Source organism: Narcine bancroftii, chromosome 12 (genome assembly GCF_036971445.1).
Source record: "Narcine bancroftii isolate sNarBan1 chromosome 12, sNarBan1.hap1, whole genome shotgun sequence".
Taxonomy (NCBI): Eukaryota; Metazoa; Chordata; class Chondrichthyes; order Torpediniformes; family Narcinidae; genus Narcine; species Narcine bancroftii.
In genome coordinates this window covers 89,589,457-89,733,635 of record NC_091480.1, presented here as the reverse complement: position 1 = coordinate 89,733,635, position 144,179 = coordinate 89,589,457, and the positions used below count along the sequence as shown (strand labels likewise).

Here is a 144,179-nt window from a genome sequence, read left to right as displayed (position 1 = left end):
GTCTGTTCTCTGATCCAGCTTTCAACGTGTTGACAGCTGTGGTTTTGTGTGGGTGTTCCTCAATATTTAGTCATATTAACTTCACATGAAATCACAGCTGGTTCAATACACCCAGTCACCTCACATCAGGTTATTAAGTTACTCTATAGAACATTGATAAATCTATCCCCATTGATATCATTGGGGATAATCAACACTAAAATGACTTCAAAGTACCAATAAAATTAAGGCTACTGTATCATGTAATAAATATAGTAAATGCAAAATATTTTGAAACCTTTCTTAACAATAATTTTGTGCTTAAATCATGTTCTGATACATTTCAAGCATTCAACTGAATTAGACCACATATTTGTGCATTTTTTTAAAAATGTTCATTGGAGTGGAGATGCCAGCATTTATTATCCATTCCTCCTGGAACAAATGAGGTAATTAAGAGTAAACCGCATTGATCCATAGCCCTTAACAAACTTGTCTACATTAGGAAAGTCACCAATGAATCAAATGGGATTGTTATGTAAATCTAATAGCTCATTGCTTACTGGAGCTCAGGCCAAGTTATTTTAATTTGGGATTTTATTCAGATATTTGTATTTAATTTCCACAGTTTTTGGGATTCTAGCTGGCAGTGAAATAACCATTCTGGTGCTAAGACAGTATTCTTTCTTTGCCATTGGTTTATTTCTTATCACATGGTTATCAGAAATTTACCTGGAATTTCTCCTGATTCTGTAATATTTTGGGTTTACTGCAGAATCACTTGAAATATTCAAGTAATGCATTTTCTAAAAAAAAGATATTCCATCATTTGGAAAGGCAAATTAGAAGTGGTGGTGAATTTTGGTATCAATGTCTCTTCACTGAGATGAAGCTTTCGAAGTATGAAAACTGATCCATATTTTTCCAGAGACTGCTGGTTGTGTAGTGGTATTGGGCTGCGGGGGAAGGTTGGTGACGTCGGGAATGGAATCAGCCATGATTTGGAGTTCAGCCTTCACATATGCATATTCATTCGTATAATCTGAATTCTTTAACTTAACTGAAGAGATCTTGTTTCTGGAGTGGTAGTGATAATTTTGAATAATATTCCATTCATCCTCAAGTTTAATCAAATTCACATTAAGCTTCAGAGATATACAACATGATGCTTATTCATAGAATTGTGTATTAGTAACAAATACAGGATGTTGAAAATTGACAACGTTTATTTAAAACTCGTATGATAGGTTCATTTCCACTGCATTTTGGATGTAATTTGAAGGAACCATTGGTTGAGAGTGTGCAGGAGAGGTGAGACCAGAGTGGAAATATTTCCTGTCATACCCAGTTAGTTGTACAGATTTTTCATATGACACCTCAAAAGACTTCATCCATACTGTTGCTCAGTTTGAAATAGTAACTCAGCAGAAGTGACAAGAGTGCCCACGGCTTTGATGGATATTGGGAGAATGAAATTAAAAGATGAAAGGACAGAAATAAACAGAGAAATAAAATGCTTTAATATGCATGAATTCAATGAGAGAGTGAAGGACAAAAGAAGAAAAAAAATTAATGAAAAAACATTGCAAAGAAGTAAAAATTATGTTGTATTTATAATATCTAGTAACAATTCACAACCTGAAGGAACGAGTCCATATTTTAAAAAAAATCTTACTTTATGGGCAAGAAAGGCTGATTAGTTGTTAGAGACAATTATGTTGTTAAATGAATAGACATGCCTATTGTTACCTGGGTTGTATGTTCTGTGGTGAGACTAGTGGAGAAATTGAAATGCAGAACCAGCCGCTTCATAAAAATTGTGGTGAGGTAGACAGGAGTGCTGTTTCTGAAGCCCTCCTCAGAGAGGTGCAATTTAACCCGCAACTCAGGGCCAAATCTTTTTGAACTCAATGTGATTCATACTCTACTTTTAGTTTGGCATTTTCTGAGCTTTTGAGTTGAGCAAAACAATCTCCATAGTTAGTACCATGGAGACCTTTGGAACTTGATTGCAAAGGAAAGCTACATTGGATTTATTTGAATTTATTTGCTTATGAAGATATAGTACTGTGTCCACCACAGTTCCCTCCTGGCCAGAGGTTAGAAGGACCATCATTAAAACAGCAAGACCTCTGGAGCAGATAAAATTGCCACCAGAGTATTGAAAAATGGCAGAGATATACTTCAGACTGAAATCTTATCTGAGAAGAGTAGGTCTGCTCAAGGATTGGAAGGAAAGCAAGATTGTCACCACTTTTACAAAATAAATTCTAAATGTGGTAATTGCAAAGGAGCTAGAGGGAAGGTCTTCACAAGTGTCCTCCACGTTTTCCTCCTTCCAGTGCCAGATTGATAATCCCGATTCTGTTCATGTTTTTCAACACAAGGCAAATGCAAAAATATCCTTTAAAACTACAGGTGCACCTCACCCCCAATTCCAGTGCAGATCAAGGTCAGGATCAAATTTCAAATTTCAGGGGCCTTCCTCCATTCTGCTCATACCTTGACGAAGCCCGAAACGTTGGTGATGTATCCTTCTCTTTGTTACATGAAGTGCACTGTTTCACCTGCTGAGTTTCTCCAGGATTGTGTTTTTACTTAAGATGTGACTCTGTACCAACCCAACTTGTGAATTTCTCTTGCTGAACTACTGTATCTCATCTTTACTAAGCTCCTTTTGAGGTAATGTTAATCTGCAGGATGAATAGGATATTATTCAATATGTATCACGTCCACTCCTGAAACAAGATCTCTTCAACCTTATCTGGTAAGTTAAGGGGTTCAGATTATACTTACATGAAGGCTGAGCTCCAAATCATTGCTGATCACTTTCCCGACGCCACCAACCTGCCCCTGCAGCCCAATACTAACAAAGAACAGTCTTTAAAAAAAAGAGTCCTTTTTCATACTTAGAAAGGTTCATCTCAATGAGAGGCGTTGATACCAAAATTCATCATCACTTCCGCTGCCTCAGTGTGTGCTTCAGTTCATTGTGGGACAAATTATCAAAGTCCAATGCAATAAATCCAGAAACACTTCAAACCATTTTTCACCATTTAAATTCTGAGCCACTGGCCAAACATTTCAATTCTGCACCTCGCTCGCGCGCTGACATGTCTGTCCATGGGCTCATGTATTGTTAAACCAAGACCACCCATATATTGGAGGAGCAACACCTTATTTTCCATCTGGGCATTCTTCAACTGGATGGCATTAACATTGGCTTTTCTGGTTTCTGCTAGTCCACTCCCCTTTTTCCCCTCTCTTTCCCATCCCTGTTTTCTTTCCTCCAGCTCTCCACCACCTTCTCTCTCCGTTCACAGAACCATCCCCCCTCCACTTGTTTGCTGGTTTTTCTCCCTTCCTTATCCACCTATTACCTCATCTACGGGACTGTGCTCCTCCCCCCTGCCCTTCTCCCCCACCATTTTGGCACCTACCTACATTTTGCTCACGCCTTCATGAAGACCTCAAGCTCAAATCATCTTCTTTGCTACATAAAGTACATGGTCTGACCTGCTGGGATTCTCTAGCATTGTGTTTTCAAATCCAGAAATAAAGCTCTTGTTTCAGGGGGAAAAGAAATCCCCATCCTCTTGCATAATGCAAGGACAACCAAGATCAACACCTCAGAGCATCGAAGAAGAATCACTGATGTTCACGTTACAACGTTCAAGTCAATTGCCAGGATCAGTGAAACGATGCCACCGCACTCTCCAATGTATTGAAGTTGCATCACTGATCTTGTTCAATCCATTCAAGTTGTCAGCACATTGGCTGCACATCTGACTGCCAGCTCCCAACACAATTATTTCACTTGAAACTCCTTCACAAGTAGATTTTCAAGAAGAGAACTCATTGTAACTCATTGTAGATGAGTTTCACTGGTATTAACATTTTTATGGCTGACTTAATTCTGCTATTCCACTTCACCAATTTTTTGTTAAATAATAAATGAAGTTAATGCAGAATTGTTTTAAAAATTAGTTGATATGAGAACACATGCAAAAAAAGAAGACATTTTATCAGTAGAATCATAACCTCTCACTCAATGGACATTGCTATGGGCACAAAGTATTAATCCTTTGTAAAACCTGACATATTAGAGCCACTCATTAAGTAAGTTACAGTTACTTAGCCTGTTGTAAATTGCTCAGTTAATTTCAGGGATTTATTGCCATGACAATTTGGATCATCATTAGTCTTATTCAAGCTTCTAATCCAAAAATGTCAAGGGTAACTGCAAAATGTCTGAACTTTGGGATGACATGGTTTGCTGGCAGGCATTGTGCTACTGGGGATGAGTGAGGTGGTGCCAATCATCCTAAGCGGTGTGCTTCATTTTTGTTGGATATCACAGGAAAGGGAGGTAATTGGTTTTCTTCAACGATTATAACGTGTAAGAGGATGTTGACTCCAGGGACTCGTTATGTCATGGGGCAGGTGGGGTGAGTGAAAATGAACAAATATCCGTAAATTCACATTCTCCGCCAAAACTGTCCGCCATGTGGGGAAAGCCTATCCACTACCTTCAACTTCTCTCTTCCTCCATGACCAATCTTGGGATCCTGTTCTAAACTCACAAAGATCATGAAAAGCTCCAAAAATATGTTGGTCTGAATACTGCTCTGAAATCCCTGGAGACAATATGATTTGCCAGTGAGGCCTATGTAGTCAGCTTCGCCAAAATTACTTTGATATCAATGGACAATACCTTCAAAATTTGCAACATTTTGCATCTACCATTGTGAACTAAATAAAGAATTTGGTCACATAGAAAGTGAATTCTTTTTTTGTAATTGCTTAATGAAGTTTACTTTGAGGATTGAAAATTGTTTGAAATTGTTCTTGTGAAATGTTCCTTTTCTGATGAAACATCTAGTGTCAAAGGAACTGAAATGATGTGAAAAATAACAGTCAAGAAAAGACATCATGTCTTGTAACCCACAATTCAAGGCATCTATACAGCAGTTGTGAAACTTTTATTCATTTATTGAAATGATTTAACTGAGCTCGCTCAAGCAGTGTCACTCTGAGTGACATGTTCACCTGCCTGGCATCAGGTCATGCTCCCAAAAGCACCATGGGGCATTTGGTTCAGATTTTTTTCAGATTTCAGATTTATTGCCAGAGTACAAGCATGACATCACATACAACTCTGATATTCTTTGTCATGCAGGTGAGACAGAACTATCACTTATTGACAGTGCAAAACTGGACTCAACATTCACATGCAAATAAATAAAAAATGTAAACAACCTGACTGTGCAACAAAGTGCAGAAGTCAGCGTTCTTAAATGAGTCCCTGACTAAGTTGGTTGTTCAAGAGTCTGATGGTGGAGGGGTAGCAGCGGTTCCTGAACCTGGTGGAGAGAGTCTTGAGGCATCGATACCTCTTTCCTGATGGTAGCAGTGAGAACAGAGCGTGCGCTGGGTGGTGTGGATCCTTGATGATTGTTGCTGCTCTCCGACTGCAACATTCTTTGTCGATGTCCTCCATGGTGGGGAGGGTTGGCCTGTGATATTCTGGGCCGTGTCCACTCCCTTTTGCAGGGCTTTGCGGTCAGGAGTGTTGGTGTCGCCATTCACTTTTTGTCATTGTGTTTCATTCTCAAGTAGCAGCAATCATCAAGGATCCACACAACCTAGGCACTGGCATCACTTGGGGTGGGGGGGGGAAGAAGAGGGGTGCGATCCACATTGGGTGACACCATCAGAGGGGATGACACCAAAATGATTGTCTATAAAATATTTATGCAATATTTTGGCAGAAAGTTATTTTTTTTTTAAATCTCTGTAATTAGAACCACAAAAGCATTTTTCATGTCCAGTTTATATGTATCAATAGACCTACGAGGCTAAAACTTGATGCTAATTTACTTTTTGAACCTTCTAATGCAGACGGGTCCAAGCTGTCATTATACCCCAATTACAATGATGCTTCAATCACGTGAATCCGTCTGCACGCGCTATAAGCAAGCGCTGTTGTTTTTGTTGCTGCGGGTGTTTTTTTATAGTCGCTGCTTTTGTCAAATGTTCTGGTGCTTTAGCTACAATATTGTGGTTATTAGTATTTGTTGAACCTATGGCAATAACTTTTTTGAGAATGAAGTAGTAATTAAAGGAAAAGAAGGAGAAAAATCAAAAAAGGGCTTCCGCTCAGTTACTAATATTGTAATTCAGTGTTGAAAAAAAAACCATTACCAGGGATCCTGTGTGTTTTTTTTTAATTTTTAATTTAGATTACCCATGCAATTTTGGAATGGTGTGGTGTTTGGATTAAAAAAATATTTTTGTTGCTTTTGTTTTTCTCTTCTTCCGTTTTCTACTTTATCTTTGAATTAATCGTGTTATAGTGAGTGTAGACAGCCGTTTCTATTGGGCGTCTGCACCAACTGCAGCCACTTTACCTGCTACGATTCTGTTACACAAGCGCGAATCCCCGTGAGGCACACTAGTTTAAAAAAGAGACGGAGCTTGGTTGGTGGTGGACGCCATTTCCAGGGGCTCCTGTTATACATTGTATTGCTGAATTTAACGGTAAAGCATTTGCCGCTTTGTGTTGTCTGGTTTTTCGATGCATCAACAAGCAGTGAGTTTGCTTACTTTGTTACAGTTGTTTCATTGTTATGTATGCATTCTTATACAAAATCTAATAAAAATATTGAGAAGAGGATTCTGTGTGGTCTGGTACAGGAGGAGGTCCATGAGGTGGGGTGGGGGGGGGGGGTGTTAATGCCATGAGTTACCGCACAGGGTGACACCAACCTTAGTGTCGCCACTGAACCCAGGACATGTTTTGTACTCGCTGCTGCCATCTGGAAAGAAGTAATGGTGCCATAAAATTCATGCTCCATGTTCAGGAACAGTTGCTACCCCCTCCACCATCAGACATCTGAACAACAAACTCATTCAAAAACTCATTCTTTGCACATTGTTTATTGCTGAATTATTTATTTTCTGTATTTGCACAGACATTTTTTTTTACATTTCATTCATTTCTTTAGATTTCTTTCTTTTTGAGAACAGTTTACAGTTACCTGTTTTTAGAAATTCTGCCAGCCATGCAGGAAAGAAAGAATCTCAGAGTTGTCATCTAGGTACTCTGAAAATAACTGAACTTTTGACTGAAAATTGAACAATATGTTGCTGGATTTCATCAGATATGTGATATCAGATTAAAGAACGGCTTAGGCCCTAATGTATCTTCACTTCCTGTGGACGCTGAGAAACCGGCTGACTTCCTCCAGCATTTACTGTGTGTTTTTACTACAATCCCAGCATCTGAAGACTTCGGTGTTTCACTTCATCTGATGTGTCTTGCTCAGCAATAAATGATCCCCACCAATGCCAGAGTAGTTCTCCGAAATGGCAGTGCGGCCACAGTGATTGGCATTCTCTCCATTTTCAAGGTTCAACCACACATCAGCACATGTACTCAGCAGCTGGATGGAGATCCCAAGGTCTCACTTTGAAGTGTATTTTTTGAAAACATTAGATCAATCAGTTGCAGAAAGGGCTGAGGCATTTACTCACATGGAGAGTCTATTGTTCAACAAAGTCAATTTATTCAGGAAATAATTTTGAGAGGCTAGGAAAAAAATAGAAGAAATTTTTCTCTTGAAACAACAGGAGAGTCTTGCCAGAACAGTACAGTGAGTGGAGATTAGTAAAATTTAAAAAATCTTGAGACCATCACTTGCACCACAATAGTGGACACATTTGATTATTTATCAAATCACCTCGATTCTTGGGCAGATCCACTGAAGGTTTTTGAACAAGTTAAAGGAATTGTTTTTCCGCAAAGTCCAGATTTATTTTTATTATGGAATTTTGAAGGAACAAGACCTAAATTAAAATTTTCAATGTATCAATTGAATTTGTTAAATAAGCATTAGCGGTGGCGAGGAAATGTATTGCAGTTACTTGGAAATCTGATCTATCTTTGGGTGTGCCAAGATAACATGCTGAAATTCAAAGTTGTATCCCATTGAGAAAAATTGCATATAGTTTGAGAAATAAAAATGTTATATTTTTGCTCATTTGCCACTCGTATGACTAAACATTAATATTAAATTTGTAACAATGTCCTTTCCACACCTCTGGCCTCACATGGTTCTCCTCTGAATGATAATGAAGATTTTTTTTAAATTTGTGCTAGACTGTGCAATTCAAAAATTTTCTTTTTTTTCTTTTTGTGTTTAAACCTTTATAAAAATGTCCTTGAGGGAAGCGGGTTGGGAAGGAAGGGATTTTGGGGTGGGGGTGAAAACCAGCATGTAAGTAATTTTCAATTTCTTCTTTTGAAATTTGCATTATTATTGTAATTTTGATTACTGTATGTATGGAAAATATTGAAATAAAGTATTTTAAAAATCACCTCTATTCTGGCAACTGCAGTAGAAGTCCACAAAATCGAACTACTTGGGAATTGGGTCGGTGTGGATTTTAGGATCTTTCAGATTCTTGGCCAGCACTTTTAAAATTCATATTTAAAGTGGAATAAAGAAGAGAGGAACAGGCAAATTTTGATATTCATTAAGAAATATAGCGTGATTCATTAATCAAAACGAGCAGTTTTAAAGAAAAATAAAGTTGGGGGATTGAGTTCAAGAGACGTGGATTTTTGAAGCAATGTTAGCAGAGTTGGGGCTTTTTTCTTTGGAGCAAAGAAAGATGAGAGGTGACTTAATAGAGGTTTAATGATTATGAGAGGCATAGATAAGGTAGACAGCTATCACTTTTTTCTCAGGGTGGGAGGACATCTGTACAAAGTGAAGGGAGGTGCATTTAGGGGAGACATCCTGGGAAATTTTTTTTAACATGGTGAGGGTGCCTGGAATGTAATTCCAGGGGTGGAGGCGGAAGCTGGAACAATAGGCACGTAGATGAACGAAAAATAGAGGGTTATGATGTAGAGAGAGCTTTGTTTTTTTTTAGGTCTATAGAGGTCGGCACAACATTGTGGGCTGAAGGGCCAGTGCTGCAATTATCTGTGTTCTATGATCATATTGAATGGAGTGGGGTAGAATCCATGGGTAGAAAAGATCTGTCACCATTTTGGGTCGGGACCCCTTATCAAGACTCAATAAATGATCCCATCCAGAAGCATTGACTGATCATTTCTTCTCATGGATACTGCCTGACTCCAACAGCTTATGACTCCAGAGAAATGCCTCTCTATTTGACCACTTTGATCCTGGAATAAAGTTGGACAAGTTGTAACTTCTTCAAGAATGTTAATGTCTATTAATAGTATTTAATTACAAAATAGAGCACGTTTCATTTCTTGGTAATTTAAGGACACTCATTGCTCAGGCACACACAAAAAGGATTGCAACTTGAATTAGATGTGAGTTGAGGATAACGAAAAACTTAAAAATCAAACTCCATGTCAAATAATTACATGATTTTGTCCCGGAAATCTTTCATTATGAATCTGTTTGCTTTCTCCAAATTGAAAGAAATGGTTATGACAGTTTTCAGATTGTTATCACCCTGTGAAATATAAAATTTATTGTTGAAACAGCCAAGAGAATAAGAGAACATGTTTATCTAAGGAAAAAATGGAAGATAAGATAAAGCTTATCTCTTTTGCATGTCAGACATTTTTCTCACCTGTTTTTTTGTTGTATAGGAGTTATCAAACAATCTGCACACGTCTGCTGCCTTTTCACTGATGAACTAAAAACTGCACTGAACATCTCAGAAAGCCCACATGCCTCCACCTAATTTGGGTTGCCTCAAAAAGACGTGTGTAACTAATGTGAATGATGTTTCTCTTATACTCCCAACAACCACTTTGACTTTTTGTTGGGTAGAGAATGCAAAATAGTTCCAATGCAGTAAGTTTCAGTGAGAAAAACTCATGCTGAATTTGAAAGATGTGTAAGAATTAATGAACGTGAGAACAGGGGTAATTTTTTTTTAATTGTGAAAGGTCAATGTCCCATCCAGAAAGCCATTGCATTAGCCTTTATTTCTACACAATCTCTAAGCTAGGAATTCCCAACATGGGGTCAATTCTGGCCAGCAGCAACACTTGATCTGATTCACTGAGCAGAAATTCTCCAGAAAATAAATATAAAACAAAAATTAAATGATAGTTTTTTTAAAAATCCCACTTAACTGACAACAAAAATAATAATTTACCGATTGACATTTTTAAAGAGCAATTTGCATTTTTCTGCTATATTATCGTACGCTCACCATTCAAAGAATCTTCAAATGTAAGAGGAAATTGCAGTGGTATGTACTTCATTGTTTTTTTTTCTTTGGCTTGGCTTCATTGTGATGTAGTGATAACTGGGTATGAATGCAGCAGGAAATAGGCCACAGTAAAATGGCAATTTCTGGAGAAATTTATTATAGCTGGGAAGGTCAACCCACTGCATCAGAAATCCAGAATTGTGACCTTTTCCACTTGGAATTCTGCAACATCAGAAAGGCCAAGATTCCTCCTTGTGAATGCAACTTGACTTTCATAGCAGGCATGCATCTACTGATGTCATTTCTATGCAATGTTCCTGTTATGTAGCTAAGTCCCATGTCCTTTACGGCCTTGATGCTTCATGAGCCTTGTGGGGACTGCATTCGTTCAGGGAATCGGGATCATTTCATCACATATCCAAATCGGTTGGTGAAAAAACTCAAGGGAGTCACTCCAAGATGCCCTGCCTCCAATCTTCCTACTAGCTTTTTCCGAACACTGAACTTAATGACAATAATCCAGTGGAAAATTCTGGAATAATTATGACGTGAAAGTCGATGGTGACAATACCCTTGAATATCAACATGTCTAAACTTCCTTGTTAAACATAGAGAATCCTTTTCACCTCCAAATGTCAGTTCTCAGATGATAAAACAGGGCACACAATGAAATATTCAACTGATAAATGACAAGGAGCATTTGCGTCATTGTTTACTGCTGGAAGAGTAAATATTTTAAGTGCTGAATCAGTCTTTCTCTAAGGGTAGTGGAAGAATGTCTGATATTTTTAAGGCAAAGTTGGATTGGTTGTTGATAAGCAAGGAGGATAAGTTTTCAGGCAATAGGTAGAATTGCAGGGTTGAGGCTATAATATGATCAGCCATTATTTTATTAAATGCAAAGAAGGCTCATTTGCTCCCTCTCCTCATTGTACAAATGAGGAGAGGAATGTTTAGGGGTGACATCAGGGGTACTTTTTTAACACAGAGAGTGGTAAATGTATTGCGAGGTGTGGTGGTAGAACATTTAAACGACTCTTAGACAGACACATGGATGTAAGAAAATAGAGGGTTATTGGTGTGAAGTATGGAAGGTTCAGATTGTTGAGTAGGTCTCTATAGGTTGGCACAAAATTATGGGTCAAAGGGCCTGTACTGTGCTGTAATGTTCTATGTTTTATTCCAACCATAAGCTGGAAAGTTTTGTTCCTGCATTACACTAAATCGCATTCATTACAGAATTCAAATAACATTTATTTAATGTAAGAAAACACATAGAATATTAAATGAACAAAAAATATTTATCGGCATGTTTATTCACAGCACAATCTAAATCTATTTTGGCATTAAAGTCAAAGAAAAGTTAATCATCTCTTGACTTGAATTTTCTTTGAAAATTGTTACTATACAGATATCTTGTTAGATTATTCGGATGCTGTTGTTTAAAGGGTAAAAATAATAGCAAGTAAAATTAATAAATTTGTTGCTTTTCTTGCTTTTTAGATTTATTCTTTTGCATGTAAACAGTCAATCGATAGACTGAAAAACTTGCCCAGGCTTGAAATGAGGCCAGCAGTCGTTCCACACTCACAGATCAAGGTACCTCAGTCACAAACAAAACCACATGACAAGTCTCGCCCTTCATTGCTATTTTATCCCTTGTGTACTGGTTTTCACAATAACCTACAGGGCCTAAGACTATACCAGTTGTTCTTTTTTCCACTCCGTCAACAAATAAAAGATTACTGGGCTCAAGCTAAACTCAAAACTACCATTCAAGACATGTCTAAACCACATCGTGCTTCCATTTGTTTGAGCTCTTTCTGTCTCGTTGAAGACTTGTTTACGTCATTTCATTCCGTGGCTGGGTGTTGGAGGTTTGACATTTTCTTCACCTCCTCCTTGACTGCACTGTGTTTTGCTGCAGGCTCTACTTGCTCTCTCTAGTTCATCTGCACTTGTCTCTATTCCACCTCCTCCCCATCCAATCGCTTCTGATTTTTCTCACAATATCTTTCTCTCTCAGTCGCATTGATAATCCATTCCTTTTACATTAGTTATAGCAGACAACGCAGATGCATTAACTCATTCAAGGACCATATGCTCTTATCTTTGTGTGTGATCATATTAACAGATCCGAGAATGGTCTGGGAAATATGAATATGTTGAATTCTTGTGTGTATGGTAGTATAGTAGTTAAATAACTGGATGTGCATCAAGAGTTCTGGACCTTTGATGCAGAGGGCTGAATTCAGATCTCACCATGGAAGTGAGGCAGTTGAAAATCAAGGCAATAAGTTTAAAAAAATAAATTCAATAGAAGTGATGGTAACCTTGAACCTACAGATTTGTTGTAAAAAGACAACAGGATTCATTAACGAGAGAGGGAATCAAAATTCTAGACCATAAACTGATTATTCTTAACTGCATCTCTAAATTCAAGTTTCAAGTTTATGTTTAAATTTCCATAAGTTATACCTGGTACAGTGAGAGGGCTTGTTTTGCGAAGAGTCCAGTAAGTTCATTCCAAATGCAGACAGCCGTGCAAAGTACAAGAGCAAAAGCGTATTGTAGTGTTACAGTGAAAGATCATAGAAAGTGCAGCATGAGATTATTAATGTGAAATTTATTCAGAAGCACGATGCCACAAGGAATAAACTGTCTTTTATGTTTTTAAATAGAATTTATGTGATTTTATCTTTGCATTGACATGTTCACACACGATCGACCAAAACTCGCAATCTCCGTTTCCTTATGCGAGTTTAGACAGCATACCAGAAGTTTGGAAGTTAAGGAGTTGGGACTTCAGTTCATTAGCCCATGGTTCATGGAGTGCCTGCAGTTAACTTTAGATGGCAGGCATTCCAGGAAATTTACTAGGGGTCTTGGAGGTAAAATATCGGGATGGGAATGATTCTTTATTCCCGTTCCGACTTTTTTACACAGACTGTGTTCTGGGAAATTTGGAATAATTTTCTGGAATGCAGCTGCTGTGTAGAAAACATAATGGTTTCCACTCTCTTATACCTTCTCCCTAAGAGGGGGAGAGAGAAGAAAATGTGACCGGTGGAGAGGGGATTGTGTGATGTTCCGAGCTATGTACACAACCATCTACATTTTCTTATGGTCTTGGATAGAATGCATCACACTGTGATACATTCTGCAAGGATGCTTTCAGTAATGAACTCGACAGACTTCAGGTTCATTGTACGTACATGACATCACATACAACCAACCCTGAGATTCTTTATCCTGTGGACAAAGCAGAATTACCACTTATTGGTAGTGCCAAAAAAAACTGTACACAATGAACATAATATACAAACAAATAAGGAAGTGAAAACAAGCTGACTGTGAAATACAGAGAGAATTAAAATCAATAAAGTGCAAAAGTCCTTAAATGAGTCCCTGAATGAGTTTGTTGTTGAGTCTGATGGTAGAGGGGTAGCAACTGTTCCTGAACCTGGTGGTGTGAGGCTTGGAGCACCGGTACCTCTTTCCTGATGGTAGCAATGAGAAGAGAGCATGTGCTGAGTGATGTGGGTCCTTGATGATTGCTGTTGCTCTCCAATGGCAGTGTTCCCTATAGATGTTCATGATGATGGGGAGGGTTTTTCCCGTGATGTCCTGGGCTGTGTCCATTACCTTTTTGGAGGGCTTTACACTCAGGTGTCCCTATACCAGATGATGATGCAGTTGGTCAGCACACTTTCCAGCATACAACTATAAAAATGTCCACGAGCTTCTAATGTCCAAATAAAAGGGATTTTACTGTAGTATACTTTTTGCCAAATATATTTTTCATCTTCATTCATTGTTGCAATTTAGACAAGTTTATGTGACTTTTTTTTTATTCCTAAAGCATTAAATACAGCAATTTCTTTGATCTGTCAGTCAGAGGAAGGTCCTTAGATATCCAGTTCCCTTGTATTCCCTGAGAATGCAAGTTGGTGTATCTTGTTTATAACAACAGAAGTCTTTCTCCAGCTTCCTCAAATTTTCATTGGTGAGGGGCAATTGTGCACATTTAAACAAAACTGAAAGCATAATGAATTTGGTTGAATCATGGAAGTGGTAATTTTTTTTTTTGTTTTGTTTAATTTGTTTTTTTTCCTTTCTACATGAATCTTCTTCCAAATGTTGAGCAGATGGTGCAGTACTGGTGAACTTCTATATTGCAACAGTTTTTCATCCCAATTATAAAGTATATGTTCTGGTACCTTCTCCCCTATTTTATCTAGCTCTATCTTGGTCCAATCTGGTTTTTCCCTTGTTTGATAAAAATCTGATAGATATCTTAATTGTGGTGCTCTATAATAATTTTTAAAATTTGGTAGCTGCAAAACACCTTGTTTGTACCATTCTGTTAATTTATCTAGTGCTATCCTCGATTTCCCCCCTTTCCATAAGAATTTCCTTATTATTCTCTTTAGTTCATTGAAGAATTTCTCTGTTAAGGGAATTGGTAACAATTGAAATAGATATTGTATTCTTGGGAAGATATTCATTTTAATGCAATTTACCCTTCCTATCAGTGTTAGTGGTAAATCTTTCCAATGTTCTAAGTCATCTTGTAATTTCTTCATTAATGGCTGATAATTTAATTTGTATAGATGGCCTAGATTATTATCTAGTTTAATACCGAGGTATCGGATTGCTTGTGTTTGCCATTTAAATGGTGATTCTTTTTTAAACTTTGTGTAATCCGCATTATTCATTGGCATCGCTTCACTTTTATTTGCGTTGATCTTGTACCCCCATATTTCTACATATTCCTTCAATTTCTTATGTAATTCTTTTATTGATAATTCTGGTTCTGTTAAATATACTATGACATAATCTGCAAAAAGACTGATTTTATATTCCTCTTTTATTTTTATCCCTTTTATTTTATTTTCTGTTCTTATCAGTTCTGCCAATGGTTCTATTGCTAAAGCAAACAGTGAGGAAGATAGTGGACATCCCTGCTTAGTTGACCTGCTTAATTTAAATTGGTTCGATATATATCCATTTACTGTCACCTTCGCCATTGGTCCTTTATATAATGCTTTAATCCAATTAATATAGTTCTCTGATAGGTTGAACCTCTGTAATACTTTGAATAAATAATTCCATTCTACCCTGTCAAAGGCTTTCTCTGTGTCTAAAGCAACAGCCACTGTTGGCATCTTATTTCCTTGTACTGCATGGATTAAGTTAATGAACTTACAGACATTGTCCGTTGTTCGTCTTTTCTTAATAAATCCAGTTTGATCTAGTTTTACTATTTTTGGTCCAATCAGTTTGATAATAGTTTTGCTATTATCTTATAATCTGAGTTAAGTAGAGATATTGGTCTATACGATGCTGGTGTTAGTGGATCTTTCCCCCTCTTTGGTATTACTATAATTATTGCTGTTTTACATGAATCTGGCAAGTTTTGTGTTTCTTCTGTCTGGTTCATTACTTCCAGGAGAGGATAAATTGATAACTCTTTAAATGTTTTATAGAATTCTAATGGAAGTCTGTCCTCTCCAGGCATTTTATTGTTTGGTAGCTTTTTTAATATATCCTGTATTTCCTCTATTTCAAATGGTTTTATCAATTTGTTTTCCTCCTCTTCTTGCAATTTCGGTAGTTCAATTTTATCTAGAAATTCATCTATTTTGTCTTCTTTCCCTTCGTTTTCAGTTCAGTATAATTGCTCGTAGAATTCCTTGAAGTTTTCATTGATATCTGTTGGGTTATATGTAATTTGATTGTCCTTTTTCCTTGATGCCAATACCAAGTATTGGTAGTATTTTGTTCTTTTTTTCTCCTAGCTCACAATACTTCTGCTTTATTTTCATTATGTTCTTCTCCACCTTATACGTTTGTAGTGTTTTGTATTTTTTTTTTGTCCGCCAATTCTCTTCTTGTTGTATCTTCCCTTGTTGCTAGTTCTTTTTCTGTACTTACTATTTCCCTTTCTAGCTGTTCTATTTCCTGATTGTAGTCCTTTTTCATCTTAGTTACATAACTATTATCTGCCCTCTGATGAAGGCTTTCATTGCATCTCATAATATAAATTTGTCTTTCACTGATTCTATATTTATTTCAAAGTACATTTTAATTTGGCGCTCAATAAATTTTCTAAATTCCTGTCTATTAAGTAGCATGGAGTTTAATCTCCATCTATATGTTCTTAGTGGGATGTCCTCCAATTCTATTGCTAATAACAGGGGTGAGTGATCAGATAACAATCTAGCTTTATATTCCGTTTTCCTAACTCTCCCTTGATTATGGGCTGACAACAGGAACAGGTCAATCCTTGAGTATGTTTTATGTCTACTCGAATAATATGAGTTTTCCTTCTCCTTTGGGTGTTGTCTCCTCCATATATCCAAAAGTTGCATTTCCTGCATTGATTTAAGCATAAATTTGGCTACTCTGTTCTTTTTGCTAGTCTTTTGTTCAGTTTTATCCATCTTTGAATCCAAATTAAGGTTAAAGTCCCCTCCTATCAATATATTCCCCTGTGTATCTACAATCTTCAAAAAAATATCTTGCATAAACTTTTGATCCTCTTCATTAGGTGCATATATGTTGGCCAAAATTCCAGAGTTCTAAATATATCTGACTCTTTATCATTGCATATCTCCCTGCTGGATCTATTATTTCATTCTCTATTTTGATTGGTATATTTTCAAAGATTAGCGTATGCAGAGCCGTTGTCATACCCACACTCCTGTTCGGCTCCGAATCATGGGGCCTCTACCGGCATCACCTACGGCTCCTAGAACGCTTCCACCAGCGTTGTCTCTGCTCCATCCTCAACATTCATTGGAGTGACTTCATCCCTAACATCGAAGTACTCAAGATGGCAAAGGCCGACAGCATCAAATCCACGCTGCTGAAGATCCAACTGCGCTGGGCAGGTCACGTCTCCAGAATGGAGGTCCATCACCTTCCCAAGATCGTGTTATATGGCGAGCTCTCCACTGGCCACCGTGACAGAGGTGCACCAAAGAAGAGGTACAAGGACTGCCTAAAGAAATCTCTTGGTGCCTGCCACATTGACCACCGCCAGTGGGCTGATATCGCTTCAAACCGTGCATCTTGGCGCCTCACAGTTCGGCAGGCAGCAACCTCCTTTGAAGAAGACCGCAGAGCCCACCTCACTGACAAAAGACAAAGGAGGAAAAACCCAACACCCAACCCCAACCAACCAATGTTCCGCTGCAGCCGCTGCAACCGTGTCTGCCTGTCCCGCATCGGACTTGTCAGCCACAAACGAGCCTGCAGCTGACGTGGACATTACCCCTCCATAAATCTTTGTCCACGAAGCCAAGCCAAAGAAAATAGCTACACCTCTGGCTTTTGAATTATATGATGCTGCCTTTACGTGCCCTACCCAGTCTCTCCTTAATTAGATGCATTTCCTGCACGAATGCTATATTTATTTTATCTTTTTTCAGTAAATTTAATAGCCTCTTCCTTTTGATTTGGTTATGTATTCTGTTAATATTTATAGTCATATAGTTCAACATGGCCATCTCGTACTCTGTTTACATCTCATTTCCGCTTCCTCAACACCACCTTTCCCCTTTTCCCCATTTTCATTTCTCAGTTTTCTTTTTTTGAATGCACTGTATGACAACACTTCTAAAACATAAAATACTTCAACAACTCCCACATCTAAAATTCCCTTAACCCCAAGTGATTCCCCCCCCCCACTTCAGTCACCCCTTTCCCCTTGCTGGGCAACCACATTTCCCTTCTCCATTCGGACTGTGCACCCATTCTCAAGTGTCAACTGATGTCGCAGTGACTGTTATTCTCTCCCACCCTCCAGAAAATACTTTTATCTTCACATTAAAACAAAGCTCCCCCTCTTTTCTTCTCTTTTTCTTTTTCTTTTATTATTTTTTACCCCCCTCCTCTTCCCCCCCCCCTTCTCCCTTACTTCCCTTTCCTTCCCTCCTTTAGTTCTTACTCGTACATTATTTTTACATCTTTCTATGTAGTTTGTCGTCTTTCTTTGATCTTGTTGCATCTCTTCATCTCTCTTTCTGTCTTGCTGGCCTTCTGCAAATTCTCGTGCTTTCTCCGGATCCGAGAACAGTCTGTTTTGATCCCTCGGGATAACTATTTTAAGCACTGCTGGATATCTTAACATAAATTTATAGCCTTTTTTCCATAGGATCGATTTTGCTGTGTTTAACTCCTTTCTCTTCTTAGGAGCTCAAACTTGTGTCTGGGTAGAAAACTTTTTTGACCTTTGTACACCAGTGGTTTTTTTTTTGTCTTCTCTAATTTTATTCATTGCCTTCTCCAATATATTTTCTCTTGTCGTGTATCTCAGGAATTTTACTAAAACGGATCTTGGTTTTTGTTGTGACTGTGGCTTTGGGGCTAGTGTTCTGTGTGCCCTTTCCATTTCCATTCCTTCTTGCATTTCTGGCATTCCCAGGACTTTTGGGATCCATTCTTTTATAAATTCTTTCATATCTTTGCCTTCTTCATCTTCCTTTAGGCCCACTATCTTTATATTGTTTTGCCTACTATAGTTTTCCATTATATCCATCTTCTGAGCTAACAACTCTTGTGTTTCTTTAACTTTTTTGTCACTTTCTTCCAATTTTCTTTTTAAGTTGTTCTCTTCCATTTCTACCACCATTACATGTTCTTCCACATTTTCTAATCCTTTCCCTACATCTGTTATGACCAGCTCTATTCTACTCACTTTTTCTTCTGTATTTTTTATTTTTCTTTTCATTTCACTAAATTCTAGTGTCAGCCATTCTTTTAGTGCTTTCATTTGTTCTTGAATTTTTTTTAATCTATGTACTGTCCATTCATTTTACCTCCCATTCCTCTGTGCAGAGCTTGGTGTTCTTCATCTTCTTCTTCTTCTTCTGTGTCTGCTCTTGGGTTTGTGTCTTCTACTTCTCTTCCTTGTATCTGTGTCCCTTCTGGCTTTCTTGTTGAGCTGCTTGTCTCAGTTTGTTGGGTTTTTTTTTCATGGCTTCTTGATGTTGGTCCTCTTCTTCTGGGCTGATTATCTGTTGGGCCTCCTGCTTCTATTTTTCTTTCTCATCTCTCCCTTTCCCATTGCTTTCTTTTTCTTTCAGCTGGGAGCCCTGCTATCGGGCATCTCTCAGCTGTTTGTACTGTGTAGTTTCACTCCACAGCTGGTCCCCCCTCCCGTCGGTGTTCTTGTCCTTGTGCGCATTGAGCATGCGCAGTTGCGCATCTCTGTTGGGCTCAGTGAGCCATTTTTGCAGTCCCGCGGTCAGTAGGTTGTGACCCTGCAGGGTCTCCACTAACCTCGGGGAGCGGGCTCCTTTTTCCACGGCGGGTCCCTGCTTTTTCGTACAGGTAAGGCCTTCTTTCTCTTCCGGCATCTTTCCTTTTTTCCCGTTGTTTTTGGTTTTTCTTTCTTAGGTGCCATTTTCTTTCTTTTCTCCACACCTTTATCTTTTATTTGTTGTGTTCTGTGTATCTGGTGCTTTGCTTTTCCTTTATTTTTTTTCTTTTCTGGAGAGGGATGTTATTGTCCTACCGGCCACTACTCCATCACGTGACTCCTCGATGTTGCTGGGTCTTAAGGAGTTGAGTTGCAAGGAAAGATTAGACAGATCAAACTTTATTCCTCGGAGCTTAGAAAAATAAGGGGTGATTTGATATAGGTTCAGAAAATATGAGGGACAGAGACAGACTAAATGCGAGTTATGAAACCGTGCACATGACAAGTCATTTTGGTACGATTAAAACATCTTGAAATTGGAGCACACAAAGGAAGTCCATGCAGCAACGGGGAGAACGTACACAGAGAAGACTCTCATAATTATGAAACAATATTTATTTAAACACTTGTCTTGCATTTGTAATGTTTGTCTGTTCATGTGTCATGCCTGGTTGTGCGTCTGCGTGTTTTGCACCAAGGATCGGAGAATGCTGTTTTGTCAGGTTGTACTTATCAGATGACAATAAACTAGACTTGATTTGAATTGACAAACTCCTTATGGACATTACTGGATTTGATCCCCATTTACTGATGCTGTAACAGCGTTGCGCTAACCACTAAACTAACTGTGCCGCCCTGATGTACTTGTTTATTAGCTATATAATTTAAATGAAGCAAGATCCACAAAAACAATGTTTTATGCTCATTTTAGCATATGAAAATGTGGAATAAAAGTGCATTTGGGTATTTATAGAAGTAACATCTAATAATCTGGAAAATCAGTTGGTTCACCAATTCCATCGTCCCACAGTCTCATGAATGAGAACCAAATCAGCGCTTAAATTCTCTCTCTTCAGCACACAAAGCTCAGCACCAGTAAACAATACTAGAGAGAAGGAGGGACACAGTGTTCTCATACTCTGACTAACTGAAAGAAGAAACTCCCAGCCTCATGAGTGACTCCAAGTCAATGAGGGCTTACGAGCTCATTAACAGGCCAGTGACTGTTGCATGCATTTCAGACTTTAACCGTTGGAAAAGAAAGCAGTGACCAGTAAAGAAACACAGAAGAATATAAGAACAGGAGTAGGCCATCAAGCCCATCAATTTAGCTGTGCCAAGAATATCGTGGCTGTTCAGGTCGTGGACTCCACTTCACCTACCTGCTCTTCCCCCAGATAGAAGCTCTGAAGAATTATCTATCATTATTCTGGTCATTGCATGGAAGTGAAGTTGGGAGATGCTGTGTGCAAGATATTGATGTATCAATGCAGCTCCACGATTGACGTTCCTGTTTTCATGGTGATGTATCATCAATTGTCGGAACTGAAAACTTTTATTAGCAAGAGATGGACAGCATCTCTTGTATTGCTTGCTCACACTGACCCGGACTCAAACTGGATGGCAAGCTTGTGGCATTGGCAGCCTTTATGGGAGAGAAAGGGGAGGAGTCACAAGCCGGCCAGTGAGAGCAGGGTCAAACAAAAAAGGTCATGGCATTTACATATACATATAAGTATAATAGTGGTTTCACCACACAAGTTCATAACTAATAACTCCAGTTCCCACTGACAGTGGAGAAAATGTTTGCTGTGTGACTGACAATGTAATTTGCTGAGTAACTGCTGGAAATGGCGAACTGTCCCTGGAACTGGGCCAGACAGACCTCAACAACGAAGACGCTGTTTACATCCGGTACCGCACGGATGGCAGTCTCTTCAATCTGAGGCGCCTGCAAGCTCACACCAAGACACAAGAGCAACTTGTCCGTGAACTACTCTTTGCAGACGATGCCGCTTTAGTTGCCCATTCAGAGCCAGCTCTTCAGCGCTTGACGTCCTGCTTTGCGGAAACTGCCAAAATGTTTGGCCTGGAAGTCAGCCTGAAGAAAACTGAGGTCCTCCATCAGCCAGCTCCCCACCATGACTACCAGCCCCCCCACATCTCCATCGGGCACACAAAACTCAAAACGGTCAACCAGTTTACCTATCTCGGCTGCACCATTTCATCAGATGCAAGGATCAACAACGAGATAGACAACAGACTCGCCAAGGCAAATAGCGCCTTTGGAAGACTACACAAAAGAGTCTGGAAAAACAACCAACTGAAAAACCTCACAAAGATAAGCGTATACAGAGCCATTGTCATACCCACGCTCCTGTTCGGCTCCGAATCATGGGTCCTCTACTGGCATCACCTACGGCTCCTAGAACGCTTCCACCAATGTTATCTCTGCTCCATCCTCAACATTCATTGGAGCGCTTTCATCCCTAATGTCGAAGTACTCGAGATGGCAGAGGTCGACAGCATCGAGTCCACGCTGCTGAAGATCCAGCTGCGCTGGGTGGGTCACGTCTCCAGAATGGAGGACCATCGCCTTCCCAAGATCGTGTTATATGGCGAGCTCTCCACTGGCCACCATGACAGAGGTGCACCAAAGAAAAGGTACAAGGACTGCCTAAAGAAATCTCTTGGTGCCTGCCACATTGACCACCGCCAGTGGGCTGATATCGCCTCAAACCGTGCATCTTGGCGCCTCACAGTTTGGCGGGCAGCAACCTCCTTTGAAGAAGACTGCAGAGCCCACCTCACTGACAAAAGGCAAAGGAGGAAAAACCCAACACCCAACCCCAACCCACCAATTTTCCCCTGCAACCGTGTCTGCCTGTCCCACATCGGACTTGTCAGCCACAAACGAGCCTGCAGCTGACGTGGACATTTACCCCCTCCATAAATCTTCGTCCGCGAAGCCAAGCCAAAGAAGAAGAATTATTGCAGGATTAATGTTTGACCCATTCTGATGCGGACAAATTTTTGAGCTAAATATTTGTGCAGAGAAGACAGATGAATGCTGAACTACTGTAGTCTTATAAAATTCTAATTTTGTAGACCATTTTTTATTGTTAAATTTATGGAGTTGACTACGTGGATACTACTTTTGAGGGGCTGAAATTCACAGTAAATAAATAAAGAATAAAAACACAATGAATTAAATAATAATACAGAGTCTGAGTCCACGAGAGAGGACAGGACTGCAGTAAGTACTGGTATTGCATCACTGGAAGCGTCGAGATTTCTGATCGGCGGACGGCCGGTGCCGAGGTGAGTTCCACGTTGGGGACACTGGGTGGGTGGCCAGGGCCAAGGCAAGTCCATGTTAGGCACATTGGGAGTCCCGATTGGCAGGTGACTAGGGCCGAGGCGTGAGTCCACTTTGGAGTCATCGGGAGCTCTGAAGGGCAGGCAGCCGGGGCCAAGACATGAATCCATTGGGTGGGAGGCCAAGGGAAGAGTTTGTGACCGAGCCATTGGGAGCTCCTGTCTGAAGGAGGCCTGGCTGAGGTGAGAGACTAGGGTTGAGATAGAGGAAAAATTCCAAATTTTTTGGCCTTAAATAGGGGGTCGACCTTTACATGGTATTCACTTCTACAGGAATATATACGGTAATGTTTGAGTTCTATGTTTGAGTTCAGTAACCATACTCTCTTTGGAACATTGAAGCCTGAACAGGCATCAGCAACATCTTCAATCAAATAAATCTTGATACAATTAGACTTGCACACTTAATACTGCATTGAGTGAAATCATGCAACCCAAAACAAAATGTACGTGCAGTAAAAATTGATAGTACACCAAGGATCATGTGTATCTTATCTGTCAGCCCCCTGGAGTCTCATGGTGAATATGTTTTCTAAAGAAGACTGTGGGTGTTTTCCAGTGGCAGGGCAATTTAGAGAAGAATCACTATTCCTCTTTAATAAAATTGATTAAATATGAGTTCTGGCCTAAAGTGAGAATGTCCCCCAGTGTTTTGATCAGGGTTTCTCAAAAGTAACCAGAGGTGAAGAACCATAAGTTGAGGCCAAGTGTGGCAAGATTTATTTATGTATCCTTCACATCTCGTATTCTAGTTGTACCAAGATGAAGGGATAAACTCAACTTGAAATAAATTAATCTAATATTACACTTGAAAGGATCATCCATTTCTTCAACATGCTCATCAGAATCTTCTGTCTATTGCCGCTCTCAGGAGTTCTTTAAAATGGCAGAACACCTCAGGGAGTGGAAGGGTGTGACAGGTGCTAAGCCACTTTAATCCTGACTCCTCACGGTTCAGGCCGGCTGTAACTGCTGCTGGGTAACATGATGAAGCAGGTCTCATGCATGGTTAGTCAATACGTTGGCTGCATTTCACAAAAGCCGGCACAGGATAATCACAAAACACGATCCTATTGCTAGCGTTTGAAACTATCAAACTTAGTTCATGATATTGCTAGTTCTCCAGCATTTTGAATTTTCTAAGATTTTTCTCTTTCCTTCTGTGCATTTGATTCCTTTTTGAGGTGCAAGATTTTCTTTGTATTTGCTGAATATGCTGCATTATCATTTCAATATTCCTTTTCTTTGTTGGCAAAGAAGGCCTGACTCCTATTGCCTTGGGAAACCTGATGATAAGGTGCTGACTTTATGGAGTGCAGTTTCCATGCCTAATGTTCCTCTCAGGCAATATTAGTACAACAGAAGCAATCGCCTGTGGAAGAAATCATATTAGTTATCCCATGTTACAAATTGCCAGTGCATTTCCAGGATCTAATATCGAAAAGTTTTGAACAGATTTTCATCACTTTTAAGTTCTCCTGCAGTTGCAACAAAACAAGATCTAGCTTTGCTTGCATAAGCAAACACTCCTTCCACACTGCTGACGGGCTTTGAAGCAACCTTGTGATAATGAGACTGCTCATGTTTATGACCTCATTATATCTGCTCTTGTTCGGCCATCCTGTTGAGTCAACCCAGGCACTGCTTACAGCATTCTCATTACTGAATCAGAAGGCCATGAGTTTAGGTCTGACTTGAGTGGCTGTGTATAAAATAAATCCAGGACTACTCCAATGTCTGTGGTTCTAATTTTCAGACCTTATCTGCAACTTCCAAGAATGTAAAACAGCCTGTGGGACAATTCTGAAGAGACAGTATCTCTAATAGTTATATTTACCTTTCAAATTCACATCACAAAGGCACCATGTCTAGTCATTATTCTATTTTTTAGTCAGAGCTCATTGTACAGTGATTTGCAGCTGTCTTTCTAGTTTATCATAAATTATTGGTGGTTTCGGGACATAATGAAAATTGCAGTATATATGGACGTCTTTAATTTTCAAACTGGTATCATAAAAATCCTAAAATATTAATAATGTAACACCTGAAAGCAGTTTGCCTCATAACTTTTTGCCTGTATTTTATTAATTGGTATCCATTATCCATACCCAGAGGGTTGCTAGGAAACCTCTGGATCTTTCCCCCTCTTTCATTTCCCTTTACCCAGCTAAAGTAGATATTGGTGTTTAACCCTCGTGCTTTGGGACATAGAACATTACAGTTCTGGAACCCGTCCTTGGGCCCACAATGCCTGTGCCAAATTATACTAATCCCATCTGCCTGTACCTGGTCGATCTCCTTCCGTTCTCTGTTCATGTGCCTTTCTAAGTACCTCATAAACTTTGCTCTTGTATCTGCTTCTCCAACCTTCCTTGGCAGGGCATTCTGGATACCTACCACTCTGTGTACAACGTTTGCCTTGTAACTCCTTCAAACTTCCCCCTTTCGCATTTAAGGCACGCCATCTGTTATTTGACATTTCCTTCTTGGGCAAAGACTCTGATTTTCTGCACTAACTATGCCTCTCATCATTTTAAATACTTCTATCGGATTGTCCTTCACCCATCGACATTGCAGAAAAAAAAAGGAATTGTTTGTCCAATCTTTCCTGACAACTAACATGTTCCAATACAAGCAACTTCCTGGTGAACCTCTCCGAAGTCTCCATATCCTTGATGCAATGCAGTAAGATCCTCACATAGCACCCCAAATGTGGCCTAACTGAAGTTTTGCACAACTGCAGCTAGACTCCCTACTTTTATATTCAATATCCTAATCGATGAAATATACGATGAGGCTTTTTTTTTAACCATGATATGCATAAGATCCCTGCAGATATCAAAACTTCGAAGGATATTATTCCTGACTGTACATTTTTCCTTGCATTTAACCTCCCAAAATGCAACTGCTCCAACTTATCCAGACAAAGCTCCACTTGCCATTTCTCTTCCCATGTTTCCAACTGCTCTATACCTTGCTGTATCCTTTGATTAATCTCTACACTGCCCACACTCTACCATTTTTGTGTCATCGGCATATCAACTCACCTATATTTTCATCCAAATTATTTATATATATCACAAACAACAAAGTTCCCTGCACTGAAGGGCAGCACAGTTAGCACAGCAGCAGTGAACAAGGTTTGAATCCAGCGCTGTCTATAAGGAGTTTATACATTCTCCTATTGTCTGTGTGAATTTCCTCCGGGTGCTCCAATTTCCGCCTACCCTTCAAAACATACTGGGGTTGTAAGTTAATGGGCGGCACAGGCTCGTGGGCTGGAACAGCCTGTTTCTGTGATGTACGTCCAAATTTATATTTAAATTTGATCCCTGTGTAATACAACTAGTTACATACCTCAGGCAGAATTACACCGCTCCAAACTCCTTCAAATGGCCAAGCCAATTTTGAATCCAATATATCAAGTCATCATGGATCCCACATATCTTAATCTTCTGGATGAAGAATCTTGCCAAATGTCCATGTAGATGAGATTCAGGTTCAATTTATTGCCAGAGTACATACATGACTGAGATTCTTCTTCCTGTGTCCTACCCTCATCAATCCTCTTTATTGTTACCTCAAACATCGGAATCAATTTCACAAGTCATGACCTCCTCCTTCCTTCTCGAAGATGGCAGATCATCAAAGTTCAACTGCTGCTAGCCCGGCAGAATAGAAATGATCTGTGGCTGACCCATTCTTTCCATTTACTCTTTGAATCAAATCATTTCAAATTCAAATTTCAGAAATGTTCACTGTGTACTTTTGATGGAAAAAAATAAGAAAATAACCTGGGGTGTTGTTTGTTTCAGCCATTTTCAGTGTGGAAATTATTATTCATTTTGGCTAAAAATATATACAGTACAACTCCAATTATCCGAAATGGTCAGGACTGGGTCTATTTCGGATAAATGATATTTTCGGTTAATTGGACATTTCTTAGAAACAGCCCAGTAGCAGCAGAATATCACTTGTAACAGTATTTAAGCAACAACAAACAACAAGGGAAGGCTTTTTAAGCATGAAATAATGTTTAATTAACACCAAAACACAACCTGAACAAAACAAGGTAAATTCAACACCAAAATCTCGAAATTCCACTCAAAGGTTTTTACCAAATTCCGAAATTTTTTCAACCAGTGAAGTCAGTTCGTCTCCAAAATTTTTTTTTAGGGATAACTGAGGATTTCTGATCATTTTGGCTATCCTCGTTCATCCAAAAAATTTCCAGAGGTGAAATGACATCAGTTTCGCTTCAAAATATTTTGGTAAATGAGGATTTTTGATTTTTCTGAAACCCTCGATTATCTGAAAAAATTTTTGGAGCCGAACAGACATCATTTCCGGGTCCAAAAAATTTCAGATAACTGAAGATTTTGGATAATCTGATTTTGGATAATTGGTGTTGGTGGAGTCATGATGAGGTTTCTGATTCAGAGATCATAGATTTCAAAGTCATCTATGAAAAATGACAACAATAAACAATAAACTTTACAACCGACATAATTTCCAACCACATGCAACACTTTATATATGTTCTGTACATGATTACATGATTCACTCAAAATGCACATCCCGGTTGGGTGACAGAGAAAGCACTCTCTAAAGATATTCGCTCATGGCAAATTTTGATTTAAATTATCTCAAGGCTCAAATCATACCTAAATTTTGCCAGCAAATCGCAAATTGTTTTTCATAATCAACACACACGTGCTCTTACTAAGGATATAAATAGAGTAAGATAAAAAATCTTGATCACCTGTGTGGGTGGGTTGATCAGCTTTGCTGCACTTACATGTTATATTTCAACCAAGCAGCAAGTGCAGGGTCACCTGGAGGTACTCTCTTCGTAAGTACGAGCATCTCCTTGATTATGGAGAGCTAGAATTGGAAGGTCACATGCATGGAACCGATGGGAAAGGCTTTTGCCTTGTAAGTTCCATCATGAACCTTATGCCATTTATTTCCCTAGTAAGACCGGATGTGTGGTGATTAATGAATACAACTTGCTGTTGGTTCTCTGTGAAACCTCTGGCAAGATTTAAATCAGAATTCTCAATAAATTAATAATCTTATCCATAATTCACTATTTTTGAATCAGCAGATATTTATTGATAACTTTAGATATCTCTCTATCACTCAACAAATATGACTGGAGATTTGCATCTTGAGTGAAAATTATATGAATATAATTTATTTGACTATTTGTTATTGTTAAGATTGCAAAGATAAAAGCAATCTGCCAAGATATCACTAGTCACAACTACATTTGTTTGACAGAATCAGGATAAACAAAAGGTAGAGCAGGTTGAACAAGCTCTGCAGGTTAATAGAATTCTTAAATCTGATTACTGTTCATGATTTTAATGTCAGTAACAACAGGCCTAGTGTTGACTGACATGTAGATTAATTGAGTGTATCGTTCCATTCAACTGGAAGAGATTAAAAGAATACTCGTGCATGTGTGTGTGTGTGTGTGTGTGTGTGTGTGTGTGTGTGTGTGTGTGTGTGTGTGTGTGTGTGTGTGTGTGTGTGTGTGTGTGTGTGTTTTCCTGTGCTGAGATTTCACGCATAGTGAAAGGTAACCAAATTATTTTTAAAAACTGCTCAGCGATTGCAGCCATCTTTTGGTATATTCCAAGAAAGGTCAGCAAAAACTTGTAAAGTGTGCTTGATCATTTGACAAAGAGGACATCTGTCAAATTTTGATTTTATCACTGGGGTCCAAATATTTACATTTTCATAGTTTGACAAAAATTCCATCCGGAATGTCATTTAAAAATCATCATCTGCCAAATTTAATTCACTTTATTATCCAAGAAAGAATCAGTTGTATTAATAACATGTTTGTTCTTTCTGATTTATTCCTGTGTCTGTGGAATGGTTCCTTCCTATCTACAAACACGATGAACATCAGTGAACTCTGTCAATCAATTTTCAGTGTCTCTCTGGTCCAGTTATGTCTTGTGGCAAATAAAAATGTCCCTTAACAAATGTCTGCATCCATTTTGTTGTACCTCGTTGTTCAGAGTATGGGTGGGATTATTTTTTTAGGAGGGAGCAAGCAGAACTAATGGCTGGACCCTGGTTGCTCCAGCCAAATGTCTGCATTACCCCTTCCCAAGTTATTCTTGCACTTTTGTTTTTTGGGTCTTTGTTGCTGCAGTGATTTGCAGATGGGCCTCAGATGACAGATACTGACACCACACTCCAGACAGGTCTGAAAGCCATTTGACAAGCCACAACTGTCAAAAGCTAATAAACTGCTTGTAAATATTTTTCAAAATAAAAATCGTAACTGCATTAAAACATGCTTAAACAGCATAACATAATTAAAATACTGTCTGTGAAACTGAACAAATTACTTTTGATCAATGTTGGTAAGTTTATTCGAATAAATTGGTCTGTTCTCCCAATGCCAGTCATCTCTGGCATAAAGGTGAGGGGCCAGATATGAACTACACCTGACCCTATGGCTCAGTGGTGGAGCTTGTAGTCAAATGGTCTGGTGTGCGTCCTCCACGTTGTTTCTGGCTTCTGCGTTGCAATGCGTAGGTGCAGAGACCAGAGAAGGCTCTATTTTGCTCCACTCGTAGTCCTGATGAGGCTGTGCTGATCTGTAAAGTTACCGATAATTCTCCATGGAACTGCTGTCAAAAAGTAAATGGGTTTTGGACTGCTCTATTGAATAGACCTTACTCATAGTCCATTCGTCATCATCACAAGCCGCTTTCAGGTGGCCAGAATACCTGACCGTAAAGCCGTCTATTCTACCCCATCTATTAACGCCTTTTAAATCATTTATTTTTTTCTTTATCACTCAACAAAGAGAACTTAAATTTGTAGAGGTCTATTCCTCTAGAGAAAATGTAGTTAAATCATTACTGAAATATTAAAAATAAAATATCACACATAAAAGCAATTTACCACAATATCACTAGTCGACTGTACTGATGACATTCAGGATATTCCAGGCAAAGACAATGATAAATAAAGAAACTGAATGGCAGGTAAGAACAAGCTCTTCAGACTAACAGGTTTTGTATTGACTGCTCCCCGTGACTATCATATCAGCAAATGACATTGTGACAATGTTCCTCAGCATATAGGATAATTGAAGATATCAACTTATGCAATTTATCGGAGATTGGAAGATTAGAATCTCATCATCCAGCTCACAGTATATGTGTCTTCCTCCCTGTGCTGTGTTCACATATAAGAATAAGGTGAGCATTTGTGTTATATAAAGGACTGTTTGGTGGTTGCAAAAGTTTCATTACAGTTTCTGCCGAAAGCCATTGACAACTTTGAGCTCCCAAGTACCTTCGTTCAAAATACTTTGTCAATGTGAAAAACATAATTGATACAAGGTGGCCACTATCAGCCCTGTGCAGAAGAAGCCCTCGGTGTTCTGTCTCAAAGAATACCATCCTGTCGCAGTCCACGTCCACCGTCATGAAATGCTTCGAGAGGCTGGTCGTGGAGCGCACAAGACTCAGCTGCTCCCCTCATTGGACCCCCTGCAGTTTGCGTACTATCCCAACCAATCTACGGATGATGCCATTGCCATCATGCCTCAGCCACCTGGAAAATAAAGACTGGTATGTTCGAATGCTGTTAATAGACCAGCTCAGCATTCAACACAATCATACCACAGCACCTGATTAGGAGGCTGAACCTGCTGGGCCTAAATACCTTCCTCTGCAGCTGGATCCTCGACTTCCTGACTGGAAGACCTCAGTCAGTCTGGATCAGAAACAGCATGTCCAACACCATCACCCTGCTGATCTATGACTGTGCAGTGTGATACAGTTCTAATCACAGCATCAAGTTCTCGATGACACGACCGTGGTGGGCTCATAAGCAAGAATGATGAGTCAGCTTACAGGGAGGAGGTGCAATCACTAACTGACTGGTACAGAGACAACAACCTACACCAGATCGTCAACAAAACAAATGAGATGGTGGTTGACTTTGGAGAGCCCAGGGAAATCAGTGATCATATTTCCAAATGTATTGGTCAAATCCATCCCCATTCCTTCAAAGAAAAGTTGAAGTAGATTGTAGCTGCTTTCAGATCCTCGAACGCAGATAATGCGCTGGCAGATGTGGCTGTGGGGAGTGCAGCTGGGACGTTGAAGTAGCCATGGAGAAGATGCCTTTCTGTCACCTGAACATGCTGGCTGAAGGAGAGCCGCGTCCGAGCAAATGCGGCTCCTGTGGACTGTGGCTGTAGTCACTGCTGTGTTCCCTTCCCCTCTCCAAGCCCTGCATTTCTTTTGAGATATCTTCAGACCTTTAATTTTGAACTCTTATTTATGTCAGCATTTAATTGTGCCAACTTTGGCAGCCCTGCCTTCAGCTAAGTTTTGGAAGCAATGAGTACAGAGTTTTTGGTTATGTAATCTAATGCCCCCAAAGTAGTTATTTTTAAAACTGAATAAACACTTTGCGACGTTAAAGTCACTAACTAGTCATAAGGTGCTGTTGTTACATTGTTACCTACCTGATGGTGAGAGAAACAATATTTAATAGGATATTAAATCTTATATTAAATATCTTAGAAGGATTGTGTCTTGGGCTGCATCCATGGTGCTGTGTTCAGGTGCAACGGGGGATGCTCCGAGCTGGAGAATATACCTACCCGAGGAGGGTTAGGTTAGTGCTCCTCGGGGCTGGGTTCCCCACTTTCAGGTGGCCACCCGAGAGCCGCATTGGGGTAGAATAGGCGGCTTTACGGTCGGGTATTCTGGCCACCTGAAAGCGGCTTGTGATTCCTTGTTCATCATCAATCAAAGGTCTTATTCATGGGTAATGTGTCGACCAAAATCCAAAGTTATCTCCTATGGTTTCTCTTTTTCATGCTATAGATTTTGATAACCTGGACAATGAAGATTTTACTTCCTGGGCGTATTTCATAGATTTTGGAATACTGATCACGAAAATCACCTTAATATTTTCCTATTATGCACCTTTATCAGATATAACCCATTTTTTTTGTGATTTCCTGTCATATTTCAAGTCTAAAAGTATATTGCCCACAAAACAAGCTGTTTTGGTCAGTCCGAGCAGGCCTGTGGATGCACTCAGTACAGATGCTATGCAAATGTTATCTTAGGGCTGGGCCTGCTTAGTCAGGATAGATCCAGACAGGCTATAAAATCAACTCACATTATGAATTACATTGATATGGATTAAACGCATATTGATGCACATGTTCTTCAGGCAATAGCACAGTGATTGTACTTAATAATAGCATTTATTGTCTTCAGGAAGCTTCAATACAGCAGAAATGTCTCCACCGCTGCGGATCATTCTGTAACATTTGTGGTGAGTATAAGCTTAAGGCTCAAAGATGCAGCATGGCTGGACATATTAAGAAAGCCCTTGAGCTCTACTTTGGTTGTAAAATTGGTGACCAAGACAAACCCTGGGCTCCTCACATTTATTGTGAAACATCTGCAGTCAACCTGAGAGCTTGGCTCAGAGGTACAGTGCCCTCCACAATGTTTGGGATAAAGACACTTTTTTCATTTACTTGCCCCTGTGCCCCACAGTTTTACATTTATCATCAAACAATTCACATGTAATTACAGTGAGTTGGAAGACTACACAAAAGAGTCTGGAAAAACAACGAACTGAAAAACCTCACAAAGATAAGCGTATACAGAGCCGTTGTCATACCCACACTCCTGTTCGGCTCCGAATCATAGGTCCTCTACCGGCACCACCTACGGCTCCTAGAACGCTTCCACCAGCGTTGTCTCCGCTCCATCCTCAACATCCATTGGAGCGCTTACACCCCTAACGTCGAAGTACTCGAGATGGCAGAGGTCGACAGCATCGAGTCCACGCTGCTGAAGATCCAGCTGCGCTGGATGGGTCACGTCTCCAGAATGGAGGACCATCGCCTTCCCAAGATCGTGTTATATGGCGAGCTCTCCACTGGCCACCGTGACAGAGGTGCACCAAAGAAAAGGTACAAGGACTGCCTAAAGAAATCTCTTGGTGCCTGCCCCATTGACCACCGCCAGTGGGCTGATAACGCCTCAAACCGTGCATCTTGGCGCCTCACAGTTTGGCGGGCAGCAACCTCCTTTGAAGAAGACCACCTCACTGACAAAAGGCAAAGGAGGAAAAACCCAACACCCAACCCCAACCAACCAATTTTCCCCTGCAACCGCTGCAACCGTGTCTGCCTGTCCCGCATCGGACTTGTCAGCCACAAACGAGCCTGCAGCTGACGTGGACTTTTTACCCCCTCCATAAATCTTCGTCCGCGAAGCCAAGCCAAAGAAAGAAAAAACAGTGAGCCTTCCATATTTTATTCAAAGTTATTTGTATACATTCTCTTTCTTCTCACTGGTGCTTCAAACTGTTGATTTTGGTAATCCTTAGGTTTGGGTGATGTCTCTTACTGTTTTATTCTTGTTCTTCTTTGACCTTCCATTGGCACATCTCTGGTCCTCGTAGAAAAATTGCAACTGCAGACTCCAAAGGTGATCAAAAGCTTAGAAGCAAACCCAGCTCTCTTATACCTGCACTAATGAAGCAATTAAACATACCTGAGTAATACACAAACACCTGTGAAGCCAAATGTCTCAAACATTATCGTGCCCTGAAATGAGGGGACTATGTATAAAATGTTCTGTAATTTCTACATGGTCAAACGAAAATATATACAAATCATCTCGAATAATATCTGGAATGTGCACTTCAATGACACGTGAATTGTTTGATTATAAACATGTAAAACTGGAACACGGGCAAATAAAGAAAACAAGTCTTTGTCCCAAACATTATTGTGGGCACTGTACATTATACAACTAAACGTTAATTTCATTAAAAGTTAATTTAATGTTTCTCCAATTTCCTACGTGATACAGCAACTCTGAAATTATTTTTGTGTTCAACTTGAAGTTGTCTATCAAAATCCCCAATTTTTCAGAAAGAAAACCTTTTGAAATAACAGTGTAACCTGCCTCCATCTCCCAACTCCCCCCTTTCTCCCACTCTGTGATCCATCTGTCCATCATCCTTCACCCCATCCTGATTCACCACCCCCCTGCTATCCCCTGTTTCACCTCTCCCACCCACTCTTCCTTATTCGGATTATCTCCCCTCTCCACGGCCAGTCTCAATGAAAGTTTTTGGTATGAAATGTCAACAGTTCCTTTTCCCAGTGTGGATGTAGTCTGGCCCACTGAGCTACTCCTGTGGGTTGTTTTTTTGTGTGTGTGCTAGCATTAGAATTAAGCAAATCCAGCTTGAAATCTCAAAGAAATTCTCATTTCCCTGAACTGCAACCAAATATCAGTCAAGCTTTCACAACTGCTGTTCAATGAATCAATCTATGTGTCACTAACGTGAAGGTTCCTACATCCTACCTCGAGTACTGAGACCACAATGGTCCCAAAGAGGGTCTTTTCAAGACTGTCAACAATTTCTGCTCATTTCACTCTCCATCCCAGATTTTCAACACTCCCGGGTCCATTTTGGATCTAGGTCCACTGTTGCCAGCTTACAGCTGGATGCAGATAGTCTTCCATGTACAATCATTTATGCCACAACATTTTTGCTGTCGTTTCCAATGCAACAGCCACTGGAACTTGTGAGCTCCAAGGATACTATTGCATGACAAAGTGAGGAAACTGAAGGACACTTGCAGTTCTGGACAATACATGGTTGTTTGACTAAGGGCCTTTATTTGCATTGACTATTTTATTTTCATGCAAGAAAACTGAAACAATTCAATCTATTTACAGAAACCAAAGACTGATTTAAACTATTTGGTCTTAAACTGAGAATGATCAAATAAATTAGAGGAAAATAAATGGATTATTTAAACCTGGCAAACAGAAAGTAAAGAACAGATAACATTGTTAGCAAAAGACTGAAATAAAATACAAAAATGATAAAGAAAAATGAAAGGGGATAAAGAAGCTTAGCTCATCTGTACACCCATCATTGTGGCTTTGTTGGTTCCACGGACAGCGTGAGTCTCTAACTCAAACACTGGTTGCAAGGACATCAAAATTAAATAGTGAAGTAACTGAGTGAATTGAGCCAAATCTCATAAAAAGCAGATATTAAAAGTAGAATTACAACATTGTCTGATAATGCTTGCACACAGCAGCCAGAAACATGGATAAGTTCATTAGAGAAAGAAGAAAACTTCTAATGGTCCTGCTAACCAGCACCAAACAAATCAAATAAACAAATTAAAATGTTTAAGATAATTTACTGACCAAGCCCACTCCAAGAGGATAATGAAATCCAGGATAGTAACCAGAAGGTGGCAATGTATTCAACCTGTTCAGAAACGTAATGTGTACTAAAGTAGCAGGGCAGAGCTGAAGGCATTTTTACATGATCATCATGTCGTTTAGGTGCCAGTCATGAAAAGGTCAAGACCACTGAGTGCCAGTCATTCTGCCTTTCTCACTTCCTTCTAATCTTTTCGTCCGTCTACTACAGTTGCAGATTTCCATCTTTGTGCGTCCTTCTGATTCACTTAAAACGTTTGTGTTTGCGGGCACGTCTGCGTGGTTCTTTTTTTCCTCTATTTGCTGGGAGCAATCAGCTTTATATTCATTGCTCTCCCCTGAGTGATAATATATAAACTGCGGGCAGTTTTCCTAAGAACTGTGCCATGATTATTGTAACTAATCTAAAGAGTTTTCCATGGCACGTTACACAAATCAACATAAAGAACTCTCTGGTGAGCATGAAGATGGCAGCAATGTAATCCATGGAGATCGAAGCAACTACCAGAAGGCCAACTCCCTTGTTTGGTAGCAGTTCAATGGTAACTCCACCCCATTTGGATAGGTATTGTTAAGAACTTTGCGTAACTTAAACAAGGGGAGAAGGAAAATGTTTGCGTGCATTTTGATTGATATGGTTCATAGTGTGAAAAATAAAATTAAAAAAAAAATCAAGGGGAGAAGGAAAGGTCTTGCTGCCACTAGTAAATCTTTGCGGTTAGCGCAAGGCTGTTACGGTGTCAGTGACTGGGGTTTGCTGTGAGGAGTTTGCACATTCTCCTCGTGTCTGCATGGGTTTCCTCCCACCATTCAAAACATACCAGGGGTTGTAGGTCAATTGGGTGTAATCGGGCGGCACGGGCTCATGGGCTGATGGGGCCAGTTACTGTGGTGTATATCTAAATTAAAATTTAAAATGAAACTCCCTTAGCTTACACACAGAGACCTTTTACCTCTCGTACAGGCAACTATCCCCACTATCTACAAGGAACGCTGCCATTGTAGAGCTGCGGCAATAGTTAAGGATCCACACCACCCAGCACACGCTCTGTTCTTGCTGCCATCATCAGGAAAGAGGTACAGGTGCCACAAGACTCGCATCCCCCAGGTTCAGGAACAGCTGCTCCCCCTCCACCATCAGACTCCTCCATGACAAACTCGATCAGGGACTCATTTAAGGACTCTTACTTGTACAATTTATTGATTTTTAAAATTCTCTCTGTATTGCACAGTCTGTTTACAGATTTGTTATCTGTTTACAGTTATTTATTTGTTTATATCTATATGTGGTGTACAGTTTTTTTTTGCACTACAACCATGTGTCAACTTACCTTCTGGAATTGGGGAAGCAAGTCGATTTGGGTGTGTCGATTATTATAGGTGAAATATGTGGTACATCATACGATATCATGACATACATATTTACCTAACCCTCTATATTGTACATTCACATCTAAATGCCATAGTTAATAAAATATAAATACTGTATCTATAAAAATAGACATACACAGGTAATAATACTAATGAGATTGTATTGTACTGCACTTCCCATGACTGGCGCTGAAGTGTTGTACGATGTGAAGGCAGCTGCAGAGTGTCGGAACTGCACAGTACTCTTCTCATGTACAGTACAGGGAACAGGATTATCTTCAAGAAAATCAGTGAAAACAAATCAATTTTAATTTTATAGGCTACATTTTTTGTGTTTACTGCACCCTCGTTGTCACTTCACCAGAAGGACCTAGCTGAGACTTACCGTGCAAAGTGATGGTTTATTTCAGGAAGATACCTAGTGTGGTTTACCTCTTATTTTATTAAGCCCTTATGGTGACCTCGGACGTATCTGTGATCGTGCGTTACTCGATAGGGCATAAGTCGAGGTTTGGCTGTACCAATAAGTGGCAAATTCTCCCTCATCTGCAGGAAATAGAATCTCAGAGTGGTATGTACTCTGACAATAAATCTGAGATCTGTATACAGAAGTGTTGGAGAAACCTACTGAGCTTGTCCATCACTCTTGTATATTTCGTACTGCAATCACAACATTTGCAGATTTTATACTGTTTAATTTCTTCCATCTGTAATCTAAGTGGAGATTGCAGATGCTGGATCCTGGAGCACAATGGCTTAGGCAGCATCCGTGAAAGGAAATGGGCAAGTTAATGTTTCAGGTTGATCCGAAACATAAACTTGAAGAAGAGCTCGGGCCTGAAACATCAGTTACCTCCTATGGATGCAGCGAGATCTTCTGAGTTCCTCCTTCAGCATTTCTGTTTTTATACTACAATCACGTCGTCTGTAGACTTTATTATTTCACTCCAAAACATAAACTCTTTTCTTCTAATCTGTGTGCATGGCACTGAATTTTTTTACATTCCTCAACTGATGGCCTTAAAGAGGTTACAGATTAGACTCTTGAAGTTTCATAAAATTCCCCTTCACCTTCTAAATCCATATGCAGAGGGAGTCCAGGTCCATTGAGGGAGGTAAAGAAGCTGCATGATGTGCTTTCCTTCAAGGAGTAGGGCTGTGGTGATATGTAATTACACCATTAGCTCACCAGGGGTCATCCCGGTGACCTTGTCTATAAAGCAGTCCAGAGCTACAGTCTAGTCTTCCAGGTTCGTCTTGCAGAGAGACAAGACCTCTTCGTGTACATGTTAGTTTATTAAAGCTGTCTTATACTTGCACTGCTGGTGTGGTTATTGTCCGTACAAGGGCTTTGACACCAGTAGAAAGACAGTCAATTTACAGCACTTTGGTTTGGCCACTTTTGGAATACAGGCACACCACACTATCTGAAAGTAGAGAGTTCCTATGAAACCTTTTGTAAGCCGAAATGGCATAGAAAGAAGAAGGAATTATCATTAATGGAAAAATTTCTTGAACATTCACCAATAAAACTATCAAATCATTCCGGATTCATTTAACAGATGCACAAAATAAATCGAGATAAAGCTATGGTGGCTGGATGCTGAGATACTGGGTTTAGTTCCCGGGGAAGGAGCTGGTGGCGCCACTCTTGCCGCTCAGGGTGTGCGCTGGCTGCTTCTATAAACAAAGGCTGAACATCATTTTTGCTTTTCGCCTTTTCTTTGGTAAACACGAAAAACCCCTTTGGATTTCTTTCGGTAGTGAAAACAGGCGATTCGTAAAAGCGAAGTGGCGTAAAGCGAACTTTTGGAGAGTGGGGCCACCTGTAATTCTGGTCATCACATTACAGGAAGGAATTACAGGCTTTAGAAAGGATATGTAAGAGATTTACCAGAAGGCTGCCTAGATTAGAAGGAGATAGGGAGAGAGGTTGGAGAAAATTGGGTTGTTTTCTCTCAAACATTTTCTGTTCCTGCCCCACGTACTGAAATGGAATTAATATGCTCAGCAAGACTTGCAGATGAGATATTTTCTGGCAGCGTCCATAAAAGGGAAGTCCAGTTAGCGCAGCAATTAGCACAACACTGTTACAGGGCCAGCGATCGGGTCTGGTGTCCTAATCCAGCGCTGTCAGAAGATGTTTGTATGCTCTCCCTGTGTCCTTTTGCATTTCTTCTGGTTTCCTCCTACCCTTCAAAACATATGGGGGGTTAGAGGTAATTGGGTGGCAGGGGTTTCAATTCCTGGGTGTCAACATCTCCAAGGATCTGTCCTGGAGCCTCCATGTTGATGCAATCACAAAGAAGGCTCGCCAGCGGCTATACTTTGTGAGGTGTCTGAGGGGATTCAGTATGACGCCGAAGACTCTCATAAGCTTCTGCGGGTGTACCGTGGAGAGCATTCTGGCTGGTTGGATCACTGCCTGGTATCGAAGTACCAACTCTCAGGACAGGAAATAAACTCCAGAGGGTTGTTAACTCGGCCTGCGACATCACAGGCACCAGACTTCACTCCATCGAGGACATCGACATGAGGCGGTGACTTAAGAAAGCAGCCCATATCCTCAAAGACCCCCACCACCCCGGGCATGCCCTCTTCATCTGCTACCATATGAAAAAAGGTACAGGAGCCTAAAGATGAGCTCTCAGTGGCACAAGGACAGCTTCTTCCCCGCTCCATCATATTCCTGAATGATCATTGAACCAAAGACACTGTTTGTCCTCTACTATTTTTATATAGTAATATTGTAGAATGTTTATAATATGAATGTTTGCCCTGTGACGCTGCCACAAAACACCAAATGTCATGAGTTGTTCGTGACAATAAATCCTGATTCTGATTAACGGTGACAGAAGGGTCCGTTACCATACGGTATTTCTAAATGAAAGATCCCAACAATGAAGACGCTGTTTACATCCGGTACCGCACGGATGGCAGTCTCTTCAATCTGAGGCGCCTGCAAGCTCACACCAAGACACAAGAGAAACTTGTCCGTGAACTACTCTTTGCAGACGATGCCGCTTTAGTTGCCCATTCAGAGCCAGCTCTTCAGCGCTTGACGTCCTGCTTTGCGGAAACTGCCAAAATGTTTGGCCTGGAAGTCAGCCTGAAGAAAACTGAGGTCCTCCATCAGCCAGCTCACTACCATGACTACCAGCCACCCCACATCTCTATCGGGCACACAAAACTCAAAACGGTCAACCAGTTTACCTATCTCGGCTGTACCATTTCATCAGATGCAAGGATCGACAATGAGATAGACAACAGACTCGCCAAGGCAAATAGCACCTTTGGAAGACTACACAAAAGGGTCTGGAAAAACAACCAACTGAAAAACCTCACAAAGATAAGCGTATACAGAGCCGTTGTCATACCCACACTCCTGTTCGGATCCGAATCATGGGTCCTCTACCGGCATCACCTACGGCTCCTAGAATGCTTCCACCAGCGTTGTCTCCGCTCCATCCTCAACATCCATTGGAGCGCTTTCATCCCTAACGTCGAAGTACTCGAGATGGCAGAGGTCGACAGCATCGAGTCCACGCTGCTGAAGATCCAGCTGCGCTGGGTGGGTCACGTCTCCAGAATGGAGGACCATCGCCTTCCCAAGATCGTGTTATATGGCGAGCTCTCCACTGGCCACCGTGACAGAGGTGCACCAAAGAAAAGGTACAAGGACTGCCTAAAGAAATCTCTTGGTGCCTGCCACATTGACCACCGCCAGTGGGCTGATAACACCTCAAACCATGCATCTTGGCGCCTCACAGTTTGGCGGGCAGCAACCTCCTTTGAAGAAGACCGCAGAGCCCACCTCACTGACAAAAGGCAAAGGAGGAAAAACCCAACACCCAACCCCAACCAACCATTTTTCCCCTGCAGCCGCTGCAACCGCGTCTGCCTGTCCCTCATCGGACTTGTCAGCCACAAACGAGCCTGCAGCTGACGTGGACTTTCACCCCCTCCTTAAATCTTCGTCTGCGAAGCCAAGCCAAAGAAGAAGAAAGAAAGAAGATTATCCTATTTATCAATATCCAACTATTCATATGGTAAAAACTCTCGCTACGTTGGCTCAACATAATGCTTCAAACAAGTGAGGAATGTCAGAATGAGTTGCTAATGGTGTTAATGCCATGATGTCCCCAGGACGTTCCAGTTACTCAGCCTGGCAGCTTCTCCTGCTGCGGCAGGCTTTACTTTCAACCTTTGGCTTGGCTTCGCGGACGAATATGGACGCATATGGATTTAGAAGGTGAAGGGGAATTTTATGAAACTTCAAGAGTCTAATCTGTAACCTCTTTAAGGCTTTCAGTTGAGGAATGTAAAAAAATTCAGTGCCATGCACACAGATTAGAAGAAAAGAGTTTATGTTTTGGAGGGGTAAATGTCCACGTCAGCTGCAGGCTCGTTTGTGGCTGACAAGTCCGACGTGGGACAGGCAGACACGGTTGCAGGGGAAAATTGGTGGGTTGGGGTTGGGTGTTGGGTTTTTCCTCCTTTGTCTTTTGTCAGTGAGGTGGGCTCTGCGGTCTTCTTCAAAGGAGGTTGCTGCCCGCCGAACTGTGAGGCGCCAAGATGCACGGTTTGAGGCGAGATCAGCCCACTGGCGGTGGTCAATGTGGCAGGCACCAAGAGATTTCTTTAGGCAGTCCTTCTTTGGTGCACCTCTGACACGACGGCCAGTGGAGAGCTCGCCAAACATCACGATCTTGGGAAGGCGATGGTCCTCCATTCTGGAGACTTTCAACCTACACATCAATTAAACCTCCATTTAGCTTCACATCTTTTAAAGTTATTGGAGCTGATTTTAACATGGGCCAATAGCTTAATTCCGATTGCTTGGTCATTATAGGATTCTATTTTCCATTCTGTTGTCCTATGGCCCTTTTGATATCATTCATTTTGGACCATTGCCCAAAGTTCAGATGACTGTACATTAACTGCTGCTGTTGAGCAATTTCACTGATACTTTCAGTATTTCTAAGATTACCTTTCTTTGAAAAAGAAAATGGCAGTGCTACCGCTGGTGCAGACTTGCAGAGACCGGGGAGCAGCGACACAGCGCTCTTGCAGGGTTCAACTGCCCAGTTCGACTGCTGTCAGCTCCATACAAGTTTTGAACGGCCCGTTAAAGGAGCCGGTGGTAGTTTTATTTTAAAATCTCGCGACCGCGGAGTCAGGACCCAGGATGGTGGCGCCTGTGATGGGCAGCCGCCATGAGGTGTTGCAGACTCCAGGGAAGTGGAGGAATGGCACAGGGCACCAGAGAATGGGGAAAACAGCCTCCTCCCCCCACCCCGCCCGCCCACCGGCATCTGAGATGGAGAAGCCCAGGAGATGACCCATGGGTCAGTAACCTCGACGGCAGATGTGAGGAGTTCTGCATCTGAGGAACCCACACAGGTGGCGGCGGGCTGCAGGTGACTTGAGGCGAGGAACCCACGGAGGCTCCGGGCTGCTGGACACTGTGTCAAGGTACTCGCACTAGGCTGCAGACTGCTGGAGACTGGCTCGAAACTGGCTGCAGGGGAACCTGGTATCGGGAGCAAGATGCAAGAGAGTGCCAGGAGCGACAATGGTATCGGAGATTTGAATCTGGAACTCGGGTTGCCGACGGTTTTGACTTAACTTCATCTTTACATCGCTTCATAAAAGCTCGAATGATGGATTTAGCAGGTGAACTCCAATCCATCTAGGGGGGTACACTCAAAGGTGGAGCCAGTATCCATAACGGCAATGATCCACCTCCTCCATAACAGCAATGCCGTTGAAAGTGGCTGTCACTGTGATGGCATCATCAGCCCGTGATCCAGAAGCACAAATTTGAAAGAGCTCAGTGTGTTCAGGTACTCATTTCTAACATTAATCACGTCATTACTCTGTTCATTTTAGTGACGGCTAAAGTTTTTTTGCTCTTTTTGATGGGAGGGAGTGTCTATAGCCGCTTTCAGGTGGCCAGAATACCTGACTGTAAAGCCGCCTATTCCACCCCTAAGTGGAGAACCCAGCTAGGAGGAGCACGTACCTAACCCTCCACCTGTAGGTATATTCTCCAGCTTGGTGAATTCCCCCTTTGCAGCTGAAAGCAACAATGGTCACCATCCACAGAAGCCGGCGATCACTTGGACATGGCTCTCCTTCAGCCAGCATGTTCAGGTGACAGAAAGGCGTCTTCTCCGTGGCCACCTGAACGTCCCAGCTGAACTCCCCCCCAGCTGCGTCTGCCGGCGCATTATCGGCGTCTGAGCACCTGTAAGTGGCTTCTATTAATTTTACACTTCCTGGTGCGTATGCATGACGTCGCGGCGACGGCCGTCGCTACTGCACCACTTGCTCCGCTTCCCTCAGTTCCGGAAGACAATGCTCTATGGATCTGCCTTCTAGGCCTTCTCCATAAAAAGGTAAATTCACCTCTTTTTTTTGTTGAACCGGTTTTAATGCAGTGTTGCACCATAACAAGGCCTAGTGACTGTGGGTGGGGAAGCTCCCTTTTGCTTCCTCTTTTCTGACTGTAAGAGGCACTTTGGGCAACTTCTGCCGATGGCGAATCTGTCTGCCTTACAGCAGACAAAAACAATTTTGTGTAATATGGCACTTTTTATCACATGACAATAAATTGAATCTTGAATCTTTGTTGAGTTCCATACGGTGAGTATTTGCACGTTACTCTGCCATGTACTCAATGATGGCCAATTCTAATATTTTCCTTACTGCACTTCCACAGATATTGTTGACCAGGGATAGTTCTCACCAGGCATGGGGCACCTCATTCAGCACAGATGGGAAATTGAACGTGATTGAATTAAGACCAATCCTCATTTATTTTTCATTTCCAGCCACAATTATCTTTGCCACAGGCACTTTCAACTTCTTGAATGTTTCTTAGTCATTTCATTCCTGGCTTCTGTCGTTCTGTCCTGGGGTACTTTCTTAAGTTGGTGAAGAAAGATATTGGTCCATCCATTCTGCAGGAGTTTCCATTTAAACTGTGCTGGAACTAAAATGTAAATGACATGATTTGATCTTTCACAATACCTTTGTGGATTTTTATCACCTAAGTGGGAAAAAAAACTACAAGTACTTCATTAGAAACTGTGACACTTTTAATACATTCTATGACACAATCTTTCAATCATGCACGTTGGAGTTATTTTAATTTTAAATTCTTATTATTGCTTCTATTTTATTTATTAATGGGTGGCACGGTTTGCGCAACGCCTTTACAGAGCCAACGGGATCCGGGGTTCGAATCCCATGAACGTTCGTTCTCCCTGTGTCTGCGTGGGTTTTCCCTGGGAGCTCCAGTTTCCTCGCACCATTCAAAATGTACCGGGGTTAATTGGGTGTAAATTAGGTCGTGGGCTGAAATGGTCTGTTACCATCCTGTATGTCTGTATTTGAAAAAAAAACTCTCCAGTTTCCTTATATTCTTCTCTTAGACTTTCTTTGATGTCTTAATAAAGTGCACATTTTTGTACTGTTTATAAAGCTTTGCAACCACACACACATACGTTACCTACTTTGACGAAGGTCTCAAGCCCATAACATTGGTTATGTATCTTTATCATTGCTACAGAAAGTACACTGTTTAACTTAGCTGAGTTTCTCCAGTATTGTGTTTTTACTTCTTTGGCAGCCAACGCTTATTCTATCTTCTAAATCATCAGGCCATTTTGACACAGAGTAAGGCATTTGGCCTATCAACTGTGTGCTAACTCATTATGGAGCAATTTTGTATTCCATTCATCCGTTCCATATTCAAAGTCAGACAAATTTATTGTACTCAGGTTCCCGCCCAATTTGCTTTTGAGATTATTTCTCATTTCTGCTTCCAGTACCATTAGATCCACATCTTCTACGATTCATTTGTTCAGAATTGAGAACACTGCCATATTTATTTTCCCCTCCTATCCCCACGAATGTTACAACTAATTCCCATATCACTACCTTAGCAAGAGCTGAATCGTACGCCATTCCAATTTATGTCAATGGTCAAGTTATCAGATGGAACAGGCCACATTCCTTGCTTCCAGAAAGAAAACATTGCCGATTATGGAAATTGAAAACGTTAAAAAAAATTAGAACCAGCATCAAAGACATTTTCCTCTCTCCATCCCTTTTTCTCCAGCTTTGTGCAAGGACTGTTCCTTTGCATTGATTCATTTGTTCATTTCTACTAATGATTGTATTTTTTAATTTTAATTTTAAGAAAATATATAGTCATTCACCCCATGAACCCATACTGCCCAATTACACTCAATTAACCTATAACCCCTGTTCATTTTGAATGGTGGGAAGAAACTGGAGCACTTGGATGAAACCCATGCAGATACACAGAATGTACAAACACCTTATAGACAGCGCTGGATACAAACCCAGGTCACTGGCTCTATAATAGTATTGCAATAGCCGTTATGCTAATTGAGCCACCTTGAGGTAGCTCTTGGTGTGGAGGATGACTTGCTTCCACTTCATTATATGCATTCTGATGGGATTGATGAGACCAGTGTTTGACTTGCCCGGGTTGCAGGTGCAGTCTCCCTGTTTATGATTGGCTTATGTGAGCTCTCCACTGCACCCAGTCACTGTGAAGGCTCCTATTCAATTTTGTGTGGTCGTCGGCAAGATGCTCCCATGAGTCACCCTTTTTCATGGAGGCTTTGAGGACCTACTGGAACCATAACCTGGAAATCCCTCAAACGGAGCTCAGATGAGAGAATGCAAATAGGATGCCCACCTGACCTACATATCAGAGCCATTGAGATATCATTAAGGACTCAGTGAGAGATGCCTGCTAGCATTGATTGACATTTCCTGCTATTTTAATTTGGCGGTATTTCACCAGGATTTTGAAGTGACTATCTCTTGTAGGCTGTCATCATTACAGAGGCATGTAGGAGGGCAGTGATCACTGCTCCCCGAAGACCATGTGCGTTGTGCTGGAACTGAAGACTCAATTTTCAAACACCTTTCCTTAAGCAGCCAAAGTCTGTGCTGATAAACAATTTATAGGGTTACAGAGTCATTCAGCATGCAAACGGAGCCTTTGTCGCATCATACCCGTGCCATCCACCTACCCTCTTCCATTGACCAACAGTAACTTACTTCTGGTGTCCGATTAAAACAACATCTGGTCCTTATCACGTTGCTCTCTATGGGAACGTGCTGTGTGCAGCTATACTGTTATATTTCCAATAGTGACTCTGTTTTTAAAAAAAAAACTCACTGGCTGTGAAACACATCAGGATAATGTTTAAGCATTTCTTTTTGTGCGCTTGGAAGTTTGTAAACGCACAAAGGAAACCAGGAGGGATGCACAGACAACATACAAAGTGCCGACTGCTTTTAAGCTGGACTTCAAAGGCAATGGGATTTCGGTTTATCAAAACATGCTTTGGAAAATCGTACTAAATTCCTCCTTTTATAAATGCGTCGCTTATTCCTTGCCTGGTGGGAGCGAGGTATTCACCTCATGGCAGATAGGACAGGTTCATCATGCATAAACTCACAGAACACCAGTGGTATTGCTAAAGGCATTGTGTTCCTCCCTCCCTACCTCCTCCCAAACATTGTGTGACTAACTTAATATCACACATCAGTCTTGACACATGCCAGCAATGAATAGAATTCATCCCATGGTATAACATTACAAATGAATGCATGTTGTGGTGGGGGGGGGGGGGGGTGGCGGGAGAGAGGAAAATGGAAGAGTGAACATGATCCAACCTGCCTGTCAGTGAGGAATAAAATTGGAGCACGTGTTTTTTTTTGGCACAGACTACATAAATGGAATTTAGCCCTGTGTTTATCACCATTTGAATTGGAACAAGCTTAACATAATCCGACTGTCAACAAACTGAAGGGGTTGCAGTCAGACTTATGTTTTGCATTCTACCTAACTTCATTCTGACTTGGAGACAATGGAAAGACAAGGTTACCTTACCCAGCAATTTCATTTAAAATAGTCTCTATGTCTATGACATAGTCTCTATGTCTGATTCACGCTGCTATTGGGTTGGGTACTCAGTCTTCCAACTGTTTTCTGTAGGAAACAAGCAAATAGAGAAGTAAAATGCAGAAGTCTGCAGACACTGTGGTTGAATTAAAAACACAACGCTGGAGAAACTCAGCAGGTCAAACAATGCGCTTTGCATAACAGCAATAAAGTACATAGCCAACGTTTGGAGCTTAAGCCCTTCATCAAGGTATGGAAAAATGTTGGCAGGGACCCAAACAAAATGGTGGGAGTTGGGGGGGAGGGGTGGTAGGAGGTGGAGCATGGTCCCAAAGGCAGGAGGTAATAGGTGGATAAGGGAGGAAGGGCACACCAGGAAGTGGTGGAGTGGGGGGGGGGGGGTGGGGGGGAGGCTGGCTTGGTGAATGGAGAGGGAAGGGGAAAAGCAAACAGGGAAATGCTAAGGGACAGCAATTTTAATGAAATTTGAAGTATAACTGAAAATATTAGAAAGACTCCACATATCAGTCAAAACCCCTGAAAAATGAAAGGGTTAATGGTTCAGGTCAATGAGCAAAAGTGAATAATGAGGCAACTTTAAAGCTGCAGGGGAAATGGGGAGAGCAGTGGTAGGGTGAAGACATCAAAGGTACAGTGCAGCAGAAGGTCGTGTCAGCTGAAAGAGGGCAATAATGATATGTCTGGAGGAGGTATGGACAACAAGAGACAATAGCTGCTTTCAGGTGGAATAGCTGAGAGAATGCAGCTCCAGAGCCGGCTGCGGGTGTGTGCGAAGCGACATTCAGGTGGCAGCGTTGAAGGCGTTGTTCTGGCACCTGAAAGGTCTGCAGCGGGGAAAGGCTGTAGTCCCGCCTGCTTTCAGGTGCCATGGGGGAGTGCTCAGAAGCGGAGAATACACCTACCTGAGGAGGGTTGGGTAAGTGCTCCTTGGGTCAGGGTTCTCTGCTTTCAGGTGGCCTCCCAACAGCTGCATTCGGGTATTTTAGGCGGCTTTATGTTGGGGTATTCTGGCCATCTGAAAGCGGCTACTGAAAGTGGATTGCACAGAGGCACAATGGAGCTACTGTCTCACCATAATAGTGACTAATCTTTAATTTTTTTTAAATTTAGAAATGCAGTTGTGACAGATTATGTTGTGCTTGTATATAGATATATTTTTGAGAGATAAATTGGGGCAGGTTTTTTAATGTAGATCACATACAAACACTTTAAAACAGATCTTATTTAAAATACTGGAGCTCTGCTCATGCTAGACAAGACGGCTTCAAGAGCCATTGCAAAAGCTTTGGAGAGTGCCCAAGAGATGTCACTAATGGATTTTGTTTACAAAAAGGCAACAGATGAAAGAACTCATCGGAGCCGCAGGCTGTCTGGAGTGGAACTTGCTGTTCTGAGAGAGTCTGGTGGTTTTGCAAGCAGAGAGAGTAAAACAGGCTTTTTTTCTCTCAAAGAGAGAGGGAATTCAGTTCTGCAGTTTTACAGTTCAGAGCAGCTGGGACTGAAACAGGAAAAGCTTGCAAACTTGTGGAAAAACCCCATTTGGAAGACGGGTTGTGAGTGGTTAGTTCAGCCTGGTCAAAGTCCTTGTGGTTCATACAAGAGGAGAGGATTGGCTGCCTAATGTTTCACTTGAAATAAAAGAAACGAAAAGGAATTCTGTGGTGACCTGAAAGAAAGAGGTTATCATCTGGAGAACCCTGAAGGGGCAAGAACAGGTGCGCTTACTGATGTAAACTAGTGCAAAAAAACAACATTGCTTTGGGACACAGATCCTTTACAATGTTCCCAGCCTCAAGGTTATGGTTATATTCACAATTCCACTGACTCCAGAAGAGAGAGGATTATTGGGTTTGGTATTGTGACAGAGTATATAGATATGTTTTTGGGGGGATAAATTGGGAAAGGTTTGTTCGAGTAGGTCACATACATACACTTTAAAACAGATCTTATTTGAAATACTGGAGTTCTGCTAATGCTAGACATGTCAGGGCCTCAGAGATTTTGCAAGAGCTTTGAAGAGTGTTCAAGAGACTTAACTAATAGATTGTTGTTTACAAAAGGCAATAGATGAAAGAGTTTGTTGTATGGCAGTGGAATGCTCCAATTGCAGGAAATCTGGCAGAACCCAAATGTCCTTGATGATACCACCTGCAAGAGGTGGATCCAGCTTCAGCTCCTTACAAACCGAGTTGGGGAACTCCAGATCATTTGGGAGGCAGACAGGTTGATAGATAGAAGCTATAGGGAGACAGTCACACCTAAAAGGCAAGAGGCAGGTAACTGGGGGATTGTTAGGAGAGGCAAGGGGAGTAGGCAATCAGTGCAGAGTGCTCCTGTGGCTGTTCTCCTCAAGAGTAAGTACACCATTTTGGATATTGTTGTCCGGGACAATTGACAAGGGAGAGGTCATAGTGGACAGGTCTCTGGCACAGAGTTTGGCCCTTCAGCTAAGAAGGGAAAGGGGAAAAAGGAGGAGAGGACTAGAGATTGGTGATTTGATAGTTAGGTAGGAGGTTCTGTGAACATGATCGAGAATTTATGCTGCCTCTCAGGTTCCAGGGTCAAGAACATTTCAGATTGTGTCCACAACATCTTTAAGCAAACCTCCCCACCAGGATATTAGTCCCTCTCCAGTTCAGGTGCTGCCTGCCTTTTTTTGTACAGGTCAGACCTTCCCCAGTGATCCACAAATCTGAACCCTGGCTCCCTGCACCTTTTCTTTATAGCCACGCATTCATCTGCCACAAACTTCCTATTCCTACCCTCGCTGGTAGGAATCCTGAGATTACTATCCTTGTGGTCTTACTTTTCAGCTTCCTTCCTAACTTCCCATATTCCCTATTCAGAACCTCATCTGCACTCCTATCTACATCATTGAGGACCACGGCATTGGCTGCTCACCCTCCCACTTCAGAATGCAGTGGACTCGATTGGAGTCGGTCCTGACCCTGCCGTCTTGGAGGCAACATCATTTGGGGAGGTGGGGGGTCCTGGATCTCATTGTACCTGTTCATATCAGGGGTAAGTTTTTTGCACTGAGTTGTGGGGGCCTGGAATGTATTTCTGGGGGTAGTAATGGGGGCTGGAACAAGAGGGGTATTCAAGAGATTCTTAGACAGGCACATGGATGAAAGAGCCATAGAGGCTATGAGGTAGTTCTGAGAGGTTTAGTTTTTGTTTTAAGGGCCTGTACTGTTCAATGTTCAATACCCCTCGGCTTCCCATTCCTAAGGTAAACAATAAGCTCCTTGGTTTTGGTGATGTTGTGATTTATACAAATCAGCAGACCACTCAGACTTTGCCCAGGCCTTATTGAATCCACCCGTAGGATACTCAGCGGAGAGAGGAAGGCAATTCTCTGTCCGGTGGGTGAGTTCCCGTAACATCTCAACACTGGCTGTAAAGATCAGGAAACCTCATGGTCTCAGGTTGAACATGAACAACAAAACCCACAGTAAAAACACAAAAATGCCGAGACGTCCGTTATATTTAAATTTAATCATGCAGAACAGTAACAGGCTCTTCTGGCCAACAAGCCTGTGTCACCCAAATACCCCAATTAACCCAGAGGGTTTGAAGGGTGAGACCACCCGGAGGAAACCCAAGCAGATATGGGGAAGACCTGCCAACCCCTTACAGACAGCGGTGGATTCCAACCCGGGTCGCTGGCGCTGTAATAGTGTTGCGCTAACTGCGACGGCCTGCGTGACCTGTTGAGTTCCTCCAGCAATTTTGTGTTTTCCCTACCATCGCAGCGTCTGCAGACTTTCGTGTTCCACTCCTCTTAATGTTTAGCTTTGTACTTGGAAAGGGTGCTGCAGGTAAAAAATGTGTGTCACATGAGGGCGAGTGGGGAATGGGTGGCAAAGTATCTTTCCCAACACCACAAATAGTTAGGAAATATGACTGTTGCTTCCTTAACAAACTTAATTTTGAGGGTGATTTGATGGTGTCCTTTGCTTGAAGCAGGTGGTGTTGGAATCCTCATGAGAAATAAACCTTGTCCACCATAGTATAATTGTTACACATTTGTTTGTCCAAAGGCCTTCTTGGTCAGAGCAATCAGTAGAAAGCGCTTCTGTAGCTGAAGTCCCATCTTCACGTTAAAGAAATCAGAACAACCTTGGTGTCTGATAAGAACAAGAAACTATCTGACAGCTTCAGTCAATGAAAGTGAAATTATATATCACTCCAGCTCCATGGTCTTTTGCGTGAGTGTGGCACTTGGGATATCTGAAAGAAAAGTAAGATACGCTTATCGTTGTTGAAGTTCAAACATCTCCGACCTTGGATACCCTCATGAGAGCTTTGTTCCATGAACAATCTTCTCTGGAGTTCAGAAGTGAGGCTGATGAATGCATCTTGTTCAAGCTGAGGTAACACAAGTGTACTAAATAAGAAAAATAAAACCTTAATAACTTCCTGGATGCAGCCACTTGGATGCTGATTAAGTGTAATCGCTAGACAAAGCAACGTGCATCAACGACCAATAACAATGAGTGATCAATAGTTTAGTGGTGGTGATAAATTAAACCATTATCACATGAAGCAATATGTGGATAACATTCAAGGCCTGGGCGGGGGGTTAAATGATTCCAATGTCAGGCATTGACCATCTTCAAGGAAAGGAAAGAAAATGCAGGTCTCCCTCCTGAACGTGCAATTGCATCATCAACGTTAAGTCCCCAAGCATCGAGGTACAATCAATTATTATTTCTCAGAAGCACAGCTAAATCGGCCATTTCTGAGCAGTGGTGAAAAGAGCTGGTCAGAATCAAGAAGGAAGGCTCAATGTCATCCAGGAATGGGGCCCTTATGTGTAAACCACTGCCATCCAGTGCACTGTCCAGTTGAGCCAGCACACTGGGGATGCAGGCTCAATGTCATCCAGGAATGGGGCCCTTATGTGTAAACCACTGCCATCCAGTGCACTGTCCAGTTGAGCCAGCACACTGGGGATGCCAAGGCTCAATGTCATCCAGGAATGGGGCCCTTATGTGTAAACCACTGCCATCCAGTGCACCGTCCAGTTGAGCCAGCACACTGGGGATGCCAAGGCTCAATGTCATCCAGGAATGGGGCCCTTATGTGTAAACCACTGCCATCCAGTGCACCGTCCAGTTGAGCCAGCACACTGGGGATGCCAAGGCTCAATGTCATCCAGGAATGGGGCCCTTATGTGTAAACCACTGCCATCCAGTGCACTGTCCAGTTGAGCCAGCACACTGGGGATGCCAAGGCTCAATGTCATCCAGGAATGGGGCCCTTATGTGTAAACCACTGCCATCCAGTGCACTGTCCAGTTGAGCCAGCACACTGGGGATGCCAAGAATGACTGAGAGTTTATTGTCATGTGCATAAGTAGATTGGACAGATGCACCAGCATTCTTATTTGCTGCAGGCAAACAGGTTTGTAATATACACCAATTACAATTGTCAAAAAACAGTAATCATAATATGCTAAAGAAGAAAAAGGAGAGAAAATAAATATTCACAGTGTAATAGGAAGTGACCTCACCTGTCAATCAAGGGTTAGATCTGCCCACAGGTGAGGCTGATGTGTGATTGGTCCTCACAGGTCATGTGAATTGAAAATGCCCACTATGGGGTGCAGCTGCTCTTTTTGCTACTCCCTTAAGGCCATTGCTGAGCTTCAGGGTGCTTGCCACGTGAGGGCTGACTGTGATGAGTCCTGAGTCATGGGCAACACTGGAGACCAGGTTCGTATGTATATACTTGTTAGTTGTGATTAGGTTACTGTTTACTCGTTTAGTTACTCAGTTGACTGTGCCTGTGGATGGTGGGCACTGTAAGGTTAACGCTCGTTTAGTTACTCGGTATACTGTGCCTGTGGGTGTTGGGCACTGTAAGGTTGACGCTTGTTTAGTTACTCGGTATACTGTGCCTGTGGGTGTTGGGCACTGTAAGGTTGACGCTTGTTTAGTTACTCGGTATACTGTGCCTGTGGATGGTGGGCACTGTAAGGTTAACGCTCGTTTAGTTACCCGGTATACTGTGCCTGTGGGTAGTGGGCACTGTAAGGTTTAACTTTTGTTTCATAATTGGGAGTTCAGCTTGTTTAGCAGTTATTTACTTGCATTGGATTGTGATTTTTTTTGTGTGTGTGCACGCGCGCACACTTTGTGAATTCCACTATCTAAAGACTGTAGTTGAATGCTAATGTGTCCATCCTCAATTCTCTTTGAACTCCTTGAAGCTATTCTGAACACAACACACAGTTGCAGTTAGTGCAAGAAAGTGACATTTCATTGGTGCACACAAATCTTTGGGAGGTTCCGGAGTAGTTAATGGTTAGGGTTTGCATAGTATAGGGAGGTTCAAGAACCTGATAGGTGTTTTGGGTGGCAGTGGGGTATGGAATACTGTTCTTGAACCTGAAGGTGTTGGTCTTCTGTACCTTCTGCCTGAAGGTTGTAGAGATTGGGACCAGGATGGTGGGGATCCTTTCCGAATGCTGGGTGCCTTCTTGAGACAGCCTTGCAAAGTTGGCCAGCTTTGTCCTTCTGGAAAGAATTTCTTTGTGCAGTTTGGGTCACCAAATTAGAGGAAGGTGATATCGAGAGAGTGCAGAGAAGCTTCACGAGAATGTTGACAGGATGTCAGGGTTTGAGTGACAGAGAAAGGTTGAGCAGCCTGGGGATTTTTTTTCTCTGGAGCGTAGAAGATTGAGGGGGGATTTGATGGAGGTGTTCAAGATTTTAAAATGGACAGAGAGAGTCAACGTGGATAGGCTTTTTAAATTAAGAGTGGGGGATATTCAAACCAGAGGCCATGGTTTGAGATTGCAGGGGGAAAATTATGAGGGGAAATTTCTTCACACAAAGGGTGGTTGGGATGTGGAATAAGCTTCCAGCAGAGGTGGTTGAAGCAAGGAGGTTATTTACATTTAAGGAAAGACTGGATAATTACATGGAGGGGAGAGGATTGGAGGGGTATGGACCAAGTGCTGGTCAGTGGGACGAGGAGGGTGGGGATTTGTTCCGGCATGGACTCGTAGGGCCAAACTGGTCTGTGCTGTATATGGTGATGTGGTGGTGGTGGTGAGGCACTGTCTCACAGGTAAGAAAAGTAAGTCCTTGGAAATAACATCACCACCTTCTGGCATTGGGAGATAAATGCCAATATTAACAGTGATACCATATTCTATTTTTTTTCCACATAAAAAAGACGAATTCCACAAGGTTTTATATAGTTTCAAGACAGTGTTTTAAGTTTTCAAGCAATTATCCAGCAGTACCCTGAGTCATGTTGAAAAATTATCCATATAATTTCTCAAAAATGTCAGGAGTTGACGTGATGAAGTAATAACGCAAAATCAACTGTCCATTATCTCAAAATATATTCATATCTTTTAAGACAATTTTAAAAATACAACAGAAGCTTATCGCATGAGAACACACAAGCAGCACAATATTTATTCAATTTCTTCCTCTGTGCCACTCAATTTAAATACTTCCCTCAAGTAAAACACAAGTCCGCAGACACCGTGACTCATACTTCGATGAAGGGCTCGATCCTGAAACATTAGTCATGTATCTTTATCTTTGCCATATAAAGGGCACTGTTTGACCTGCTGAGTTTCTCCAGAGTTGTGCTTTTACTTCCGTCAAGGATTTGCATGCACAGCCATTCCAGATATCGCTGGAATCTCTAAGTAAGGCCAGGTCCATATTTGTACCTGCATTTCTTTTAGTATAGCTGACTAGATCAAAGATTTCAGTAACTTAGAGTAAGGAAATTCCAACATTATTACCCAAGGCAATCATGGGAGGTTTTTTGTGTCTTTTTGATGTGATTATGAATGACAGATATTGCTAGGAGGGGTTTGCTCCACTATGTTTGGCTTTTACTTATAAGGCACAACCCAATTATGTTAAGTATCTGTTCAATGAAAATCATACAATTGAGCATGTAATATTTTCTTTGCAATGGATAATAATTTGTTGTTCATTTTCAGTTCTGGTTAAAGAAGGGGAATAAAAAAAGAGAAGCTATTTTGTGCTATTTACATCCCTAGGATCTATTAAAGTGTTTTAATTTGGATGTACTAGAAGCATAGAATAAAGCATCAAAATACTCCTGTGAATAATGACAAATTGACCTGTGTTAATAGTGCTACCTGAATAATAATTGTTGGGCATAACATTGCAGTGAATCTTTTATAGCCATTTGAACAGACAGATGGGGCCTCATCTGAAAAACATACCTCGAGCACTATGGGGAAATGTCAGCCTAGATTATGCGCTCAAGAGCGGGACTGAACCTATTTTGGTGAAATTTGGCACACAACATAACTTTGCATTAGGTTACCTTTGAGCTTATTTGTCCAAGAATTCAGTCAGCAAATGGAAAAACTAAATTTCATAAAATAATGTGATGTCTTTATTAATAATTGGCTTTGGAGTTCAAGAGCTCTTACTAAACAGTGCTGATCCTCATGGTAATAATAGAATTGGACCTGGCACCGGGGCCAATGGTCATCATATGAGAAACCAATTCTAATGGTTTGTATGAATGTAAGCGAAAGAATAAAGTTTATTTTCATAGGTGAATACAATGTACAGATGCAATTAAAATCTTATTTGCTGCTGTTTCCTGGGTTTATAAAACACAAAATGCATAACAATACATGAGAGAGAGAAAAAAGAAATAATATGAAAGGTCCATCATGCAACTTTGGTAGCTTTGAAGCAGCGTTAAGGTAAGAAAGTACGGGGAGGTTCAAGAGATTGGTCTTGTGAAAAATTGAGCTGCTTCGTAAACTGCTTTATTAATCTATCCCACCATCCAGTCTCCATAACCCAGTCCCCTCCTGTCCACCTGTCATCTGTCCTCGTTATTTCAGACTTGGTGAGGTTTACAATCCTCATGTTTTTTTACAACGACCATTCAATGGAACAAATATGGCATCTGAGGTAGTGATCAACCATCAGGGGCGGAGGGGAAATTAGATGTTGGATTCAGTGGAGAGGCCGCAGGACACCCCTAATCCCAGAGAGGCAGGGTCTTTGGGAACGAACACTAAGAAGTCCACTTAAAAGACCCAACAGGGACCTAACGGATGCTTCAGTTTTTGACAGTATATTAAATAATGTTAGGTCCATTAACAAGTGGTGTAGCAGGCCTGAAATCTCTGGATAAAGGCAAATTCAGAGTGCAGGGACTAGGCCTTGTTTGTGAGCTTTATATGCACAGAGGTTTTTAGTGAGTGCTGTTAAAGCATGCACTTTACATGGCTGGTCAAATTTGCTGAAATTGCACTTCACGGGGGAAAAAAATGTAATCGGTCTTCTCATTCAAGTTTCATTCATTTAATGCACCAAAATTTTGCATTATGCAAAGAATTTCTCGACATGAATTTCATAAAAATTCAAATCAGTTTTCTACACTCAGCCTGGAATGGGGAGCAGGTGGAAGCAGATAGGATAGAATGTTTAATAGGCATTTGGACAGATACGTGAGCAGGCAGGGATGCAGCTGATGTGCAGCAGGTTTTGATTGGCGTTATCCTTGCTGAGGACATTGTGGGGCCGAAGGACAGTTCCTCTGCTGTACCATTCCATGTTCAATGTTAAGCTAATTTCAATTTTGTGCTTTGAACAAGGAAAGATAAAAGCCCAGAAATTCATAGAGCTGAGATGCATTTAATCCGATCAAGTTAGAGAGAATAACTAAAGAGCAGAAACCCAGCGGGAGTTGGAAGGAAGCAAATGTCGCAACAGTTTTTTTTTTAAATTCTACATATCATTAACAAAGAGTGAGTGGGAGGATATATAAATGAAGTGAAAGCTACCAGTTTGAGTAAACTGCAATCTAGATGAATAAACATGTGCTTTGTGACCTTTGACTTGCTGCTTTCTTCAGTCTTCCCCTTGCAGTACATTTCTAGGCTTGTATTTCAGGTAACCTATTTTTATCCGGAAAGAAGGAAAATCTAAAACCTTTACACTGCCATGGGGTGGGTAGGCTGAAAAGTTTAGAACCACCTGCTTTGGTGATTTGCATTCTCCACCAAATGTATAATGGGTATTATTGTTACCTGTTGGTTGTTCAATAGCCAAGAGTGTGTCTAATGCCATACAAATTCTGTGTGCCAAACAAGTGGCTACTTTAATGGCATTAAATTAGCAATGCCAAGCATACATTCTACTGGACAGCTGGAAATCTTAGGGTGACTGTCAATACAATTCAGGGATTTCAATTTTAAACGATGTTCCTTCAGACTAAATTTTGTTGTAATAGGCTTTGTGCGCAAAGGCCAGATTATATTAAATTCTGGCAAACATTCCCTCATAATGTAATATAAACTGCACAGGAATATTGTGAGATGTAGGTCCACGAATGACCATGTATTATCAAAAGGATGAAAGGTGCAAAATCTCAGTTGTCCTTCAGAGTCTGTATACAGTAAAAATCCTAAAATTCTGACTGCTCTTGGAGTGGGTCAGTCTGGATTTTCCAGATTCTTGGGCACAACCCCACGTAAAGAATACATGTACATAATAATGCATGCACACACGGCCATAATGTATGCACACATGTATGCACAAAATGCATGCACACAAAAACTGAGAGTTATCAAGAAGTCCGGATTATTGGGCGGTCCGGATTTCAGCCGAGAATTTCCAAGAAGTCCGGATTCTTGGGCGGTCCGGATTTATGTCATCCAGATTTTTGGGCTCGTAGCTGCATTCCAAACATTTGTAACAACGCCACCCGCTCAAGAAATTCCACAAGAGTCCTCCAGGATACTGAGCTGATTCCACTCTTCATAATCTGCCACCATTCTGGAGACAGCTGTCAGAATTTATCAAAGTTAGTGTCTTACTTGGGTATTCAGTTGAATAATATGCTTAAATGCCTCTGGGATTTAGGTGGAGGACGAGCCTGAGGCCAGTTCACACAAAAAAGCAAAGCATTAAATCCTTTGGAATGTAGCTAAGCAGGCTTCATGTTCTCAAAGGCCTAAGGCCGCGCTCTATCTCAGAAGAAACGACCTAACTAAACCGGCCCCCTTTCTACTTCGCCTGGAACACAGATGCTAATTTTATTTTCTTTTCGCAGCATAAAAAGTGGTGGTGTGATTGCAATCTTAGTAAGAAGCTTAAGAAGGTAAGTATTGACTGAGTTAGACTAAAGCTTATAAGGATGCAAAATCCTGTTAACAGTTTATCAAAATAATTACCTTCTACCTTAAAAAGAAATTGCAGAAATTACATGTTGACACTAATACAAAAATGTAATTGTGTTTCATTGTTTTCTACTTGGTTAAAAAAATACTTCCTCTGTTCCATACAATCAAGCTTAGTTTGAAAGAGGACTGTAATGTTGATGAAAGCAGCATTACTGTCTCAAAATTCAATCACATAATCCAAATTTTGTTTTTGGTTTTATTCAATTTAAAATGAATTTTCATTGAATAAAACACAAAAATAATCATTAATATACCATTTGGCTTCATGAATCAGGATTTGCTAGTTTTTAAATCAGGTTGTGTACCTGTCTCCATTCACATTGGTAACACATGGGATTGTGTCATTCCCTGTGTTATGTTCCTTATGCAGGCAGCACTGTGGGGAAATGAATGTACATGGGTTATGATCACTTGTAAGATAACTTGGTCTTCACAATGGAGCATTGGTTTAGGACTGTTGGATGGTAATACCCATGTTAATCTTTTGTCCTTCTGGCCCATTGCTCAAAGCTCTTAATTCTCTATCTTGTTGTCTCTTAACTCTACCATTTAACCAATCACTGGCCCCAAACCACAGCATTAACACTCTTTCGCCCCCTACCTATCCCCCCCCCACACCCCCTACCCCGCTGGACCCAACTCCTCTTCCAGACCTGCCTGGAATCTCTGCTTCTAAACGTTGGCACTTCCTCCCAACTCATTCTTTGCTTACAACCAGGCCACTTCAATCTTCGTGCCTCTCCCGCATCCCTGATGATGGGCTCACCAGATGACCATCTCTGGCCATTTACATTTACCTGGCACCAGTCCTTTCCCTCCGATGATCCACCAGACCCAGCCTTTCTCCTGAGTGCCGCATTTTCAAATTCAATGCAGCATTGCTGTCAGAGAGCAGCACCAATCATCCAGGATCCACATCACACAGGACATGTTCTGATCTCACTGGAAAGGGGTGCAGGCGCCACAAGACTCATACCAACAGATTCAGGAATAGTTGCTACCCCTTCACCATCTGACTCCTGAAAATCAAATTCAATCAGAGACTTTGCACATTATTTATTAATGAATATTCATTTTCTGATTTGTACGGATTATTTGCCCTACCTTCTTTGTGACACTTCTCTCATTTGGATACATATCCTTTCTTGAGTACAGTTTCTGTTGGCACTATTGGATAAGTAGAAACACTTGGCCCACACAAAAAAGAATGTCCGGTTTGTATGTGATGTCATGTACAGTATATAATAAATCTATCCTTTGTTCTTTGATGTCCAGTGCCTATGGCCCTGCTACGAACAAGGGGTTTCTTGAATGAAACACCATTATTGCCCAACTATAATGCCCATTTGTTGCATTCATTTTGGAGCAATAGCATTTCTGGACCTCTGCATTTTGTTGCAGGCATCAGTGATAAAATGCAATTTCAAGTTAATGTAATTTGAATGTCCTATTATAAAAGGCATCCATTCAATTAAGGTACAGGAATACCCAGGTTATCCAGTGTAAAGTATGCAATGAAATGTGGAAGTTAAACATGAGGCAAGACCTGTTTTGTTCACCATGCATGCCGATATTAATTGTTTAATTCTCCCATTAATTAGAAAGCAATTACATTGATTTATTGCATCTGGCTTACATAAACTACATTCATCACCCTGTCTTGGCATTAAATTACATTTTTTGTGTAATTATAGTATTACATGACAAGTGCAAGTGTAGTTCTGCTTCATTATCCCATGGAAATGACTGGCACATATATATGAATTGCTCAAATATCCCATTTTGCTTGTAATTTCTCCAAGAAGTTCTAAAACTAATGAAATTTCAAATATTTTAAATCAATGTTATTTCAAGTACCATCTATGAGCCGCACTGGTGCCATGTCTCTCTCTATCATTTCACTCTGACGATATTTTTAATTACACTGGGGCTGTGTGTGAAGACATTGGAATGATAGATGGCATATTCACTTCCAGCTTGTGGAAGAGTTGCGTACATTCTTTCTAGAAGGACAATCCTAATGAATGCTGCATTTATCTGTGTGAAGATTTGTTAAGTTGAGAAGGAGAGTGGAAATGACAACAGTGTATCTGAATTACCAACTGAAATATTCCATTTATTGCTTGAACCAGGGATGTGAGTGGCATCAAGGTGTAAATTCCATGTTGTCTATGAAGAGAGCAGGCATAAGTGCTCAAATTAATTCTTATAATTTTAAAGTTTATATTTGGATCATCTGAAGGTAGAGAAAAGGCTGTAGAAACTCTAAATATTACATCAAAATGGAAACATTATGTTCCTTCAAATCAAAGTGTACCCACTCCATTCAATTTTCCTCTGCTTTGTTCATTTGGAATGAAAGGCAGCAAATGAGAGCAGTGTTCTTTCTAATTAACCAGTGTGAAGATATAGTCTCAGTTTCAAATTACACAATCGTGATGTAAATTATTGACACTATGGATTATCTGGCTAGGCTGCCAAATAATATGTTTAACAACAGTTCCTGTAATTGTTACAAACATAATCCTGCAATTCACATGGTATAAAGATACAACCCTGTAACAATTAGTCAGCCAAGCGATCAACGTTAGCAATCCAGTTCCATACTTGACTTTTTCCTGCAAGATGTCGGCTCTTTGGTTGCCTACTTGAACTGATCAAGATTCTATGCCAACACATCAAGATTCTATGCCAACACATCAAGATTCTATGCCAACACATCAAGATTCTATGCCAACACATCAAGATTCTATGCCAACACATCAAGATTCTATGCCAACACATCAAGATTCTATGCCAACACATCAAGATTCTATGCCAACACATCAAGATTCTATGCCAACACATCAAGATTCTATGCCAACACATCAAGATTCTATGCCAACACATCAAGATTCTATGCCAACACATCAAGATTCTATGCCAACACATCAAGATTCTATGCCAACACATCAAGATTCTATGCCAACACATCAAGATTCTATGCCAACACATCAAGATTCTATGCCAACACATCAAGATTCTATGCCAACACATCAAGATTCTATGCCAACACATCAAGATTCTATGCCAACACATCAAGATTCTATGCCAACACATCGAGATTCTATGCCAACACATCGAGATTCTATGCCAACACATCGAGATTCTATGCCAACACATCGAGATTCTATGCCAACACATCGAGATTCTATGCCAACACATCGAGATTCTATGCCAACACATCGAGATTCTATGCCAACACATCGAGATTCTATGCCAACACATCGAGATTCTATGCCAACACATCGAGATTCTATGCCAACACATCGAGATTCTATGCCAACACATCGAGATTCTATGCCAACACATCGAGATTCTATGCCAACACATCGAGATTCTATGCCAACACATCGAGATTCTATGCCAACACATCGAGATTCTATGCCAACACATCGAGATTCTATGCCAACACATCGAGATTCTATGCCAACACATCGAGATTCTATGCCAACACATCGAGATTCTATGCCAACACATCGAGATTCTATGCCAACACATCGAGATTCTATGCCAACACATCGAGATTCTATGCCAACACATCGAGATTCTATGCCAACACATCGAGATTCTATGCCAACACATCGAGATTCTATGCCAACACATCGAGATTCTATGCCAACACATCGAGATTCTATGCCAACACATCGAGATTCTATGCCAACACATCGAGATTCTATGCCAACACATCGAGATTCTATGCCAACACATCGAGATTCTATGCCAACACATCGAGATTCTATGCCAACACATCGAGATTCTATGCCAACACATCGAGATTCTATGCCAACACATCGAGATTCTATGCCAACACATCGAGATTCTATGCCAACACATCGAGATTCTATGCCAACCCATCGAGATTCTATGCCAACCCATCGAGATTCTATGCCAACCCATCGAGATTCTATGCCAACCCATCGAGATTCTATGCCAACCCATCGAGATTCTATGCCAACCCATCGAGATTCTATGCCAACCCATCGAGATTCTATGCCAACCCATCGAGATTCTATGCCAACCCATCGAGATTCTATGCCAACCCATCGAGATTCTATGCCAACCCATCGAGATTCTATGCCAACCCATCGAGATTCTATGCCAACCCATCGAGATTCTATGCCAACCCATCGAGATTCTATGCCAACCCATCGAGATTCTATGCCAACCCATCGAGATTCTATGCCAACCCATCGAGATTCTATGCCAACCCATCGAGATTCTATGCCAACCCATCGAGATTCTATGCCAACCCATCGAGATTCTATGCCAACCCATCGAGATTCTATGCCAACCCATCGAGATTCTATGCCAACCCATCGAGATTCTATGCCAACCCATCGAGATTCTATGCCAACCCATCGAGATTCTATGCCAACCCATCGAGATTCTATGCCAACCCATCGAGATTCTATGCCAACCCATCGAGATTCTATGCCAACCCATCGAGATTCTATGCCAACCCATCGAGATTCTATGCCAACCCATCGAGATTCTATGCCAACCCATCGAGATTCTATGCCAACCCATCGAGATTCTATGCCAACCCATCGAGATTCTATGCCAACCCATCGAGATTCTATGCCAACCCATCGAGATTCTATGCCAACCCATCGAGATTCTATGCCAACCCATCGAGATTCTATGCCAACCCATCGAGATTCTATGCCAACCCATCGAGATTCTATGCCAACCCATCGAGATTCTATGCCAACCCATCGAGATTCTATGCCAACCCATCGAGATTCTATGCCAACCCATCGAGATTCTATGCCAACCCATCGAGATTCTATGCCAACCCATCGAGATTCTATGCCAACCCATCGAGATTCTATGCCAACCCATCGAGATTCTATGCCAACCCATCGAGATTCTATGCCAACCCATCGAGATTCTATGCCAACCCATCGAGATTCTATGCCAACCCATCGAGATTCTATGCCAACCCATCGAGATTCTATGCCAACCCATCGAGATTCTATGCCAACCCATCGAGATTCTATGCCAACCCATCGAGATTCTATGCCAACCCATCGAGATTCTATGCCAACCCATCGAGATTCTATGCCAACCCATCGAGATTCTATGCCAACCCATCGAGATTCTATGCCAACCCATCGAGATTCTATGCCAACCCATCGAGATTCTATGCCAACCCATCGAGATTCTATGCCAACCCATCGAGATTCTATGCCAACCCATCGAGATTCTATGCCAACCCATCGAGATTCTATGCCAACCCATCGAGATTCTATGCCAACCCATCGAGATTCTATGCCAACCCATCGAGATTCTATGCCAACCCATCGAGATTCTATGCCAACCCATCGAGATTCTATGCCAACCCATCGAGATTCTATGCCAACCCATCGAGATTCTATGCCAACCCATCGAGATTCTATGCCAACCCATCGAGATTCTATGCCAACCCATCGAGATTCTATGCCAACCCATCGAGATTCTATGCCAACCCATCGAGATTCTATGCCAACCCATCGAGATTCTATGCCAACCCATCGAGATTCTATGCCAACCCATCGAGATTCTATGCCAACCCATCGAGATTCTATGCCAACCCATCGAGATTCTATGCCAACCCATCGAGATTCTATGCCAACCCATCGAGATTCTATGCCAACCCATCGAGATTCTATGCCAACCCATCGAGATTCTATGCCAACCCATCGAGATTCTATGCCAACCCATCGAGATTCTATGCCAACCCATCGAGATTCTATGCCAACCCATCGAGATTCTATGCCAACCCATCGAGATTCTATGCCAACCCATCGAGATTCTATGCCAACCCATCGAGATTCTATGCCAACCCATCGAGATTCTATGCCAACCCATCGAGATTCTATGCCAACCCATCGAGATTCTATGCCAACCCATCGAGATTCTATGCCAACCCATCGAGATTCTATGCCAACCCATCGAGATTCTATGCCAACCCATCGAGATTCTATGCCAACCCATCGAGATTCTATGCCAACCCATCGAGATTCTATGCCAACCCATCGAGATTCTATGCCAACCCATCGAGATTCTATGCCAACCCATCGAGATTCTATGCCAACCCATCGAGATTCTATGCCAACCCATCGAGATTCTATGCCAACCCATCGAGATTCTATGCCAACCCATCGAGATTCTATGCCAACCCATCGAGATTCTATGCCAACCCATCGAGATTCTATGCCAACCCATCGAGATTCTATGCCAACCCATCGAGATTCTATGCCAACCCATCGAGATTCTATGCCAACCCATCGAGATTCTATGCCAACCCATCGAGATTCTATGCCAACCCATCGAGATTCTATGCCAACCCATCGAGATTCTATGCCAACCCATCGAGATTCTATGCCAACCCATCGAGATTCTATGCCAACCCATCGAGATTCTATGCCAACCCATCGAGATTCTATGCCAACCCATCGAGATTCTATGCCAACCCATCGAGATTCTATGCCAACCCATCGAGATTCTATGCCAACCCATCGAGATTCTATGCCAACCCATCGAGATTCTATGCCAACCCATCGAGATTCTATGCCAACCCATCGAGATTCTATGCCAACCCATCGAGATTCTATGCCAACCCATCGAGATTCTATGCCAACCCATCGAGATTCTATGCCAACCCATCGAGATTCTATGCCAACCCATCGAGATTCTATGCCAACCCATCGAGATTCTATGCCAACCCATCGAGATTCTATGCCAACCCATCGAGATTCTATGCCAACCCATCGAGATTCTATGCCAACCCATCGAGATTCTATGCCAACCCATCGAGATTCTATGCCAACCCATCGAGATTCTATGCCAACCCATCGAGATTCTATGCCAACCCATCGAGATTCTATGCCAACCCATCGAGATTCTATGCCAACCCATCGAGATTCTATGCCAACCCATCGAGATTCTATGCCAACCCATCGAGATTCTATGCCAACCCATCGAGATTCTATGCCAACCCATCGAGATTCTATGCCAACCCATCGAGATTCTATGCCAACCCATCGAGATTCTATGCCAACCCATCGAGATTCTATGCCAACCCATCGAGATTCTATGCCAACCCATCGAGATTCTATGCCAACCCATCGAGATTCTATGCCAACCCATCGAGATTCTATGCCAACCCATCGAGATTCTATGCCAACCCATCGAGATTCTATGCCAACCCATCGAGATTCTATGCCAACCCATCGAGATTCTATGCCAACCCATCGAGATTCTATGCCAACCCATCGAGATTCTATGCCAACCCATCGAGATTCTATGCCAACCCATCGAGATTCTATGCCAACCCATCGAGATTCTATGCCAACCCATCGAGATTCTATGCCAACCCATCGAGATTCTATGCCAACCCATCGAGATTCTATGCCAACCCATCGAGATTCTATGCCAACCCATCGAGATTCTATGCCAACCCATCGAGATTCTATGCCAACCCATCGAGATTCTATGCCAACCCATCGAGATTCTATGCCAACCCATCGAGATTCTATGCCAACCCATCGAGATTCTATGCCAACCCATCGAGATTCTATGCCAACCCATCGAGATTCTATGCCAACCCATCGAGATTCTATGCCAACCCATCGAGATTCTATGCCAACCCATCGAGATTCTATGCCAACCCATCGAGATTCTATGCCAACCCATCGAGATTCTATGCCAACCCATCGAGATTCTATGCCAACCCATCGAGATTCTATGCCAACCCATCGAGATTCTATGCCAACCCATCGAGATTCTATGCCAACCCATCGAGATTCTATGCCAACCCATCGAGATTCTATGCCAACCCATCGAGATTCTATGCCAACCCATCGAGATTCTATGCCAACCCATCGAGATTCTATGCCAACCCATCGAGATTCTATGCCAACCCATCGAGATTCTATGCCAACCCATCGAGATTCTATGCCAACCCATCGAGATTCTATGCCAACCCATCGAGATTCTATGCCAACCCATCGAGATTCTATGCCAACCCATCGAGATTCTATGCCAACCCATCGAGATTCTATGCCAACCCATCGAGATTCTATGCCAACCCATCGAGATTCTATGCCAACCCATCGAGATTCTATGCCAACCCATCGAGATTCTATGCCAACCCATCGAGATTCTATGCCAACCCATCGAGATTCTATGCCAACCCATCGAGATTCTATGCCAACCCATCGAGATTCTATGCCAACCCATCGAGATTCTATGCCAACCCATCGAGATTCTATGCCAACCCATCGAGATTCTATGCCAACCCATCGAGATTCTATGCCAACCCATCGAGATTCTATGCCAACCCATCGAGATTCTATGCCAACCCATCGAGATTCTATGCCAACCCATCGAGATTCTATGCCAACCCATCGAGATTCTATGCCAACCCATCGAGATTCTATGCCAACCCATCGAGATTCTATGCCAACCCATCGAGATTCTATGCCAACCCATCGAGATTCTATGCCAACCCATCGAGATTCTATGCCAACCCATCGAGATTCTATGCCAACCCATCGAGATTCTATGCCAACCCATCGAGATTCTATGCCAACCCATCGAGATTCTATGCCAACCCATCGAGATTCTATGCCAACCCATCGAGATTCTATGCCAACCCATCGAGATTCTATGCCAACCCATCGAGATTCTATGCCAACCCATCGAGATTCTATGCCAACCCATCGAGATTCTATGCCAACCCATCGAGATTCTATGCCAACCCATCGAGATTCTATGCCAACCCATCGAGATTCTATGCCAACCCATCGAGATTCTATGCCAACCCATCGAGATTCTATGCCAACCCATCGAGATTCTATGCCAACCCATCGAGATTCTATGCCAACCCATCGAGATTCTATGCCAACCCATCGAGATTCTATGCCAACCCATCGAGATTCTATGCCAACCCATCGAGATTCTATGCCAACCCATCGAGATTCTATGCCAACCCATCGAGATTCTATGCCAACCCATCGAGATTCTATGCCAACCCATCGAGATTCTATGCCAACCCATCGAGATTCTATGCCAACCCATCGAGATTCTATGCCAACCCATCGAGATTCTATGCCAACCCATCGAGATTCTATGCCAACCCATCGAGATTCTATGCCAACCCATCGAGATTCTATGCCAACCCATCGAGATTCTATGCCAACCCATCGAGATTCTATGCCAACCCATCGAGATTCTATGCCAACCCATCGAGATTCTATGCCAACCCATCGAGATTCTATGCCAACCCATCGAGATTCTATGCCAACCCATCGAGATTCTATGCCAACCCATCGAGATTCTATGCCAACCCATCGAGATTCTATGCCAACCCATCGAGATTCTATGCCAACCCATCGAGATTCTATGCCAACCCATCGAGATTCTATGCCAACCCATCGAGATTCTATGCCAACCCATCGAGATTCTATGCCAACCCATCGAGATTCTATGCCAACCCATCGAGATTCTATGCCAACCCATCGAGATTCTATGCCAACCCATCGAGATTCTATGCCAACCCATCGAGATTCTATGCCAACCCATCGAGATTCTATGCCAACCCATCGAGATTCTATGCCAACCCATCGAGATTCTATGCCAACCCATCGAGATTCTATGCCAACCCATCGAGATTCTATGCCAACCCATCGAGATTCTATGCCAACCCATCGAGATTCTATGCCAACCCATCGAGATTCTATGCCAACCCATCGAGATTCTATGCCAACCCATCGAGATTCTATGCCAACCCATCGAGATTCTATGCCAACCCATCGAGATTCTATGCCAACCCATCGAGATTCTATGCCAACCCATCGAGATTCTATGCCAACCCATCGAGATTCTATGCCAACCCATCGAGATTCTATGCCAACCCATCGAGATTCTATGCCAACCCATCGAGATTCTATGCCAACCCATCGAGATTCTATGCCAACCCATCGAGATTCTATGCCAACCCATCGAGATTCTATGCCAACCCATCGAGATTCTATGCCAACCCATCGAGATTCTATGCCAACCCATCGAGATTCTATGCCAACCCATCGAGATTCTATGCCAACCCATCGAGATTCTATGCCAACCCATCGAGATTCTATGCCAACCCATCGAGATTCTATGCCAACCCATCGAGATTCTATGCCAACCCATCGAGATTCTATGCCAACCCATCGAGATTCTATGCCAACCCATCGAGATTCTATGCCAACATTGATTTCATTTTGAAGAGTTCTATGCCAAATTGTCTTTTTTCCCTCCTTTTATCTCCTTGAATGTGTCCTTTTCCAATGCTTCTTTGGTCATTTATTATCTCATTCACCTGTGAACCAACCACACTCTGGAAGGCATCCTAAAAGGCTCATCCTTAATTAACCAATGGGGATGACAAAATCCAATTCTGGTCTGCCCCATATTCCAGGGCACGAACCTGACCACACTCCAGGCACCCAGTTCTCAATCCACACTCAGGACCCCTGACTCATGCTCGTGACTGATAAGTGAGCGCGTTGTCGAACAATCAGGATTTCTGAACGGTCAGATGCCGGAATTCCTTTGTATTCCATTTTTAGATTTATTCTTTAACATGCTCATTTAAAGTTCTCCTTTAATTACAGCTGGAGGAAGTTTACTTAAACAAATTTGTAAGTCCTCAAAATTCAGAACTTAATTATGGACGAGGAATCCTTTTCCTCATCTGCTCCTCCACTTGAAATAACCTTTAATCTCTTCTGTTACAGTATTCAATTACTTTTTTGAATGATTGTAGGTTAGACTTCATTCTATACCACATTTACCTTTCCTCAGTGACTAATTCACTTTAAGAACTCTCTGATCAAAATTAATTTTTTTTTCATTTTTAAAGGAATCCTGTGACCTCCGCCTTTTTAAATGTAATTCCCTCCAGTCTCAAAACCTGTTCTACTTTCATCTTTCTTTGCTCTTATTTTCACCATTGAGCGTTATTTTGTATTCCTTTACTGCTTGGAAGGATGCCAATTGGCCCTTTGAGTCTGTGTTGGCTTTCAAAGCAATGCACTCTAATGCATTTTGAATATTTTTTAAAATGTAGATATACAGCACAGTAACAAGCTCTTCTGGCCCACGACCCCGTGTCACCCATATATGGCCAATTAACCTACAATGCCTTGTATGTTTTGAAGGGTGGGAGGAAACTGTAGTGCCCAGAGGAAACCCACGCAGGCACGGAGAGAATGTACAAACTCCTTACAGACACCACCGATTTGAACCCAGGTTGCTGACACTATAACAGCGTTGAACTAGCTGCTACGCTAACTGTACTGCCTGATTTCCCCACAATCCACTCTCTCACGTGTCCTTTAACAATGCCCCAATTGTTCTATACACCTTCACAAGAAGCTCTTTACAGAAGCCAATTAATCAACCAACTAGTATGTCTATGGGATGTGCAATGGAACCTTGGGGAATCCCACACAGATATGGGGAATATCAGACTTCACACAGACAGCAATGACGATCAGAATTAAACCTTAAAAAAAAAGTTGTGATACCTTCTCTCTTGTTCAGTACTTTCAGCTGCCTATGTCAACCATTTGCAGTTCCTTCCAAAAAGTTCTTTGCTTTCCGACCAATGTTACTTTTATTTTCTAACTGAATACATGTTTTGATCAAGCTTTTTGACGTTGTTGATAATACTATTACTTAAAATAGCATTAATATAAATCTATTGAGTATGCATGCAGCAGTATTTGTCAGATGTATTACATTTGTTAAAACTCTTGTTATTATTCTTGTCAGAAAGGGAAATCCGGAAGTGTAAGATCCAGTGATTATGGGGGCAATCAGAGGTGGTGAGGGTGAAAGTTCCTGCGAGTCACTATCTCTGAGGATCTTTCTTGGACCCAACACACATGAATGGTGTCGTGAAGAAAGCACATCTGCGCCTCAATTCCTCAGAAGTTTGTGGAGGTTTGATACGATATCGGAAACCCTGACAAATTTCTACTGATGTGTGCTGACTGGAGTGTGCTGACCGGATGCATCAGGCTCTGGAATGGGGACACCAATACCCTTGAGCATAAAGCCCTGCAAAAGGAAGTGGCACCTTCCCCACCATTGGGAATGTTGCTGTTAGAGAACAGCGGCAATCATCAAGGATCCGCATCACCCAGCACGCGCTCTGTACTTGTTGCTACCATTGGGAAAGAGGTCTAGGTGTGACAAGACTCTCACCACCAGGTTCAGGAACAGCTGTTACCCCTCCACCATCAGGTCCCTCAACAACAAACTCAATCAAAGACTCATTTAAGGATTTTTTTTTTGTACTTTTTTTTTCTCTGCATTTGACAGATAATTTGCTTATATTTTTTGTTTGCATGTATGCTTATTTTGAATACAGATTTGTACACTGTCAATAAGTGGCAATTCTGCCTCACCCCCAGGAAAAAGGGATCTCAGTGTTGTATGTGATGTTTATACTATGAAAATAAATTGACCTTTAAACTTTTAAAATGAACAACATATTAAATTATTTCCAATGTACTCTTTTATTCCCCATGTCAAATCACCTCTTCCACTATCGTATGTTGGGGTTCATATTGTCTAATCCCAGTGAATCATTGATCTGAATTGTGCTATTCACTAACCAATCCTGACCAGCACAGTGGGCGAGGCAACTCCTTCCTGATTTCCACATCCATGCACTGGAATGTGGAAGTCAGGATTGAGCTGGAGATCAAACATCAGCACTCAGCTCTCTTGCTCTGGGTTTGGACTCAGAACTGTGTCTCCTGGCACAGCACAGAGGTAATGGTCCAGAAATCAACCCTGATAAATAAACAAAACATTAAAAAATTTAATTTGGAGCCAAAAATAATAGCTATTCTGCAGACACATTAACTGTATGAACATAACATGAAATATGCAAATTAAAATATTTTTTTTGCTTTATTTACCATAAAGCTGCATGGTTAGTGTAGCAGTTAACACAATACTGCAACAGCACCAGTGATCGAGAACACTGTTTGAATCCCGTGCTGACTACTGAGTTTGTACGTTCTCCCTGTGTCTTCATGGGTTTCCTCCCATCCTTCCAAACGTACTGGGAGGGGTTGTAGGTCAATTGGGTGTACTTGGGCGGCACGGTCTCAAGGGACGAAAGGGCCATGCTGCATGTCTATATTTTTAAAAAATTAAATTTGAGGTTAAATGAAAAAACATATAGCAATAAGTGGCTTGTGAGGCAGTCAGGCATGAGAGGGTATAAATTGTGGGTAAACATAAGCAGGTGAAGTCAGCATTGAAATTGGGAGTTGATAATATTTAGCTTGCGTGAATTAGTAATTAAAGTGGCTAAGAATATAAACAATTAAAGAGAAGTAAGATAATATCTGGTGTCCATTGACTAACACCTTGGCAGTTACCAGTGTTTAATGGATAATTCATCTCCACCACTGATGGTTAAATTCCATCATCTGTGAATTCAGGGTTTGTGCATGTCCCCAGTTTAATTCATTCAACTGACATCTCCAGTCCAGTCAGCTGCAGTGTCTCCCAAGCTCATAATTTCCTTCCTTACCCTTTGCTTTCCTACCCGAGGGCAGTCCATAAAATCTACTACTTAGTCCCAAACCTTCTCTACCTTTCCTCACACCTTCTTCTGTGGTTCTGTGTCAAAGTTGTTTGCTCCAGTAAAAGTCCTTTGGTTCATTTTACTACAGAAGCAACATGAAGTAAAAATGCTGTAAAATTCAAGCACTTAGCAGTTTATTAGTCCCAAGCCTATCAATTACAGCATTCAACTTTGTCGGACTCAAATTTAAATTTCCCTCACTTTGTTCACAATAAGTTTTGCATTTTTTAAAAATCTGGCAACATTTTAACAAAATATAAATCAACTAATTAAAAAAGGGATGTGACTGATTTAAATCTAAGTTTTGAAAAGATCGTACTGGAATTCCCTTCTAAAATCCCCTTGTATCTTCACCACCACCTCTTTAAACAAGGCCCATTTAAATATAGCTATTTTCATATAGAAATGCCTGACCTGTTGAGACTGTTCCACCATTTAATAAGATCATGGTTCCTCTGGCCATGGGCTCATCTCCACTTACCTGCCTTTTCCCCATTATCCTTAATTCCCCTACTTTGCAAAAAAAAATGATCTAACTGTGTCTTCCATATACTTAATGAGGCAGATTCTTTTGCATTCTTTGGGTTGACAATTCCACAGATTCACTCCTCTCTGGAAAAATTGGTTCCTCCTCACCTCCTGGCTAAATCTTTTTACCCACATCTGGAACCTACGTCCCTTGCTTCAGGTTTAATTTTATTGTCAGATTGCATATATGACATCACAGACAACTCTGAGGTTCTTTTCCCTGCGGGCAAGGCAGAATTTCCACTTATTGGTACATATAAACAACTGACTTTTTTTGTTCCTCTTAGTACTGTACAAAATGCAAAGGTAAGACTCTATATGAGTCCCTGATGGTGATTTTTGCTGAAGAGTCTGATGGTAGAGGGGTAGCAGCTGTTTCTGGACCTGGGGGCACGAGTCTTGTGGCACCTAGACCTCTTTCCTGATGGTAGCAGTGAGAACAGAACGTGTGGTGTAGATCCTTGAAGATTGCTCCAGCTCTCTGATGGCAGCATTCCCTGTAGATGTTCTCAATGGTGGGGATGGTTTTACCTGTGATGTCCTGAGCTGTATCCACTACCTTTTGCAGGCCGTTATGCTCAGGGGTATTGGTGTCCTCATATCAGACCATGATACAGCCAGGTCAGCACACTTTCCGCCATACAAATGTAGAAATTTGCCAGCGTTTCCAATGTCATACCAAACCTCCACAAACTCTTGAGGAAGTTGAGGTGCTGCCGTGCTTTCTTCATGACGCCATTAGTGTGTTTCATCCAGGAAAGATCCTCCAAGATGGTGACTCCCAAGAACTTGAATCTGCTCACCCTCTCCACCTCAGATTGCCCAGTGATCATTGGATCATACACATCTGGTTTTCCCTTCCTGAAGTCAACAATTAGCTCCTTGACTTTGGTGACGTTAAATGTGTGGTTATTCTTGGGGCACTATTCAGCCAAGTTTTCAATCTCCCTCTTGTGTGCTGAGTCAACACCCATTTTATACAACTCACTACTGTAGTATTGTCAGCAAATTAGTAGATGTTATTGTTTCATACTGAGGCTCACGGTCACATTAGTCTAACCTACCAGTGGAAAGAACTTTCCTGCCTTGATCTCATTCATTCCTTTCATAATTGAATGTGTTTCAATACAAAACGGTGATGTTGTCAGATCTGCTACATCAGCAGGCACCTCCATTGGTGTGGACCCAGGCGGAGCAGAGACACAGCGCTGCTTCGCAGGGTTCTACTGCCCGGTCCTCATGCCAACAACTTTAAACAGCCTGTTAAAGGAGCCAATGGTGTTTTATTTTAAAATCCTGTGGCTGCGGTGTCTGAACCCAAGATGACTGTGCTTGTGTTGGTAGTGGCCTTGAAGGGTTGCAAATTCCATGGAAACAGAGGAATGTTGCAAGGCCCCCCAAAAAATGGGAGGAGCACCCCCTCCCCATTTGAGGAGAAGCAGAGAAGATGACTCTACAGGATGGCAACCAGGGTGGCAGATCTTTGGCTGAAGGAAACCTAGGCAGCGACTGTTGGTAACTTGAGGCAAGGAACCGATGCAGGCTGCGGACTAGCTCAAGATTGGCTGAAGGGGTACTAGGAATCTAGTGAGAGAGTGCCGAGGGTGGAAGGGGCTCCTGATGGGTCTTGGCTACTGGAGGCTTCCTGATCAAGCTAGAGGTTTGGATCTGGAGCTTGGGTTATTGATGGTTTGGACTGAAGGCTGTGTGGCGACAGGAGCCCTGGAGGAGAATCCACGCACACTCAATGACTCTGAGAGGGGACTCTCTTTTGCTTGTCTTTCTCAGATTCTAATGGGCACCAGGCAATTTCTGCTCAAGGTGAATCTTTCTTTGCCTTAAAGTAGAATAAATTTTGTGTAATATTTCTTCTATTACATGAAAATAAAAGAATCTTGAATCATGAAGATCCCATTCATTCAATGGAATTCCAAAGAATTCCAGATGACTTCATCCATCTCTCCTTGTAGGTTAACCCCCTCATCTGTGGAATCAACTTGGTGAAGTCCCTCTGCACCACCTCCACAGCCAGCACCTCTATTCTCCAGTAAGGTGCAGAACTGCATGCAGTAGCCAAGGTGCAGTCTCACCTGTATGGCTGGAGATGAAACCTTCCTGGTCTTCAATTCAATCCCTCTAGTGTTGAAGGCCAATGTTCCAATTGTCTTTGAGGTTGCCTGCTGCATCTGCAAACCGACCTTTTGCAATTCATGCCCATGCACTCCGAAGTCACTCTCCACGACAACATACTGCAAAACATCACCATTTAAATAATAATTCAATCTTTGATTTTTCTAAAGTGGATGACCTCACATTTACCAACATTGTGCTCTATTTGTCAGACCTTTGCCCACTCATGTAACCGATCCATATCTCTCTACACACGCTCAACATCCTCTGACAGTTTGCTTTTCCATCCAATTTAGTGTCCTAAGTAAATGTATATTGTGAACAGTTGCAAACATAACAGTAACCACTGCAACCACGATTGCCAACCACAGAACCTTTGACAAAGGTTTTATGATCTTTCTTCCTTGGATTTAGTCTCACTTGTGATTTCACAATGTTTCTTTGAAGGACCTTGGGAAATTTAGCTAGATAAATGATAGAAGTGTTGAAGTTGAGGAATTGATTCATTTGTATTTCTTCTAATCTAGTGTTATGCATTTGATATGCTATGATATGAGAGCTTATTGTCATACCCTGAAGTACAATGAACAGATGCACTGAAATTCTTGTTGCAACTACTCCTACAAGAGTCACATAAATGATCATAATGTCCCATAAGACAAAAACAGATAAATATAAAAGGATAGATAAATAGAGGACAAATGTAATATGTCCAAAATACAGAATCGTTTGGTGGTCTTATGGGAAGATCCTGATAGCTGTTGGGTTAAAAACATTGAGAGCAAGATTGTTGTTCTAGCATTGGACTCTTGTTCTCCATTCTGATTCATCGTTACCCATTATTTGGACAATAAGCAACTTAATAGATGGTATTGGAGCTAAATTTAGCTGGACCGTCCTAATTTTAGAATAGAGCAGGGACTAAACACACAACCTTGAGGTGCCCTTATGTTGATGGTCTCAAGAAGTTGGTGAGGTTGCTGATCTGCACTGATTCAGGTCAACTGATGAGGAGGTTAAGGATCCAGTTGAGGAAGTGCTCACAGTCTCCTCTCCATTGTAGAAACCAAACTTAAATTGGGTAACATTGTTCAGTCAATAGGAGTGAAACTGGGCTTCAAATTTCCTGAAACTAATCCTCTATTCCCCTCCCACTCTACCTGATTTATTTTTGGCCCCCTGCATTGTATCAAACAGATCCAATGTTAAGCCTAAGGAACAGCACTTTGTCTTCCATCAGAGCATGTGGCACTTCAGGGACTCAATAACAAATACCGCAAGTTCAGCTAACTTGCTTTTCCTGTTTGTATCAGAACCAACCAGATAGGACAGACCAACTGGATTATTAATTCAGTTTTTCTGTCTCTACCGACATTGCCTGGTGTGCTGGATATTTCCAACATTTTTTATTTAAATTTCAGGAGTCAGGAACAGCTCTGACTTGAAATTTACAGCTATAATTATTCCCTTTGTTTACTTTCTTTCTCTCTCTCACTCCAACAGTTGATATCATTGTTCCAAGCACAACTGAGAAGATTGAGATCATATGTACAAACCAGTCCTCCACCAATTAGAACATAGAACCCAGAAATCTTCAGCACAGTTCAAGCCAATCAGTCTACAGTATTGTGCCAACCTAATAACCTACTCCAACAACTGCCTGGAATTTCCCTACTGCATACCACCCACCTCCCCCCCCCCCCCCCCCCCCCCCCATTTAACTTAGTTCCATGTTTCTTCTTTGGCTTGGCTTCGCAGACGAAGATTTATGGAGGGGGTAAAAAGTCCACGTCAGCTGCAGGCTCGTTTGTGGCTGACAAGTCCGATGCGGGACAGGCAGACACGATTGCAGCGGTTGCAGGGGAAAATTGGTTGGTTGGGGTTGGGTGTTGGGTTTTTCCTCTTTTGCCTTTTGTCAGTGAGGTAGGCTCTGCGGTCTTCTTCAAAGGAGGTTGCTGCCCGCCAAACTGTGAGGCGCCAAGATGCACGGTTTGAGGCGATATCAGCCCACTGGCGGTGGTCAATGTGGCAGGCACCAAGAGATTTCTTTAGGCAGTCCTTGTACCTTTTCTTTGGTGCACCTCTGTCACGGTGGCCAGTGGAGAGCTCGCCATATAACACGATCTTGGGAAGGCGATGGTCCTCCATTCTGGAGACGTGACCCATCCATGTACTTATCTATTAACCTCTTAAAAGATTCTATTGTTCTAGACACCACCAAAGTTGCCGGCAGCGCATTCCATGCACCCACTACTTTCTGTGTGGGAAACATAACCTCTTCCATCCCCTTTGTACTCTCTCCCAAGCACCTTTGTGTTAGCCATTTCAGCCCCGGTGGGGGTGGGTGGGCAACCATGACTCTCATCAATAGTACATCTCTATCAGGTCACCTTGAGCTGCTCGAAGGAAAAACGATGTTCAATCAACCTGTCCTCATAAGGCGTGCTTCCCAATTCATCCATCATCCTTGTAAACCTCCTCTGCACTCTCATTTTAGCATCACATCCTTCTTATAGAGAGGTGAACAGAATTGAACACAGTGCTCCTAGTGAGGTCTAACCGAGGTATAGATGTTGTACAGCTGCAACATTAGGCACTTTCAGGTGGCCTATTGCCCTGCATGTTTAGGAAATATGCGGCTGTTTTGAAGCCACCTGAATGTGCAGAAGGCACTCTTGAGGTGAGCTATGTAACCCTCCTCCGAGAGGGATAATCAGCTCACCTCAGTGGCTCCCCCAGCCACCTGAATGCAGCTGGCTGGAAGCTGCTGATCACAGCTGACACTGGGCAGGAGCTGGAGTGTGCTCAGAGCCGCATCCTGTGCAGCTGTGTCCTTCAGGTGGCCAGTGTTGCGCTTTAAACGCTGCCACCTGAACGCCAATTTAAAGGGCCGCTTCTGCCTCTTCAGGCGCATTCTTGGTGTAGAATGCACCTGAAAAAGCCTATTATTTCATGGCTCTTGAAATGAAGGCCAACTCACCAAGCACCTTCTTGGCTACACTATCAACCTGTGCAGCAGCTTTGAGTGTCTTGTGGGTTCCTTTTATTGTATCTATCTCTCACCCTTTTTGCAACTTTAACCAGATTGATGATGGCTTTTCGATCTCAAACTTTGCTGCTGGCCTGCTTAGGATTCCCGGCCTTTTCTATTTTTATTTAATCCATGTCACTTCTACAGATTTTTAATATAAAGGATGTGAATAGTTCACAGTTGTCTTAATGCACTTGGTAGCCAAAAAATCATTGAGATTTTACAAAATTGGTTACACATTATTTTCAATCAGTTGAGAAATAAGTTTGTGTAAACTGCAAGAGAAAGCACCCATTGGGATACAACTATACCAAAACCATTAATGAATCAAATACTCTATTTAATTTTGTCTCACCTTGAAATAGGCTGGCCAAAGTACTTCACAATAAGTCATAGCCTAATAAAAATTTAGTTGCTTTTTTTAAAAAAAACATTGTTTTTACTCCAGCATTTTGTTCTGCATGGATGACCCTTTTATTAGTTTCCCATCTTTCTTCTGTCATTGCACAGGAGACTATAGTCCTGCTGTTTTTATGAAGCTTGTGCGGTTACCAATGTGACATTCTACGATTGGACAATAAGTGGTTAGTATCAGTTCATGCATTCTAATACTTCAGCTTAAATGATGTGTCTGTGAGGGTGAGAAAGAATGAGACACTTCATCTGATAAATGGAAGAGGTAATTTCCACATCAAAGGTTTGGTCATATTTGCAATTTAATCATTGTTAACTTCAGTCTCTGGGCGTATTTTTTTCCAAAACAATACCCTCCATTGAAAAGCCTTTTGAAACAAATACTCCAAATCTAGAAGGGACAGCAGGAAGAAAAAAGACAACAGAGTAAAGATATTAAGAAAAATGCTGGAGAAACTCAGCAGATCAAACATTTGTACTTTACACAGCAAAGATAAAGATACACAACCAACATTTGGGCTTGAGCCCTTTTATTAAGGTTGAAGAAGGGCCAAGCCCAAAATGTTGGTTATGTATTTTTTGGGTATTTTTTGCATAGAACCTTCCGTTTTGAAGTATCTCCCTACCTTCCGGAATGACCAGAATTCCAAATATCTGTATCATACCCCACGTTTAGACAGAATACCGGTAATTGAGGAGGTTGGACTTGCAACGCCGGTGCGGCGACGTCTATTTTGACATCTGATGTACGTGGGACGTACAGTGCTACTGACGTGATTCGTGTGTCATGGATATTCATCAGGCTGATGTTCACAGAATGCCAGGAATTAACTTTAGATGGCAGGCTTTCCGGGAAATTTACTAGGGGTTGAGGAGATAAATATTGGAATGGAAATGACTCCTTATTCCTGTTCTGATCTTTTGCTGTGTCTCGGGAAAATGGCAATAATTTCCTGAATACAGCAGCTGTGTTTTTAACAAAAAATGTAATTATCTTTGCTATTTAAAGTACTCTCTTCGTCCTGCTGAGTTTCTCCAGCATTATGTTTTTACTTCAATCCCAGTGTCTGCAGATCTTTGTCTTTTATTTACTCCTCTGGATATTATAGGCATTCCTTTTTCCCACCCTTTGACACAAAAAGTCTTGTTCTCGGATGATTTGTCTGTCCACCCATTTATTGCCTCCTGAAATGCCAGTGGAGAAATAAATTGCTCCTTTAAAAGATTTTCCCGTGTGGGTTGTCCCATGGTTTGAGATTCATGGCCACAAGAGGCATTTAATATCTTTCACTTGTGGAGCAGAAGACCACATCCCATAGCCTGTGAGATCCTGTTGAGAGCTGTTCCCCATCTTCAAGGAAAGTTGAAGCTGGGGAATTCTCGGTATTGCCATCAATGAATGAGGCATTTGTTTCCTGAACTGGATTTATCCCACAGCACTTCCATTTGGACAATGCCTTGACGCTCAGAGCACGTAAATTGGCTCTGAATGGGTGGTTGGATTCGAAACGTTCTCTTGTGTTTTTGCCAAGATTGGAACTGAGAAATTTGAAGTTTCCTATTGTATTTTCCATCTCCCAGACAAATGTTGAATTTGTAGCAAATGGTATATGGGGTCAGTGTTGGCAGTTGCTTGGTTGGAGTGGATTTAAGAATTATTTTCACCATCCAAAGAGCAGCAGTTAGCTACACATTCATGTCATTTGTTTACAGGTTCATGACTTATTGTCTGAAGTTTAGTGCCAGGAAATCCAATTACTTTCGTGTTCACTGCAGTGTTGGGCATTTGAAGATCATTTTTTTTTCCAGAATTACATATAATAATGACTGTTTCCAGGTTGTTTTGAGTCTGTGTTGGTGGAAAGTTCTGCTGCGGCTTCATGGGACAGAGGTCATTTTGCAGCCGAACTTGTTTTCTCGCTTACCCTGTTCTGACGAACAGTCTTCATACTGAAACATCAGCTCGATTTCTCTTTCATTGGTTGCAACTAGTCCTACTGTTTCTCCAGTCACCTTTGAAGCCTGGACCCAATTTCTATGCCAGGGCAGAGCACGATCTTCTTTGTGCCTTGTTTGGGCATGGCAACCTTGATCCACTATAGTCTTCCCAACACAATGGCAGACATGAAGACAAGCTTAATAAGAAAACATCACTGATGAAAGTACTAAACTATCCAGGTTGATGCATTTATTTATTAACAACAATGAAGGTTCGACTCGATAACCCTGCAACAGTAGTAGGTGCAACACCTGTTCCTATTCCTTCTCCCTCACACTAACCATGGAAGTAAATAGCAGAGATATAATATGGTCGTCTCTGATTGGTGAGTCGAAGTATGGACCAGGCATCCATCTTGTTCTCTGTCTACAGTGACCATCTTGACAGGTCTTTTCCCACAGCAGCCCGTCTGCAATGAAGAGGCCAAATGGAAATGGAGCAGGGCCTCATATTCCACACGGTTAGCCCGCAACTCAGGGAACAGTGAATTTTGCAATTTCATGTAACCTTCAATCTCAGTGTTGATTTCCCATTCCTGCTGGTCCACCTAATTTCTCTCAACTTTTCCAATCCCCTTCCCCATTATTACCATCCCACAGCTGGTTCCATCTGCCAATTGTTCCTCCACTCTTCCACTTGTGTTTCTTCTCCCTTGACCTACCTTTCCTACCCCTCTTCCATCTGGTCTCATCTATCCTCCCCTATCTGACTCCACTTTGTCACCTAGTAGCCTCTGTCTCTCACTTTCTCCTCCCCTCTCCCCACCTTGTTCCATCTGCCCAACTTTGTTTCCTTATCAGATTCCATCTATTGCCCACCGTTCTCTGTCTTAAAACTCCCCCCTCTGTCCCCTCCTCTGCCTGGCTTAGTATGCCCAGCGTTTCCCTTCTCACCTTGTTCCACTTATCACCTGCCAGCCCCTATCTCGTCCCTCCCTTCATACTAGCCAGCTTCCCTGCATGCTCGATTCAGTGTCTTGCCTTCAAACATCAACCATTGCTTTGCCTCTACAGATGTTGCTTGACCTGCTTATCATTTCCAGCAGTTTGTTTCTTTTTTTTGCCCAAGATTCCTACAATCTCATCTGTGAAAGAATAAGTTTGCTTAACAAAGGGTTAATGAATTAGGTGAGAAAATACAGTATTTGCCTTGTAACATGGTGGGAATGTAATCTCCTTCTGACATGGTCTTCCCTGTGCCTTAGTGAGACAGTAACTAACACCACAAAGAAAGGAGTAAAGGTAAATGCACCAAGAGTAAGGACACCCTGACATTTCCCAGCCATTTGCAGACATCACAAGGGAGCATATTGTGTAAAAACAGGGGTTGCCAGCTGTGTGAAACTTGTAGGGTCTCGCGCAGACTCCTGCTTCAAGGTGTATAAAATGGGATGAACACTCTATCTGCTTTGAATGGGGATCAGTGTAAAGGACGAGTTTCTGAACTTTCTTTGTGCCCCTCACTCCCACTAGCGTTATCAAGGCTGAATAAAGTAAACTGCTTTATGCTTAATTGGTTCTGCTGTTTATTTAATTAGAGCACGAGCTGACTTTAACACATCCTTCCAACAACATTCTTGATTTCTTGAAATGCTTCCCTCCAACGGGATCCTGGGTTAATTGACTACTGTAAATTCCACGGTAGATGTAAATCATAAACAAGGTGAGGGGTATTTGATGTATCATAGAAGGTTATGTTATGGGGTTGCAGGGAAAGAAGGAGAGTTAGAAGCTGGTAAGTACCCAATGAGCTGACAATGGTTTCCTGTGTTCAAAACACAGAAATACTGGAGGAACTCAGCAGGTTTTGCAGCATCTACAGAAGTTAAGGATATTATTGACTTTTTTTTTGAGCCTGAACCTGAATGGGGGGAAAAAAGACAGGCATCTGAATTAGATTTGGAAAAGAAAAGGGGAAGAATGGGAGGGGGAGAAGTACAGACCAAGGGTGTTAATTGGATACGATGAGAGGAAAAGTGAGAATGGATTTTTGCTCTGTGAAAACAGAGGGAAAAGTAGAGAGAAAGAGCTGAGGGAAAGGTAACAGAGGGAAGAAGATGGTGGGGTGGGTTTAACCTTTTTCTGGATATGGCCCCTTTGGGCTCTATTCAAAGTTTATGGGCTCCCTATCCCTGTGAATTGTCATTTAGTTGGTTTCTTCCATACTTTTCCCTTAAATGTGCTTTATGGCCCCTGTTGAGAATGGATGGGTTAGACCACACTTGGTTTATTCTATGTGTTTTATTTGATTTGTACATCATATTGTAAGCAAGTCTGTGAACTTTCACTGGGCTGATTGCTGGGATAAAAGACGGACAAGAAAATTTGTCTGATAACTTTGGAGTTTAGAAGAAAGACGGATCATTTTGTGGAAACATAACATTCTGTGGTGGCTTAACAAGAAAAATGTTGAAGGTAATTTGGAATTGGTGTTGACCAGTGGTACTGGAGTTTACTGGATCGCTGCTCAGGCACCTCTGTAAAAAGAGGCAATATTGGGAAGTGGGGTATGTTAACTAGTGGAGAATTTAACAGTGGTTGCGTATTAAATGCAGGGGAGTTGGGGTGCGGGATGGGGAGAGGGGGTGGTGGCTGGCTAATAAGCAAGGAAGATATCAGCGTTTTTACCTACAATTCAAAGTGGTGCAGACACTGCTCCATCTCACCTGCCTTAAAAGGAATACATGAACTGCAACTAAACCATGTGATCTCCTATAATGACCTCATCAGGCACCATCCCAGCTCCCCATCTTCCACCAATGCCTGACTTTGGAAACCTGTCACTCTCTCGGACCCGCCTCCAGGCCAATCGCCACCTGTTGAATTCAGCAATGAAAAGTGTCAATCATGCTCCCTTGCACCCTGCGCTCTGGGCACGCTGAGGAGGGACCGCGCTTCTTTTGCAAAATAAAAGCATGGAAATGCTGAAGGAACTTGGCAGGTCTCAGAGCGACCACAGGAGGAAAAGCCTCTTAACTATGACTATATTTCTGTCGAGCTCTGAAATTCATATATTTTTTTTCATCTTGGTTCAGTGCTTGACATTAATGTGTATATATGTACTGGACAACTTGCTTGTCCCATTGATGTAATGAACAGGTACACAAATTGGGTGTGACAGATATATAGAGAGAGGATGTTGGAAATGCAGGTTCGGCGTCAGGGGGGTGGGGAATTCATGGGCCATGCCCCTCTTAAATGAATTATTGTTACCCCCTCCCCAGACCGCACCTGGTGACGCCATCAGAGGGAGTGTCACCAAAATGACACGATTTCGTCTCCAGACACTATAAGCACGCACGTTTGTCTGTTATTTTGGAGGGAGCAGGAAGTGGAGCATGGAGGAGGTTCGGGGCATGTATGGCACCCGCTCCCCCTCCCCCGCACCCAGTGAGAGAGTTCTCGAACATCAGTTTGTGCCCCTCCCCCCCCACCCGCCACGGTTACCCTAATGCCTCCCTCTCCACCCTGATTAGACTTGTTTTGACGCCAACTCTGAGAAAATGGCAAGCTTTTTGTCAGCTCTAGCACCGAAAATAAATTAACACTGCACCCCCTGTGATAAATTTTAAAATAGGTGATTAGCAATTTCTGACTGAGAGAAAGAGGAATTTATTCTTACACAGGCTTAGAATTTTCTACCCTAGAAAGTTGTGGAGAATAAATAATTGAATATAATCAGGGTTAGGTGTTTTGGACCAAATGGATTGTGCAGATTGGCAGAACAAGGAGGAAAATGCAGATGTATCCAGGTTTAGACAGGATCAAGGAAGGAATGGTCTATTCCCAATCTTGTTTCTTAAGTTTTTGAGCTGCTACTGACTTAATGGGTCATTTTACAATAATATAATGGCTCTTGAAATTCAACTAATTACTGCGAGATATTTCATTATGTTTTTGTACATGAACTGTAAGTATGCAACATTTTGTAGCCTGGAGAATAAACAATTGCTTAGAAATGCTCAGTATTTTTAAATATGCTGTCCCACTGATTTGTAGTACAAAATCATTCACAGAATATTAATATGCAGGCAGAGTCCAGACCAAGAGATTGAAACCTAGGCCACTATGCCTCAGAGATTCCCTCACCCGAAGGTTTAAAAAAAATTCAGCTCAAGTCAAGTTTATTATCATCCGATTGCAAAGTACAACCTGACAAAATCGGGTTCTCCGGTCCACGGTGCAGAACATGCAAACACACAACCAGACATAACACACATGCAGACAAACAATGCATATACAGAATTAATATATACGGATAAATAAATATTGTTTTATAAATGAGATTCCCAGATGGTTAGCATGAGCAACTCTTTTGGTCGTTCGGCATTCTCACTGCCTGTGGGAAGAAGTTATTTCTCAGCTTGGTGGTGCTGGCGCTGATACCCCTGTTTCTCTTGCCCAATGGGACCAGCTTGTGTGTGGGGTGGAAGGGGTCCTCAATCATTTTGAACACCCTCTTCACACAATGACCCTGGTAGATCACGTCGATCAGGGTGATCCTCTCTGCCACTCTTGTGGTCCTGTGATGCAAGTTGGCATGTGATGAATGCTGCAGAACTCAGGCCAGAAACACACTGAAGGTCACTTTTTGATCGTCGACGGTAAAAACGAGGTCAAGAATGAAGCCTCCAAAAGCTATTTAAAGAGCACGTCCACACTTGCCTCCCTGGTAATATCCGTCTAGACTTTGCAGTTCTCTGTGTGATTGTCTGTGTCTCCACTGAGTTTGTAGGTTTTGTGGGCTTAATAAACAAGTGGGTCAGTACTGCAACCACTAGAGCAGCTTTGTCACAGCTCCAGGAACCCATTCCACCTTCAACACTATCCGTGTTCTTCCTTCCACTGCAGGAAGTGGCTTCTTTTGGCCACTCTGGCTTTCTCCTACGTCAATAAATTGTCCTCAGTGGGCAGGTGAGGGCTAGAATCTGGGGGAGGAAGTGGGCTGGTGAGAATAGAATGATATTAGTGAAGGATTAGTGAGAATGGGGGTTGAGGAGTTGGAGGGTACTTGATGGGCTGAAAGCACAGTTACTTTCTCTGTGACTATAGTGTTCTAATTGTACATCAAAGAAAATTGATTCTCTGCAGCCCCTGAAGAAACCAGCAGGGCGCCAAATTTCTGAACTGGAAACGAAAAGGTTAAATCCCAGTGGAGACGAGTTTGAAGCCTACTTTGGACTTCTGGCACTTTACTGTTCCACGTGTGTAACATTTGGATGCAGGGGTCTTGTTGTAAATCTGTGTTAACATGCTCTGCCCATCTCACATATGTTAAAAACTTGAAAGTGCTCGCAAATGGGAAGCATTTCAGCTATGATTTTCCCATTTGAAAATAGAAACAAGTGCTGTAATTTGAGCTGGTGACTCACTGAAGAGTTGCTCACAATGGCTCTCTGATGGTGGCTCCATCTAGCATCACATCAGTGGAGCCACAGCCATGCTATAATTTGGAATTCTAAATTTACACCAACCGGATAGACCAACTGATGGCATTTCAGTCTGGAGACGTTATGATATTCTGATGTTGATGTATAATTTTATGTCTAACAGGATATAAAATACACAGTGCTGTATTTTCTTACTCCAAAACGGAATTGCAGAGCACACAACTGGAATGTGATTTTTAAAAAATTTTCTGAAAATCCAAAAATTTAATTTCAATCTGAGTTAATAAGGTGCTTGTCATAGATCTGTGTGTGGTTCCGTGTAACATTGTTTCTGGGTACAATTTAGAATTCTAAATTTGTTAATGTAAATATCTGTGTTTTCTGCAACTTGTATTCCAAACTAGTTTACCCACTAACTTTGACCTTCAAGCAACATTGCCAAGTCGTAACCACAGGAACTGAGTGTAGCCGGAAGCTATGTCCAAAATACAACCGTTTCCCACAAAGGGCACCAAAATATTCTGAGGCTATGTCCTAAAAGGCTGCAATGCAGATGATGTAGGGGGTCAATGGTTGTTACTGACTTTTGGCCCTTTGGTTTCAGAGCAAATACATTTCTCCATGATAATGAAGCAAGCTTTTCTTGACGAGTAGGTAATTTTCTCCATCTTCACTGACCCCTGGATCTTCCTTTGGGTTCTACTCAAATTTGGACCCACACACAAAACTGTTTCTCTTTTTTTAACCACTTAGCACGTCCTCACTCTTGATCTTGAGTTTCCCTTCTCACTAAACGCAATACCGATGACTTACTCCTATCTGTATGGAACCTTACGCAATGAATCCAGCTTTATATTTAAATTGGATTCTTAATGATGCTGGAAGCTATGGATTTGATTAGGAAGAGTTTCAAGAAAAATGGGGCTATAGCAGGTATTTGAGATTCAAAATTATTTTATTGTCATTTAATGAAACAGAAAATATAATGTTACACAAAATTTCCTTTAGTCTTCCGTAAGGCAGACAAAGATTTGCCATCAGCAAGAAATTGCCCAGCTCCCCTTACAGTCAGAGAACGAGAAGCAAAAGAATCTCCCTAGGGTCACTGACCATCCATGGATTCACCTCCGCAGCCGCACAGACTTTAGTCCAAACTATCAGCTCACCCAAGCCCTCGATCCAAACCTCTGACGTGATCAGGAAGCCCCCCCCCCCACCCCCAGCACTTTGGCACCCTCTCACATCTCAGTTCAGATACCTGGTACCCTTTCTGCTGAGCAAATCTCCAGCCTGGTGAAAATCCCTTGACCGCAGTTGCCAGCAGCCCGCAACCTGCATGAGTTCCTCCCTTGAGCATCAACAGGCCGCCCATCTGAGTGTTCTTGATTAGCAAAGCCCCTTGGTGGTTTGCTGCTGTAGTCACCGTCCCGTAGGGTCATCTCCTCCTCCCCATTTTCTGGTGCCCTGCATCAGTCTTCTGCTTCCCTGGAGACTGCAACTCCTCAAGGTTGCTGCAGAACATTGGCCCCTCCATTTTGCACCCATACCACACAGTCGCAGGATTTTAAAATAAACCACCTTCAGCTCCTTTATTAGACCGTTTAAAGCATGTACAGAGCTCTTTCTTTCCTTGGCTTGGCTTCGTGGACGAAGATTTATGGAGGGGTAATGTCCACGTCAGCTGCAGGCTCGTTTGTGGCTGACAAGTCCGATGCGGGACAGGCAGACACGATTGCAGCGGTTGCAAGGAAAAATTGGTTGGTTGGGGTTGGGTGTTGAGTTTTTCCTCCTTTGTCTTTTGACAGTGAGGTGGGCTCTGCGGTCTTCTTCAAAGGAGGTTGCTGCCCGCCGAACTGTGAGGCACCAAGATGCACAGTTTGAGGCGATATCAGCCCATTGGCGATGGTCAATGTGGCAGGCACCAAGAGCTTTCTTTAGGCAATCCTTGTACCTCTTCTTTGATGCACCTCTGTCTTGGTGGCCAGTGGAGAGCTCGCCATAGAACACGATCTTGAGAAGGAGATGGTCCTCCATTCTGGAGACGTGACTTACCCAGCGCAGTTTGATCTTCAGCAGCGTGGATTCGATGCTGTCAGCCTCTGCCATCTCGAGTACTTCGATGTTGGAGATGAAGTCGCTCCAATGAATGTTGAGGAGGGAGCGGAGACAACGCTGGTGGAAGCGTTCTAGGAGCCGTAGGTGATGCCGGTAAAGGACCCATGATTCGGAGCCGAACAGGAGTGTGGGTATGACAACGGCTCTGTCTATGCTAATCTTTGTGAGGTTTTTCAGTTGGTTGTTTTTCCAGACTCTTTTGTGTAATCTTCCAAAGGCGCTATTTGCCTTGGCGAGCCTGTTGTCTATCTCATTGTCGATCCTTGCATCCGATGAAATGGTGCAGCCGAGATAGGTAAACTGGTTGACTGATTTGAGTTAGTACAGAGCTAACATCAGACAGACTCCCACAGGGGGTGGATAAACCACCTTCAGCTCCTTTATTAGGCTGTTTAAAGCCTGTACAGAGCTAACAGCAGTCAGGGGGGTGGGGAGGGGGGATTTCTGTGTCTCCATTCCCTGCTCTCCATAGGTCCTCAACAGCTCTGCCGCAACTGCACCAACATTTTTTTAATGAGATGGATACTGAGTGATTGAATGGATAAGCAGATTCACGGGTTCACCTTTCGAAGTAAAGGTATTGGTGTAAAGCAGAATCTAGAGTTGTACATTTTTTCTAATTTCCACTCACAGAACTGCCTCTATTATTACCTGCTTTAGGCAGGATTGGTATAGTAGCCTGTAATGCAATAGTCTTCCCTCATTATTATCAACTGGAAAAAATAAACCACAAGGATTGCTGGCGCAGTAAGCAACATGCACTTATTTTTGTTGAAGTTCTACTTGATGACCAATTGGTTTCGAAGAGAGTTGGCGCATCTCAAATTCACATCTTAGCCATGTTCAATCTGTCTCAGTTCTCTTTAGAGCAGCTTTACACAAGTCTAAGGTTTCAGTGTCCATAAAGCCAAAATAAACAATGCAGGTGACTAATGAAAATATGGCACAGTTCTCATCTGGTCTCCTTTCGAAAGCCCCCCTTTAATTCTGTCAGTTGGACTATGCATTGAGAGTTAATTTCTGAATGAATCAACTGGGGTTATCAATGGACTGCCTGTGGGACAAATTTAGATCAAGTGCGTGTAAAATCTGATCTTAATTCATTGCAGAGTTGACCTCCCCCTTCCTCTCAAATACAGAGGATACTGACAATGAAGAAACTTTTGAATGTTTAGTGAGTGCTCTCTTCACCATGCTGCAAGAAAATCCTAAAGATTAAATCCTAATTAAACCCAGTGTTGTGACAGTGAAGTCAAAGACGTAGCACATGACATAAGGAACCAGAGAAATGCAGATGCAAAATAAAATCATCAGCTTGAATGGCTGAAAATTAAAACAGCGTGAGTTTGCAAGAAATAAACTGAGGACCGGATCTGTACCGAAACATTTTAAAATTGAAAACAGATATGAATAAAGGCACAAACTGCTTACTTGAATGAATAAAGCAGATCGAGCATCAGGGAGCAAAAAGGTAAATCAAAATGGGGCCCAAGTCTCCAAGGTGAAAGAGCACAAGTGGAAATCAGGAATGGAATAGAAATAATGTCATGTTCTACATTTAAAAAGCACATTGAATACAGTAAAACGTCTGGTGTCCAGAATTCAAGCAACTGGCAAAAAAATCAAGGAAAACTTATTAAAAGAAAGATAAATAAGATGAGAATAATAGGTGAAAAATATATTTTTAAAATTGTGAAAGAATGTTCTCTGAAGTAACGCAAAACTTTAGCGAAGATGAGAGCAAATATTCAGCCAGTGGAGGACTTTGGTCGGGCTTTGTTCATAGTAGCTGTTTGAATCAAGTTGTATGAAACACCAATGGTGTCACCAAGGATGAAGAGCTGGTTGATGCCGCTCCCGTTGAGGTGACTCTCTAAGTGTCTCCTTATCCCTGCTTGTGGTCGGAGACTTTGGGGAGGGGTTAATTATCTATGATGTTATTGTTCATCTTTCAGGCAGCTCTGTGGAGGGGGAGGAACCTGCAGATGCAGCGATAGTTAAATGTTTTCAAAGAATGTGACTGAAAATAAAGTAAAATGCTTTACAGTTTATATATTAAGGCAAGTGAAGTTTATTCAGTTTAAGTAGAGTATAATACTTTTGTCTTTTAAACTGTTTATACTTAATGCAGGTGTATTAGGCATTGTAACTCAAGCAACTGGAAAATACATTCATCTGGCATTTACTAATCCCCATAGATGCTGGATACCAAAGTCAGGCAGCTCTATTTTGCAAGAAATGGGAACTATACCTGGGGAGAGTGAGTTGATTCCTTTTCAAATTTCTGTATGATTGACATCTTAGAGAGGCTCATTCTTTGATTATTGTTCATGGGCTTAAGCAACAATTATTCATTTATGGCAGCCCATGGGAATTGATCATGGATCCATTCATGCTGGACAATCAGACTCTTTACATTTTAGCAGGTTGGTCATTGGACATCACTGGCTCTATTTCTGCTGGATAATGTGAAGGCTGACAACAGGGTTAAGGTGTTACAGAAAATAGTAAGTTATCATAATCAGATTTCAATGAGCACTCTAGCCTTCTGCAGCACCATAAGCCAAAGGATGGGGAATAGTCCTGTGCAAATGAATGTGAACACTGACAGATAGTGGACTGCTCCAACCAGAAATGCAAACAAATATAGAAGGTGACTGAAAACAGCAAGTGCAAGACACATTCAATAAAGAACCGCCATCATTAATCAGACCAGCATCAGATAGGGGAGAAAGTAATGGTGACTCCACAGGTCGTGTGAGGTCATAAAAAAAGAGGTGGCTACTTAGAAGTACAGAGGTCACCTGAGGTAGATCGCAAAGGAGGATCCTTCAGATTGAACAAATATGGAGATACCAGGGATATATCACTAACTTTTCGGAGGGAAGATACCACAAGTGAATCACGCGCCCTTGGAATGTTGTTGATCTATAATCAGTTTGGGCCAGATTGAGAAGGATTCATCCAACTATCTCAAATACTCTGTAGAAATTAAAGCATCAAGGGAATGGAGAATTATTTGGATATTTTACACCTTTTTTGTCTTATTTGAATAAGAATATAACATCAGTGACTTGTATAGGTCCACCAACAATATTAGCTTTTTACTTCTTACAGAATGTTTCATTTAACATTTAGCGATTATAGTGCTTGGAAACCAGAAAGTTCCAGAAGAAGGTTGCTGGCAGGATTCCAACTTGAGAATGCCAGTTAAACTGTAAAGAACCTCACAGTGAGGAGGATGTATCTCTGAGTGAGAAATAGACTCCTCATTGCCCCCTAAGCTCCTTTGGCAATGATTTTGAATTGTTACCAGTATCATTGAGACTCGCCATTTGGAAAAACTACCCTCTCTGACCCATCAAAGCCACCCACTTTATGATCTCATCTTTCCCTATTCAGAATGGAATAGCTCTGACTTTTCTAACCTCCTCTCATTACCGAAGACACCGATAACTGGAAAAGTCCTGTAAAGAATGCCAAAAGCCTTTTTTTTTTCCCCCTTCTCCCATCTTTGTGATGTGAATTATCTATTACATTCCAGCTGAGATCCAACTAGTTATTTCTAAATTTGATGTATGATCTCTGATTTTAAAAATCTATCTCGATGTTAATAATTCTAAGCAAACCATATGCTCTTCAACCAATTGATCAGCTTGTCTTTCCATCTTTAAATATGAGTATTTATGAACACCAAGTTGTCATTGGTCATCTATATTTTGCAATATCTTGTCATGTAAGTTTCATCTTTATCCAACTATATTTTTCTTTATGCATTCATTCATCTACATATTTGTCTAGTTATCTATTTATCGATTTTCTTTATTATATATTCATTTGTCTGTCTGTTTATTTCTATTTCATTATTTATTGATGTATTTATCTAACCATCAATTTGTTTATTCATTTATTTATGTATTTATCTGTTTATTTATTTACAACTCAGTAGAAGCCAATTCCAGCCATCAATTACCTATTCCACCAGCTACACCCAATTAACCTACCAACACTTTCTGGAGGGTGGGAGGAAACTGAAGCACCTGTACACAGCCCACACGGGTCATGGGATGAACATAAAAACTTCTTGCAGTGTTGGAATCAAACCTTGGTCCTTGGCTCCATAAGTTGTACTAACCGCTGCACTTACTGAGCTGGCCACTTCAGTCCACTATCTGTCAGTTGATTATTTCTTAGTTCTCATCATTGACTTTCATGCCATGCAACTGCCCTTCTCAATTTTGTCCAAGCCTCTAATGACTATTCTTATCAACAGCCACTCCTATGGCCACATTTTACTGCTCTGAACTAAATAATCTAAGGTGGTATGTGAATGGGAAGGTTGAGAATCACTGCTCTGAATCCAATTGTTACTGAAATATTTTGCTTGAGAAAAATTGTCATCGGCCCATTTCCTTTGGAGTTATGAAACTTTGAACATAATGAGTCAATTAGGTACGATTAAAACAGTGGTTTTCAACCTTTTTCTTTCCACCCACATACCAGCTTAAGCAATCCCTTACTAATCACAGAGTACCGATGGCACAGTGAATACTTAGTTCTATGTGAGTGGAAAGTAAAAGGTTGAGAACCATTGATCTAGATAACATGTTAACTTTGAAAAGAGTAATGCAGGGAGGAGTCACGTGATGGAGTAGTGGCCGGACAGTGAACTCCAGCCCTCTCCAGAAAAGTCGGGAAAAACAAAGGAAAACACAAAGGCACAGAAAGAAAAGTTACAGAAAAGTGAGTATAAAGGTGCAAAGAAGATGGCGACAAAAAAAGAAAAATCGAAAGCAACGGTAAGAAGAGAGGAAGAGAAGACAAAGGAGGAAAAAGGTGAAGGCCTTACCTGTCCGAAGAGGCCCGCTGCGGAGAGAGAAACCCGCTCCCTCAGGTCGGTAAATAATGGACTACAAAAATGGCTCGCTGAGCCGAGTAAAAGTGCGCAACCGCGCATGCGCGAGGAATCGCGCGTGCGCGATGCGAATGAAAAAAAACACACCGACGGGAGGGGGGCCAGCTGGGGAGTCGATCTCCACAGACGGCAACGACAGCTGCAGAACACCTGCAGCAAGAAGAGACCACAGAAGACAATAGAAACAAGAAAGAAGAGAAGGAAAGGGCAACAAAGAAACAACAGATGGTCAACCCAGAGGAAGAAGAAGAGGAAGAGTACAGTGAAATAGAAGAAGAAAAGAAAGGCAAGATAAAGGAGGTACTTTCTCTTATTAAAGGATACATGGAGTCATTTAAAGAATGGCAAACACAGGAATTTAATGATTTAAGAAAAAGAATAAACAACACAGAAGAGAAAATGAATAAAATAGAGATGACCTTAACAGAAATGGGAAAGGAAATGGACAAGATGGAAGAGCGGGCAGTAGCAGCAGAAATGGAGGTAGAAGACTTAAAAAAGAAATTGGAGGAATCTAATAAAAAAACTAAAGAGACACAAGAACTACTAGCTCAAAAAATAGATACAATGGAAAATTATAACAGAAGAAATAACATAAAGATAGTGGGCCTTAAGGAAGATGAAGAAGGCAAGAATATGAGGGAGTTTATAAAAGAGTGGATCCCTAAGACCCTAGGATGTCCAGAACTACAGCAAGAAATGGAAATAGAAAGGGCACATAGAGTATTGGCCTCTAAACCACAACCACAACAAAAACCAAGATCTATTGTAGTAAAATTCCTAAGATATACTACAAGAGAAAAGGTACTGGAGAAGACAATGGAAAAAGTAAGAGAGGGCAACAAACCACTGGAGTATAAAGGGCAAAAAATCTTCATTTATCCAGATATAAGTTTTGAACTCCTAAAGAAGAGAAAAGAGTTCAATACAGCAAAGGCGATTTTATGGAAGAAAGGGTATAAATTTATACTAAAGCATCCAGCGGTATTGAAAATATTTATTCCAGGAAAACAAAACAGACTATTCTCGGATCCAGAAGAAGCACGAAAATTTGCAGAACAATGACAAAAATAGACTGAGGGAGGAAGACGGGTAATGAGAGTTAAAATGATCACGATTGATATGTATGTGGGTAAAGACAAAAATAGACTGAGGGATGAAGACGGGTAATGAGAGTAAAAATGATCACGATTGATATGTATGCGGGTAAAGAGGTATAAGAGTGAATAGAGACAATGTGCATACGTGAATGTATCTGTACTTAGAGGAAAATATAGATAGTATAGACAAGAATTAATAAGGGAAGGTAATGGAATAGAGAGAATAAGGAGGGAATTAAAAGAGTGACCTTTGTGACATATGAAAAGTGAAATCTTTTCTGGGGGGGGCGGGGTGAGGGGAAATAGCGGTCACTGCAAAATCAGTTGACGCTTGCGTGTGGATTCGCAAATCCAAATGGAGAGGGGAGATGTGGTTGTCCGACAAGGGATAAAGGACAACTCAGGAGGGGAAGGGGAGATTGGGGATAAATAAGATAGAAATAGGAGAATAAGGAAAATGTTGGATGTTGTAGGAATGTTGTCTTATAAAGAGTTGAAAATAAGAAAACAGAAATGGAAAAGGAGGAAAGGTAATGATGGAAAAACGGAAAGAGAAGATAAACAAAATATAAAATGGCTACGCTGAACTATATGACTTTAAATATTAATGGAATACATAACCAAATTAAAAGGAAGAAACTACTAAAGTTAAATGAATAAATGTATTCCATTAGAAAAAATAACATATAGGTTAAGAAATAATATTGAAATATTCGAACAAGTATAGGAGCCTTACATTAAATACAATAGCGAAAACCTACCGGGGACAAACATTACCTAAGTTGATGGAAGGAGAAGGAAAGAAAAGAATGGACTCAGTAGAATTTCTGGTGTATTTTTGTTGAATGACAACATTGTCTGACTGGCTTAATGCAACCTAGACTGTATACCTAAAATGAATGAGAGGGGGGGGAGGGGGGGGGTGGCTTGGGAGGAGGGGGGTGGGGGGGAGAAAAAGTCACTGTATATGTGTGAAAAAGAAATAGTGTATATCATGGCTAATGTGATTTATGGTGTGAAAAATAAAAAATTTTTAAAAAAAAAGAGTGATGCAGAAAGTATCAACTAACTCGTATTGCACAAGTACTTGCCAATGACCATCTACACCATGAAATTGTCCAATAATCTTCCTTTGATAATCTGTGGTTTACTCGTATATGATTCAGGGAGTCACCATGGAGCAGGAACATAACTAGACATGTCACATAAAGTCTGGGCTTTCAAATGCCTAATGAGGATAGGTATTTTTTGCAAATAATGTTACCTCCAATCCAGAATCAAGGTCAGATGAATATCAGTTATTGGGTAGATGTTTACAGATGATGCATACCTCATTGATTTGTAAGATGAAGCATAAGAGAAAATGGACCATAGCTTAACATTTGCAAAATAAAAGTCCTCTTCCAACTTAGCCCCTCTCTTCCAAAATTAAAGTCCACCATAAAACCCTGGACAACTTGACCACTTCCTGTATCTTTGGAAACACTTCTCAGCAAAAATAGACATTGTCGCTCAGCGAGGAATAGTTGTGAAGACTGACTTCAAATGCAGCACAAAGTTCACAGTCTACCAGCTACAGGGATCCGTTCTCTCCTGCTTGGCTATGAGATCTAAACTATGCAGAGCATAAATATTGGAGAAATACCAACCATATTGTTCCAACAAAATTCTCCAAATCCATGAGCAGAAGAAGAAACTCTCACACCCACATCCCCTGCACAGCGGTTCTACTTACTCTAATTTAGATCCAATAGGTAGGCTACATTTTTTTGTATGCCCAATGCCAGTCTCTTGAAGCGAACACTATATTCCTAGTTGGGTCATGGCAAGAGGTTACCACATGGACAGAGGAAAAGATTTAACAATACTCTCAAAACCTTCTTGTAAAACTGTAGCACTCCCACTCCTGGAATCCATGGCCAAAGGCAACTTCTTGAGAAGGAGAAACATTTAGGATGGGGTTGAGAAACTTTGGTCTATTTGTCGTGCATACGCAGAGGAGCATTGGAGTTGGCCAAAGAAGGAGGAAGTCTCCCAAAATAACTAACCACTGGCTGGTCAAAACTTTGGGATAATGCATGAAGACAAGAACATAAGAAGATTGGAACAGCAACAGGCAACTCAGCCCTTTAACCTGCCCCATTATTCAATATTTTAAACCATGGTGGTCTCATGTCAGTTCCCTATATTGTACCTTAAATTTCCCAGTATTACAAATACTTATTAATCAGCTTAAATATAATGATCTGACCTCCAACTCTTCCCCTATTGGGGGCAGGAATTCTGAAGATTCACCACCCTCTGAGAGAAGACATTTATACACACCTCAATATTAAATGCAGCTTTTTTGCTGCTCTGTCCCCTTACTTGTGACTCTCCCACTGGTGAAAAGTAGTTCTTCTTGATGTCATCAGCCACGTTAGTGTCCACCGAACACAAATGAATGCAAATCGTCTTCAAATATCCGCCAATCATTTCTGATCTTCAAAAATCATCTCTGCAAGTTTGAAGGCATTGCTATAGCTGTATTGAAATATACTCCAATTTCCTGGACAGGTGCAGGAATATCTTGCTTAAGTAACTCAACATCCTTCTGCCTAAAGCAGCTCACTTGATTGAAATTATATTCACCAGCTTGGGTATTCACGGCTCCATCACCAACACACTTTATTGGAAGGATACACCATAGAGAAAATGCTGCAGCTAATTCCCCAACTTTCAAGCTTGCGCCTCTCTAGAAAGTTAAGTTGAGTGGATGGCCACATCTCAAGAATGAAGGAAAATAAATACTTGGGTAACCACTGAAATTATAAAATGGCTCTTTGCAGGTATTAAGATGGGGTATATGTGGAGTTGTAAAATACATAATTGTCAATGAAAATGGTGTTTGGAATGTTCTTTAATTGAATGTTGTGGATCTAGGAAGCTATGCATCTAAAACCTTGGGTGACCAATTAAGACTTTCTCCCTGTAACCCGGTTCCTTTCCCTTTCTCCTCCTTCCCTATCTGTTCACAATCCACACAGCCATCCCTCCCTTGCACAGTTCTCTCTCTTTCAGCAGTTGTCTCCAGCTTCACCCACCAGTCCCGCTTCTTGGATCCATCGGCCCTTTTCTCCTTAGTTTACTTCCATTCCTCATTCTCCTTCATCTTCCTTGCAACGCCACTCCCTTCTGCTTCCCCCATATGCCCACCACCTCTCCTTCGTCCACCTAACAGGACTGACCTCTCGTCACCTCCCTCTCCTTCAATACTGCCGAACTTTCTCTGGTGTGAAACAGGGTTTCGACATGTAAGGTGGACTGTCCATTCCCCTCCATGAATCCCCCCCCCCCGACTGTTGAGTTGCTCTAGCTATCTTCAGATTCCAGCATCTGTATTCTCCTGTGTTTAAATAGAGTTTATGACATAGATTGCTCACATTAAGTCTCTATAATGCAGAAAGTAGGATTAAAGTGTTTATCTTTTCATATTGAAAGCAGTTTTTATTCATTCTTTTGACTTTGGCCTGAATACGAGTGTTAAAAGTGAGGCATTGGCTGTGTTTTATTCAATTTCTGTCAGTTCCTTGGTTTTGACAAAAGCATAAAATCACACAGCATGTGATTTCACCCAATAATTTTGTTCAGCTGCTTAATCAGGCTTTGGCTTCGAAGATTTCAACAGCATTTTTATCTGTTAGTGAAAAACAGGCACAATTAAATGAATTTTTTTTAAAAATCCGTCAATCTTTGCAGATTGCCACCATAACTAATGCTCTCACTTAAATTTTATTGGAAAATATGAATATCGAACCTTGGACAAAATGGTCTGTCTCCACAAAACAGGCCTCAGGACATAAATAAATTACAGGGAAAAAAAATTAAAATGAAATTCAAGAAAAAAGAAATGATAACTGTTACCACCTGCCACCCTAATGGAGAACTGGAAGTTCACTAATATAAATGTAATCAACTGTTTCTTTTTCCCCCTCAAAAATGTAAATAGTTACAATATAGCTGATCTAAGAGAAACCTGAGCCTTTCTTACTGGTCAACATGCATTCTGTTCTTAAATGTTCTCTCTCTGCCGAGCCTCTAATCAATGACGTTAGAATTTATTGGCGACCAATTCATCGTCCGAGGAAGACACATAAAGGACAGAATCGGGCCTTTCAACATAACATAGAGAATTAAATACCATTTACCAGCATTAGGCTTTAAAAACTCAGTGCCAATAGGAGATGCAGATATACTCTAGTTCCGACGTTTCAGGCCTGAGCCCTTCTTCAAGGTATAAGCAACAAACAGTAAGGCATCTGGATAAAGACTGAAGAATAATGGTTGAAAGGTGAGAATTGATTTTGAAAGGAAAGAGAGAGAGCGACAGCCCCTCCACCATCAGACTCCTCAATAACAAATTCAATGAGAGGCTCATTTAAGGACCCTTACTTTTGCACTTCATTGATTTATTCCCCCTGTTTTGCAGAGTCAGTTTGTTTACATTATTTACATGTGTGCATTGAGTCAGTAATTTTTTGCACTGCCAATAGGTAGCAATTCTGTGTTGTCCACGGAAAAAAGAATCTTAATGTGCTATGTGATGTTGTATATGTACTCTAACAATAAATCTGAATCTGGTAATGCTTTTATGCTAACTTTGAATTTGTACTGAATATGACTGGAGAAGTGGTGATGGGGGGGTGGGTGGGGAGGTTGCTATAATTGAACTTTGGAGCAGGAAAATATCAACCAGTAACCTCATTTACGATCATGATTTCTCTTGTAGATGGCCCACTTTGACCCAGGACTTTTGTGTATCTATCCAACTAAATCATTTTACAATGAATAGTCCAAAGAGGTTAATTTTTTTTTCAAACCATAAGGATATCAACCACATTCTGTCATGCGCAAATGAAGTGTTGCAAGTCATTGTCTATTTGTGGTTGTTAAAATAGAGAGAGGGCAAGACTAGGATGGTTGCACAAAGCATCTATAGCAATAGAGAGCTAGAGTTGAACTTCAGCTTTGATTGATATGCATCAATGAATATTTAACCTCCGCACATTTGGATGAGAGATGAAAATATCCATATTAAACCAATGATCATTTAAGCAATCCTATCTTTCTCCTCATTTCCACTTCAGGCCCACAGAAAGGAAGTGGAACTGATTTGCAAGGAGATGAAAGGCATGAGCCATGCAGAAAGGCATCTCTTCTCATTAACAGATATAATGGAGGATTCCTCTGATCAGCTTCAAGAGTGTACGCATCTCAAATTTCAAGTCATCAGGTAACAACAGAAGAGAGTACAGAGAATTTTCATCTTTAGACAGCTGATTGTTAGCACATGGAATGAGCTCCGAGGGGTCAGCAGAGAGAGAAGAATTTATAATAGTTTCAAAACAAAAGTACTAAATGTTTAGGAAATCCTCAATAAAAGGGGAGTGGAAGAAAAGTCCAATGGGATGAGTGACCGTGATCGGGGTTCATTTGTTGCACAATATGAATTTCTGATACTTCCTATTCAGAGATATGTAGGGTAAAATTACAAAACCATCTCTCAGGAACGCACATGGATTCAGCATGCAGAAATTTGCCGCTTAATTGACGATTAAGAGTATCAAATAAAAAAAACATCGAATGTTGGAGGAACTCGGTTGGTCTATTCAGCATCTATAGGAGACCAAGACATATTGCTGACGTTTCGGGCCTGAGCCCTTCGTCATGGAAAAATCCAATGTTTGTAAGCTTCAAATAACATCCCTCCAGATGCTAAATTAATCCTTTTCCCTTGATAATACATATAAAATACTGGAACTGACAAATGTGTCAATGTAATTCAGCCAATTGATGTTAACATAATATTGATCAGATGAAGTAAAGATGTCTTTCTGCTTTAGGACTCCATAGAATTATAGAGCACAGAGCACTCAAACAGGCCCATTCTAGACTGTGCCGAACCATTTTTTTGCTTAGTCCTATTGACCTGTACCTAGTCCATAGCCCCCCATACCTCTCTCATCAATGTACCTGTCCAAATTCTTCCTAAATGTTAAAAATGAGCCCACATTCACCACTTCAGCCGGCAGCTCATTCCACACTCCCACCACTCTCAATGTGATGATGTTTCCTCCTATGTTCCCCCTAAACATTTCCCCTTTAACTCTTAACCCATGTCCTCTGGTTTGTATCTCATCTACCCTCAGTGGAGAAAACAAAAGCCTATCTATCCCTCTCATAATTTTAAATACCTCTATCAAACCTCCTCCAAATATACACTCCAGGAAATCAAGTCCTAAAGTTTTTAACCTTGCTCTGTAACTCAGTTCCTGAAGTCCAGGCCACATCCTAGTAAATCTTCTCTTTGTTCTTCTTATCTTATTGATGTCTTTCCTGTAGTTAGGTGACCAAAACTGCACACAATACTCCAAATTTGGTCTCACCAATGTCTTATGCAACTTTACTATAACATTCCAACTCATATACTTTGATTTATGAAGACCAAGGTGCCAAATGCTGTCTTTACAACCCTCTCCACCTGTGATGCCACTTTCAGGGAATTATGTATCTGTATTCCCATGTCTCTCTGTTCTACCCCACTCCTCAGTGGCCAACCATTCAGCTGGATAGCCAATATTCAAAAGAAAGCATCTTACAGGAAAACCCCTGGTATCTGGCACCTATGGGGATTGGTAGATGCCAGATAAGTGTATCTTTCGGTTGCTTGAGACTTGCTTTTACAATCCCCACACCTGCATTAAGAATAAACAGTTTAAAAGATGGAAAAATGCTATATTGTACTTACACTGAACAAACTTCATTTGCATGAATATATTAAGTATTTTTGTTATCAGTTACATTATTTGAAAACATTTAACCGTTGCTGCATCTGCAGGTTCCTCCCCTTCACGGAGCTGCCCAGATGAACAATAACATAGATAATTAACTTCCCCCTCATCCAAGATGAGAGATAAAGACTCTGACTGGGGCAAGTCTTATCAAGCAGGGATAAGGAAACAGTTTACGAGAGTCACACCAACAGCGAGTTCGACTAGCTCTTCATCCTGGGTGATGCACAACTTTATCCAAACAGCAGCTATGAGCAAAACAGGGCCAAGGCTCTCCGCTGGCTGAATATTTCCCAAAGGTTTATGTGTACTTCGGAAAATATTTACTTTTGCAATTTTTAAACTTGCATATTTTTTATCTATTTTTTTTTAATGTTGCCGGTTTCTTGAGGCTGCTGGATGCTTGAATTCTGCATACCAGGGGCGACAAAAATACAGAGTCGGTGTCAGAACAAGTCTAATAGGGGGAAAATTAGGGTCACCTCAGGGGGGAGGTTGGAAAGCTTACACGGCACTGGGGGAGGGGTGTGGGGGTTGGGGGTGCCATATCTGCCATGAACCTCCTCTATGTGCCACTGTCACACTTCTCCCTCCCTCCGATGTAACAGACATGCGAGTGGAGACAAAACCGCGTGATGGTAGAGCTATGGGGGAGAACAATAACTCATTTGCGGGGTCTTGGCCTGCGAATGCCCTCCGCCCCATGACGCCGTGCCTGCAGAGTTGCGATAATGTTCATGTGGACTGAAATTCTTACTTGATGGCAGCAGAACATAAAGAATAAATACAAAGGTGAGATTTGTTGAAACAGATGATGGAAAATTTTGCAAAAAAGAGCAGGCTTCTGATGGAACTTCTCAACTGGAACATTGGTGATACCTTGTTTGAGCTCAGAGAATTGCCAGGAAGGGAATGAAGTTGATCTGCACGAGTCCAAAGGAAATAGATGTAGGACCCATAGAATTTACTTGGAAGAAACTTCAGCTTATCCTAGACTGGTGTTTGGACAAGTCACCTAATGACTTGGGAGCCAAGTGTAGTTGTATGGAAATTCACCTGGTTTCAGTATTCATTTAGAGCTTCTTGCCCTGCCTTTCCTTGGTTCAGCATATACATATCGAAAGTGTGGGGAAGGGGAAATTGTGAGAAAGTTCAGGGGTTTTAATAAAGGGGATAACCGGAAGGGTTTGTGAATAGCAGCGGCTGTAACGGTGACAATAACAGAACAAGGACTGCCCCTTTCACTTTGAACTTGGAAAAACCAGGAGAATGCGATTGACCCTAATAAGGTGTTGTGAATAATACTGCCGAAATGCAGTACAAGAGCTCATTTGTGAATTGGAGTTTCCTGCCAGGAAAATTTCAAGTTTCATGGAATGAAGTAGAGAGGTATGAATTTGGAGAATAATGAAAAGTTGAGGGAAAATAAATGCAAGTGAGAGGGAGTTGTAAGGATTAATCGATTCCCTATGTCTAGAAGCATGGGTCACGATCTCAAAATAAAGGACCAACCAATCAGGAAGAGAAATTTCTTCACAAATGTAAAACATGTTCAGAATATTATGGAGACTTCGGTCTCTGATTAATTTAAGGGAGAGACTGGTGGATTTTTTTGATATTAAGGATGTCGGGGTATGGAATTAGTGGAGGATTTTACTGAGGTAAAAGATCAAGTGTGTTCCTGTTGAGCATCGGAACAGGCGCAATGGGCCAAATATCCTGCTTCTTTTTTTTTTAAGCTCTCATGTGGAGGGGAAAGTAACCTGCAGAGGAAAACTAAATATCAGTGTCACCTCGAGAGAGGTAGAGATAGTAGAAAGTGAGATTAAATACTCAATAGTTCAGTGGGAATGGGGTGACAGGAGCAAGAATAATAACCGTGACATCCACTTGTTGATGTGTCAGGTGCTGCAGCTCAAAACTGTAAGCACAGACAACAATAAACATCCCCTTTGTGAGCTGTGTGACAATTTAGATTTGACAATAGCTCACATACCTTGAGACATATCGACCAACTAATTTGGCAGTGTCAAGATCCCACCCTGGTAAATACAGTTTCGGGTTCCTCTGATCCCTTTTTAAAAAGAAATATTGTTTAATTCAGTCTCACTCATTCATTTGATCTGCTGGTGACGTTCTGATTGATTCAAGCGATAGCATTCCAAAATAAGCTGTGAATGATTTATATAACAATTATCTTAGCAGTTCTTCTCCTCTGCTTTGGTTCTAAATTGATCACACTCACGGTATTCTGGGAGAAATATAACGTTTGGGTATCTTGCTTGAAGAGTCAGCGTAGTACAGGGACAAGGGAAGCTGAATATTGTGAATTACGTCTTTTTAAAAACAACTATGCTTTTAATAAAAATAATTGGAATATTAAAATTTGGGATAGACATCTTGTTCTATTTGTGTACTTTTAGTGACAAAGGCCCCTATTAACTTTAAAAGATTTGAGTAATTTATAGAATTATACTTTTATTTTACTGGTAAGGTTTGTGAAGCACTGATTATTTCCAATGTTTTTTTTAATGTAATATTCAATTTACACATACAGCACGGTGACAGGCCCTTTTGGTCTGTGAGCCTGTGCCACTGAAATACCCAATCAACCTACGACCCTGGTACATTTTGAAGGGTGGGAGGAAGCTGGAGTGCCCAGAGGAATCCCTCCCAGACACAGGGAGCAATGCATAAACGCCTTACAGATAGCACCAGATTCGAACCCAGGTCTCTGGCACTAACCGCTGCGCTGTGCTGCTCTTTGTCCTTCCTTCCTTTTCCTTAATGTCATTAAAATTGATAGAAAACTGTAAAGCACCTTCAAAGTTGTTCTGCTAAGCTGTAGTGCTTGCAAGATTTGGGTAGTTTGTCTTTGGGGAGGAAATTCCTTTCATGTCATTTTCAGACATTAAGTGAACCAAGCCCATTCTCCCTTTGGAAATTCCAAGGTTAAGCCAAAATTGGGCCAGTGAGATCATTAAAATTAGCGTTATCCTGTCTTTGTCAACAACTGATAAACTCACCAATGTCTAGAATTCAAAGGCTCTCACATTGAATATTCAATCCAATGTATATTTTTAAATGTATATGTAAACATCCATTTCATGTTGTGGTTGGAATATACATTTATTAAAGGTGCATTTTTTTGTGGCTAATATCTGGCTAAGAACTGCTTAATTTCACATAAAGACACTAAACCAGCGAGATGGACACGAAGTTTTCACAAATCCACTCAGACCAGTTGTTCACAAGTGTCCTTGGATAATAATTATCCCTGAAGCGACATCTCTGATTCAGGGCTGTTTAAATACTTCATGGCAATCTGTGGGAGCTTGAAATGGTGGTCACATTTCCAGTGTTACCACAAGCATTTTCATTTAATGAAACGTTGGTCAGAAGTTGTGAATAAGCTAAGTTTCTGCCATAGCTATTTTCCAAGGGTATCTGGAAAAAAAATAACGACATAAAATGAGGTGAGATTTTCTCCTGGTGTGTTATTGGTTCAGGAACCTAGCCTACATTTTGTCCGATGTTGTGTATGCTAGAAATTGGACCTCTTTGCAAAATGAATACAAGGGGTTCAATTTCTCCCCTGTTTCTTCTTTGCCACAAAGTCCAGTGTTCCTGTATTTTTCAATATTTAGAATAAAAGTTTAGATTTGATAAATGAAGGGAAGAATCAATTTTTGATCCTCTCCTCTAAATCATCAATTGTGCATTCACTCTTGTCATTTTCATTTCCTAATGATATCACTCAATGGATTTACACTTAAACAATTAGTCCTTCCATGTAAAAACGCAAGTGGTTTCTGTCAATCATTTGATCATCTTTATTTTCTGTGATATATTCTAAGACATTCCTACATTAATCAGGACAATGCAGTTTACATTAATGACATGTTGCAACGTTTTCCTCCGTTAGAAACTGTTTATTGCAAACCAACAATTATAACATCATCGTGAGTTCAAACATTTTGCTAATATTTTTCCATACCTTCATGGGTTGGTTCAAGCCTGAAACATTGGTTCTGTATCTTTATCTTTGCTATATAAAGTACACTGTTTGACCAGCTGAGTTTTTTCAGCATTGTGCTTTTACTTCAACCAGTGTGTCTGCAGACTTTTGTTTTGCAAAACTCTGAAACCTCTTCGAGGGATGCCTACCCTGAAGACGTTAGCCTTTGCACTCTGAAGGGAGTTCTGTGGGATTCTCTCTCACTGCTCCCCATCTGTAACCTGTTCTCAAGCTCTGTAACCGTGTATTCACCCAGACTCGCTTCCACAGCCACGGGACATTTTTCCATACCTGATGAAAGGCTCATGTCCGAAACATTGGTTATGTATGTTTCTTTATATTTGATATACAAAGTACATTGTTTGACCTATCGAGTTTCTCCAGCATTGCTTTTGTTTCAACCACCGTCTCCAGACTTTGGTGTTTTACTGGTGAGTTCAATATAAGTATGTTCAAAAATGTACATTGGATTATATTGGTCAGTCCTAGAAGTTCATCTGATTGAATAGAATACATCGGGAAGCAGGTTTGGATAGTATAGAGTGGGTAATTGGTGTCCGGTGTGTTGGAACAGTGCTCAGTTAAAGTCTAAGATATTAGTGTGTTAAAATAGTGTACAATAGTGTCAAAGCAGAGTGGAGTTTGTTCAAATAGTGTACAGTGGGTGGTCTGGAATTAGTTCTTGGAAAAGTGCCCGGTGGGTGGTCTGTTAGTGTATTGGAATAGTGTGCGGTAGTGTGGAGTATTGGATATCAATGTTATTGTGTGGCATGGAGTGAATGTTAAATATTATTTTCATGGAATAGTATGCAATGGGGTGGACTTCTTGAATAAATGGTAGAAATTGATATTTAACTCACAAACCTTTAAAACGTACACCTACATTTTGTTTTCTTCTGCAGTGTTAGGCTGTCTTTTTAAAATAATTTAACGCAGTAAAGCATTCACTAAAAAAAAGTTTGAATTTGGGAGAGGACAGACACTTTTCTTCCTGTCTGTGGTCTTGAGTGGCCAGAACCTTTATCTGACCTGCATTTTCTGATTGCAGTTTAGATCTTGCAATCGGGAGAAATACATGGCAAGTCTGGCCTGAAGTTCACATACAGTGTACAGGAAGTTATTAACTTCACAAGATCAAAGTAGCTGGGGAGGGTAAACATCTTATACTGTAACAACTTCCTGAGGCACAACAACATCCTTTGCAGAGTTTCTCTGAAGAACACACATTGCTACCACATGAGACGCACACTGAACATTACATGATGAGATGCTCAATAAGCCTTGGATGTGGAAAGTTCTATTTCTTCTTCAAGAATGATTGAAGTATTTGCAATGCCTTGAGTTAAATTCCTGCTCTGTCCCTGCTTCGTACTGACTTTGCACACACAGTAATCAGATTAATGGTTCAGATTTACAAGTTTCCATGTGAGCCTATTAAAAAGCAGGGACTCAGTTTTAACTTATGTCACAGGAACTATTAAGGTATTTATGAGCAATGTAGTTTCCATGTAAAAATGTAGTAAAGCAGAACAATTGGTAGCAAAATGGCACACAGAGAGAAGATATTACACCAGCAGTGGTGTGTTACAGGATTTACTGTCAGGTCACTCGTCTGAGTGCTACTGGTACCATGTAACCCAGTACTACCTGTCATGTGGTCAGGTGGTCAGAGACTAAACTGGCTTGCCTGGTATGGAGGGTGGCTAGACACCCTGCAGGATTAAAAAAAAACCAAGACCAGTCAAAGGGCGGGCGAACCCTCATGTAGGGGCAATGGCCATCGAGCAAACTTGTGCCGTGAAGCGCGGAAAGGGCATCCCTTGCATGGAAGCTTGGTCTAGCCATTCACTGCAACAGAACTTCCCCCAGCCGTCTTGGACCTCACCCCGCCGCTGAATCAGGGAGAGGATGTCGAGAGGGTGGGTCAGAACCTGTGCAACCCCCACTCACTCATGCACACGAGGAGGGGGGGGGGGATCCTCATATCAAACCCTACAAACTGACTGAAAGGAGCCATCATCTTCTGGATAGCCAGAAGAAGACAGGATTTATTTCATGTGCAATTATTATCAGACTTCCTCGTTGCTACCAGTGAAATATATAATAATTTCGGTGGTGTCTGCAAAAATAAGTTTGATGTATATGTAAGTTTGTTTAACCCTCTTGATGACAGGGTAACATTATTGTGTCATTTGCTGGTGCCGCTTTGCTTTGTTTTTTTTTAAATATAGACACTTCTGCCCTCCTGGCCACAAGCCCGTGCTCCCCAAATACACCAATTAAAGTGAAAACCCCATACATTTTGTAGGGTGGAAAGAAACTGGGGCACTCAGAGGAAACCAATGCAGACACGGGGAGAACATGCAAACCTTTTACAGAGAACACAGGATTCGAACCCGGATCGCTGGTGCTGTAATAGTGTCGTGCTAATTGCTATGTTAGCTATGCTGCCCTCTACACTAACTATGTCACTTTACTCTTCCGTGAAAGTATAAATAAGTTCTTAACTTCCTTCTCCGAAATGGGGGGGGCGGGGGTGCGGGGGAAGCTGGAAGATTTCTAATTCAATGTATTTAATGAACTCTATGTAGCCGTGAGCAATATGTGTTGTGGAGTCAATAAATTTGAATGATTGCAAGAATGTTCATAGACAATTCTCTTGAAATTCATCAGATGGACTAAATGGACTTCAGAATTACATCAGCGGATGAGATTTAACTTAAATGAATTATGGAGTCACTGGCATAACTCGAATGTGCTTTTATTGCTACTGACTGAAAATAAAATTCTCAGCAACAATTCCTTTAATAGTCACAGCATATATGTTTCCCAGGGACTTGAGGTATTTTTTTTAGGCATGTTATTATTGATATAAACTGGTAAGATATGATTAGTAAGAATAGAAAGTTGGTAATTGCTACATGGATTCTATCTGGATCCCCATTCAAATCTGTCTGGGCGATCAAATGAAATCCACCTTGTTAACATTACCTCAGCCCATTCTCTGCTGAACAGCACATCCTTATCTTTACTCACCTCCTCCGGACCCACTTATTCCAGTTTTTTTTTTCATTTGCTCTCTGCGCTTGGTAATATTCACTCAGTGCAGAGCTCTGCTTTCTGTATCCTTTCCCACTCAAGTTCTCCTTTACTGCTACTGTTATCCCCGATTTTGATTTAAAATTCTCACCTTTGTATTTTAATTCCTTTATGGCCTCATCCCTTTGTATCTCGAGGCACTTTCAGGTGGCCAAAATATCCCAACGTAAAGCCGCCTATTCTATCCCAATGTGGCTGTCGGGTGGCCACCTGAAAGTGGAGAATCCGGCCAGGAGAGCACTGACGTAACCCTCCTCCTGGAGGTATATTCTTCGGCACAGAGAATGCCCTCCTTGCTCTTGAAAGCATCAGTGGGACTACGGCTGCAGTCCACAGGAGCCGGCATTCGCTCGGACGCGGCTCTCCTTCAGCCAGCACGTTCAGGTGACAGAAAGGCATCTTCTCCGTGGCCAGCTGCACACCCCCAGCTGCGTCTGCCAGCGCATTATCTGTGTCCGAGCACCTGAAAGCGGCTTCTGTTTTGTTGCAGTGGATCTGTTCAGATCCAGTTACTCCATTACTTTCATCCAAGCCCCCTTTTCCTTCCATTTTAGCATCCATGCCTTCAACTTTAAACAGTTCTTTGAAATTCTCCATCACCATCCGATTTATGCTCTTTGACAAAGTCCTTCATGCCATGATGCCCTATACCTCTCTGAAACATCTTGGGATATTTTAGCACTTTATGAATGTTACACAATATAAATTGGAGTGTTTACTGTTGGTCCTTTGGTATAATACCATCTCAAAATGCTCACTGGACTGTACTTTTGAGATTTATGACTGTGCATTTCTGGATCCATAACTGACTGACACAAAAAGTATCAGCCAACTCCCCTCCCCTCAACCCCAAACATTGTTTGACATTCTCAATTAAACAGAATAACCTGTAAACATTTTATGTGGTAATAATGGATTAACATTTTTATTCAAATGTCTACTTCTTGTACTTGTGGTCGTAGGGTTCCAAGAAAGATGACAGGGCGACCAGGAATAATTCATACTCTATTTTCAAGTTATACCAAGGCCGACACAAGTAGCAAACCTGTTAGCGCACCACTGACCTGGATTCAAATCCAGCACTGTCTGTAAGGAGTATGTATGTTCTCCCGGCACTTGTTTCCTCCCACCCCTCAACACATACCAGGGTTATGTGGCTCATGGGCTGGAAGGGCTTGTTACTGTGCTTTATGACTAAATTTTAAAAAAAATTAAAAATTAAAATAAAGAGATCACCTTGTATTAGGATAACCAGGAGCAAACCAACCTGAGAAGCATTGCAACAGCCACCAGTTCTACTGGACAGCAGCTTACTTGTATATATTTTGGAGTAGCTTAAAGAATCATTGAATTGAGGCCAGGGATAAAATAGAACAAAAATAATGCAGCTAATTTGCACACAGCAAGCGGATACAACGAGATAACAACTAGATACCTGTTTCAACATGCTGACTTTGGGATGTTGGCCTTCATGTTGATGCATTCAGGAAGAAGGCTCGCTAGTGGCTGTACATTGTCAGTGGTTTGAGGAGATTTGGCATGTCACCAAAGACTCTTGAAAATCTCTACAGGTGTACTGTGGAGAGGGTTGTATGGGGTGTCTGGGGAGGGGTAACACCTCTGGTGGGGGTAGGGGGCCTGCCTTTTCGGGCAGCTCATCCACCTTTAGTCCCCACCTGATGCTCAGCTCTTACCTGTGGCTCCAAGTAGCTGTAGCATGCGGAATGGCTACATCACGCAGTAGATGGGCTAAACCACGTGAGGGTAGCCGATGGGTCCTCAACCATCAGTGAGGTAGGGGATCTGTCAATCCCTGCTTGTGAAGTCTGGCCTCGGCAGATTGAGCGGAAGAGACCAATTAATGGACCAACGATCAAGAAGGCAGGCCCAGCAGGCATTGTAGAGTGTTAAGAGCATGACAAAATACTTAGACGTCCTGGTCATTCACTGCAGCAAGAGAGTTCTCCAGCTGTAATAGTTGTCCGTGCCACTGGATCAAGGTCCTTCCTGCTGAGGGGCTGGGATCACCCTGTGCAATGGCTGTTCCACCTAAAGCTCCATCCCGCACAGGTTTATGTATTTATTAACGTGCCTTCTTCGAACCGAAGAACTACCAACCCAACACTGTGGAGAGCATTCTGATCAGTTGCATCACTGACTGGTATAGAGGATCCAATACACAGGACAGGAAATGGCTACGGAGTTGTGAACTCAGCCAGCACTTCTTGGGCAATAGTCTTCACTCCATTAATGACATTTACAAGAGGTGGTGTCTTAAAGCAGCCTCTATCATCAAGGACCTTTACAACCCAGGCCATGTCCTCTTCTCACTGCTGCCATTAGGACGAACACCCAAAGTTACAAAATCAGCTTCTTTCCTTCCCTCATCATATTTCTGAATGGAGAAAGAAACACAGACACTTCATCACTTTTTTCTCTTCTTTTGTACAAATTCATTGTTTTTGAAATAGTGTTTTTACGGAAATGTAATTTATAGAAATTATGCACCTGTAATGCATAGTTCCTTTGCCACAAAACAGCACAACCTGATTTTGATTCTGATGTATTCGGAAGGATAATAGACATGAGATTATTTTTGCACTCATTTGAGAGAGGTGACAGAGCCTATATTAATTGTCAAAAGATAACACATCCAACACGAGAGCATTACCTCTTGCCATGCCAAATGTCAGCTTGAAGCTTTTGCTCTCACTTGGTCATTCTTCCTATTTCTCTGGGGCTTGAATTCATCGAAGTCTGACCCAGAAGCAATAGGGGTTCAAAGTAAGCATAGCAGTGAGCATGACGCTATTACATTGCCAGCAACCCGGGTTCAAATCAGGCGCTGTCTGTGAGTAGTTTGTATATTCTCCTTGTAATTGCATAAGTTTCCTCTGGTTGCTGCGGTTTCCTCCCACCCTCCAAAAAAAAAATGTACAGAGATGATCGTGTGATTGAGCAGCACAGATATAAATTGGATTCTACCGTATTGTAAATAAAAAATATATATAATTAAAAAGACTAAGTGGCGGCACAGTTAGTGCAGTATTTATTGCACTGCTGTTGCACTGCCAGCAATGTGGGTTGAATCCGGCGCTGTCTGCGTGTTTCCTCCGCGTGCTCCAATTTTCTCCCACCCTTTAAAGCATACAGGGGGTTGTAGGTCAACCAGGTGTATTTGGGCGGCAAGGCCTCGTGGGCCGAAAGGGCCTTTTTACCATCCTGTATGCCTAAATTTAACATTTAAAAAAAACTAAATTTACATTTAACATTTAAATATTTGACATTGTAGGTATGCAGTAAACCTTGGCCTGCTTGTCTTCATCAATGTGGATTGGGTACTGTAAGGTAAAACATCATGAGATGGGAATGTGTAAGGAGTTACCCTGTGCAGGGCTGTAACAAGAAGGGGAGGTGTCCTTGTACTCCTGTTAGGTAAAACATCATGAGATGGGAATGTGTAAGGAGTTACCCTGTACAGGGCTGTAACAAGATGTGAATGCATCCTTGTACTTACAAGATAAGAGAGACATTGATGGATTGAGAGGCAGGAAGCTAGCAGGGAAAGGATAGCAACAGTTTTAGTCATTGGACAAGTAATGATATGATGATGTTCTAAGCATGTATCCAAGGGTATAAAAAATCACCATTTTGCTGATAACGGCAGAATGCATTCTCCGACTAACATTGTTAGTCGCAAGTGTTACAATCCGGTAATAAAGAACAAAGAACCCTGATTTCGACTCAGTCTGGTGTTTGTCTCACTCATTCATGAACAAAGCAGACCTAACAGTACGTGGGATGTCATGGTACAAGGCATTGGTGAGACCACACTTGGAGTGTTGTGTGCTGTTTAGACTTGCCCAGCTGTAGGAAAGATGTAAAGAAAAAAAACTTCTTGTCTCTGTCCTGGCCCTTTTGCCAATTCTCTTGAAAACGTAAACTCTCATTTCAATCTTTTCTGCCAAGGAAACAATTTCATCCTGCCTATTCTATTAAAATTATTTGAGCATTTTGAATATTTCTGTAAAATCTTATGTCATGAATTTGATTGCAATGGGACAGTTCTCAGTATGATGTCAAATAGTTCCAAGAGCTTGCAAAGAATGTCACTTGGCTTAACAGCCTGGTGTATCCATTACAGTAATGGCACCAGTTGGGAGGTAGTGGATTGGTCATCAACTTTAAAATATGTGAACAAAATGTAACACTCAGTTGGTAATAATGTAGGACTAGCATTAATGTTCATCTGAATCTAATATCACTGATCACTCATGATATTCCATGACTGTAAATTTTCAGTGAAAGTTTTACCATCTGATCACTGTTCAATGCATTTGTTTAGGATTCATTTCATGTTTTGTGATCAGCTGTTCACAACTTTACCTTATAGTTACTTGCATTAGAAAATCTAAATGGGAGTCTTGTCTGTTTACTGCTGCAAACATGGAACTTAAATTAAGTTTAATGTCTAGGTTTACCTTAAACTTCTGAGCAATTGTAAGTCATCGTTCTCTAAAAATATACTGTGAGTGGACAGTCTGGCTGCAAAATTCTATTTGTGTTTGTGGAATTACTTGGTTAATTTCACCCTAACCTCAACTCCCAAGAGTGAACACAATGCAACATTTATCAGAAAATATTATGAAAGCTACTGAAATACTCTCAGCAATTTTGCAACCCATTTATCCCTGCCCCTAGGCAACAGGAGAAAAGAACAAATGAAAATGTCTCAAATTAGTATTTTTCTCTTTTTTCTTTAAAATAACACACCTCTCTCTTCTTGCTTTTATCTTTAATCCCATCATTTTCTACAAACGAAACAACTTATTTCTACAGCGCCTTTAACATGATGCTCTTTGACAAGCTTCATGGAAAGATTAGCAAACAAAATTTGGAACCGTGATAAAGATGAGGAATGTTGTTGAAGAGAGCTGCAAGGATAAAGAAAGGAGAGACTTGAAGTCCAGAATTTATATTCTCATCTTACTCTTCCATTTCTACCCCCATCTCTCTGCATTCTCCTCTGACTGGGAAGTCACTTTGAAGTCTCATTACTGCTGGTTGGATATTAAACTGTGAGATGTACAGCGTTCAATTTAATCATCAAGCCGTTGTGGGGGGGGGGGGGGGGGGAGAAACAATGTGGGTTGAACCTGGCGCTGTCTGCATGTTCCCTCCGCGTGCTTCAGTTTTCTCCCACCCTTCAAAGCATACAGGGGGTTGTTGGTCAACTACTAACTTTTCGTAATATTTTAAAATAACTTGAATTAATTGTATCTCCTTTGGACTGCCTTGGGTGAAATAAGTCCTGAGAGGGGACTGAATCTGGCATTTTGACCAAAGCCACCAATGGTCTGACTTGCATTGCATTACTGGTGATCTCTGAAAATATAGTGTGGTACTTGATATAGCCATTTGATTTCTGCTATTGACCATGAAAGTAATTCTTCTAATATGTTATTCATAACGTTTTAATGTTAAATTGTTACTAAATTCCACAAATGTAATATTTGCTCAAAGATTTTTTTCTATTTTCAGATTAAACCATTACTTTGATTCAGTGTTGGTATGAATTACTTCAAAAGATTAGAAGAACTCCCAGTGATTTATTAGACTGTAAAGGTTGAGTTAGTGATAAGAATGGTTACCATTAATAGTATTTACATTGGAGAGAAGCAGATGGATTGCTTAAGGAATTATAATAATGTGAATGGAGGGTCTGTGAAACATTGGAAATTAAGAATACAAAGGAGGATTGATCACTGAAAGCCTTCAGAAGCTTGAAGCTCAACTTATGACTAGAACTTGTGGTAAAAATGTCAAGAGAATCAGTAGTTGCTGTGAGTCAGGACTCACCTAGGCAACAATTTCTCGTGATCTCCTGTGCCTTGGTGGATGTGGGATTTAAGAAGTTGGTACGTGGGCTCCCTGCCTTTCCACCAGCCTCACTGCTCCGTTCATTGGAAAGAAATAAAAATCACCATGTCTGTGCAGAGTGATGTGAAGTTGGGATATTTATCCATCAAGCATGCTGGAAGAGTCAAGGGCTTGCTCACTTGGGTTAATGGCTTGATGTGCCTTAATTGCAATCTCGCTGGCTCTAAAATTTATATTTTATAATTACAAGTCTCAATGCTTCATATTTTAATTTATTTATTAAAATATTTGTTTTTGTTCTTTTTGGTTCACTTCCTTCATTCGCCTTTTTAACCTTTTCTTCATTTTGCTTTCTGTTCATTTTGTTTATATTTGAATATTCTAATAAATTTCCTATTTTAGACTTGATAATTCTTTCTTTTTAAAATATTTGTGTTGAGTTTAACCTATAAATTCTACATAGGTCTTTAAAAAAAAAGTCAGGTCGTATACATATTGATTGAAATAAGTAAAACTACATTAGACAATCCCTTGATCTAAACAAAGGGCAAGTTCTGTCTAATTTAATTATATGATCTATGACAATCATATTTAAACCCATATTTAACAATCTTAAAAAAAAGAAAAAAAAACAAAAAACTTAAAATGAAATCTAATCTACCCCCTCCCTCTAATCAAGGTTACCTTGTAGAAAAATGTGTTAAGATATGGATTGAATAGCGACCTTCAGAAACTAGACAGAGAATCTCCGGTGCATTCCAAACTTATTAAATCTTCCAATCACGATAATGTTCTATGAATGGGCCCCACATCTTTTCAAATTGAAGCTTTCTATCTTTAAATAGGACATTATAAATCTTTCATTTTGTTACTGGTTTCCTTAATCACAGATGTCCGAGCATCCCCCACAGAGAACACCACGCTATATTGTCTCTCTAACTATGGCAAATTGTAGCACGCAAGCCCACAGACCTTCTGTGGGCTAGTCATGTTCTTCTTGGTCAATGATCTTGCTTCCACTCCAGTTCTGTGGACTTTCAGATGGTTGATGTATCCACACGTGGACAGGAGTTGCATGCCAGGGAAAGTGCAGATGAGTGGGTATTTTGGAAGGTGATGTGCTCTGGCAGCCATATATGATTTAACCTTGGATCCAATACTCTCTTGAATCTGTTGTTAGTCATGGATGAGTCACTTTTCCCTTTTTGCAATTGATGGGAATGTAGAACAGTTATGGTTCCCATAATCATTATTACCAACTCACTATCTTTGCAGTTGACTTTGTTTGGATTCATTACCCTAATTCTGGATTGAACTACTTCTCCTTTCATTCTCATGAAGAATTCTTTCATATTACCCAGCTCTGTTCCAACAGAATTTATCAACGAAAACAATTTTAAAGCATACGATTGGTAGAAAAGTGTTCTAAATCAACTTTAATTGCATTGATTCTTGAGATATTATTTTCAGAAATCTTTCTTCTTTCTTTGGCTTGGCTTCGCGGACGAAGATTTATGGAGGGGGTAAAAAGTCCACGTCAGCTGCAGGCTCGTTTGTGGCTGACCAGTCCGATGCGGGACAGGCAGACACGATTGCAGCGGTTGCAAGGGAAAATTGGTTGGTTGGGGTTGGGTGTTGGGTTTTTCCTCCTTTGCCTTTTGTCAGTGAGGTGGGCTCTGCGGTCTTCTTCAAAGGAGGCTGCTGCCCGCCAAACTGTGAGGCGCCAAGATGCACGGTTTGAGGCGTTATCAGCCCACTGGCGGTGGTCAATGTGGCAGGCACCAAGAGATTTCTTTAGGCAGTCCTTGTACCTTTTCTTTGGTGCACCTCTGTCACGGTGGCCAGTGGAGAGCTCGCCATATAATACGATCTTGGGAAGGCGATGGTCCTCCATTCTGGAGACGTGACCCATCCAGCGCAGCTGGATCTTCAGCAGCGTGGACTCGATGCTGTCGACCTCTGCCATCTCGAGTACCTCGACGTTAGGGGTGTGAGCGCTCACATTTTCAGAAATATATGATGACCAAAAAACATAGAAAATAATTCTCGAAGTTAATGCAATGTTGAGTGCAACTTGCAAATGGACGCCATATTATTTCCAAAGGAAAGCCTATGTAAAACATATTTATCACAACTTACTCAAAGTTATGAATAAATGATTACATGACTAGATAACTATTTATCACCCAAAAAAATCAGTGTAATGGCTTAGCAACAATAGATATTTTGCAATCATAATCTTTAGCAGTTCTCATCAAAACTACTTTTAAACCAAAGTCTGCTGACCTTATGTAATATACTTTGATTTAATCTGTTCAAAAGATTTTTTTAATTTTTGCTGGTTTGCTGAATTTAAGTATGAAGTTGAAAAAATATCGACTGGAGCCCGAAAGTGAAAGATGGTATCATGGAAAACAACCTTGCTTCATAATGTGCTTTGAACATTATGTACAATGTGTGTCCACGCTTATGAGTCCACGCTTATGAAGATCCAGCTGCGCTGGATGGGTCACGTCTCCAGAATGGAGGACCATCGCCTTCCCAAGATCGTATTATATGGCGAGCTCTCCACTGGCCACCGTGAGAAAAAGAAAAGGTACAAGGACTGCCTAAAGAAATCTCTTGGTGCCTGCCACATTGACCACCGCCAGTGGGCTGATAACGCCTCAAACCGTGCATCTTGGCGCCTCACAGTTTGGCGGGCAGCAACCTCCTTTGAAGAAGACCGCAGAGCCCACCTCACTGACAAAAGGCAAAGGAGGAAAAACCCAACACCCAACCCCAACCAACCAATTTTCCCTTGCAACCGCTGCAATCGTGTCTGCCTGTCCCGCATCGGACTTGTCAGCCACAAACGAGCCTGCAGCTGACGTGGACTTTTTACCCCCTCCATAAATCTTCGTCCGCGAAGCCAAGCCAAAGAAAAGACAATGTGTGTGTGTATATATATATATATATATATATATATAAAAGTCCCCAAATGAAAATCAGCAACAAATTACAGCTAACAAAAATTGAAGTATACCTTTGCTCAACTCCCCACTTTTCATAATTTATTTGGCACAAGGCTATTTTGGTATTGAGCCGAATAGCCTGCATTCACTATTGTTTCTGCACCAAAGAATTAATTGATAGTCATAAATTTGGGAGTCTATAGATTTAATCTGTGATAAAGGTCCATGCAGATGGTCCCAGTTTTCACTTTGTTAAAGTTGGCTTTGAGAAAATTTTAAATTCGGACTTTCTGAACACTCTAAGCAATGAGGTTGGAGGCTGTTCGGTGCATAAATATCCATCTGCATTACATACGATTATCTTGAAGTTCATACCATGTCACAAACTGTTGTAATGACTGCATGCTCTGCTCAGTGGATGGAATTTGGTTCCACTAACTTTATATCATCATCTGCTCTCAACAGTTTATTTCCTTTTTTCCTTTCTTTTACTGTATTTCAATCATTATTCTATCATTTGTTTACAACTTGGTTTTGTATCACTGGCTTAATTTTTAATTTAAAAAAAAATGTTGAAGTACAGCACAGTAACAGGCCATTTTGGCCCATGATTCCCAGCTGCCTAAAAGTGACTTAATTTAATTCTTTACTTTAACATATACCCCCCCCCCCGGAACAGTGGGAGGAAGCTGTAGCCCCCAGGGAAAACCCACGCAGAAATGGGGAGAACGTACAAACTCTTTACAGACAGCGCAGGATTCGAAACTCTGTCCTCATTGCTGGTAAGGGTTGTGCTAACTGCTGTGCCCACCGTGCCACCCTTGCAATTATAGTATGCCTTTACTGCATAATTAAAACTATTCCAAGTTCTTCGTGAGTGCATGCTTAAAAATAATGCAGGGAAGGAAATTATGGCATAAGGAATGGTGACCAAATATCTAAATGGCCACCCCTTAGAAGGCTGAATGAAGCCAGGTATTAGGGGAACGTGCAGTATGATTCTTGGTCAGTGGCTATCTTGGGTTTACTGACACTTCCTCCTGTAGGTAAGTGATGACGCCACCAATCACAAATCCGCCAATGCCCTCATCAACAGGCATGGCAATACTTCCTGCTATTCTTCCCTTTCCATGCCCAATGTGCCTATACATCTTATTGTTTCACCATGTCAACCAAAGGCAGAAGCACTAACGTCCTGGGAATAATGCCAGGTTATCTTCTGTGTTGTGGTCGTATCTTCGTGAAAATATCTGGCATAAGACCCAGCTTTGGAGAGCAGACAGCCACAACAAGGAAGATCATCCTGAGAAAACTTTTCTTTTGGTATTTCATTTCCATCAACTAATACGAATGACATTCTTGTACTTTTTTTTAATAATTAACTGCCATATAAACCCCATCTATGACAGATGCCATTCTGAGGTGGCTTTCCTAAGGCACATGTTTTGGTCCTGCTCTTATTGGAAAAATATTTTTGATAATATTTCGGCAGTTTTGCTCATTGACCTACAACCTCATCCCTTCACTGCACTTTTTTGGATGACTTCATCTGTTACTTCAAAAGCCATGGGACTTAAATGGAAAGATCCTAAACCACCTACCACCTTTCAATGGTTTTCCCCAAACTACTGCATGTTTAAAATTAGAAAAAAATCAAAAGTGGTACTATTGATCCTTTGGTTAAATTTGAAGAAACATGGGTCTCCATTTATTCAACATTTTCATATGATCTAAGTCGATCCTTTCTGAATCCTCATCATTTTTATTTGAGTGTAGAGGAGCGGAGTTAACGACAAAATAATTGTTTAACCGGTGAAATATGGTAGCCCAACTTTTGTTTTCTCTTTACTTTTGTAATAAAATTTGTTTCATTTCTTTTAAGAGGATGGGAAGTCCTGCTTTTTATATGTACCTGGTGTCTGTGTTTGTACATGTTAACAGTTATTAATGCAATCCTGACCTCATTGCATTATTTGTTATGTTTATTAAGCTGAAAGTTAATTTAAAAAAATTGAAAAGAGAGGCACTCTTGTACCTTTAAATGGGAACATGGGATTTAGGCAGATTAAAACACCATGCTTCATATTTTAATCAACCCACAAGTCCTTCTGTATAGCATATGTCCAAATGTTCATTACTACCACATTTACATTTGGCAGGAGAAGGTAAATGGATGCAAATCTATGCTTTGGAATTTCTTCTATTTAGTGGCTGTGTATAATGCCACTAACCAGCTTGTTACTTTATTTCTGCTCGTACTTTTTATAAACGGTCGATTTTTTTTTTTTTCTTTTTTGCGAACTGAGCAGGATAATGATTATTTTTAAATTAAGCCAGAACATTTTTTTTTGAACCGACAATTACAATGCCTGCACAGGTTAATTCCCTGGGAGTCATTAATACTGTTAGCGAATGGTGGTTCCAAAACAAACAAGAAAGAAAAATGAATTTCTACTGTTAAAATAAAGATTGTACCACTTTAGAGAGATTGCTCTTTGACTCTGTCTGCCTACTGATCCCCATACGGTTGCAATCAGTTCAGGGTCAATGCTCTGTAAGAGACTAAATACAGTAGATATGGTGATTTCTCTGTTTCCGTCTGAGGAGGTCCTTGTAACCACAGCTTCTATTGGAATGGGAACCAAAAGACAACTTTAAAAAATGCACAGATAAAAATCTGCCCTCAAAATTACAGTTCATCCTACTTACATCCAACTATTATTGCACAACTTAACTCCTGCAGAACTGATGCCACAGTAGTTACAGGCCTAATGCTGATTTATCATTCTTCTTAGAAACATTGTATTATGCAGGTTAGCAGAGTTGAAACATGAGATTCCCGATTCCTTTATGATCATGTAATAGCACAGAACATGTAATATTACATGAAATTGCATTCTGCCATGCTGTAAGTACAAAAAAAAATTCAAATGCAAGAGGCTGACGTGGGTCTTTAGTGGACTGTGGTATTCATTTCTACCCCTTAGACACACGCAAAAGAAGGGTGCTAATCAGATTGGAAGAGAGTATTAAGTATAGCCACTTCCAAGAGGAGAAAGACTGAAGGGAAAAACTCTACATTCATTCGTCCTGCTGACTAATATAACACGTCGTAGTCTTTGTCAACCTCGGGCACATATGCAATAAAACTTGCAAATAATTTCCATGTCCACTGCAATAGCGGGAATTTCCCAATTGCGAATCATTTCAATTCCTCACCCCATTCCCATGTCGATGTGTCTCTCGGTGGTGTCATGCTCTGCGAGACTGAGACCACCTCTGGGCACCTCCAACTAGATGGCATTAACAGCGACTTCTCTGGCTTCCATGTCTCTTCCGTGTCTCCTTTCCTCTATCTCTGTCTCTTTCCTTCTATCTCCTTTCCTCTGCATTCATCGAGCCATCTTCCTTCCCCGATCGAGCCTCACCTTTCCTCTCCTGTCCACCTATCCATGCTCAGTTATGGCTTTTTTTTTGCCTTTTGGCTTGGGCTACTCCCCCTGCCCTTTCTTCCCTCCTCCTCCAGCCAGTCTATTCAGGTGCTTGCCTGCCTTTTGCGCATACCTTGAAGAAGGGCCCAGACCCAAAACATTGGTTATCTCCCATGGATGCTGCGTGACCTGTTGAGCTGCTCCAGAATTCTTGTGTTTCTAAGATAATTGACATTGTTTTTCAGTGGACCAACCCCAAATGCTTCAATCCATGCAAACAGATACTCCTTCACTCCATATATGAACAATCCATTGAGCTACATACGTATTCTTTTGCTTGAAACTGTGTAGGAACAACTGTTAAGTCAGATTCCGTGCTTTAATATGTAAGTTAATAAAAGTATTTTACAGTTTGTTCCTTCCATTTATATAACCTTCTTGTAGGAAAAGGGAAAGAAATGAAGTGTTTGCTCATTTTCCATCTTGAGCATGTATGTGTTAAGAGTAGAATTTCATAGTTCAATCCATAGTGCTCTTGCCAATATTTAACAATTTAACCCCTTTCACCTCAATCTCACCATTCATCTGCTTACAGTCGATATTATAGCCTTGCTTCTTCACTCCATCCTGGCCCAGCTGGAGAATGACGCCTCATATGCCAGGCTGTGGCTCTTTGACTTCAGCTCGACATTTAATATGATCATTCCCCAGAGGCTGGTGGAGAAGCTGTCCTCGCTCGGTCTCAACACCCCTCTCTGTAACTTCCCAATGGAAAGACCGCACTCTGTCCGGGACGGTAGCAGAATATCGAGCACTGGCGCACCTCTGGACTGTGTGCTCAACCTGGCTCCTGTTCATGCTACTGGTGCACGGCGGTGTCGCCAGATCCAGCTCCAACAGTGTCATCAAATTTGCAGATGACACAACACTAGTCGGCCTCATCAGCAACAACGATGAGTCTACAGAGCAGAGGTGGAATTCTCGTGAAATAGAGAGACCTGAGTCTCAACGTGGACAAGATAAACGAGTTACAGGAAAGACCAGCCTCCACTACACATCAACAACTCTGCAATGGAGAGAGTGGAGAGCACTAAGTTCCTTGGAGTTCACTTAACTAGTGACCTATCGTGGGCAATCAACATCTCTTCACTTGTCAGGAAGGCACAACTGCGACTGCATTTCTTGAGAAGACTGAAGTGGGCAGGACTACCAGCCACCATTATGTCAACCTTCTCAATCTAGAGCATCCTGACCAGCTGCATAGCAGTGTGGTATGGTTGCTGCAGAGAAATGGATTGGAGGTCAAACCACAGGACCATAAGAGTGGCAGAGAGGGTTACTAGAGTCTCCCTCCCTCCATTGATATAATCTACTTGGATCGTTGTCTAAAGAGGGCATACAAAATCATTCAGCCCTTCACACATCATCTTTCAGCTGCTCTCGTCAGGGAAGAGATACAGAAGGATCAGAGCCAGCACCACCAGGCTGGGGAACAGTTTCTTCCCACGGGCAGTGAGAATGCAGAACGAGCAATAGAACTGCTCACACTATCTGAGACTCTCATTTGTACAAAACAATATTTATTTATTCATTTTTATACATATAATACTGTCCTGCATATGTAATATTTGTCTGTGTATATATATGTTATGTCTGTGTTTTTGTACAGAGGACTGGAGAACACTTTTTTTTGGGTTATACTTCTGTAATCAGATGATAATAGACTTGTGTAACCCAAGAGCTTATTTGTCTTTACTACAACTCATAGAGACAAAATGCAAAGAGATAATATTGTCAATGGGGGGGGGGGGAAATAAGAAATCATTCTCTTGTCCATCTAACTGGGATCTGGGCAAAATTGATTTGCAGCAAACAAAGAGAAACAAGAAGGTCTCAACAGATCAGGCAGCATCCATGGAGAGAAATGGGGAAACATTTTTTCGGGTTGGGACCCTTGTGTCTAAGGTGGGATTTTTTTGTAAATTTAGACATACAGCATGGTAACAGGGAAATTCAGCCCTACGAGTCCATGCCGCCCAATTACATTCCATTAGCCTACACCCTGGTACGTCTTTGAATGGTGGGAGGAATCCGGAGCCCCCGGAGAAAACCCCCCATAGACCTGGTAAGAACATACAAACTCCTTACAGACAGCACAGGATTTGAACTCTGGTCCAGTCCCGATGGCTGGCGCTATAAAGGCGTCGTTCTAACTGCCACACCAACATGGTGCTGTGGGAGAGAGAATGAGCATTAAAAAAAAAGAGGGGAGGAGAAGTAGGGGGAGGAGATACTGGAGTGAGGTTTGGAATAAGTAGAATTGGATTGTGGTGGGGGTTATCTGAAAATGAACAATTCAGTGATTGGGTTTTAGACAACCCAATCACAGTCGAAAGTCGGGGACCGCCTGTATTCAAATTGATCTTATTTGCTAACTTTACCATGTTAATTTACTCAAATACAAAGAGATTGGAGAAGTTACTAAGAAAGGTACTGTTCGGATCTGAAACTTACTGGATAAATTACAAACTCTACTTTGTCCAGTACTCATGCATTCAAAATTCTAATGCACCCAGCAGAAAAAAAGTTGTTTTTTTTTCACACTATGAACAATCATGAAAATAAGATCAAAAAGTGAATTTTATTTCAAATAGGTGGGAAAATAATTTTTTTAGTTTTTAAAAAAAATTACAACACAGTAGAAGCCGATTCCAGACATTTGAAATCCGCGCCGCCCAATTACACCCAATGAACTTACAATGGGAGGAAACCGGAGCACCAGGAAAAACCCTATGCAGACACAGGAAGAAGATACAAACCCCATAATGCCAGCGCCAGGTTCAAACCCAGGTCACCTGCGCTGTAATGGAATCACGTAACCGCTACACTAACCATGCCAAGCATTGAAGAAATATTCTTTTTGGACTTGGCTACCATTAAAAAATCCACCTCCATTCTCCATCTTTTGGATGATGGCCTGTAGGTCATGAATCTAATCCATGAGTCCATCACAGACAGAACCATAGAGCAGATTGGTAACCAGCCTTTTCACTCTTTCAAAATCATTAATGCTGTTATATTGAATCTCAGTTTCAATAAAATTCCCACTGGGGTTGAGCTAATTTAAGTGGGTGAATGGAAAAAGACCAATCACCATAATCTCCATTCCAGAATCCAGATAACTTCAGCCTCAGCTACTGAGTGGCTGTATAAATGTGCTTTCATTCAGAGGTTGAGTTCCAAGTCACTTCACATCTGAGCAGTTAAGTGATTTTTTTTTTCTTTTAATTTTAGACATACAGCACAGTACCGGCCAAATACTCCCAATTGGCTTACAATTCCCAGTACAGTTTTAAACAGGGAAGAAACTGGAGTACCCGGAGTAAACCCATGCAGACACAGGAGAACCTACATACTCCTTACAGACAGAGCACATAATAAAATAGCCTGACATTAAACCTCTGCAAAACGAAGGTCACCTACCAAACTGTCCCAGCTGTAAAACACCACCCCCCTAATAAAGTCCATGAGCAAACCCAAGGAAATTAAGACAATTTGGCACATCTCAGGAGTCAATTTTATGCAAAGGCAGGCATCACTGATGAAATTAAAGATGCCCAATGAAATCTTTTAACCAACATCCAAGTGCCAGATTCCATCAGCTATGTAAACACTCAAACAAATGTATGAACATCAGCCTTGGTTACCTCCCTTCTTTATTGTTTTGGTGCAACAACAAGGAAACCTACGTAGATACGGGGAGAATGTACAAACTCCTTATAGACAGTGCTGGATTTAAACCCCGGCCACTGGGGCTAACCATGCTACAAACAAAAAAATGTTTATTTATACATACATACATAGACATACAGATTGAAGCTCACACCAAGACACAAGAGAAACTTGTCCGTGAACTACTCTTTGCAGACGATGCCGCTTTAGTTGCCCATTCAGAGCCAGCTCTTCAGCGCTTGACGTCCTGTTTTGCGGAAACTGCCAAAATGTTTGGCCTGGAAGTCAGCCTGAAGAAAACTGAGGTCCTCCATCAGCCAGCTCCCCACCATGACTACCAGCCCCCCCCCCATCTCCATCGGGCACTCAGAACTCAAAACGGTCAACCAGTTTACCTACCTCGGCTGCATCATTTCATCTGATGCAAGGATCAACGAAGAGATAGACAACAGACTCGTCAAGGCAAATAGCAGGCCATTTTGGCCCACGTGTCTGGCCGCCCAATTTAGACCCCATTAATCTACACCCCCGGTACATGGGAGAAAACTGGAGCCCCTGGAGAAAACCCACACAGACATGGGGAGAAAGTACAAACTCCTTACAGACAGCGTGGAACTTGAACCCTGGTACAATCCCAATTGCTGGCGCTGTAAAGGCATTGCGCTAACCGCTATACTTTGAAACCATTCCCACTAAAAAATATTTTATAAGGATCGGTTAATGCTAAGAATAAAATAAGCATGTTCTAAAATGCTACCCAATTACACTGGAACATGGACAAGCTTGTGACAATCAAACTTGAATCAAATAACCAGAGGAAAACACTGTTTACATGCAGATTACCTATGGTGTAACATCCAAAATTGACATTTTACATTACTTTCTTTTACAGCACATTTTCCATGTTCTCTGTTATGTTTCATTCTGCCCCATGAGAGAGGGGTTTTTTTTGTGCCTCTCCTCCATCACCTTTCTATTTAAAGCAAGAATTAAACCATTGCTTTTACAACTGTACCTTCTTCCAGCTTTCCAAAGCACCCATGGTTAGATTCAATACGAGCAGCTTGGTTCCTATGTCTCATTGAAAAGCCAGCTAATAAAGTTGTATCTCCATTTTGCCTTAAATCAGTTGCTTGATCTTTGATCAATTAAAATTACAAGCAATCAAGCATCCTTTTTTTGATATTATTTATTTCAAATGCCCAACCTAAGTTGTTCTTCAATTATTACAACCAACTATCAGAAGTACTTTGGTGTTTTTTTAAAAAAAAATTAACCAGAATCGAACAAGAGAACTCGATTGAGAGTAAATAGATGGGATCCAGGTCAAACTATAAGGGGACTGACCATACAAAAAACATGCTCATATCTGGAAGCTGTGTGCCAACAGTGAGAAAAGTGCTTTGCTATGAAGTCCAGTTGCTAATCTAGGTCTATTCTTCTGGAGTACTTACAAAATATAATTACTAAATAAAACTGAAGCCTGTTACACTTTGATATTAAAAATTCTCTCACAGGACTTCAGTCACAGTGATGTAAAATAATTAACAGTTTAATAATCTAGTTCACCACTCTCATCGTAATATATCGGCAAAACTACCCAGGCATCACTCCAAGCAGTTCATTAATGCCTAGAAACACATGTTATTAATTTGTTAGAAACTAGTTATAAAACATTTATAAATGTGTTACTATCACTTCTGGTGCCACAATTTTTTTCAGACTTTTATTACCTCACTTTAAGTATCTAAGACATTATTAGAAACCTTTAATTAATCTATCAGATCTTGGATGTTAGATTGGTTGTGACATGAGATTTAGTCTTTAGGGCAGAGTCTAACCTGCAATGTAACTGGCAAGGTTTCAAATGCTAATTTAAGAGTTCTACTGTTGCCCTAACAAAATCTTGTTTTTGGAGCTGTTTTATTTGTCTTATTTTGCAGGAAAATGTAATTTTATTTTTGGTGTGGTTATTATCTGGGAGATATCAGATAGAACAAGTATAATTAATTCTCTGTGGTCCTGTGGTACAAGTTTCCTCTGGGTGTTGGTTGGAAGGATCTCACTCAGTCTAGTTCCAAATGGCATGCCTCAGAACAGAAGATTCTATAAAATATTTGCTCTAATAGGCACTCTTATGAAAGTCTTCAGATAACACTTCATATAACCAAAAGACCTCTGTTTACATATCGCCACATTTTGCAATTATCTTCAACTTTCACATTCAATTTTTCTCTTTGATATCAGGAAATAACCTGCAATCAGTCAAAGGAATGATTTCACTGTAATCCAATTCTTGCTGAGTGACTTCCCCACTTTCTATGTTTTCTTAAACGGAGACAATGGGAACATTCACCACATTACAGTGCAAAGAGGCTTGGGGTTGGGACTGAGCCAGTTTAAAGTGAGCTCTGCAGTTAGCAGTAATTCCTTTGGCCTGTTGTTTTATGGTAATGTTGTAAGTCTAAACTATAAATTATATTATTGTCTCACATACATAGAAGTCTGTCTTTGGGAAGAGTTCCCTGAGTAATTTGATATTTAAATATACATGTTTGCGCTGCATGCAAGGTCAGAAATATTTTAAAAAAGGAGCAAAAAGCCAAATTAATCCTAATACATTGAATTACAATATTCTAATTGGTGTTTCAACAGCCTCATTTTAGGTTTTATTTCCAATATAAACAATTCCAGTATTTGTGTAGATCAAATCTTAGTGCTTTGTTCTAGATTTCCCAAATCTTCCCAGAAAGGCCTCACCTTGGAGCATGACCAGGTTGAATTCATGTTTTTTCACCGCATCTAAAACATTGATCTGATATTTCTGATTCTAATTTGTGTAATTTTTGCAACACTCAGTTTTTTTTTAAAAGATACAACCTATTTTTGTTATTTCCTGTCATATTTTAAGACTACCAGTATATTATCTACGAAGCAAAGCAAGCTGCTTTGGTCAGTCCAAGCATATTTGGGCATGCACTCAGTACAGGTACTATGCAAATGTTGTCTTAGGCCTGGGCATGCTTAGTCAAGATAGATGCAGACAGGCTGTAAAGGCTAATACATTGGATAACAAAAATTCCTGCAGATTTATTTAGAGAAATCACTTTGTGACTTTTGATCTTTGTATTCTTGTCTCAATATCACAAAGCCAAAATTTCAAGCATTTAACAGAAAAAGTGCATTTTACACTCTACAAAAGTCATTGCCTTTTGTCTTCAATTAAGTGATATTTTACTCACGTTGATTAAAATATAAGCACATTTACAGCCATCTCTGTACACATTCCAAGGTAGGTGGAACAATTATGTAAATATTAAGCCTGTACTCATGCAATAATTAATGGTCACTTCGATTACACTGTACAACAATATTTTTTTCAAAAGGTTTGCCTGCTGAATAAAAATGGGGATAACTTTAAGATAAAACCAAAGATGATTTCAGATTTGCTGTATCATGTAGGAAGTTGGAGAAACATGAAACTAATTTTTATTGAATTTAGCATGTTTAATTGCTTAATGATACTAACACATTGTTCAATTGCAACTGATTTTCATTTGTACTCTGCATCGTTGCCTTTCATCTCATTGTCCAACAATAGTCGGCCAGCATTAATAGATTCCAGTTGCCCTGATACTGCTTTTCCATGGTCACAATGTCTTGGTGAAACCTTTCACCATGTTTGTAAATGGCTGCACCAAGATCAGCAGGGAAGAAGTCCAAGTGCAAATACAGAAAATTAATTTTCAATGGCATGTTGCATGTCATGGTTTTATATGCTTGAAGCATGTTGCCAATCAGCTAGATGTAGTTTGGTGCTCTGTATACGTGAGCTGCTTTTATAGCCTGTCTGCATCTATCTTGACTAAGCATGCCCAGGCCTAAGACAACATTTGCATAGTACCTGTACTGAGTGCATGCCCAAACATGCTTGGACTGACCAAAGCAGCTTGCTTCGTAGATAATATACTGGTAGTCTTAAAATATGACAGGAAATAACAAAAATAGGTTGTATCTTTTAAAAAAAACTGAGTGTTGCAAAAATTACACAAATTAGAATCAGAAATATCAGATCAATGTTTTAGATGCGGTGAAAAAACATGAATTCAACCTGGTCATGCTCCAAGGTGAGGCCTTTCTGGGAAGATTTGGGAAATCTAGAACAAAGCACTAAGATTTGATCTATACAAATACTCAAATTGTTTATATTGGAAATAAAGCAGATGTAAAACCTAAAATGAGGCTGTTGAAACACCAATTAGAATTTGTAAATAGAATTGGCAGTGGCTGGGAACCTTATGGTGGTTACCTGGAAATCTAATTCCCATCTAGAAAACAGAAATGTATGCTTGTATTCCCCTGAAGAAAATTACTTGTAAACTTAGGAAAAATGCAATGATTTACTAAAAATACGGAGTCCATATTTTCAACACTTAGTTTTTTAATGATGCCATCCCTGCTCTCGGTCCCCTGCATCTGGGAAGCACCTGGGATTCTGGGTAAGTCAGTATATTTGTCTCTTGGCAAGAGATTGATGAATCCTGTTAAACCATTTATCTTTTAATTTTTTGATCTTTTTTTTTCTTTTTCAATTCTATTAAAATTCTTACTTAAAATCAACATCGAATGATAAGACTATGTTTCTTTTATGTAATTGATTTGAAAATATAAATAAAATAATTTTAAAAAACGATTTTAAGGTGATTTTCGTGGTCAGCTGCCCAAGATCCATAAAATACACTTAAAAGTGTTCAGGAAGCAAAGTCTTCATTGTTCAGTGTTACTAAAGGAATTTTTATATCAATGGTATTTGAGCTTTGCAGACAAGGCCAACCAACGTTTATCATGCATTTTCCCTTTATGTATGGCTGTAGCACTTCTGGTGATGGTATTCCCTCATTACTATTGGAGCTAGCACTTTAAGTAACATAAGTAAGTAATTGTGGCACAATATGTTGATCCTAAATGTTGCAGCTACAACCTCCCAGCAACAACCTGAGTGATTGAGTAGGGTGGTGAATAGAGTGCCAATCAAACTGGAGAGTCAGTGCCACTGATCAATTATCATTCAGGCCACCATCATGCTTTTCTTTGATACTGGTATGACGGTGACCTTTTTTTTGCGATAGTGTTATTATTATCTTTTTTTTTATCTTGGATGGCAATTTATACTTACTGCTTGTGAGTGCATTTATGTACCTGTATAGCTAGAGCAAGTAAGAATTTCAGTGCATTTGTATAGTGTACTTAAATCTAATAAGAAATTCTCATCATCGACGGTGACCTTCTTGAAACAGATTGGAATTGCGGCCTATTGCAGGGAGAGACTGAAGATTTCTGTGAATAGGTCTGCCAGTGGATCTGTGCAGCCCTCAGGAAACATTCCCAGGGCTCCATCTGGAGCCTAACTTTATCCTAACTTCAGCAGTAGTGATTAAAGGTGCATCAGTGCTTGTAGTTGTTTATGTGAGCATCACCTCCTTGCTGGCACCCTGTTTAAAGGGAGCATAAAACATATTTGTCTCATTGGGAAGATTAGTGGTATTGAATGCTATGCTCCCCGGCTTTGCTTTGTACTCTGTGATGGCATGCCCACCTTCGCCACTGTGTGTCAGTGATGTCCTCTTGGGACTCGAGATTTAAGCAGTACCGCCTCTTGGCCCCTCTGATTGCCCCGTGGATTTCCTGTAGAGGGCCGGGTCTCCTGACCTGAACACCTAATCCGGTTTACAGCAGCGTTAACTTCCAGGTTCAACTGTAGTTTCCGAATGGGGAAACACCTTTATTGCGCTGAAGGCTAATGCCAGGATCTCCAGAGAAAGCTAAGAGAATGACCAATTTGCATCATGGTTGCAAAATGAATAAGAGTTTAATTTCCAACTTGTAAAAACAGGAATCATAGAACTGAAAACTTTTCTTAGCCCTCGCGTAGGTAGGATTCTCAGAATGGTGAATCCATTTTTAAAATCCAATTAGTGTCATGCATGCAAAGGATGAAAAGAGGTTTTTTTTCTTTGGAAGAGAACTCCCCTTTAATGTTCAATGACCCCAGACCAAGAGTTGCTATATCAGGGTGGTTGATCTCAGTACACAGCCTATGTGCAATCTCACTATCTGGTGTAAGCACATTCTTAGTATGTGATGCATTCGTCTGCAGAATTTTAATTGTTGACGTCCCTGGAAACCCCTCATACTGCTCCATTAATTGCAAGCCTATCTAATTCCCTTGAGGTGTTTTCAGCAGTAATAGTAATCGTGAGGAATTTTTTTCTGCAGAATCTGATTTTAGTGCAATGAGATATCATGGAATATAGTATGTGGCGGCAACTGTTAAATAAACAAACCCAAGATTTTGATTAAGCCATCCTAATTTTTTTTTTCCCCAGCAACTCAAACTTCTGTAAGAGACACAGTATGGACCGTGAATTGACATCACCCAAAGTATCAGGAAAGAAAAAGCTACACTTGGTCTCTGAGAGAGACTTGATTATATCGGGTACAGGGATGGGAATAGGACTGAGCTAGATTGTGATTCCCCACACGTTTGAAGATGCTGTCAGTATCTCCGGACTCGCATGCCAAGATGGTCACTGGAGTATATTGTCCCCCTTAACGAGTGAGAGTGGATTTGAGAGGATTTATTTTCCTTATTCACAAGAGGGATGGGCAAATCTTGGGTTTACTATTTAATGATGATGGCGTTCCCATCGTTCACTGCTTTCGCATTGTGAACCTGATGGGGAAGATGGAGCACGTTCAGACCCAGATGAGTACTGAAGTGTGGAAGTTGCTGCCAGTGATCCACCCCCCCCCCCTTTTCCTCCACTGGGTATACAGTTTGGCAGCTTGCTCCTGCTTGGTTTTCAATACAGTAAAATCCCCATTATCCAGAATTCAATCAACTGGCAGCCTCAACCAACCGGCAAAAAAAAATCACAGAAAATAAATAGGTAAAAAATACTAAAGTTTGAAATTGGCACCCCTCGCAGTTAGTTCACCAATTACACAACACGCAATCTCAAGCAACCAGAAAACACAATCCGTCATCTACCAATGCCCATAGGTGCCAGAGATCAGAGGTTTTACTGTAGTCAGTGAATTGTTGAAACTTTCTGAATCAGTCTATCTTAAATATCCTGGTCACGTTATCTTATGTTGTATGTCATTTTTTTGAACTCTGATCTGTTTCTAAAACAATCTTTTCATGTGTGGATTGTAATTCCCTCATTTAAATATCTCAAAAGTGTAAGTTAATGTAATTATACTATCCACTTCTTTATGCCATTTCAGTTTCTAGTATTAATTATTATAACTGAACAACAAGAAAAACATTATCTGGAAATTTTACTTTTTGCACCCAGGTTTTGAGGTCCATGAGAATTTTTCTATATGTTTAGTTGTCCATCCACCTTGAAGCTCTCACCATAGACACAGCATGGGTAAGTCTCCTGACGACAAAATGGAAATTGATTCCATACATGTTGCTTGGTCTTTCTGGGTAGTTTTGTTATGTTCTGGATGGGACTTGAGGGTTGATGATTTGATGACGTTCAGAGCCATTCACTAGGTAAGAATTGGAAGCTGGGCATCATAATGAGATGCAGTGGTTAATGTGCACGGTAAGAAGTTGGGGGTCAGTAAATGGGAACCAGGTAGAAAAAGTGGAAAAGGTTGTTATTGGTCAAAGGTTGCAGTTGGACGAACACATTGGCAAGGTGGTATTGATCAGGTGGGGAAAGTCATTTGTTGGAGTTGAAGAAGGGGTGGGAATGCTCTGATTGGGTTGGCAGTTCAGTGGATGGGAGAGTTTGTTGGACAAGGTTGAGGGGTTAGTGTCGGTGGTCAGGTTGCCAGCAAGATTCTGTGCATTAGGTCTGCGAGAGACAGCAGGGTGAGTACATTATTTAAAGGGAACTCTCCTGCACTGGAGTTCATTCATTGCTAGTTTGAGACCTCAGAAAGCGCATTTTGAAGTTCCAATGAAGCAGGCTTCCCAAGTACTGGGAAATGGCGTGATGTGTTGTTGACACTACATCATTTGCCTGGCTTCTTTTGAATAGATGCACATCAGACACATGGAGGATCTTGTAGGAAAACATTAGATATTGCATTTTAATTTTCCTTTTCTTTGAAATTAAATGGAAATAGCATAAAAGCAAGCTGTAAAGTAACGTAATTTCTAGGCTTTACATCATTAATCTCATTAAAGCCTGAACAATCAATCACAACAAAAGCTAAAATAGCGCAGACTTCTCCTAACCATTAAATCATAAAAGACCCATGGGATGTCACTGAGAAGCTTGAAATATTATTTGAAGTCTTTGTTTACACACTTTATATCAACTGTTCACATACATGCCTTTGGGAATCACGTTTAACTAACATGAAACTGGATAAAGAGGTTTCTTTATTGATGATGAATCAATTGTCATACACATTGTACAATGTACGTATGCATTGAAATTCTTGCTGCTACCAAAGAGGTACTGTATTTCAATAGGATAAGCAACTACAATAGTAAACATTAAATTAAAAATAGATATTAAATGCAAAAGAATGATATATAAAGAATATTTATAATTACCAGCGTGCAAGAAAAAAAAGAGGTGTTGCAATAGCGCAGATAGTTCTTATTGCGGTGACAGAGCCGTCCATGATAAATGTATCAAGATGAGGTCTAAGAGCCTGAGAACCACTGGCAAGAAACTTCCCTTGAAATTAGGATTTTGTACCTTCTGCCCCAAAGTAGCAGTGAAAGGAGATTGTGACCAAGGCAGGAGGTGGAGTGGGTTGGTGGGGGGGGGGGGTTGTTGGGTGGAGTCCTTTATGACGTTGGCTGCCTTCTTGAGATAGATGGATGGGAGATTGGAGCTTCTGGTGGACCTTTTTACGTTTGATACCTTCTAGGCTTTCCAATTACTAAACTAGCCTGTGATGCCACCAGTCAAGAAATTTCCACAATGCACCTGCAACAATTTGATAGAGTGTTTGATGACATGCAAAATCTCCTCATACTTAGAAAATTATAGATATTGTGCCTTCTTCATAGTTGCCTCCAGTAGAGATCTTCTGAATGCGATCTCCCAAAAGTGTGAAATTACAAACCCTCTCCATCTCCCTCCCATCAATGTGGGCAGGTGCCCTCGGTCTCCCCATTCCTAAAATCAAAGTTCAAAAGTCAAAGTTCAGATTTATCACCAGAGAACGTATATGATATCACATACAACCCTGAGATTCTTTTTCTTGCAGGCCAGGCCAAATTTCTTATTATCAGTACTGTGAACTGTACTCAAGGAAAGAAGAAATGTAAAGAAACTGACCATGCAAAGACAGAAATGTAAATATTCAGTGATAAATAAGGAACAAAATATGAATCTCTGAATGAGTCTGTTGTTCCGGATCTGTTGGGTGAGGGAGAGCAATTGCTTCTGAACCTAGAGGTATCTGCCCTGTGGCATCTATACCTTTTTCCTGATGGTAACAGTGAGAACAGAACAGATCCTGATAATTGCTTCTGCTCTCCGAATGCAAAGTTCCGTGTACATTTTCTCAATGGCGGGGAGAGTTATTGGTGCCTTCACACCAGGCACACTTTACGCACATATGTAGAAGTTTGCCAAGGTTTCCAATGTCATACTGAGCCTCTAAACTCCTGAGGAAAAGAAGCGCTGATGTACTTTCTTCACAATGGCGTTAATATGATGGGTCCAGGAAAGGTCTTCCAAGATAGTGACTCCCAGGAATTTAAAGTTGCTCACCCTCTCTGATCCCCCACTGATACAGTGATCGTACTTTTCTAAAGTCTGCAATCAGCTCTTTGGTCTTGGTGTGGGAGGTTGTTGTTAATATACTAGTCAGCCAAGTTTTAAATCTCCCCCTGTATGCTGACTCATTGCTCCCTTTTACACCACTTTTGTACAGTGGTATCGTCAGTATATTTCTATATGGTTTTGTTGTCTTACTGAGCTACACTGTTGTAGATGTAAAGTGAGCAGAGCGGGGGGGTGGGGTGTGGGGGTGGTGGGGGGGGGGGTTAAATGCTCATTCAGTGCTGATGGAGATTGTGAAGGAGATATTCTTGGCAATTCACTCACTGAGGTCTGAAAGTGAGGAAATTAAGGATCCAATTGCACAGTGAGGTATTGCAGCCCAGGTTTTGGAGTTTGCTGATTAATTTTGACAGGATTGAATGCCGAACCGTAGTATTCCAGGGTTTTATGGAGAGCCAGTGAGATGCATCTGCCTTCGACCTGTTGCTATGGTAGGCAAATTGGAACGGATCCATGTTGCTGCTCAGACATGAGTTGAAACGCTTTAATGCCAGCCTCTCAAAATATCCACTGGTACAATTGAAGCCTCTTTGAAACAGGTGGGTACCTGTCAAAGTGAGAGGTTGAAGCTGCCCGTGAATACACTAGCCAGTAGTTGGCACAGGATTTCAGTAAAATCAACAATAATCTCCTTAGTCTTGGTGACGCTAAGAGGAAAATTGTTGATCTGGCACCACCCAACCAAATTCCTGATCTCCATTCTATTTTCTGACCATATCAGTTATATGGCCAAGAACACTGGTGTCGTCATCCGATTGACAGATTACATTGGAGCCGAACAGTCATGAGTGTACAGGCTTCCCCTGTGTTGATGATCAGCGAGGAGGATGTGACGTTGCCGATCTGCACAGACTGGAGTCGACTAATGAGGAATGCAAGAATGCAGTTGCAGAGGAGGAATAGAGGCCAAGATCTCTTAGTTAGGTCCTAGATTTTTGCTGGTATGATAGTCTTGAAGGGTGAGCTACAGTCAATATACAACAACCTGATGTCGGTGTTTCTGTTGTTCAGATAATCTAATGCAGAGTGGAGGACCAGCGAGATGGAGCCTGACGTTGACCCATTGTGACGATAGGTGAACTGAAGTGGGTCTAGATTCTTCCTTAGATAGGAATGGATCTTCTCCATAACCAACCTCTCAAGCACTTCATTAGGGTTGACCTAAGTGCTACCAGTCAATAGTCATTGAGACAAGACTCCTTGATTTTGGATTAATGGATGTCCTTTTGAAGCAGATGCAGACATCTGCCTGTTGTCACGAAAGGTTGAAAATGTTCACAAAAACTCCTGACAGTTGGTGTGCACAGGTTTTAATGACATGGCCAGGTACACTGTCGGGGCCAGACTTTCTTCGATGATTCACCCTCCTAAAGGTTCTGTCTGCATCAGCCTGAGAAACCAGGAGCACAAAGTCACTGGAGGCTGTGGAGGCTTGCAAGAGTTTCCCTTCTAGAAGGCCTTTTGGTCATCCGGAAGATGATACTACCTGTTCCATTTTAGAGAATGTTTGATGTTAGTCCAGTGATAAATTATTGACAAAACATGGTTGGCATAGAGGTGAGCATAACCCCTTTACAGCTCCAGCGATCGGGACTGGAGCTGGCTTTGAATCCCACGCTGTCTGTACGGAGTTTCTCCCTGTGTCTTTGTGGGTTTTCTCCAGGGGCTCCGGTTTCCTCCCACCTTTCAAAATAAAACGTACCGGGGTGTAGGTCAATGGGGTGTAAATTTGGCAGCAAACTTGTACGGCCGAATTGGCCTTTTACAGTGCTGTATGTCTCAATCTAACATAATTTTAAAATTTAGTGTTGAACAGCTGAAACTGTCTGACAAAATGGAATCCCTACAGAATATTGCCACCTATTTATAGTTAGTACTCTTTAACCTAATCAAAGAGACAGAATCACGAGACATTTCCCCATTGCTTTTGTAATGAAGGGAAACAAATACATTGTTGATGATTTAATAAGTGTTCTACCTTGTGTCATAATTTTTCTGCTGATTGCCCCAATGGTTTGGAGAGCAGAAAGTCTTGATTCCATTAACGGGCAGGCACAGAACCTTTCAAAGCTTCGGGAGATCGGTTACTCCTGCCCTGAGAGTAGGTGTTGACAAACTGAAACCAATGACTTTGCAGAGGGATAAAGGGAGAGCAAAGCAGCATATAAGCTGAGTTAACCATACTGTGGTACCAGCAGAGCAAACGAGCTGCCTGTGCGATCCAGTGGATGCTGGAAGGAGGTTAAGGCGGGGGGGGGGGGGAAGACAAATAGAAAAATCTGAGGAAAATAACCAGATTCTAATTTTACAGAATAGCATCTAGTTGCTAATTTGAATTTGATTAATATTTAAAATAAAATTTCACTTCTTTGCGTCCACCTTTTTGCTAATTCCGGACATTGAGAGTGCAGTAAATATCTAGAGAGGTTTGACTTGCACGCTGTTAGTGGTTGCCTGGTTACAGAGTCCACAGCTGCTATAACTAAAGGCTTCACACTGGTGCTTTTAAGAGTGTCAGCCTCAAGTGCATTACAACAGTTTGACCCCATTATCTTGAGCTGCTAAAAAGCCACCCGGTTGATGTAATGGATTATAATGTAAGCCTGGTTCACCATTTCTTTTTCTTTCATGTCACTGCAAGGGAAATGCATAATTTTCAACAGCAAATTATGCTGAATTATTTTATTCCGTGACTAGTATACTAGTGAATAAATACAAATGATACAGACACCCTAATAACATTGGGATGACGTTCAATCACAAACAGGCCACCCAATAGCTGGCAAGCATTTCCACAGAATTGCATGCCATCTAAAATTCTTCCATGAATTTAAATGAAATATTGCTGTCAGTAATCATCCAGGAAGCTGGAAATGTGATATTGCTCTCAGGATATTTACTGATCATAAAGTTTGCACTGATTGTAAAGTTAGGCAACTCTAATATTGTTGTTAAACGAGAAAGTCCTCAGATGCTGGGGTTGAGTTCAAGACACAAATGTGCTTCAGAGACACAGCATAAGAAGTAAAGGGTGACCAATGTTTTGGGCCTTCTTTTTTAATTTTGCTTTGTAATATTAAATGTTGTATGAAATAGGTCAAGCATTGAGGCTTTCTGTTGATTGCACTTTATTAATCAGCATGGGTTAGCTTACCCCCAATGAAACCTATTTGCAGACAATTACGTCCCCAGCTCTTGAATTTGAAAGTTCACTGATATCTTCGTGCTTGAATGATTCAGAAATCAGCCTGTCGCCAGCAATGATTGAGCTTGCTTCCAAAATTCCCAGCCTCTTTCTAAGGGCTAGTTTATCTTGTTGACGTTACAATGCTTAATTTCATATATTTCTTGGAGATATCTTTCTTGACAATACAACTTTTAGCCTAAGCTCAAAGTGAGAAATAATCCATTGTACCTGTTCTGCTTGAGTTGATGTCTAAATCTGATCAAATATTGGTTCTGTATTCAATCCCTGATTATATGGATGTGTACAATCCCTGAGTGTGAAATACACCAAAAGTAAGGCTGGTATTTTAATTGGACTTACATAATATAAACTCCAGCCTGGGTCCATGGATAAGCTAAAGTACAAACACCAGAACCAGCTGGTGGTTGGGTATAAAAAAATTCCCAGAAAACGGGGACACAGTGTATATGCGCTGGTTGGTAGATCCCTGAAAACAGGGACACAGAGTCCAAAGGGTTAAAATAACTTAACATTTAGTGTGATATATTATTGTATCTTTGGCTTGGCTTCGCGGACGAAGATTTATGGAGGGGGTAAAAAGTCCACGTCAGCTGCAGGCTCGTTTGTGGCTGACCAGTCCGATGCGGGACAGGCAGACACGATTGCAGCGGTTGCAAGGGAAAATTGGTTGGTTGGGGTTGGGTGTTGGGTTTTTCCTCCTTTGCCTTTTGTCAGTGAGGTAGGCTCTGCGGTCTTCTTCAAAGGAGGCTGCTGCCCGCCAAACTGTGAGGCGCCAAGATGCACGGTTTGAGGCGTTATCAGCCCACTGGCGGTGGTCAATGTGGCAGGCACCAAGAGATTTCTTTAGGCAGTCCTTGTACCTTTTCTTTGGTGCACCTCTGTCACGGTGGCCAGTGGAGAGCTCGCCATATAATACGATCTTGGGAAGGCGATGGTCCTCCATTCTGGAGACGTGACCCATCCAGCGCAGCTGGATCTTCAGCAGCGTGGACTCGATGCTGTCGACCTCTGCCATCTCGAGTACCTCGACGTTAGGGGTGTGAGCGCTCCAATGGATGTTGAGGATGGAGCGGAGACAACGCTGGTGGAAGCGTTCTAGGAGCCGTAGGTGGTGCCGGTAGAGGACCCATGATTCGGAGCCGAACAGGAGTGTGGGTATGACAACGGCTCTGTATACGCTTATCTTTGTGAGGTTTTTCAGTTGGTTGTTTTTCCAGACTCTTTTGTGTAGTCTTCCAAAGGCGCTATTTGCCTTGGCGAGTCTGTTGTCTATCTCATTGTCGATCCTTGCATCTGATGAAATGGTGCAGCCGAGATAGGTAAACTGGTTGACCGTTTTGAGTTTTGTGTGCCCGATGGAGATGTGGGGGGGCTGGTAGTCATGGTGGGGAGCTGGCTGATGGAGGACCTCAGTTTTCTTCAGGCTGACTTCCAGGCCAAACATTTTGGCAGTTTCCGCAAAGCAGGACGTCAAGCGCTGAAGAGCTGGCTCTGAATGGGCAACTAAAGCGGCATCATCTGCAAAGAGTAGTTCACGGACAAGTTTCTCTTGTGTCTTGGTGTGAGCTTGCAGGCGCCTCAGATTGAAGAGACTGCCATCCGTGCGGTACCGGATGTAAACAGCGTCTTCATTGTTGGGGTCTTTCATGGCTTGGTTCAGCATCATGCTGAAGAAGATTGAAAAGAGGGTTGGTGCGAGAACACAGCCTTGCTTCACGCCATTGTTAATGGAGAAGGGTTCAGAGAGCTCATTGCTGTATCTGACCCGACCTTGTTGGTTTTATTGTATAATACCAGCCACAATGGATGAACCATTTGAAGTGGAGAAAGCCTGTGAACTGACTTGAATTCATCTGTAAATGTATGTATAGCAGTAGCTTATTATGGAACTTCAAATAACAAGCAGACTTCAGAACCTAAGGCTGAGATAATTCACTCTCTGCTGTTTGATTGCCAGGCAGCCCAGACTACTACTGAATATGCCAAGAAAATACAGTCTGAAGGCAAAGTCTAATCTTGTTGTGCTTCTCGTATGCAGTCCCTGGGTTCTCTGTGGAACAGATGCTGGAATCCTCAGTTTTCACTCTCTCCAGAGATTTCATACTTTGTCACAAACCCTTAGATCAAATGCATCCACAACAATGTTTTGTTTTCCGAAAGCTAGCTCTGTAACCGGAAATGTTGAGTCAAGAGTGCAGGGTGGAGATCGACAATCTCATCAGGCAGTGGTGGCAGAACAAGAATTTTGCTTTCCATGTCACCAAGACCAAGGAGCAGATAGTTGACCTTTGGAAGGAGAGGCAGAGAGACCACACACGCACCTGTCCGCATTGAAGGGAGCACAGTAGAGAGAGAGTCAGTTCCGGGGAATCAGTATTTCTGGAGGCCTCTCCTGCAGCCAGCTGATTCAAGGCAACACAGAAACTCTTATCAAAACTGCATCACTGGCTAGTTTGGCAATTCATGGCCCAGGGAAAACAGTCGGCTGAAGAAGGTAGCAATCGCTGCAAGGTCCATCACAGTCTCTGACCCCCGATCCATTGCAGACATCCATGGGATGCGCTGTCTCAAGAAGGCAGCAAACGTTATAAAGGCCCTCCATCACCCTGGGCCCAGCCTCTTCTTACTGCTGTCTTCGAGCAGAAGGAACAAAAACCTGCACGGATATCAGAATCTTGTATTTCCCCTTGGTACACTAATCATAGACGGCTCCAACACGACACAAAGACTCTGCACTATGGCAAGTCACTTTTTTTTGGACTAGGATTACTGTAAATAGTTATTATCTATCTCATTAATTTATTGACTCTTTCAATTAATTACTACCAGATTTTATCTTTACTGCATCCTTATCTTTATCAGTACCCATTCGGCTGCAGCAAGTAAGAATTTTGATGCGTGTGTACATTATATAATGTGAATGATAATAAACTCATATTCATCATCACCAACTTATTTTCATCACCTCTCATTCAAGGGACTGATGTAGAATGAACTCACCAGATTTGAAGATCATGGACTTTTGGGAGAAGGGGCAGAGTCAATATCCCTGTCCACATTAATGGTGCTGAACGCAAATGAACAGGCAGCTTCAATTTCTTTGGAATAAATATCTTCAATGGCCCGTCTTTGATGCAACAATTGAGGTAGCAATCCAAAGCATCTACTTTCTTAGCCTTTCTTGACCCATCAGCATCTCAATTAATTGTCATGAACATGTCACGAAATTTGCTGTTTTGAGGCAAGCACTTATGTAAACCACCTTTCATAATAATTAAAAATAGTGCAGGGACAAGTAAAAGTAAGGTTCATTCAGAAATCTGATGTCAGAGGGGAAGAAGCTGTCCTTGTGCAGCTGGGTGCTCACCTTCAGGCTCCTATACATTTTTTCTGATGGTAGCAGAGTGGCCTGGGTGGTGGGGGTCCTTGAGGATAGAGGTTGTTTTTTTAAGACACCACCTGTGACATTGCAGGCCGAGTTAACAACCCTCGGGATTTTTTTTCTTGTCCTAAGCTTTGGCACCTCCGACCAGACCGTGATGCACCCAGACAGAATGCTCTTCACAGTACATCTATAGAAGTTTTTGAGAATCTTTGGTGACATCCTGAATCTCCTCAAGCACCTCACAAATTATGGCTGTTGGCTATAGCAAGCCTTCTCCATGATTGCATTGACCTTGAGGCTCCAAGCCAGATCCTCGGAGATATTAACTCCCAGGAATTTGAAGTTCTTGACCCTCCTTGATAAGGACTGGTTTGTGTTCTTTTAATTTCCTCCTGAAGTCCACAATCATCTCCTTGGTTTTGCTAATGCTGAGTGCAAGGCTGTTATTGTGATACCACTCAACTAGCTGATCTACCTCCCAGTTTCTTTGACAACATCTACAGGTGAACCTTCAAAAGCACACTTGCTGGACGCATTACAGTGTGGTGCGGGAGCTGCTCTGCTCGAGATCAGAAAAAGCTACAGACTGTAGAGAATGCAGATCAGACATATCACAAACTTCCCCTCTATGAACACAATCTCCAATTGCCATGGAAAAGCAGCCAAAATATTGGAGGTTCCATCACACCTGCACACACTCTATTCCTAAATATTTTAGCTCACAGAACCCTTTTGGGGAGCACTTAGAAATCGTGGAACCCTAATCCTCAATTACAGTTTAAAAGACCTGGTGTATATGTGCATCTTATATATATGTATATAGACACATATAGTAAGAAAGTAAATAATCTCCCATTCTCCACATTGAAATTATTTGTTGCCTCTAATTTACATTTAATGGGATGAATGGAATTGTTTCTTGACCTTATACATCCTCTTAAAGTTGGGCACCATATTAGATAGTTGTATCCTTATGTCAAGAGCAGGTATCGTCCGTTTTTTGTTTCGTTGCTGGATAATACAAAAATCCATCCTCGCACATGTAAGTCGTGGAAAATGGCAATAGGCAATGCACAGCAGATTTTGCCAAGGATGGATATTCTTCATTCAGGCTAATCCAGAACTTAGTGGAAAATCCTTAAATCTTTGCTGCAAATGATAGGATCGTCGATTAGATTTTCATATTCTTGCACTGATAAATCGGCAGGTTGGGTCGTGACAACGAAAGGATTTTGAACCCATCTCTTGTTCTTACTAGAAATGTCAGGAAAATACTCATCAAGTGTAGAATGTAAAGTATTTAAGGGTTGTACCATTTCATCAAGAAAATCTTTGTCAACACTCACATCATGCAGCGTGAAAAAACGATCAATTTTTTTTTCTTTCACCATGGAAATCCAAAAGTCATTTTTTTCTAGAAAGAAAGCGATGAAATTTTGTCCAACATCATTTTTTGCCTTGTAAGGTGATATTAATTTAATTCAGTCTTGTGAATATATCAGCAAGATATGTAAGAAACATTGACCAGTTGCAACTTAACAGCCACTCTGAGAATGAAGACCGAGTCACCAAAATACACTCAGTTCTTGACAAAGTTCGAATACCCTTACCAATACTTTTCCTCGGGATAACCATCTCACTTCTGTCTGCAGTACAGGCTGTGCGTTGGCTTCCCATTTCTTCACAGAGAGTTTTAAACAAACTGGACTGCAGGGGTCAACTTTTGATATAATTAACAATTTTTACTACTTCATCGAGCACTTTTGTCAAGGCATGGGCATTTTTTTCACTACAAGTGCATGTCTATGAAGGGCACAGTGAGTACGGCTGCAAATTGGTGCAACCGTCTTAATTCTGGAAATGGTTCCAGTGTAGCGGTGACTACACTGCTAAATGAAGGATCGCTCAACCAGAACAAAACTGATTTATTGCAGGCTGCCTGGCTCGTCTTATAGTCCCAGCCCGGACCTGGCTGAGAACCGTGCTGGGGGGGGGGGGCCCCGACGTCACTGGGGCGTCACATGGGTCACCAAGTGTGGGCTTCTGAGCCTGGTGCTGAGGTCGGGAGGAAACCCCCCCAGTGGTGCCGTTTTGGCTGGATGCCCTGCCACTTGTGTAACAAGCAGGGCCGGTTCGCCTGCCTAATGGCGTACCGCCACACCAATATCTTTCCCCAAAAAAGCCCTGGCTCCATCTCTGCACATGTATAAACCACTTTTTTTATCGAGGAATGGCATTCTTCATCATGTGGTTATTGATACAGTTTAAAATTTCTTCCCCAATTGTGTGCCCATGCCAAATTACACAAAGAAGCACATCGTCCTTAATATCCTTCTCGTACGCATACCTAACGAAGACTAGCAGTACTGGAAGAACTGCTACATCTGTTGACGTGTTCATCTGTAATGAAAAATCATCATTAATTTCCCTTCTATGTCCTCAGCTAGATCCTTGATATCCTTGCAACAGTATTATTTAACACTTGCACGTCATCAATTTTCCTGCTGAGCTGCTCGTTGAACATACACTTTACTAAGCCCTTTGTACAAGGCTTAATGATAGATTTTCCAAGAGTGTGGGCCTCTCCAGCAAGGGCTATTTGATAATTTACCCTGCAAGAAGCTTCAGCCCCATTCTCATTCTCTGTCTTTGCTTTCTTTACGGTTTCCATCATAAAACCAAGTGAATCTAGTTTTCTTTTAAAGAAGGACACATCCTTATTTTTGTTCTGGGGTTGATTTGTTTCCAGATGTCTTTTTTAATTTTGTTGGACCAAAGAACTGTTAGACAGAATTTTATCGCATTGTGCATCTGGTACCTCTTTATTCTCAGCTGAGGTGAATACAAGAGACAAATAATTTTTGTCATAGCTTCCTTTCAGGTATAAGCATCATGGAAGAACGTTTATGTTTATGTTCTTTTTTTAAGCCAACGATCCATGGTTCTTAATACAGTACTGTGCACGTGGAATATCTTTCAGTTTAAATTTTAAAATGTGGCCAGCTTTCACATAAGAAATCAGAGATTCATTGGTTGAAAATGGCATCTTTAGGCCTGATGTCAGCACTGACATCAGGCCTCAGGTCACCATTTTGTTAGGGTGTGTTACGAGCCCAGAGGACCCCAAAACCCAGCAGCAATAGATATTCACCAAGACAAATGGTTACTTAAACAAAAGTTGCTTTTAATTATCTCTAAACATGAAAATAGAATCAAACTTTAACTTATCTCTATTGACTTACTTAACTTAACTTGACCCCCTTCTAATTCTAAGTGCATGTGTGTGTAAGTTCAGAAAAGTTCTTTGGTTCACAGTCCAGTCTCAACTCTCATTCCTCCAAGTTCACTGGTTGCAGACGATTCTTAGACTGTGCACAGAATTTAACATTTATAAAGTTCACCAGGCTTTGGTGCTTGAAAGGTAAATGGTTACTGCTCTGGAAGGTTCTTGTCAGTTTTCAGAGAGAGATTTGTTGTCCGATGACATCCACAACTGATTTACTTCCGTCAGCCACTCCAGTATCCTGCTGATGAAACTTGCTCCTTCAGGTTTCTCCAGATGATAACCTCTTTCTTTCAGGTCACCATAGAGTTCCTTTTTGTTTCTCTTATTCCAAGTGAAACATTAGACAGCCAGTCCTCTCCACATGCATGAACCACAAAGGTTTTGACCAGGCTGTCTTCCAAAAGGAGACTTTCCATAAGCTTGCCAGCTTTTCCTGTTCCAGTGTCAGCTACTTCTGCTGGCTGTAACCCTGTACAAGTGATCTCTGTGTGTGTCTCTCTCTCTGACACAGAGAGAAAAGCCTGTTTGACTCTCTCTGCTTGCAAAACCACATGACTCTCCTAGACAACAAGTTATCTTCCAGACAACAACAATTTTTTGACAACAACCTTTTGAAAACAACAATTCATTAGTGAAGTCTCTTGAGCACTCTTCAAAGCTCTTGCTAAAGCTCTGAGGCCCCGATACATCCAGCATTGGGTAAAGCTCCAGTATAACCTACTCTAACAAACCTTTCCCAATTTATCTCCCCAAAAACATATCTATATACTCTGTCACAGGTGGAGGCAACTGTTTGCTGTCGTCGCAGAAACACAGAGATTTAAAGACAAAGATAAAAATTAATTTAAAGAAAAACAGTTATTACTAGTTATAGTTATTACTACCCATTTCTTCCGTGGAACCTCTACTCCTTTCCATGGAACCCAGGGGTTGTGATGAACCCAGTTTGGGAACTGCTGCTCTATTCTCCCTCGTCCCATTGGGGAGAAGGCATATGAGTACGAAAGCAAGCACCAATAGGCTTAAAAAGACCGTCTCCTCCCTGCAGCCATCAGGAATGAATGCCACAGCAGTTCTGTCTTGGTTTAGGCCCTTTTACGCAGCCGCTGGGAAGCAGAAAATTTGCACAAATCTTATTTGTTAAATTCCATCCTGTAATTTTTCCATCAAGACCCCTACACGTTTTTACAGTGCGGCTGCAGTCTAAATTGACCACAGGCACTCTGTATGAAACTGGGCTAATGAATATGACGTTCACCCTCTGACAAACTCCGCAACACAGGAAGGCTGCGTAAAAGTGCTTGGGAAAAGTGCTGTGTAAGCGATCACTCCGGAAGTGAGTATGCAAGCATTTTTACAGAATTTTTCCTTTATTTCTGTGTAAAAATGTTATTGTGGGGCTCTGTGTGGCCTGCAGAAAATCAATGTGGGTCTCCAGCGCCATTTTGAAATCCTGTACTCTGTTAAATTGTGCTCTTTACACAGTATGAATGTTAGAGATAACCTGTCAGTCTGTCAGCAAAAGAACCCTTCTCACTGAACTCGGTATTTTGAGACAAATAAACAAACTACAGAAAAGTTATTTAAAGAAATTCAAAGAAAAAGCATGACTGTGTACAATG

The 144,179-nt window shown here is 41.3% G+C and overlaps 1 long non-coding RNA gene across 1 annotated transcript; it reads left to right on the top strand.

Moving 5' to 3' along the window:
- The first annotated feature begins 46,533 nt into the window (after nucleotides 1-46,533).
- Nucleotides 46,534-100,181, top strand: LOC138747400 (uncharacterized). The gene is made up of 3 exons (XR_011347476.1): nucleotides 46,534-46,619; nucleotides 98,031-98,176; nucleotides 99,782-100,181. It is a non-coding gene; the product is annotated as an uncharacterized lncRNA (long non-coding RNA).
- Nucleotides 100,182-144,179: the final 43,998 nt, after the last annotated feature.